Here is a 144,179-nt window from a genome sequence, read left to right on the forward strand (position 1 = left end):
GTACGTACGTATCTCGCATAACTCAAAAACTAGTAGCCTTAGAACGTGGAAATTTTGTATATAGGTCTGCTATAATATGTAGATGTGCACCTCGTATTTTGGTTGCAATTGGCCGCACCAAACGTATATAAATATATTTATATATATATCCACTCTGTTACCCGGCTCAGTGATCTCAGTTTCTTTATTTGTATATGTTTGTAAATTGTACATTTTTTGCTTTAAAAATGATTGAATTATGTTGTTTTTATCTTCCGGTTAAGGTTTTTATGCCTTTAGTAAATCTTTATGCAATATTTTTAGAATTATCAACAATTTTAAAGTTGTTTTAAGTGCCGCTAAGCCTTTTTTTTATGGCAACCATTGCTTGTTTACATTTGAACCAGCAGACTAGTGGGTTTATTGCCAATCTAAAGAATCTTAGCTTCGCAACAACAAAGATAACGCCTTCATTTACTATTGCGAATTAAATCATGCTTAATTCTTTCTGGAATGTTTTCGAGGAAATAAGTGTCGTAATTTTTTATACAAATATTTTGAGTTTTTATGTATTTTTGCTTTGCTGCGAAGTGAGAACTGAATTAATTGAATGAGAAATACTCAATCGTCTGTGAAAAACTGTTTCTTTTTTGTTTTGTTTGCTTAATTTCTTTTATACATCGTTCTAGCTTTATTATAGTATTTGAATAGAACATGTGGCAACGATTAGATAATTCTTTAAATGATATAAATTTTGTGCATTCTGAACACTATATAAATTTTGTGCATTCTAATATGAACGAAATATAATACTGTTAAGTGAACCTAGCGCAAGAGTGTCGCTATGGTAAACAAATAGAGTGAATTTTAAAGAATGAATTTATTCTATTGTGGTTCATGCGCTGTCGGCGAAGTAGATATATTCAATCCAATAAGTTTAAATGAAATGCAAGAAAAATGCGTATAATTTATTATTTCGTACAAGGAAGTCATGTGGTGTATACATCAGATTTTTATTATATTAGTAACTGAATAACAAGAGTATGGCAACCTCTTTTGCTAACATTACGGTCGGCGATGATTATAGATTTTTAAATGCTCTAATAAATATTGACGAAAAAAATTCAACAAAAATTTCTTTTCATATGCTAAAAATAAATTTTGTTAATGAAACTCATGGGCCAAAAGTTTACATTTAGTGCTATTTTAATTAAGAATAACTGATATGGTATTCACCATAAACTCAGAAGTGGCGGCAAAATATGTCGGCACCGAACGGCAGAATTTAGGGAAGACTAAATGTTTGGAATTAGAGGAACCACCGAGCGGCAAATTTAAGGGATGAGAAGTTTTTTATGAGTTAAGGAAAGCACCTGGGATCCAGAGTTTAGACGCGGTGAAAATTTAGAACATAAGAAAGCGCTTTGTATCACAATTTAGGACCTGTGGAGACTGCACCCGGCGGAGTCTAGCGCCGGCCCTAGATAAAGCCTTAAGGATATGTGGGAGTTTATTTATTCAGGACTGGGATTAGTTTGAAGCATGAGCAAGAAATAAACATAGTAAATAACTAATACAATTCAGGCTTAATTCAGTACGCAGTAGGAGCAAGAGCAAATTTAACGAAACAACTTTGGCTTTCGTCGTCAATCTTGTGATACGCAGCCAATAATGTATAACGGACGCTATTGAGCTAGACTAAAATTATCTTTACTGATTCTAAGGCATTTCAGTTTATGTAGCATACTCCGCTGATCCTTAATCTTCTAATTTAATCCAGCTTATTAGTTTTTGCAATCTGTTATTATTACTGCAATTTTAGAAAAATTAAGCTTGAACTTTCGATTATGTCGAAAAGAGTTTCCAATTCTGGGGCTGCCTGCAACTTACATTGAAGGAAATGCTTAATAAAGTAAACAAATAAATATTAACTTTTTTTTTTTTTTTTTTTTTTTGTAAATTTTGATACCCTTGAGATCATAATTTCTCTTTAGTTTATAAATTACGATTTCATATTTTTAATTGTATAATTTCTGCATGCCATCTTACCAGATTTAAATTAATGATCTAATATCCGAAAAAATCCCAAATCCGGAATCGCCGAAATCCCGACAAGTCCGGATTTCGGACTTTGTACTGTATATACAAGATGCAATATATATATATATATATATATTAATTATTAATATTTAGTGAAGGAGGCGCAAGCTTACGTTATTTCGTGAATTCAAAACTGGGCAAATTTATTCTTTGAGTTTTAATTCAAGGTTTGCATTTTAAGTTTGAATGAAAATTCTGAAATCGAACTTTTCGAAACAAACTTTAATACGAAGAATTAACTTATCAAATGTAATACTTAATACGAAAAGTTGCTGACCACCAGTTTTTTTGTCCCGTTTTGTGGTATATAACTCTGAAAAATTACCTTGAGAACTACAAACGTTCACGGATAATTTCGGAAGTTTTTTAAATAAAACTGCGATGTCTCTTTGAGGCAAAACGGTGGTTATGAAACAATAAATTGATGGTTATGGCTACGTTATGCTTGCGATGGTGGTTGTGATGTATTTCGCCTGAGTGACGACTGTTCACTTAAATTGAAATAGAAGGAAATTGCAACAAAATTCTAATGTAAGTTTATTATTATTATTATTATTTAAATACGCTTAAAACAGCACGGTTTTCATTTGGCATACGGTTAGCAAGTGGAGAATTTTGGAAGTCTTTACAGAAACTGAAGTTAGCCTAGATGTAAAACAGAGTTACGTTTTATTCAGGAATTAATTTAAACACTAAACGCAATGATTTATCAATCAAGCCTGTTTAAATTTTTCCTAAATATAAATTGGAATTTCTAATTCTATATATTCATCGCAGGTAAATTTCGGCATTTTAGTTTAAAAAATGCCAATCGTTATTGAAATGGTGATTACTTGGTCTAGTCGTGTAAGTCCTTTAGAAACACATTACAAACAGAGCAGAACTTTGTTCTCCGCCAAATATATTATAAATTAAATATTTCAATAAAGAAAAATATAGGAAATCATAAAATAGTTTTTAAATATAATTTGGCGGAGAGAAGATGTGCGTGATATCGCAATTCATGAAGAGTTGGAAAGTGAACAACTTAGCTCCTTCTACAGCCATCCTTTCAAATATTTTATTATCAAAATGAGGGACATTCCTAACCAAGAATTTATAATTATAGTTATTGCAGCACTGAAAGCAATAAGAGACCATTGGCAACTTTAAATCGCAGTATTGTGCCTGAAACTTAAATATATTTATTTGCACCTGTATCGTATCTATTATTTTATTATACTGTATTGTAGTAAATTAATTATTTTTCATGTAATAAGCTCTTTTATTGGCATTGGGTGATTGGGGCTTTACCTTTATGTACCATACCAGCTGAACAGCTTTCCATGCGCTAGACGGTCATCTCTACACATTTTGTACTTTTAATTACATTATCATATTTACATAAGATAGTAGTATAAAAAAGGTTTAAGATTTTTTATCTAATACTGGAATCTATTCTCAATATTTAATTGTATTTTGTTAGAGGTAGGATCTCGCGCGTCGGCACCCTGGTATCTAACGTCATTACCTCGGAAATGAATTCCTTCGCGAATTTAAAAACACCCAAGTTTTGAATATATGAATGTTATGAACTGGAGTAGATATTTCCAATATTAGGATTGAAGGCTTCTTTTGAAAACTATACAAATAATTCTGTCTCTGTAATTGCAGACCTGTAATTTACAGATAGAAACTGGGTTTTTGAGACTAAGCTTTTTTTCGCATACTCTATCATGGGTTCGGTAGACAATATCTCAACAATATCATATTAAACATACATTATCTCTGCAATTCAACAAATAAGAATATTTTGAAAAAAACTGTTGGTGCAAACTGAAACAAAATTTTTAAAATTTTATTAATAAATAAGATTTCGTAAAATTCTTATGAATCTTTCCTTGCAAACTTGGGCGAGTAGATACCACAGCAGGCTATGATAGTTTGACCAAATTCAAATCAAAGTGAACAGATATTTTGCTTATTCGTTTAGATCGTTTTTCTTTCCAGTTTGGGATCCAGTTTCATTACAACTGCCTACACGAAATGGCCAATTTATGCCACGGATAGAGAACACAATATGGTTATAATTGAATACTCCGATTTATTCCCTTTATTTACTGTTTTTTGTGGAAAAATAGAATGTTCTCTTAAAAGAAGGAATTTCTTATATTCCACAGCACTTAATAATCTAAAATAATAAAATAAAAATGTGCATCTAAATGAATCATGTTTTTTGATTCAAAACATTTACTAAAAACTGAATTTAAACTCATTCAGCAACATCAGTGATGAGTTGAATAAATAAAATCTGGAACGATGAGAAAGCTTCTGGAAATATGATTGATCCTCCGCTCGCAATTTCATAAACTTGCGAAAAGGCGATTTTCAGTAAAATATTCCTTCCTTGTCTGTATACAACCCGAGCAGTAGCTTTGGATTAAAGGGAAAGGAGGGAAATACTACTCTTAGAGCATTCACAGTATCGTTTATAAATGCAATGGGTTGATACAAAATCCCCGTCGTACGTTCAGCTGTCTAATTTTCCAGAATGCATTATCAGCTGATACGAAGTACAATTTGATAACTAATTCCAGGTATTAAAAACTGAAATGGTCATATGAAATTATCTAGAAAATAGAAAGGATGAACATGTAATGGATGTGATCGTATTGAAGAAAAGTCCGATATAGAGAAAGCATTTGAAGTCTGTCTTTCTCATGTATATGCAGCGACAATATTTTACACGTAAACGTTCTGAAAAAAGTAAACGTATTCAAACTAATGATTAATTATTTTTTTATTTTCTTTTTAACACATTTTTTGGTAATCATTTTCGAGAATGCTGTGCACAATGTACACAAATTTGGCAAGAAATGGCCGAAAGTCGCCAGACATCGCAAACAAATTTTTCTAGTTAAAAAAAAAAAAAAAAAAAAAAAAAAAGTTAATATTATACAGAAACATAGAATTTAATGATTAATTAATTCAATTAAAATGCCAGTTACAATTATACAGGAACTAGAAATATTTTTCTACTTCGTGTATAATTGTAACTGGCATTTTAATTGAATTACTCTAAATTGTCTCTAAATGTAACTGTAATTTTATCCGCCCCTCATATGCCTTCCAGTAATTTTGAGAAGTAGAAGTTACTAGAGATTTCTCCGCTGCCGGGTAAAATCTATACTAGACCCGTGAGGTATATAAGCATTCTGTACCGCGCCACGCACATGGGGAAACTCCCTCCTCGTGATTGGATTTGGCTTCCGATGTTGTATTTTTGTTGCTATGAGATTACACCTCTTACATCACTAGTGTAATGATCTTAATATAAAAAATGTAGCAGTTTTTTCCCCTAGAGAGAAAAGTATTATTTCTTCATGGGCTAGCTCCGTAAATGTGTATTAATTGCAGAGATTTTTAATAAATGTATTGTTAATTTAAAATCATCCATATTTAAGGTGTTGTGATTATTAATTCATTATTTCATGTTCACTGCATACCATTCTCTGCGGATGTATTCTTGAAAGCATAACACAAGTCAGTTTTCGCAAATAGCAAAAGCGATATTGGGAGCTAGCATAGTACACACCAAATTCACAATATTTACTGTGTTAGATTTCTTTGTAGTATTGTTCTAATATAGGTATTTTGTAACAAAATCGGCCTTTTTCTCAATAACATATCAATTGTTTTCCATATTTCATTACTACGATACAAATTAGGCCTAGATATTAAATTTTGTAATTTTGGGTGGGAAATATACGGAGAAATTAAAAATTTTATCCTGGCACATTTTGTTTTCAGTTTGCGCGAAGAACAAATCACTTGACGAAATTTTGAATTTATAGTAATCTACTTTCTTTCCATTTTTTTCATTGATTCACTAGTGGAAAAAACGTCCATCGTTCGTTCTTTCAATTAAGTTGAACAAAGTGCGTAACCCACAAATTTTTGTTATTATCCTTTATAATAAATACGCCAAATTTCGAAACGTTCAAAAATGTAAATTCACGTATATCTTAGGAAATTTTGAATAAAAACTCTAATTTTTTTGCAGGTATGCTTAGAAATACATCGAAGATCAGAACTCGACGTGCAATGTGTGGTCATGCATGATCTTGTTGGAAGATGGCGTTTGGCAGGCCTCGAAGATAGGGTGTAACCACCGGACGTAAGACGTCAGAAATGTACCGATCTGCTTTCAAATTACTGTCGATGCAAACCAGAGATGTGCGTGTCGTGTATCCAGTAGCATCACACCAGTTGCAGAGCCTCTAAGCCGATATCGAATACAAGCAGGTATTCTGATGGCCGTATACGTATCTCGAAGCCTCCAGATACGTATACGGCCATCAGAATACCTCATACAGAACCGGGACTCGCTTGAAAAGATGAATTTGTGCCACTCCTGTATCCAGCTTTATAGTTCGGCGCAGCAGAGTCGCCATCTCTCCCTATGCTGCATCGTCAATGGACGCCGAAGTAATGGTAACCGTGCTGATTGTTCGCGTTGCTACAAACGTCGACGCACAGTACCAGTGGATACTGGATGTGCTGCAAATATGCCTATTTCCTGACTAATGGTGCATGATGAGGTTGCACGCTTTTGCAGGGCTGACCTCACAATATGTCTGTCCTCGCGGGCGTTATTCATGTAAGGGCGTTGAGATCCTGCATGCCGTTCAGTATGACCCTCAGCAATCCACTGATTTCATAATCGCATGACAGTAGTTTTATGTCGACCAGTGCGGTGGGCGATACCACGGAACGATAATCCACACTTTCGATAGGCAACGATCCTGCCTCTATCGAATTCCGACACTTGTTGATTTCTTCTTATTATTCCAGGGATAACACGATATTCTGATCAAACTCCGACCTTACAAAGCGCTTTTAAAATCAGAAATCCACTACACAACTTTTCTTTTATGCAGTGCTTCAGATGTCGTTTGTCCCTCCTGCTTCGTCTAAATGCGCTGAAATATTAATCAGTTGCATATCCCAACCTCTTTTTTCTTTCGTAAGATTTTGACGCGTGTCTGATTATTCCTTCCTGGTGTTGCAATTTTAATGGCCAGCAGTGTATTTTATTTGCCCAACCAAAATGAAAGGCCAGAAACATTTTTGCTTTATTTTTTTTTTTTACCTTTTTATATTGCAATTTAATTTTATGTCCAAAATAAATGTTGCACTTACAACGTTTATGTATTTAATTCAATATCTTTACTATGTAATCATAAAGTATAGAAATATCGATTTTTATATATTTATTTATCTTTATAGGAGTATTAGGAAAAAGTAACATGAATTTCAAAAATATTTTAGCATTTCTTTCTATGTATGCGAAAAAGAAATGAACGTAAAATACTAGAAGTACTTTTACTAGCATTATTCTATTTTTGTAATTTATTATTTCTTTTACCATGATTTTTAAAATTGTTTTAATGAAGGTGTAAGCGGTTAAGGTGAAAAACAGAAATACTGAGTTATGCATTTAATATGCTTGTAAGGTAATAATGATAAATACGTTAACTAAATGAAATACATCCATAATTATGTTACATAATTTTAATTATTACGTGACAAATATATTACGTTAATGACAGTTATCTCAATATAAATAATAATTATATTATAAATTTTATTATTAATAAAATTTATAATATAATTATTATTTATATTAAGATAACTGTCATTAACATAATATATTTGTCACGTAATAATTACCCGTATACTTGACGATACTGTAATAAGTAGAAGAACAGTATAGCCATAGGAGTCGTAGCCGGCAACCCCTTCCCCACGTATTTTGAGCTGGCTACGCCCATGTACTTCTGATGCCCGAACTGACATCGAGCAGTAGAAAAAGTAGTTTCTCGTAAAGCCTGAACTAAGTTCGGATTCATTTTAGGATATTCATTTAAGACTTAATTTACTACTTTCATAATAGATGGAGAAGACGTGTGCTTGTTTAGCTGCTCAGCGAAACAAAGACAAGCAAGGTGCAAGAATGTTCGGAATGAGAGTTTCGCTTTCCCACATTTTAGTTTCTGTTATTTTTCCGTTAATTTGATACCAAAACGTTTTCTGTTTTTGAATTGCCGGATTCAGACGTCGATGAGGAATATAGTTTAACTTCTTTGGATCGGATACCGATAATTTTTACAGACGAATATACGGAAAGTAATGATGCAAGTGATATTTCTTCCTGTAAAGAACGTTATGCTTAGATAAAATTCGTCTCCATCCTCCAGGGCTTCCGTTTCGATCAACACATGTAGGTGCAACAGTTGACACCTCAAATTTCATAGAAGACACTGAATATTATGAGCAGCTTATTTAAAATAATTTGTTGCACTTTATCACCACAGAAACTAATAGATACGCACAACAATGTATTCAAATCCAAACCTTTTAATCAAAACGCAGAGGAGAAAAGGTGGGTTTCAATGAATGAACACGAAATTAAATTAATCTTGCCTTGCATATTTTACAAGATATTGTAAAGAAGACAGCTGTAGAGATATGTCGGTCGAAAACTGAGTGTGTTGAAACTTCATTCCTTCGTAATGTTATGACAAAAATATCTGTGTTTTGTGAACAATGAATATGTTGATCAGTTAATACAAAGCTTTATAAAATGTGGCGAATTTTTAAACACCTGAATGAAAAATTTTATTTACTATACATTTCAGATCTTAATGTGACTGTAGATGAACGTCTGATGCTTTGTAAGGTTAGATTGGCACGGATCCGACATATGCAACTGAACTGATCTGGTTTGGGATGTGGAGATTTATGGTTATGCAGGAGTAAGACTGCATTTGTTTCTTATTGTTACGAATTTGGTATTTAAAAAGCTAATGTTAGTTCAATTATAAATTAAATGGTTTTATTTCTCGCGCACTGCAGCGCGTGACGAATATTAAAAGAAAGCTAAGCCGGAAAAATTAAAAATACAAGAGCGCATGCGTTAAATAAATAAATATCTCTTTTTGATTTCGAGAAAGTACTGGAAAATTCTAGCGCGTGATTTTAAAATTTTATAAAAGGAGGAAAACATCTCAGTTTGTAGTAGTTGCTTAGTTTGTTGTTGTTTAGAAAACTGCTCTTGTTGATTGTAGCGAATTCTCGGATTAGAGTTCTTTAGCTGTTTTGAATTACGTTCTATTAGACATTTGAGTAGTTAAAAGATAACTACTGTGAGATATTGTAATACTGCATGATAATTTGAGAAAATTTAAGCATTTTTTTGTTGTGATAATAATAAATTTTTGTTCATTTTTCATCGGACTTGTGCATTCATTTCATAACGAACCCGTACGCACGCAACAATTTTTGGTGTCAGAAGTGGGATTTGAATGCCAATAACAAGAGGGATGGAAGAACAATTGAGACAGCTCATTACTGCTTTTGCTGCTTTCCAAGAAAAGATGGAAGCTGGCCAAACATCTTTTAAAGAAGAAATTAAAAAGAAAATGGATGCTGGTCAAAGGTCCGTTAAAGAAGAAATGAAATTGGGCCAGGAATCCCTCAAGGAAGAAATGAAAACGGCACAGGAACAAATGAAGTTGGGCCAGGAATCCGTTAAAGGAGAAATGAAATTGGGCCAGGAATCCGTTAAGGAAGAGATGAAATCTCTTAAAAATGAGATGAAAGCAGGTCAGGACGAAATGAAAAGAGAAATTACCTGCGTAATAGAAAATAAATTTGAGGCTATGGAAGGCAGAATAGACGCGGTTGAAACTAAAGTTGGACAAATAGAAGAAAGAGTTTCTTCGGTAAAAGAACAAGTAGAAGAAAGAATTTCTTCTGTAAAAGAAAATACAGAAGAGAGAGTTTCTGCCGTCGAACAACAAATTGATGATAGGGTTTCTGCTGCCGTCGCCAAAGACGTTGACAGCCTAAAGAAGTGCATAGCGACGGTAGGAAACAATTCTGAAGGTTTCAAATTTTTATCGATGCCTGCTCGTTCCGTTCTGAAACTATCTACATATGATGGGAAGACCTCCTGGCAGGTGTATAGGACACAATTTTCTATCGTTGCGGATGCAAATGGATGGGATTCCCAAGCTAAGGCCTGTCATCTCGCCACTTCTCTGAGAGCAGACGCAGCGGATATCCTGCAGACGCTTCCCGAAAATCAAAGGCTAGATTTCGAAGCTCTATCCGGTGCTTTGGAGCTGCGCTTCGGCGAGAAATGTTTAAAAGACTACAGCAGGCTCCAATTAAAATCTCGTCAACAGAAGCTCACCGAAACGCTTCAGGAGCTCGCCACGGATGTTGAAAGGCTGTCACATCACGCCTTTTCAGAGTGCCCGACAGAAACAAGGGAAATCCTGTCCCTGCAATATTTCATCGATGGCATCCAGGACCCTGAAATACGGAAAGCACTGCGAATGGCGGATGTTAAAGATCTGAAAAGCGCTTTAGTGTATGCCATGAAATTTGAGGCAGCCCAGCAAGCCACCCGTCGAGACCGCCATCCAGTCAGAGCTGCTCAAGTCCAGGAGCCAGGGGATCAAGTCACTGCTCGTCTAGACGATTTAACTAGACAACTGAACGCCTTGAGACAGAATATTGGTGACAAGAAACCGACCGTAGAATGCTGGAACTGCGGTGCTGAAGGATACATCCGACGAAACTGCAGAACAACCCAGGGCACGGATGCTAAGACCGCTCCTAACAAACAGCAGGGAAACTAATTAGTGGCCATCTCGCGGGGCGGAGGTTTCCAGATCATGAAAAGCCCCAGTTTAAAGCGCTTCAGATTTCTGCAGTGAGAGGCGGCAGTAATGGACTTTTCATAATAGGACATATTAATGGAGTTCCCTGCAATATGACGATAGATACAGGAGCCAACGTTACCATCATCCGAAAAGATTTGGCTCAACAACTGGGAAGCAAACTTATCTGGACGCCGCCCTGCGTTACCCTACAGACTGTGTCCGGTGAGAAGATCAACATCGATGGAAAAGTAAATGCTAACATCACCTTTGGAAGTGCCGCTTACCATCACACGGCATATGTAGCAGAGATCACTGATTCTTGCATACTCAGATTGGACTTTCTAAGGAAATACAATTTTTGCTTGGATTTTAAAAATAACGAATTGCATTCTACATCTGAGGACATAGCGTTATTTGGAGTCAATGATGAAGTTAAATCTGTCCATAAAATCATAGCACAAGACAATATCACAATACCGGCAAGAACAGAAATTTTACTTCCTGGATCCATAGCCGAAAACAGAAATTTCCGCTACGGCATCATAGAATATCCCAATAACTGTAATAGCCCAAAAGGACTACTAGTAGCCTCAACACTCGTCGACCTATCCAGAACGGTTATCCCGGTGAGAGTCGCCAATGTAACTGAGAGGGGGAGAATTATTAAGAAAGGTGAAGTGGTTGCAGCATGTACTCCAGTAACCACCGTTGAAAGAAAGAGTAACATCCAAGAATCCGTGTCCTCAGAGAGAATTACATCGGAGTTATTGCAGAATGCGCAATTAAACGATAAAGAGAGGAATGCTGCCGATCGCGTCATTAAAGATCTTCAAGTTGTTTTTTCCCGCTCGTCTTCTGACGTGGGTCGAACTAGTTTGACACAACATAGAATAGATACCGGCGATCATCCCCCGATCAAGCAACATCCAAGGCGTCTGCCGTTTGCTAAAGAGGAAGAGGTGCGAACACTGTTAAAAGATATGGAAGAAGGCGATGTCATCGAGCCTTCAACAAGTCCATGGGCATCTCCCATCGTTCTCGTCAGAAAGAAAGACGGCTCAACAAGATTTTGCGTTGACTATCGCCGATTGAATGAGGTTACGAAGAAAGACAGTTACGCTCTTCCTAGAATTGACGACATTCTAGACACTCTTTCTGGAAGCAAGTGGTTCTCAACGCTTGATTTAAAGAGTGGGTATTGGCAGGGAGAAATACACCCTCATGACCGAGAAAAGACGGCATTTACTACGGGACAAGGGCTTTGGCAATTCAAGGTGATGCCGTTTGGACTGTGTAATGCGCCGGCAACATTCGAACGCCTCATGGAGACTATTTTGAAAGGCCTTTCCTACGAAGCCTGCCTCATATACCTGGACGACATCATCATCGTCGGAAAGAGTTTTGAAGAACATTTAGAAAATCTTAGGAAGGTGCTTCAGAAACTGAAAGAAGCCAATCTGAAGCTGAGTCCCGCTAAATGCAAATTGTTCCGAAAGGAAGTGACTTACCTGGGACATGTCATCTCTGCAGAAGGTGTGCGCACGGATCCTGAAAAGGTATCAGCCGTTAAATCCTGGAAACGTCCCGAAAATGTCCATCAGCTGAGAAGCTTCCTAGGGCTTTGCACCTACTATAGGAAATTCGTGAAGAACTTTTCTTCCATCGCAAGACCCCTACACAAGCTGACAGAGAGCAACCAAAAGTTCTTGTGGACAAAAGAATGTGAGGATGCATTTAACAACTTAAAGGAGGCTTTAACATCTGCTCCAATCCTGACGTATCCTCAGCTTGACCGACCATTTATTCTCGGCACCGACGCGAGTAATGAAAGTGTTGGTGCTGTTTTGTCCCAAGAAATAGACGGCCAAGAACGTGTAGTGGCATACTGGAGCAAGTGCCTGTCTAAACCGGAGAGGAATTATTGTGTCACCAGGAAAGAGTTGCTCGCCATAGTCAAAGCTGTAGAACAGTTCCATCACTATCTATACGGCAGAAAATTCCTGCTCCGCACCGATCATGCATCATTGACCTGGCTTTTAAATTTCAAGAATCCTGAGGGTCAAATAGCCAGGTGGATACAGAGACTCCAAGAATATGACATCACTATCCGTCATCGTAAGGGATCATCACACGGAAACGCCGACGCCCTGTCTAGAAGACCTTGCCAAGAAAGCTGCCGATATTGTTCCAGGGTGGAAGTGAAATACGAGCTGCTGACTCCGGTCGCAAGACAAATTACAACATCGACATTGGCTGATCGAGACCCGTGGAGTGATGATGAAGTCAGGAAAGACCAGCTGGAAGACCGCGATATTAAACCCATAATTGATTTAATGGAGTCATCAAACAGAAAACCTACCTGGCAGGACATTTCTATCTGTAGTCCTACAACCAAACAATATTGGGCACTCTGGCATTCACTTCACATTCGAAACGGCGTCTTATACCGGAAATTCGAATCGGATGATGGGGAGACGTTCCGATGGCAACTTATACTTCCAAGATCCCGCATTCCTGATGTCCTTAAAGAGTTACATAGCACCCCTACTGGAGGTGACTTTGGAATAATGAAGACCTCGCAGAGAGTTCGTGAGCGCTTTTACTGGAATAATGCAAAGGATGACGTGCAAAAGTGGTGCCGATCTTGCGATGCCTGTGCAGGTCGGAAAGGACCGAGGAGACGCAGCCGAGGCAAGCTGCAACGTTACAACGTAGGGGTGCTTTTTGAACGTATCGCCTTTGACATCCTGGGATCTCTGCCACGAACTGCTGATGGCAACAAATACATACGCGTTGTCATTGATTACTTCACCAAGTGGCCTGAAGCTTATCCTATTCCTAATCAAGAGGCTGTCACAGTAACTGAGGTAATAATACAGCACTGGATTTCCAGGTTCGGAGTGCCTCTTCAGTTACATTCCGATCAGGGAAGGAATTTTGCCTCGGCAGTAATCAAAGAACTATGCAAACTACTCGGCATTGACAAAACTCAAACGACGCCATTGCATCCCCAGTCGGACGGCATGGTAGAGAGGTTCAATCGAACCATCCTTAATAACCTCTCATTAGTGGTTTCCAGAAACCAACAGGACTGGGACAAGAAATTACCACTCTTTTTACTGGCTTACCGCAGTGCTGTCCACGAGACTACCGGCTATTCTCCATCACAGATGCTCTTCGGTCGTGACCTTCGTCTGCCTTGTGATCTATTGTTTGGCCGCCCTCCGGATGCTCCTTCATCGTCTGAGGAATATATTCAAGATCTCCAGGCCCGGTTTGAAGTGATGCACAACTTTGCACGAGAGCGAGTCAACTTGGCGACGGAGAAGATGAAGACCCGCTACGACACAAGAGCTACTGAACATCAGTTCCACGAAGGAGACAAGGTGTGGTTGTGGAATCTGACTCGACGGAAAGGACTTTGTCCGAAATTACAGTCACCTTGGGATGGCCCGTATACAGTCCTAAAAAGGCTGAATGACGTCGTGGTTCGGATTCGTAAGTCTTCGAACTCCAAACCTAAAGTCGTTCATTACGACAGGTTAGCTCATTACTATGGCCATAGTACGTAATGTAAATAATTGTAAATAGTATCAGACCATGGTCCTTTTTGATTTGATTTGTATTTAGTATTTGATTTGTATTTAGTATTTGTTTTGTATTTAGTATTTGATAGCATTTGATTTGTTTAAGTTAGTTATTGCATTTATTGTTCATGTTGTTTGATATTGTAATGTAATGTTTATGCCACAGTTGTAAGTTTAGCTTCCTGTCCAGGGATTGTACTGCCCGGGACGTGCAGTCCTTGGGAAGGGGGCAGTGTTACGAATTTGGTATTTAAAAAGCTAATGTTAGTTCAATTATAAATTAAATGGTTTTATTTCTCGCGCAGTGCAGCGCGTGACGAATATTAAAAGAAAGCTAAGCCGGAAAAATTAAAATTACAAGAGCGCGTGCGTTAAATAAATAAATATCTCTTTTTGATTTCGAGAAAGTACTGGAAAATTCTAGCGCGTGATTTTCAAATTTTATAAAAGGAGGAAAACATCTCAGCTTGTAGTAGTTGCTTAGTTTGTTGTTGTTTAGAAAACTGCTCTTGTTGATTGTAGCGAATTCTCGGATTAGAGTTCTTTAGCTGTTTTGAATTACGTTCTATTAGACATTTGAGTAGTTAAAAGATAACTACTGTGAGATATTGTAATACTGCATGATAATTTGAGAACATTTAAGCATTTTTTTGTTGTGATAATAATAAATTTTGTTCATTTTTCATCGGACTTGTGCATTCATTTCATAACGAACCCGTACGCACGCAACAGTATTATTTACACAGAGAAGGAGTAAAGCTTGATAGTGATTTTGAACATATTGTTACGTCTGTTTAAGTGGTTGTATCACTGATGAAACCACTGTTAGACAAAGGTTAATGTCTGATCACTGACAATTATTATACGTCTCCACTGTTGGACGATGTACTGGTGCAAGAATGTTCTAGTGACATCTACGATTAGGAAGGAGTTGCCATCAGATTAAAAAAAAAGAAACTATGAAAGGTGACCTTTCTCGTTTGAAAGTGGAAAAGTGACTGTTATAAAAAGGGCACGATGAAAAGGACATTTTCATGATGTCTTCAGTTTATACCGCAGAAATATTTTAGTTAGAAGATAAGAATGAAAACCAAATTAGTTCATCATTATAAGAACACTATGGGAGGTATTTAAAAAATTGATCATCATGTTACAGCCCAGCCAGTTGCAAGAAATCGGGGTAAATGGTATTACCAAAAAATATTTTTCCATCTCATAGACCAAGCGTTACGGAATTCCTTCTTTGTGTATAATTCAGGTGCGAAATATAATATGAAATATAGAACACCAGTTGAGGAAAAGAGCTGTTGAATTAAATAAGCCAAACTTTCAGTTACCAGATCGGCCTAATGTAAGTTTTCTGCGGGAAACAGGTCGACACTTTCAGCATATTCCTCCAACGGAAAAAAAAATCTTTTTTTCCACAGTTTTGTAGTATAGTAAAACCGATGAAAGAGGGAAGAGGATAAATCGTCAGACTGGAATTTAATGCAGAGAGTATAAAATGCATTTTTGTGGAGTACCGTGTTTTGGTGTATATCATACTGTAAAAGATTTGTGAAATTTGAATATTCAAAATAATATTGTTGTAATAATATAGTTTATATTATATTTAGCTTCAAAATTATATTTCATTTACTGCAATTCAATAACATATGTATATTAATCCATTACTTATTTATGTGGATGTCAAAGTAGTAAAAAGGGCCCACCAGCGGCCGAGTGGTAAAGTCGCTGAACACCGGTAGTTCGGTCCGAGGTTCGAATCCCGCGAAAGGGCTGGCTGCATGGGCGTTTTCGTTGTTTTCGCCATGTGTAACGTGTATACGAGCCACTTTCGTTTAGAGAGCCCTCTACGAAGGCATTCCTCCCCTTAGGCAGATAGCCCTCGAGGCTTTGCCATAATCACACACACACAAAGTAGTAAATATAGTACTTATTATATTCAATTTTTTTTATATTTACTAAATAACCATTTTCCGACTTTTATATTGATATGAAGAAGAAAATTTAACAATCAAAGGTTTCCATTTCTGGTGAGTTTTCTGAAATATACGTCACATTTTAGGGGTTAAAATTAATTTGCAGATTGTGATTATACTTATTATGAAAGAAAGTTCTAACCAACTTGTTACTTACTAGTTTTTTCCCATACTCTTACGCCTTATGTAGTTTAAAATTAAACCTTCACCCGAATTTCTCAGCATTTTTCTAATTGTATTAAATGAAACTGCGCTGCCCGTTTAAAGCAGAGCGGTGGGTATGGAAAACGTTTTAGTTTATTTATATATATTGTGTAGTTTTATGCGTTAAACTGCTACTATGGTTTGCTATTCACCGAAATTCTTTCAAAAACATGATTGGTAAATTTGATATGGAGTGTGTGTCACGTTGATCCAACAGTTGATATAGATTGATGGAATTTAAAAAAAAAAAAATTCTGAAGTCCTTGCCTTAGGGTTGCATTCTGAAGAATATGCTTAAATGCTCATTTTACAAATGAAATAAAACTTGCAGTTTAAAGAATTTAAGTTTTTCTAAAAATATTGATTTAGGCTTTAAAAACTTGAATCATGTTTCATCCAGTAGCCCTTTTCTAAAGCCCCAATAAGAAGGTTTTTATTAGTTAAAGTATTTAAATAACTGCGAAGGGTTTCTGTTAAACTTTCAAGTATTAAAAAGCATTATACGTGTAACATATTCAGTATTAAGATAGTTTTGTCAGCAATCTTTTTTTAAATTTTTTTTAACTTCCTGAAGTTGTGTTCTATTTCATTCTGTAACTCGACCTGGATATATCTGGCAGTGTTCAGCAGTTTTATCTCTCGGCTGCTGGTGGGTCCCCCACTATAACAAATAATATCTAACATTTAATTTTTTACCCGCTTCAATAATACAATTTCATATTTATATATTTCATATAAGTTTCATATTTAACCTGCAGGTAAGCGAAGAAACAGAAACTCATTATACTTGAATACTACCCTGAACACAGGCATTCCGCTGCTACAGAACAGAGGCTCTTTTCTGTTTGACGCTTTAATGCAGAGGAATCTAACCGTTTAGGTTGCCTGGGCCACGGTGGAAAAAGATGAGATATTTTGGGCTACACAAATAAGTTTTAATGACAGTCTAATTAACTCGTGACCTCCGAAATAAGCAACTCACATAATTGAGTAGGTTTCGATGAAAATTATTGCAACTGTAGATGAGCAGTGTTACACATTTCCTACAGTTCTCGTCACCGTGGATGGAGAACTCAGCACGACTTACGTTTCTTCTCATATAACATATATATAACAGGCAATTTTTAGCCTCTGCCAAATATGGACCCATATTTTACTTCAGGTTATTATTCCGTTTATAGCATGTTTTTATTTGCTCACTTTTATGATCCTAGGGAATATGACAGCAATACAGTGATAATGGCCCTCACCGGTTTTAAAGCACTTACGAAGCGACGATCTATGATCCAAGATAACGATTAATGACAAAAATAAAGAAGGTTTTTGGGGAAAAAAAACAGTTTGCTTCTTTATGGCAAAGCTGAGGTTTTAGGTATATTGTACTTCTGTAGATTGTATTGATTATTTTCGTTTCTTTTGGTTTGAACAGATTTATTTCGTAATGGGAAAGGGATATCTGCCTAAAGTTACCATGTCTTTAACGAGAACCTTCTAAGGGAAATCATCTCATATCCGAATGACACACGGAGAAAAACTTCCATTTAGCAAACCCATTTGCCTGGATTCGAACCCAGGTTAACAGCGATGTTAGAGTTTTGCCACCGATGGACCGATTTTGGTGTTGTAGTTCATTGGTTCCCTCAGCGTACGCACTTTGTTACACAAGTTTTCAGCATTATACTTCCGATATTTGATCTACAGAATGTGACTACAATTCAAGATATGATATCAAATTTGCAGAACTTGTAAGGACGTTTCGAAATATTCATTAATGGTTTTTCACAAGACTGGTTTTTCAGTTGAAAAATAAAGTAGTAATTTGTTGATTTTTATATTTTCCCCAAATCTTGAATTCACTCTAACAAAATACTGAGTTTCATTTCATTCACCAACTTAGAGAACAATTTACTGAAACATGGCTTTTATTGACGCATTATACTCCAAAACACATGCTCTTCCCTGTACAGGTAAACTGGAACAACCAACTGTGCGAACGCCCTCGGTCGCCACCCTTCATCCTATCGTGATCTTATTCTTTAATCCTCTAAAAGACACAAGGGCCCACCAGCGGCCGAGCGGTAAAGTCGCTGAACACTGGTAGTTCGGTCCGAGGTTCGAATCCCGCGAGCGGGCTGGCTGCATGGGCGTTTTCGTGGTTTTCCCCATGTGTAACGTGTATACGAGCCAGTTTCCCTTAGAAAGTCCTCCACGAACGCATCACTCCCCTGAGGCAGATAGTCCTTGTGTGCTTTGCCATAATTAAATACACCAACACCAACTAAAAGACACAAACTCAACGGCAATACAACAAAAAACTCCAACTTCGAAATATAACTGTGCAAATTCAACAGCTGTATTCCCTCCGACAGAGTACTGCTGTTACACACAGGAAATCCTCAAATAATAGTATAATGAATGATAACTTAAATAAATCTAATAATAACGCGAAATCTTAATTCACAAGAACTGGCATGAACTGTAAGAACTGGCATGAACAGAAGTGGTACCAACGATAGACATTCTAGTAACAATAACAATACTAGAACAAAAATAAATCAGGTCTAACTTATGTACTTTATGAAAGAAATTGAAAATACTTTTGGCAAAAACTGTTTTACAGTCTTGCTCATGCTTCAAAATATTTATCCCAAAACTACAGATAAATAGATAGATATACGCTGTATTGCCGAAGCCATTGCACTAAAGAGCAGAGCCGCAGGCCCCAAGAAATAAAGCCCTCAGGCAAATAACGATATAATATACAGACGATACTATTCTTGACAGCAGAAATTCGAGACAAAATGGAATAAGCTGGGTGACGAAGAGGTCAAAGGTAGCTGAGAAAAAATTCTGACGATCTATAAATAATAGAAGTAATTCAAGACATCTACTGGAATCGATGGAGAGAATATCATGAACCCCAATCTGCAGTCGTGTCATACCATTAGTTTCAAGTCGCGTCGTATTTAAAGAACAGGACTTCGGTCATCATATGACCCATAAAGGCTTTGAAGAGTGTAAAATCGGTAATCTACAGAGGGAATTAAGTGTGTTAAATATAAATCCAAGTCAGATCGCCTATTAAGGTATTAAGAAATTCCTACTTCCGCTTTATGCTGTGAATATCGTGCGGATGTCCGACATTTTCCGACTCAAGCAGAGTCCTCTCTGCACGGCGGCTGTTTCGGAATATCCTTTTTATCTTTTTCATGGAGAATGCTTTGCAGTTACAAAAACACTCATGCTTTATGTATTATGAATCTGTTATATTTTGTATCTCCTATGTATTCTACTATGGTGTTAATTCTTAAAATGTTGCCACTCCGCAGTACAAAATCTTTAATTTAGGTTACAAATAAAGTCCACTTATTATATATTAACAAACACAAGTATTTAAATCTAAGAAGCGTACTTCGCTTTTCTATAAATTCTTATTTTCTTTCATTAATAAATCGTCTAAATCATCGTTTTTCAAACTGTTTTCTAGTAGGAAGTATTTCTATAAATAAAAATATTGTTACAAAATGTGCAGGCTCGGTAAGATAGCTTCCCCCAAAACCAGTTTAGGGTTGCCATAAAATGACAAAGGAAGGCCGGGTTCCCACATTTGGAGAGGAATCGCACATTTGGCGAGATTTGGCGACAAAATCGGTGATATGCCATGGACGGATGGAGAACCTTCTTGAATGAATTCTTACCGGTTTAGCCCAGAATGTTCTCGAACGCAAGCCAAAAACTATATAAACCCTGCTGGTACGCGGAGAATCAGTGCGAGATAGTTAGTTTCGAGTTAGTCCTTCCGGAGTCGATCGGGTTCACAGCCGGGCAGCGAGTGCCGAGTGGGTCTTCGAGTACATCGACGTACGTGCATCGTCGTGAGAGTATGTTGAGCTCTGCGAACGGCTGAAACGAGTTGTACCGTGGAGAGTCTCGAGAGGACGTGGAGTTCCGAGAACGACCGAACAGAGTGGGGAACTGTACTCTGGTGCTTTGCAGTGAAGCTGTTTCCATCGTTATAGCCTAATAACCTGAAGGCTGTGTCGCTTATTGTCCCAGTGAGTGTATAGTAGATCTTCGACGACTGTAAAACGTGACTTTGGAGATGTCCTGATTAATATTGGCTAAATAAAGTGTGTTTCGATACTTCATTAAGTGTCGTCGTTATTCACTCCAAATCTACGAACCCCGTACGAACATAACAATATTGCATAACCCCACGAACAGTTTCGTTTTAGAAACGATTAAAAGCGGTTTTAACTGATAACTTCATGTCTTGGGGCCGAATTCAAGCTTCAAAAATTACAAATTTATAATCTGTAAGGAAACGATTTTCGGAATACGCATACTTTTGAGAGTGATTTGGGATTTCACATTTTCTAATCGCTAATTTATGTTTTTTTACGGAGGGATTTCTCTGTTACACGGATGGCGCATTCATAGGCCAATGTTTCCTAACGTATACATCATGTTAAGTACGTGAAACAAAATATTAAGTTAGGTTTTGATCCCCATTTCGTTTAACAATATTGCATACAGCGCCATATCGAACTGGTGTTGAATTTTGAACTTTTCTTTTTTTCGCGAAAAATAAATTTCCGTGACCTCCTTTACACGATTACCAAGATTGATGAGATTTAGTCCTGAAGTTTTAATTTTATGACCATTTTAAAGTGTACCTTCAATTATAACCCCCCCCCCCGGTGTTTGTCACAAGCGCGCATAACATAATAATGTCCCGATCCGTGGCAAACGGGAACTCAAATGGAAAAAAAAAGGGGTGACCATGCGGTATAAGGCAGGAAATCATACAATAGCAGGCATCAGCATTTATCACTTTTAACTGTATAAGAAAACCTATCATAACAATTTACTAATTTTAAAGAAATGAATGTATCATACTATATAGTACTGCCAAATATATAGTACTGCCATCATCATATATAGTACTGCCATCATCATATATAGTACTGCCAAATAATTCGGAAATTTTTATGTTCAAATAAAAAAAAATTGAAATTTCTCTATGAAATGCATCTGTCATGAAAACAGATTTCGATTCCATGACACAATGGATTTTCAAAATTATATTTGCTATTTAAGATTATACTTATAATGAAAAAACATATAACTAATTTGTTACTTACTAGTTTTTTCGGAAAATTCTGCGCTATATATTGTTTAAAATAACGAAAAATTATATAAGATACAAAATTACCCTACAGTCTTTTAAACTAAACTGCTTTCCTTGTAATAAGTTGAGCGGTGGGTTTGTGTTAAACTGTAATTTCTGTTTGTCCTAATTCTACTCATTCTTCTGATGTGGAGGTAAGCGGTAACTATATAGTTAAATAGATTTAAAAGACACTAACTATTTAATCTACAAATCGCCATGAAAAGAGGAGTTCCACAAAGAAAGATGCTTAGCTTTGAAATCGCGCAAATCAATCCCTAACTCCGATGGGCGGACACTACTTCAACACTGCATTCCGTGCCTCAACTGAAGTAAAGTGCTGATCTGATTGGGAAGCGTCGTGGATGTAATTAAGGAACGGAATTCTTGGTTGGTTTCACTAATGCCACTAACTGTTTGGTTTCTTGTTGCCTGTTAAGGGAGTATATGTATCAGAACAGGGAGAAAGATTGCTAATAAACTTATTAGGCATGTTTGCGTTTTGATTCCATGTGCCATTTGCGTTATCGAAATTTTCTTCACTTCATTCAAAAATTAAGAGCGAATTGCGGAAATTCTAACACTTTCTGCATGTATTAAAAATATTGCAGTCTTTTATTATGTGAACATAAGGTAAGCGAATGAAACAGAGATGTTCAGCCTTTACAAATTCCAAACGTTACTTTCAAGAATTGTGCACATTTCAACAACAAAATATCACCTTTACAATACGCACAAGTTTTTGAATTTTCTAAAAGTGTTGTAAGAGCTTTGACATTTATTGAACGTCTGGTTCCCTTTGTGGAGATTTGTAATGTGATAGGGTGCTAACTTGTTCCTTCAAAAATTGTTTAATGCTTCCTATCTCATCTTTCGCAACTGGATGCATCATCCACAAACAACGAGGACTTCTATCCAAAGTTTCAACTAATAAATAAACATATAGCATACCGAAAAATTCTTCCAGTTTTTTCTCTAATGTTTCTAAAGATCGTAAACATTCAGGTAGATTATCGACAAATTTTAAAAGTGATGGAGCAGAATCACATGTTTGAAGTAGAGAAATGAACTCTTGATGATAGAATTGATCGTGCCGTTTTTGTTGGAAAAGCGTTCAACCAATAAATCTCACGCTACGTCGTAACTGGAATCTGAAATTGCGATGGAATGAATAATATTTAACGAATCCGCCTAATAAGAACTCTTCAAATGCTTAAGTTTTTGCGCATTATAGTTAATTTACCGTTTTTTTGCGTAACTGCCGAAAAGACATCATCACACTCAATCTGTTCTTCGTTTTTGCCGCTAAATATAGGAAGAGATAATTTAGGCAACTAAAAAATCAAAAACAATTATGTCTTTACTCGAACGGTTTTCTATGGAACACCTACTCCTTCGAGAACTGATTTCAGAAACGTTTCGTTTAATTTAAAAATAAATTTCATCGAGACTATCTACTATATTTTCGTTTTCCTTAATGAATTCAACAGCTTATTTTTCCTTTTAAATTTTATAATTTTTTAATTTTTTAACACCAGTATGGAAATATCCGCTTCATCAACCGTTGAATTTACCTTGTTTTCAAACTTTGTGATGCCAACCTTTAAACTGTTTTTATAAGCTTCAATAATTTTCAGTTCCCTCATGATGAAGAAATAAATAATTGCCCTCTCACCGTGATTGCAGACGTCTCGACAGCGAAAACCGAAATCGAACGACGGACGCTGTAGCCAATCTTGACTGCGGAATCCAAACAAATCGGAAGCATTCCAAACGTTCTATATAAAGTTCACTTTTGCGGTTTTATCTTTATGAACCTCTTCGACTCGACCAAAAATGTTCATGCGATGCATGCATTAGTTACTTTAAAAATAATTCAAAATTACCGATAAAGGGGACTGTAATATCGCTATGTTATTTTATTATTCTAATCACAGGCGAACCATCTTCCCAAGGGTTAAATTACTCAGCGAAATGAACAACAACAACAAAAACCGAGTGATTACATTGTTTCTGTAATTATAACATACGCCATGGAAGGTGCCAAGAAAAGAAAGCATGAATTAATTTTAGAGCTTAATTGTCCTAAAGATGATGGCATCCCGCGAAGGAAAACAATATTCCCTACAAAGGTCAAGATGAAGGTAAAAAGTTTCGCTAAACTCGAGTGAAACTAACGCGAGCCAAATAGGGCGATCGCGTTATACTTAAAGTTCTAGACTCCGGTTATTTATTTCCAAGTTACGTTGCAAGCTCAATATGAAGGATGAGAAAATGCATAGAGAAAAAAGAGTCTCAGAATGTCGCGACCATAAGATAGAATTCCAGTGTTTTAACCATATTTGGTTTTTATTCGCACCTTAAGCACTTCTTTTCAATATTTAAGTACAATTACGCTTTTCGGAAATATTTACGCGTTGGGGGAAGATATGCTTTAGAAGACACAGAAAGAGCAACAGACATTTGCGTGTTTATATCATAAGCGAAGAGTTACGCATATTGTTGTATATAAGAGCTTATAAAATTTGCATGTTTGTGGGATAATATTAACCCCCTAATTTCACTTTTGATTATGATCACTAACTATAGTATTTTACTATTCAAATTATAAAATTTAATTTACAGCTTTCGTGTTAAAAGGACCTTAGTGCCTGTTAAATATAAGTTTCCAGTGCAAGTCAATTATCAGTTTTTTTCTCCAACAAAAGAACCGTATTATTTTTAATAACGCTACACACCTATATATTAATTTAGACACTTTCCTCAATAATATTCCTTTCTTTCTCACAATTTGTAAAATTCTTGTATCTCAACACAGTCTCATATAAACTGTGACGAAATTTTAGTCAATGTTACACAGAATTTTATACTTCAATCAATAAATTTACCGCAACATTGCTTTCAGGAAACTTATATAAACACATTTTGGTCTATCCGGCATTCACTTAACACGAAAGCTCAAGTAAACGGAAATAAATTAAAATGTGGGAAACTCCTCCTCCCTCTACAAAACTCAGGAAGCACTGTCGAATAGCAATGGTGAAACGTGACTTCGCAGCATGAGCATAAGATCGTCGCTTTGATTTTGTTGATTATTGAAATAGCATACAATAGCAAGCGACAGAAGCCTTTCTAAGCAAACGTCAAGGAGAGATGGCAAAAGTAGAACCTCTATTAGAGGGAGTGGCTTTATTTCTTCTGTTATTTAAAAAATATTGCTGCTTTTAACTTAAAAGTGAATACCTCCTGCTCATATCCGTGTACATCTTGGGTGCTGACTTAAATGATCAGATCACTTGTCGCAGGTGCCAGAACATCAGTCCGATAGCCTTGATAATTTGGTTTTTTATTCTGGCCATCTCTTTTCAGATTCCTGAATGAATCCCTTTAGGGTCCTGGCATATGTCAAAGTCCAAAAAATGAAGCTTCTTCAACTGAGATAGCCTTGCAAAAGTAATAGAGGAGTGAAGCTCTGAACTTCAATCCGATAACCTCATCATCATCATCATCATCAATATTGCCGGCATATTGCTGTTCTTACGCAACGTTTCCGGCTCATAACACATAGGCTCGAAGGGCGCATGACGGTATTTGACAATGACGATTGAAAGGAGGCATCAGTAGTGTGAAGAGGGGATGACAGCGTGACGTCACAAGTTTAGAGAAACACGCAGACGAAGTCCAGGACCAGGAGAGGCGAAGACAGGGTGAAAATCAGACTTGTTCTGTTGTTCATGGTAGGTACATGTCATAATAGAGTTACACAAATAAGATAATACGATACAATTTATTAGAATAATAAAATACATGCAAATAAAAATGAAAATGAGTACATAAATAAAATACGGCAAAATAAGTCTATATACATATTTACAGCGACGTTGCACTCGTGATAATGTTACGTAGGGAAGTTCGAGTCTCGAGTGGTAAAGGCCGCGAGTGGTCGAATACGTGCGCCCTCTGCAAAGATCTGATAATCGAACACTCTGAATTGTTTCATATGTGAGCATTTTTTTGCCTTTTCAAAGAATTTTCTATTAGCTTTATGAAGGAACTCTTCAACTCTGTCGATACGAAGGTCTCTGTGTAAGGTCTCATTCGAAACATAAAAGTGCGCATTAGTAATAATTTTGAGAAGTTTGTTTTGCGTTACTTGGAGTTTTTTCATGTCACTTTGAGTGTAGGTCGCCCAGGCAGGGGATGCGTAACAAAAAATTGGTCTGATAATTGCTGTATAGATGTGTCTTTTCCTTTTAAGATCAAGTCTGGAGTTTTTACCTATTAGCGGGAGGAGATTTTTGATAGTATAGGAGGTCTTTCTTTTAATATTGTGAATGTGGTATTTCCAGGTAAATCTGTGATTTAAGACTACCCCAAGATATGTAGCCTTCTTAACAAGTGGTACTTCTTCATTAAAGATATAAATTTTTCTGTCAATAGGGAATCTGGAATGTTTTTTTGCCGATAATAATCAACTGGGATTTTTGTCCGTTAATCGCAATTCTCCATTTAGCGCACCATTCCTCTAGGGCTGGAATTTTTTCTTGAAGTTTTATCAGTGCATGCTCTTGACTATGTGACTTCACGGCAAGGGCGGTGTCATCAGCATAACGTCCGAGGTAAGTATTGAGGTCGACACTGTTGGGTAAATCATAAACGTAAAAAAGATACAAAATAGGACCAAGAATAAAGCCTTGAGCTACACCGGCTTTCAGATATTTGGTCTCAGAGTGTTCAGGTCCAAAATTTACAAAGAATTTGCGGTTCCGTATGAAGGAGTTGCTAAGTAAGATGAGGTCTCTACTGAAATCAAGTGTGATGAGCTTGAAAATGAGCCCCTCATGCCAGACGCGGTCGAATGCTTTCGCCACGTCTAGCATGAGTAAGGCGACACTTTGATGCCTGAATAAAGCAGATCTAATGAATTCGCAGAGACGAACAGGTTGTTTTGTCGTTGAGAGATTTCTACGGAAACCAAATTGTTCCATTGGGAGCTTATACATACGCGGCTCAATTCTTTTATAGATGACCCGTTCGAAAATCTTACCTAGTCCTGGGATTAGACTAATCGGACGGTATTCCTCCGGTTTGGTGGCATCTTTTCCCGGCTTTGGTAGAAGAATGACTTTCGCCTTTTTCCATTTTTTGGGAAAGTAGTTATTTTCCAGGCAGGCATTGAGAATGCTAACATATCTTGTGACCGTGTTAAGTGGCATAATTTTAATTGCAACATTCGTAATTTCATCATAACCAGGTGCTTTCCGGTTTTTCAGATTTCTGATAATGTCCCTAACCTCAGTCGGGGATGTATATTCAGTGCGATTTTTGGCCCCGGGTCCTTCAAGCCAGTCTTTGATAAATTGCTTAGTATTGAATGAGAAAAGAGGGTCACAAGGGTCTTTATTCGGCACGAAATGTTGATCTAAGTGCTCTGCCATAAGGGCGGCCTTTTCCTTGTATGTAAGTGCGATTCTGTTGTTACTATAAATTGGTTTATTGCAGGAGGGCTTGCGCCTAAGGTTTCTTGCGAAAGACCAGAAATCATTTCCAGATTCATTAAAACTCTCAATTTTATTATTCCAGACCTCATCCCTGTGTTTCCGAATCGTGCATCTGATTTTATTATTAAGTCTGTTAAGTTCTTTCTTGACCCCCGGATCCCAAGAGATATGCCACCTCTTTCTTAATCGGTTTCTCTGTTTAATCATATCTCTGATTTCTCTGGGTAATCGGAAATTTATCCGATAACCTGTTTAGCATTTCTAGTGAAACCATAGCAATTATTGTTACAAGAATGGTGTCTATGCTGGAGTAAAAATTTAATTCCTCCCAGAGGTTGAAACGAATACTGTCATTTCAGGAGATCGTAGATAGAAAGTTAACGATAAAGAGATCCGGCCATTACACCCGCTGAAACTAGTTGGGAGATGTTGCGCACACCTTTTCTGTGACTCTTTTATTAACCACACCTCTTTATTTAGATGTTACATAGATAGTGAGAGAATTAAACTGTTCTTCAATACTAATTTAGACTAAGAAATGTATTCTAACCTTTTTATTACGAACGTAGCTTGAATTTCTGAGAAATCGAACTTCTCATAGAGCTTACGACAACAAACTCCAGCTACACCTACTTTGTTTTCCTAAGCTGCGCCTACTTCAGTTAAGATACGTTATCTGCCTAGCACTGGAAACTGGGAATTGTAAAATTGTTTAAAATTTCCTGCGTAATATTAAGATGCTTTCTTTAACAACATCGCTAAATTTGCAAAAACGATTAGGTATGAAATCAAATTAAACGTGAAGATAACGTTTATAAACTTTTGAAATAAAAACGTAAAATAGGAGACAGCAGATTCCATTGAAAATAGTTTTAAATACTAACAATAAATGTTTTTATTGAGAACAATAATTGTTTTTTAGATTCAAGAAATGAAGTAGACACAGGAAGACTGTTTTGTAAGTGTGGGGAAGAGTGTTTATGAAGCGGCTTTTCTTAACATGTTTGTAAGTAATTATTTACGGCAAAGGGCGTTGACATAATTACATCATAGCTTTCAACTATGTTTTTAAAGAAATACCCGATTAAATGATCTAGAAGCTCTTCGCGTCTTGAATTATCCTGCAACATATTTGTTTTAAAAATGTAATAAATCGTGCATTTAATACATATTATCATTAATTTTTTAAATATAAATTTTAAGAAGAATTTTTGAAATCTGCAAAAATTCAAAACTTTGCAACTGCTGATTATTGGGACGTTGAAAGTTCAAAATTTCACCCAAAAATATAAAATTGCATTCGAATTGGCCTGATTAAGACCATAACCGATAAACTTAGAAAATAGAATTGAATCAATTATTTATGAAATTAATCTAACGAGAAATTCAATGAGATACAGGTTGGTCACTCACGATATACATACTTCGGAGAAATTTGCATCTGTATGACAAGAGTTACACCTTTCATTTGCAAAAAGAATGCTTAATTTTTATTCCCAAAATGTGAACAGATCCCTCTTCCGTAAGACTGCTTTCGCAAGCAATCGAAATAATCATTCTACTTAGACACAGGTTCTTCGATAAAGTAACGGCTCTCACAATGTGTACTAAAAATGTCTAAATGGGTAACAGATTGTGGAGTTCACTTAATAATTGAGCTTTATTCTAATTGTGGTTCATAATTAAGGTAATTATGAATCAATTTTAAGGTTCAGGGTTTGGAGTAGATAAACGCAAAAATATATTACCCCGTAAATTTTATTAATATTAAGTTTTAAATTTATTTAACTAGGAAAATAAAAAAATGGAAACGTACAAAATCTCAAAGGCAAGCAATTAATGCATACTTAAAATTAATCATAGCTAAACCCTGATTATAATTCTGCCATTTTAAAAACGATAAATTCTTTACCTAACTGTACTTGAATTCTGAAATGCGTTACTGTCATTTTCAGTAAGAAAAGTTGGTATTCAGTACGATATTTTTCGACTGGATATGTGTTAAGGTGCGGGTACCGGGGCAGTAGACCTAATTTAATTTTGTACGATTTTCGATCAGATGATGATATGAAAAGAAGGAATAAGTAGAGGGGGGAAGTTCATAGTATTTTCAAGAGAGTTCATATCATAAGCAGCAGTGGAGTAACATTTCGTGAAGACTTCAGTAATTAGGAGACGGTAGTAATAGTGCAGATAGCGTTGAATCAGGGGAATAACATAAGCGACATCATCCGAACTTTATTTAAGTCGCCTCCGCCTAGGACTTTGCCGATAGCAATATGGTTCGAGAAGCAGTCGATGAATTGTAACTGAAACTGCTGAGCTGGTGGAGAAACGTCCTACATGGCAGGCGGAAGGAAAGCAAATGGTTGTAACTGAGGAACGTAATGCAAATGAAGTAGCCTCCTCGCGTCGAAGTTAGCGATTGGTTTGTGCGAAATTAAAAGCAGCATTTTTGTTTGCGGAACTTGTCTTTTGATGTCGATTTATGAATTGAGGAGTTAGCGCCCTTAAAATCTATTTAAGTAGAATTATACATGTATCGTGCAGAAATGACTGACACAACGACTCTCACAACGAAACTGTTGCAGTATGTGAATTGTTAGGTTAGGTTAAGTTATTTAATTACGGCAAAGCCTCAAGGCTATCTGCCTAAGGGATGCCTTCGTGGAAGACTTTCTAAGGGAAACTGGCTCGTATACACGTTACACATGGGGAAAACCACGAAAACGCCCATGCAGCCAGCCCGTTCGCGGGATTCGAACCTCGGACCGAACTACCAGTGTTCAGCGACGTTACCGCTCGGCCGCTGATGGGCTTTTTTGAGTAGACATCCATGTTCCTGAATGCCTGATCTCACTAGCCAGTTATTTGGAAATCGCCAAAAATTGAAGCCATTGTCCACATTTATCATCATTATCACAGTCAGTCTTATACTTTATGCATTATAAACTATGAAAAACTTACCTGACACATTATTAACATTTATTTTATTGATCAATCTCTGACTTAACAACACTTTCGATTCACAATGACGCAATACACTCTTAAGTTATTCCAATACAGTGGTTTCCATATGCGACATTAGGGTGCAGACTACTCTACTAAGGGACTTCCTTAAAAGGGTCGGCCCAACAGCGGCGGAGTGGTAAAGTCGCTGAGCACTGGTAGTTCGGTCCGAGGTTCGAATCCTGCGAACGGGCTGGCTGCATGGGCGTTTCCGTGGTTTTCCAATTGTGTAACGCGTATACGAGCCAGTTTGTATACGAGTAACGTGTATACGAGCCCAATATATTTTTGAATTTTGAATGCAAATTAACTGAAATCTAACACAGATTTTGTGAAATAATTTAATTATGACTATATTGAAGAATTCAGTTTTGAGCTATTAGATGTTTAAAAAAAATCAAAAGATTTTCAATATTTTAAAAATAAAAGCAAAATGTTCACTTGTAAATATTTTGTATTCCCTTTTAATACCTCACACTTCATACTAATGCTCACTTTTGGATATATTTACAAATTAGTAAACACATTTATATTCAAACTTAAAAAAAAAAAAAAAAAAAAAAAAAAAGAATATTATACTTCTCAACATTTCTTATTTTTGCATAGCAAACCTAGGAGGAGAACTTGAGACTATGTGTGGAGAATAAGTAGGTTTTATGTTATAACAGCACCTTCAGGGACTTTCACTGGAATGTAAGGAAGATTACCTGGGATATACTGGGACATGTCATTAAGCAGTCGACAGTATATGTTTAGTAGGTTAAAAGGATATCTCGGATATAGTAAGAAGTATTTAGAATCCTGATAATATCCTCTATGCAGTCGATGGGACCTAAACAGGATGTCCTATATATATACTGGTTTGTGACATTAAGCTCTCGGCAGGATGCGTTTAGGAGGAAACTAGGATATTATGGGATATCCTGAAGATGTGGTACATAGAAATTTAAATATTAATAACATGCCGCATGCTGTCGTTTGGACCTAGATAGGATGTACTGAGGATATAGCGGCATGTGTTTAGGATGTCTATATGATATTCTAGGATGTCCTGATTACGTAAAAAGTAGGACCTGAGATCTTGATAACATCCCGTATGCTGTCGATGGGACTAAGGATATCCTGAGGATTTACAGGAATGTGACATTGAGCACTCGGGAGGAGGTGTTTAGGAGATACGGCGATATGCAGGGATAACCTCAGGATGTTTTTGTACTCTGTACGTAGAGATTATCTGTTTGATGCTTTGCAGAGGAAAAGTCTAAACTTTGAGCTTCCCTGGACCACACTGAAAGAAGATGGGATATTTTGGACTACAGAAATAATTTCTAAACTCAGTGGCAACTCATGACTTCTAAATTTGCAAATCACATTTTGGCATAGATTTAATTGAAAATTCTCGGATTTGTTTAGCTTTTACTATTGAAGAAAATTTTTTAATTCAACTCTAAAAGAGAAAGTTACGGATTTGACTACGTTATTTCATATTTGTATAAGGAAGCGCATGTGTAGAAAATTTAAATGAATCATAGATTTACTAGACTTATATGCAAAACCATCCCTGCCTAACACTAATGATGACTGATGCAAATAATAACTTGAAAATATACATAAGTAATTTAAGAAATTACTAATTTATGATTATTTTAATGTGATGACAGAAACATCGATTTATTTGGACATTTTACACTTAAAATTTAATTGAAAATTTTGGTTGTCATTCCAAGAAATAAAATTAATATAATTTTACCGTTAAATATGAGAAACTAATGCATTAATATCCGGTTTGATTGAAATGTTTGTAATTCTCAGGATGTTCGTTCCATACTCTGTTTCTAATTTCACCCTTAGTATGCTTCACTATTGAAAATATTTTTTTCATATATATATATATATATATCCTGTCAAATAATGATGAAGATGAATAACGCAGGACTATGCAGTGAGACATATATATTTCTTGTTAGGCATGGTTTAAGAAATTCCAGCAAAGTCACGTCATCAGTTTTTTTCTGACCTGAATGTCACATAGCAACTCTGTCTATTCTCTTGAAAATCTGTTGGCAATATCTACATCGACTGCAAACAGAGTCGCAAAAAATGCAAAAAATTTAATTTCTTTTTCGAAGATATTGAAATGTACTTTCATATTCTTGTGTCAAACCAGAAAGTAATTCTGCGTTTTTTTTACCATTTTTAGGGTTATGTGCATCCACACGGTTGAAATGTAAATAAATACACGCATTTATTTGTGCTTGCTTTATGTCCCCATTCAGGACGCATTTTATTTCATTCCAAATTATCACCCTCTCTACAAAACTTCTCCTCGATCGTAGTTCGTGCTCACCAGTGGTTGAGTATTAAATTTGCTGAACACCGGTAGTTCCAAGCTATATTCGAATCCAGACGAACGGGATGGCTGCATGGACTATTTCTTCATGTGTAACGTTTATACGAGGCAGTTTCCCTTATAAAGTCCTCTACGAAGGCATCCTTTCCCATAGTCATATTCTAAGGATCTTAAGTTTTACTAACGTTTATTTTATTTTAAATCTTTACTATCACTTCTTATTTTCTACTTCCAGCCAGAATTAAAAGCTTTAACTTATTTATGCAAATTTGTTGGCGAACGCCAAGTACTTAAGTTGTGGCTTTTTGCCAAGCAGAGGAGAGGAAGGAGTTAGTAGAAGCAGGCCGTTTGCCTTAGCAGTTTTTACTCGGTTGCTGGTTGCCTTCCAGGCCAGAGGTTTAATCCTCTTAATAATTTTAAACGTATTGTAGTGTTAACAGTTCTCTGTACTACATACGGCTTCCTGTTAATATACGGCCAAATTTCTCGGAGGCCCTTGTTTGTTACTCCAAAGTTAAGTTAGAGTTTAGTTAATATTTTTTATATTCTTACGTTCAGACCACAAGTGGTTGGTCTCTGTATTCCGAAGTCCAGAAATCAATGTAAAGAGTGAAAAATAAAGGGTTTCGTATACTATTCCTGTGTATCTTGTCTACTTCCCACATTTATTGAACATAGCTTTAGTAAGCTCCCTGTTCCGAGTCAGGTTCTTGAATGTTCCCAAAGCAAGTAAGGAGAAACACTGAACCTGATAATATAACCTTAGTGTGCTTTGCGTTAAACAACTAAACGAAACCAAACTAAAGAACAGTAGTTCAAGTGCCTCTATGGCACATAGAAACTATACACGTAACGAGGATCCATGATTTCTTCAGTATTCGCGCAGGAATCCAAGGCCTTGGCAACTGGCTTCGCTATCTCCTTAACAGAAATGGCTCAACAGAAATATTTTCAAGATTTTCTAGGGTCAGCAGGGAAAATAAATTTATAGATAATCCGTGGAATTCCATTATAATCATAATGGGAGAATGATATATTTTCGTTATAATCCTGACCAACATTTGAAATTGCCCTTAAGAGGTTTGGACTGATTTCGGTCTTATAAGATTCATGGAAGGATTTTTGGCGTTGAATCATACTTTACTATCATTTAGTTGGAATCTTCTTCTAAATATATCGCAAGACTGCAAAACTAAGGTCAGATCATAGAAGTACTGGTACCTTTCTAACTTGAACAAGGTAATAATTTGCAAAGATTTGTTGATTTTGTTTGTTCAGGAAGTCGTGAATATTCTAAGCGTAATTTTCTAATACTACAACAACAATTTATATAAACGTCGAAATTTGAAAATTACTACAAATAATTTTCAGGTTAAAAGCTAACTGATGTATTAATATTTTGATAAAAATGCATATTTACATGCGTATGAAATGAAAAAGTTAAGAATTTCGCCTAAAAATAAACCTTTCACTGCTTTATAACAATTGTCACACAAAAATAGAGCGTTGGAAACTAAATTGCAACATGTTATCGCAAAGGAAGTCTTAAGTTCTAAAAACATGCAAATGTTTCAAAACAGAATATAATGTTTTTAGAAATGTTAGCTAAGCGAATGAGACCTCTCAAAAAAAAAAACATTTAATACGTCTGACGTGAGTAATTTGTGCAAGGGCAAATTGTAAAGCATATTTAACAATTACTACAATGGCTGGCATATTTACTTGTACGCTGCTATCAAATATTTTCCAGGCATATTTCAAGAGCTGTGCATGCAACAACAGGTGACAGGTGACGGAGGACGGGGACGCCTGAAGTTTAACAGAGGTTAACAGGCATATGTCCCGCGTCTTTCCCTGGAGTTTATTTAATAGTTATAAGTGTGGATACATGGCCATACAGGGACAACTGTTTAACATCTGGCATTTGAAGTACATTTGAATTAACATACAGGCACGGTTTAAAATAGAAAGAAAAAAAAACACTTAATAGGTTATAACAAAAAGAAGAAAATTAAACACCTAAAAATGGTGTTCAATTTTCTTCTGCTCCCTATGCAGTCAGAGATTAGATGGTAGAGCATTAGAGTGCATATGTCAGTGCAAGTAATGCATGTAAGCCCTATTACTCTGGTTGACAGAGGTCCTGGCCATATGCTGCAATGGTGGTTATTATTTTGCAGATTTTATTTATGGCCGCTCTGTTTTTGGCTAGGAACTTGTGAAATGCTGAGATATTGGCTGGTATCGGGAAGTGGAACTGTTCCGTGAGTGGGCAGTGAAAGATATAATGGTCCGGTGACCCCTCACCCCCGCAAACACAGCGATCCGGGTTGAGATGGTGCGGCGGTAGAAGTAATCCGGGAAGGGACCATGATCAGTAATGAAGTTGGTAAGGGGAGCAATTGCCATAAGGCGCTCCGTGGTCACTTTTGGCAAAAAGCTATGCGCTCTCCTTCCCGTGTCGCCCTGATCCCATTCTCTTTGCCACCACTGGATAGCGGCATTTCGCTGTTGACTTTTGAGGAAAGATGGTGGTGCTGATACTGATATCGGTCTGGCATTTTAATTCGAAGCAGCCTCTTTAGCGAGTTCATCCGCTGTCTCATTACCCATGTTACCTGCATGGGCTTTAATCCATACTAGGTCAACATGTGCGTGCCGATTATCTTTTAGGATATGCTGCAGTCGTATGATCAGCGGGGAGGCGTGACTATGTTTGTCAAGAGCAAGCAGTGTCGACATACTGTCTGTATAAAGCTGCACATGTGTGATGTTGTTGAGCGCCACGTATTCAATGGCAGCTGTTATGGCAACTACTTCTGCTTGAAAAATGCTATTATTTGGATTGAGGTACCCTTTCCAATGGTGTGCAGCATGGCCTTGCCTGTAGTATATAAAGGCACTACCTACACCCTCAGCAGTTTTCGAGCCATCTGTGTAGAACGCGTACATATTAGGGTTTCCTTCTGGTTGACTTCGTGACGGTTTGAGGATAGTGTGAATGCCAAGTCCCTTGTGTACTGGGTGCGTGTGGAGAGGAGTACATGGATGTTCGTAATTTGCAGGGCTATGTAAGGTGCCTGCTAAGGTTGCGTCTTTCTGTAGATGTATTATTTTAGTATATGTGGCCTCTAGCTCCGCTTGGATATGAAGTGGTATGATGCCTGCCAAGGTGAGTGCTGCATAAGTTGCAGTGGTGCGGCATGCAACAACAAGGAATTTGGCATACAGAAGTTATTCTCAGCATTCACTTTGTTACTGCCAATGTGAAAAATTGCAATAAGAGAAGAAAACGGGGCGCAGGCTTTTTTTCAGATTTCACTTTGGCTGCCAAAGAAGCAAAACTTAATGGATACATAACAGTATTAATGGTTTTGATAATTTCATGAAAAATGAAGCAATATTCACTAACACTTTCCAAAGGTCCTAATCTTTGACATTTTTTTACTCTTTTATTACAGCTTGTATCATGATGATTGAAATCTCAATATTTATCAGACAAAATCATCTAACAAAATTCAGATCAATATTTTCGCTGTGGATTCAATTTTCCATACCTAGTTAAGTCACGAAAATGTCAGACACATAGCGTTTAATATAAAATCATTGAGACATTTTCGTCCGTTGGTGATACTGGGATACTGCAGTGTTTCAATTGCCTGAGCAATACTTCCCAGACATTCTAAGCAGAGAGTCTTATGCGATGAAAAAACTTGTTTATTCCTCTGAAAGGAAAACGGGATGATAGAGCGTTCATTGGTATCGATCAATATTAGCATTTTTTTTTATAAATGTTTAAGAAGATCTGTGATTACCCTTTACGTACTTTTAAACAAATGAATGCAGCTTATACAGGTTGGAATCTCAAATACTTCCGAATTTTAGTTCTTCAAGTTTCACAATATTTCAAATTTCTTCATAACATGTACCTGACATGGAAACAAGTGTCAATTCGATAAAGCCATCGATTTTTAAAATTATATTTAATTTGGGATTGCGCGTATTAGAAAAAAAATTGATAGACAGTTTGTTGCTTACCAGTTTTTTCGTATCGGCATGTGCTACATAAGTTTAAAAATTACAAATCCGCAGTAACAAAAGGCCATGTTAAATAATGCTGTTTAAATCAAACTGCTTTGCCTGTTTTATGCGATTTTAGTTGTTTCATTTTTTTAAAAATTTTTTTGCTTGTACTTGAATGGTTTTGTTCGGTTTGCTTTTTACGACAAGAGATTTCAGGAATGTTTTCTCCATGTGTAACGCGGATACGAACCAGTTTGCCTTTAGTTTAGTGGCAACAATTTGAAAAGTGGTGTGGTGTGTTGTGGTGTATTTAATTATGGCAAAGCACACTAGGGCTATCTGCCTAAGAGGAGGGATGCCTTTCGTGGAGGACTTTCTAAGGGAAACTGGCTCGTATACACGTTACACATGGGGTAAACCACGAAAACACCCATGCAGCCAGCCCGTTCGCGGGATTCGAACCTCGGACCGAACTACCAATGTTCAACGACTTTACCGCTCGGCCGCTGGTGGGCCTAATTTGAAAAGTGATTCACCGTTTATAGGTTTCAACTCAAAATGCCAAAACGAAATTAATAGTCTTTCAGGGCAAATTGCCCCTTTGGACTAATTAGAAAAAAACTCAAAATTTTGTACTCGATTAACACATTTGAAATTAGCATGTATAATATGGTTTAAATGAGTAGCAGTCAAACTAAACGCAATGAGACCTCACCAAATTGCAAACGAAGCCAAGAAAACAAAGTAACATTCAACCACATTAGCTCCACATCAAAGAATCAAATTTTTCCTAGAAAACATTTAAATTAATCGAGGGCAATAAGTATGAAGTCTTTTTGCCTTGGAAGGATAGTCATAGGATTTTTGGAGATAATAAAGATAAAGCGGAAAAAAGACTTTTCGACAATACACAAAGCCTGCAGACGATGGGATATTTCGAAGAATATGATGGTATTATTAAAAGCTGGCACGGAGGAAGGAATAATTGAAATAGCTCCGAATAACAGTGATACTGGTCACTGTTTGTCTCCTCAAGCAGTAATCAAGGATTCCACTCTGACTACAAAAATGCGACCTGTATTTGATGCATCCTTAAATGTTAAAAAACGTTTCTAATTCTAAAAGCAGCGTTCTTAAGATTGGTATCATGGACATTTACCATACCAGTCAAGAGAGAATTGTAGCTGGAAATAAACAAATTAGCGTAATTGAAGAATTTCCCGAAGAAATAAAAAAATGTTTATCTTAAATCAAATAAATAAATAAATTCTAACTTATGTCCCTGAAATATTTACGTTGTTCAGTGACGAGTGAATCAACGAGGGAACCAATGATTATATAAATGAATGATTTCATTCTGACAAACTTGACAAAAGAAATTAGCTCATAATCAAGTTTGCACTACAAATTTTAAATTTGACTATTGCAAATGCTCAACTTTGTTTACTTTAAGAACATATTTATTGTTCTGAAAAAATATGTTTTGCATGAATATTTATAAACTGCATGAATATTTATAAAAAACTGCATGAATGAACTGAATGAATATTTGCTGAACTGCATGAATATTTAGAATATTTATAAATTTTTAAAACATATTGTCAAAAGTTACATTTTACATAAAAAAATTCATATAACTGATCAGATTGAAATTACTCAGCACGACTTGCAAAATGTAATACACATATTACTTCAATTAACAATTATAGATGCGTTTTATAGATATATTATAGATATTATAGTCAGTAAAAATGATGTTACAGAACCGTATATTTAAATCCTCTTGTTGTGTGCGCATTGGGTCGTAATAAATTGAATGCACAAGTCCGATGAAAAGTGAATAAAATTTATTCTTATCACAACCAATAAAACAAAATACTGAAATTCCCTAAGAGATATCCGTACATTATCTCAATATCTCACAGTAGTTATATTTTAAACTACTAGAACGTTGAATAGAATTCAATTCAAAGCACTGAGAAAGCTAATCTGATCTCAATGCGATTTCTCTATAGTCAATAACAACACTGCAACACTAAGTAAACAACTGAATTGAGATGCTTTCCTTTAGCTTTTATAAGATTTTTAATCACGCACGAAAATATTCCTGTATTTTCTCGATTTTGTTTGGATAGCAAAGGAGTATTACGAGATATCTGTTTATTAAAATGTTAAATGCGCACGCACCAGCATCTTAATCTTTCCGGCGTAGCTTTCTCTTCAAATAAGTCTCCTGCTGCAACGTCCTACTGATATATAAGTCACTTCTTCAGAAAAGTGTCCACGAAAAGAATCGTATACTTTCGCAGGCAAAAGCGTCGCCAACATATCCAAAACGCAGGATAATTGGGGGAAAATGATCGCATATAGTAACCTTCTAGAATTTGTTCCGGAAAAGATTCGCGTACGTAAAATCTATCTGCATTTTCCCTTTTTAAAAGTTAAAAGAAATATTCAGAACTGTTCAGTTATTGCGTGGGCTATTTTTTTTTAAATTTTGACGTGTACGCCTGTTAACAAAAGTATTTCATGAATGAACAATAACTATTATAAAGACTTATACGTACGTAAAAACTATCTGCATTTCTCTTTTCTTGGCGTGTTGGCGAAACTTTTTGATTGCTCGATATTGATCGGTTGTTCGGGGGCCGAAAATTCTTGGGTTTAATCGAAACTTACTCTAGTTAAAGTATGAAACTCTGTGATTAGTTCGTCACATAATTTAAGTCATGAAATTACTTCAAGTAAGTGACTTATTTGATAAGTCGTCCGATTTGAGTGCGGGAAGAAAACAACTGCATATTATAAAGAAATTTTTGAACTTCCGATTCTATTAATTTTTTATGGCTCCGCGTATAAGTCGACCCCCCACTTTGAAATCTTTTTGTTTGTCCAAAATATCTCGCCTTATATGCGGGTATATACGGTATTTTCCCCGAATAAAATTTGGGATTTCTAATAGAATTTGCTGTATTTAATTTGCAGGCAAATTTCCGTATTTATTTAGCAAATACCGATTATTATTGAAATGCTGATTAATAACGGCAAGAATCATCAACAGGATTAAAACTCTCTAGAGCAGCATTGCAAATAACCCACATTGCACAAAAACATCCTTGGGATATCCCCAGGATGTTGCTCGCGGGATATGATTAAAATTGATATACAAAAACGGTAATTAAGAAAAGGCAAACATATGTTTGTATGTAGACGCAGATTAAGGGGGGAATACTCAAGATAGGAAATCAATTACTGGTTCCTTTATAATGTTTTCAAACAATCCTATTATGTGGTGCTGTAACAAGCAAAAGTGTATTGCACTTTCATCAACAGAAGCTGAAATAATTGCTATATACAAAGGTATTCAAGATGTTTTATGGATAACAAATGTAGTAAATGAAGTTTCCAGTGTTAAAAATTTTTATATTTTTGAAAATAACCAGTCATGTATTAAAAGTATTGTTAATGCAAACTTTTCAGGTAGGCTGAAACATATCGATATAAAATTGAAGTTCACTCGTAAAACTGTTAAAGGAAATAATATTAAAATTGAATATGTACAATCAGGTTTACAAATCGCAGATATGTTAACTAAGGCTCTGCGCAAAACAAAATTCTATAAAATGTTATCATTGAGCTGTTTAAAAATTGTGTAATTCTTTTATCGTTTCTATAATGTGCGATTAAGGGGGAGTGTTGAGATATTTGTAATCGCATTCTTACTACCGTAATTTCCGGAAGAAAGGCCACATCAGCGTAAACGCCGCACTCGAGAAAAATGGCGGAAAAAATTAAAATTACACAGAAACGCCGCAATAGATTAAATTGCGCGTGACATCGTCGTGGGCCATATAGATGCAAAAACTCAACCTAAGTCCTGATATATGGCATACCAGTTAAGAAAAATGCATGAAATGAAACCATAACTCAAAAATAAATTAAAGGTAACAAATGTATAGCTTTTGTGCCGTTTAGAGACATTTTCAAAAATTTTCCGCTCCCTTCTTACTTAAAAACTATCCAACAAGTACTTGTACCCAAACTGATGGGATCTGTATTTGGCAGAATGCCAAGAAAAATCCATTCATGCTGAAGGGGAAATACGTCAGAGTTCGTTATTGTGAGGCAGGTGGAGTCGTGTCCGCCTTTGAAAAAAATTGCAGAAAAGGCAGGGGTGGGGAGAGGTGGGTCCTGGAAGATTCATCGAATGACAGAGGAGAGAGACTATTCAAACTGATGAGAATGTTGATTTGAAAGGGGGAAGAATGTTATTGATCTGAGATCTCGTTTAGGGTGAATAAGGCATGTAGGTCCGTTCAAGGGAAAGAATGTAAACAAAATAACTGAATGGTCTTTTGTGTGGGAACAGCACCAGTCTATGCACAATGACAAGGCCATCCAAACTATGTACAATGACCATCATAAGAAATATTTTATTTTTAGTGAACCTAAACGCCGCATGGGTAGAAACGCAGCACCCGCTGAAAATTTAAGTTTTAAACACGTAAACGCCGCGGCGTTTCTTCCGGAAATTACGGTAGTTAAAAGAAGTATAGCTTTCTGTCAAGTCCGATACATTAACATTCAGTCAGGTCTGAATTATTCTGAAACTTAATCCCATTCTTTATGTTATTTTTTAATTTGTTGCTTTATGTGTCTTGTTTATGAATTGTTAAACCATGATCTGTTGTAAAGTTATATATATGACCTCTGCTTAACTTTGTTTGTATTTTATCTGCAGGTAACTCTGCGTATCTCTGTAATAAATATTTGTTTTGCGAACCACGCCCTTTTCTATGGTCAACAATTTGTATTAGTGACAATTGTGTCTAGTACTTCATCTGTAAAAAAGCGGTTCCAAGAATCATATATAGTCCTTGCATTTTTTGGAGTACTTCTTACGCTAGGTAATGTAGTTATAATATTATGTGACCTTCGTTTAACATTTTTACGTCCTACTGATTTTGCTGGTCTTGTTGATCCATCTTCACCGATCAAATTATAACCTTCAGAATTAAACTCATCACCTTCAGTTTCTGAATCACTAAAATCATTTTCAGTATATGAAGGAAACTCACACTTTTCTAAAATATCTTCTTCATCCTCAGTTTTATCCAATCCTTCATCATTTAATTCTTCTTCTCCACCACTAAATAAAATTTTCTGTGCAATTTCTAAATCTGCTGGGTTATTTTGCAGTGTGCAATATCCTGTATATAGTGTACATATTGTATATATTTTTCTGTTATATTTTTACTCTTTCTGTGTTCGTATTGTACTGTTACTTTATTACTTTAATTTTTCAATGTTTTAGTGACAAAACTTCCAGAGTTTGGAGGCAACGGAAGCCTTAGGGAGGTGGCTCACACCAAAATCATGAAAACAGATCTAAACATCGTTAGTGCAGACTGAGTCCGTGATGGATATTGAGTCGGTTAATAAGGCTGAAATATTAACACATGATATAAGGACATTTTTTTAAGAATCAACTAAGAGTAAGGGGAAGTCTGAAAAAGACGATTATCTTTGCACAAGAGATTTTATTTAGCATAACTGTTTCACAACTATTGGAGATGAGGTCTCTAAGGGGGAACTCGAAGAAAGAATAGAAGATCAGATAAAAGAAAAATGTTTAACCTTCCTTTGCGGAGGTTGTAAAAGTGCAAACGTCAGTTGGAAAAGAGTTTTAACTGAAACGTGATATAGTAAAGAAAACTGAACAGCATGTTTGTTCGTTTCTTATACCAGAATAAAGAAAGTGTTTTATCCGAAGAGTTAAAAGAAAAATCCGGATATAATAAACCATACGAAATTTAAAATTAGAATGAAGAATGTAAGAAATAATGCACTTAGACCCGTCGACGTCGTCGTTCGTAGAAAAACAAACAAAATCTCCTTGTTGAGTGTATGAATCAAGATAAGACGAAGAATTTGGAAGAAGAAATAAAGGTAAATCGTGTATTAGAAGATGAAATTCGAAGTTACCTGCTGAAAAGAAATCTAAGATAATTATTTACGATGATAATGCTGAGATTACTCATTATGAAACTGAAGATGTTATCATAAGGCAAAATGAAGAATTCTGTGATGGTGATTTTAAACTTTTCTATAAAAGTTAAAAATAGTAATTTACATTGTGTTGCTGAAATACAATCAGAAAATATAAAAAGTTCTGAAAAACTGAAATCGAAGAATGACATTGAGAGAATATCTTAACTTGATAAGATGTTTTAAATGCCAAGAATATAGACATTTGCAGCAGAAATTTACTAAAGAAATTCGATGTGTCTGATGTGAAAGATAAGGGTATAAAGGAACGATTCTAAATGCAATAACTGCAAAAACTTGTCTTGGTATAAAACACTCATGTCTTGACAGCACATATGTTTACTTTAGACAAACTGAAATCAGAAAAACTGATTACCGTTCTTAGAATATGGAAAAGTTTGAAGTTTAAAAAATGAAAAATTTTAAGGACTGAAAAAGATTTCTGAATAATTTTGTTTAGAGAGAATGTGAAATAGTTGTTTTTCATTATTGTTTGAATTTTTGAAACAGTTGTTGTATTTATTATTGAATAGCTGTTTTCTTCAGAACTTTGAAGGAATAAAATAAAAAGAGAAACAAAATTATATTTAAAATTAATTATGTAGGTTAGGTTTTTGTTGACTGTTATCGACTAAGTCGTAATTTAATTAAAAATAATGAGTACTTAATAAATCATGTAATATTTCTTTGCATGCAATTTTTATGCAAGATATATAGTTACGTTTGTGTAATATTTTGAAGTTAGTTACTCAGATTCTACTTGTTTGTTATACATTGAACTTCTGTATATCAAGCTTTATTTTATTTTGTTATTAATAAAGAATTTTATTGAAAAACCTAATTATGAATTCAGTCTTAAGAGAGCATTTAGTATAGTGCTTTAAAGCTATTGCTTGTGGGATAAATTGCTCCACTAAGCCCTGCATATAAAATTTAGGTTAGGCAAGTTTAAAATTCCGTTTTACTATGCATCGGTTTCGTTTTAAAAGGATTGTATATCTGCAAGGTCACCATATTCATAAGCTTCAGGTTTAGGTCAGATGCACCTGTCAGATTCCGCTTGCAAAACCCCGGAAACGTTACCTCGGCTAGTGCACAGATTTCTGAGCGAGTATCAAGCTACAATAATTGTCTTTAAGAAACGAAAACAAAAACATACCTTTCCCCAAAATTAAACGGCCCACAAGCGTAGTCTGTAACCTTTCAAAAATCACTGAAAAAAATCCTCCTTTAATTCATACACATTGAAATTCCATTTAATATTTGCCCACCACCAATGCAGTTCGGATTTCCCTACTAACACAGCGCACTACATCAACTACTTAGAGTTGTAAACTATATCACAGACGGTTACAAGCTCTCACAGATATGATTTGTTTACATGTATCTAAGACACTTGATAGAGCACGGCACGATGGACTTATGTTCAAACTAATTAAAATAAATGTACCTCATTATCTTATCTGATTAACTGTATCATGTCTCAATAACCAATCGTTCACAATAAAAATTAATAAAACTCACTCTTTTGCCCGCCCCATTACCGCAGGTGTCCTCCAAGCTCCTGTTCTTTACGCCCACTTTAGAACATTTACACTCATAACGTTCCTAAACACCCCACAATTACTCCGGCTCATTTTTGGGTGAACTGCCCCAATTACAGCCAGCTTAATTGGGCCAATTAACACAAATCATATTCATCTCCAACAACAAACCTAGTTTATTCTACTTGAACACTGGCCAACCTTCTGCAGAAAGATACAAATCAAAAGCAGCTATATTTCGGAAAGGAAACTCAAATTACGCCCCCCCCCAACTACCCCAATGACATCGACTTGGCCACGGATGTAAAATATCTTAGTGTCTCACTGGATAGCAAATGAAATTTCAAAACCATGATTTTGCAAAAACAGACAAATTTAAACCGCAACAGCCACAATGCAGTCGCTTTAAGGTCGACACAGTGTACCCTGCATGCCAAACGAAATTTCTCTACAAAGTGATTCTACTCCTAAAATCATTATGCGATAGCCCTATTTGGGGAAACGAAGCAAAAAAGCATCTAAAAAATTCAAATTATTTCACCCCCCAACAACGCAGAAATCTGGACTCTTCGCTACTTTCCTTCCCCCTTGATCAAAAGAAGCACCCAGTTCATACTTTCATGCCTTAACATCGGTCACTACGCGGATGCCACCATGACAAGTAAATTTAGCGCTCAGTTAATCTTTTATTTATATATATTAAATAAGTTTAAAAAAAAAGAAAAAATAAATCGCTCTTGTAACGTGCGTGGTCTCCGCCACTAAAGCCTCGTCGATTGACGGACGGCTCTAAGTTAAACTGCTGAATCACCAGCCTCGAATAGCACAGTAATTGTCTCTCTGTCCAGATACGACATCAACCGAAAGACAGCAAAAGAAGCCTTGCGCACTGACACTAGCACACAATCTCATCAGTAAACCTCCCTTGTCAAGTAAATCAATAACCGTTTTCCCAAGTAATCCATAACCTGCTTCGCCACGTAATAAATTCGTAAGATATACAATTTAGTTTCGTAATAATTTTTGAAACTTTAAAGTCCTGCTTTGTCAGAAAATGCTAAAGCACATATAAGTGAATCTTGAATAAAACGAAAAAATGAATATATACATACTTACACTTACCATTATAACAAATTATGTGGATTAATTTTAGTCATTTTACGACACGTAATGTCGGGCGGTTATAATTAATGAGAACTTCGGACGTACCACGGGGCATTTACGGATGCTCGTAGAATTTTATTTTGCAGGTCAGTGATGGTATTGCATAAAGATAGATGGGGAAATCAATGAAGATTGCTTTTTAACTTCATTACTTAATTTTGATTTTCTTCCTCTCAAATTTTTGAGGGCCATGAAAGCCGAATTAGTTTTGCCATTGATGTAAAAGATATGTTCTTGAAAGAAAGCATTTTATCCATTATTATGCCTAGAAATTTGTAGGAGTCTTTTCATAAAATGGGAAGTAAAATGTCAAAATAAGTCTGTGTTTTGTAGCTATATTAAAATAACATAAATTAGTAAAGTTTGTAAATTATTTGCATATACTTTGAAGTTATTTCTTGTCATCAGTAAACTTTAGTGTTAGGCAGTGACCACTCGTCATCTGAATCAAGTAAATCGTTGATTCACTTACATTTTCTATATATGCGCTTTCTTATTTATAGTCCTCTTTGAGGAAATTTGAAATAACTGAGTCAAACCCGTAAATTCCCCGTGATATGTCCGAAGTTCTCATTAATTATGACCCCGCGACATAAAGTGTCGTAAAATGACTAAAAGTAGCCCACATAATTTGTTGTAATGGTAAGTGTAAGTATGTATATATTCATTTAATTTTTTTTTCCAGAAATGAAACCACAGCCAATCCGAGAATTTTGAATGAAGCGGACACAGTTTTACGATTCGCTTATTTGGAAGCTCACGAGTTGCCACTAATGTTGGAAAATATATGTGTAGCCAAAAATATCTCATTTTCTTGAGTGTACGTCCCAAGGAAGCTAAAGGGTTGGACACCTCTGGATTAAAGCTTCAAAGAAGAAAACAGCCTGTGCAATATAACTGCTGAAAGCCTACATTCAAGCGAGTATCTGAGTTTTCTGTTTCTTTGATTGTTTCCCACCGTAAATATGCAGCCTTCGTGTATTATTGGAGCAGGTGGATAACAAACGTTACTTCATTTTCAGTTATAGTGGGGGACCTATCAACAGCGGAGGGGTAAATTGCTAATCTCGGGTAGTTTGATCCAGGTCGAATCACAAAAAGAAAAAGGACGGATCTTCGGGAAGGCAAAAATCGTAGAAAATTTGCTAGATCAACTATATTTATAATTAATACGTTAGGCTTAGAACAGGTTTTCATATTTGAAATTTCAGCAGCGACCTTAAACTGTTAATTAAATACTTATTAATAAAAACTTCCTGTGGCGGTTTTAGAAAGGAGCTGTTGAATTAAACATCAATGAATGCGTCCCTAGATAAGGATTGTAGAATTTGTTTAAAATTCAGTTAATTAAAAGTCAAGTGCCCAGACATCGAAATACACGCTTTCAACCAAATTTCCTATTTCCTAAATTTCTTTGCGGTGAACAACAGCACGAAACAACAAAAATAACAGCACATATATTTATTCGAAAGCCACCGCTCTGCCAAAAATACGCAGAGCAGTTTCATTTAACACCTACAAATAGTTGGTCTCTTTGGTGATCTTTACATTTTTAAAATACATAAATCACTAAAGTATACAAAAAAACTAGTGAGTATCAAATTGGTTACCCTTTCTATCATAAATATTGTAATCTGAAACTGTAAATGTATTTTTTAAAATCCATGGCACCATCCAAGCGAAACTTGTTGTCACGTCAAATATATTTCAAAAGAAATTTGAAATGTTTTCGAATCCGAAGAACTAAACTTGATAATCCAACCTGTATGAGTTGCATTCAATTTTTAAAAGTAACCAAACTGTTATCACAGAGTTTCATGAAAATTTATCAGAGATAAAGCTGAGATTGATCAAGAGCAGTGAATAAGAATATCAAACATTTGTTAAGAAACAGAAACGAAGTACTTGTGAGATTTCCTAAGACCAAATCACAATTATAAATTTTTAATATCAATTGCTACACGTTTGACACAATTCACGTGCCTCACCTAGGAATGGAAAATTGATTCCGACACTTAAAAATTGGTCTGTCTTTTTTTATAAGACTGTTTTCTTGAATTTAATTTTTTAATAATAATGTCTTTAATCAATGTGCGCACTGATTTAATGCTGGTAAAACCCTGAAGCTTCAATCACCATTATACTAGCTGCAATAAAAGCAAAACTTTTACTATGAAAGTAAAATATTCTAATAAGGATTGGAGGACAAGTCATATAAATATCATAAGTAGTAAATAATGAAATCTTTGAATAAGATTTAAATCACAGCTTGTAGATTTTGACAGATGTTACTCATGTTCGTTACTAATGGCAATCAAAATAATGTAAAATTTGACACAAAACCATAAAATTATTAAAATTTCTGGAAATCGTAGCCATAATAATACATGTCAGATTAATGCTAATTAACTGAAGAAAAATGTATTCGCTTGCCACGTAAGATTGTTACGATGGCGTCTAATTTCAGGCAACTCGATATTAGGTTTAGTGGTTTTCCGCACTATGAAATCCTAATTATGAAAGGAGATGCAATGTAATACATCATTGACTCTAAAATGTTGGTCAAATAGCGCAAACAGCATTGGAACCTAATTTAAAAACTTAACGCTTACTACAAAGCTGAACTATCTGTGAGCACACACCCTAAAAACTAATATTCAAAATTATCTAATCTTTTGAAATATTAGTGCCTTTAAAAATTATTTAACTGTAATCAGAAAGCCAGTTTTGTGAAAATCCAAATTAAAGTTTAGTAAGCATTCTTTTGATTTATAGCCGAATATATAACAGAAATCTAACACGATGACTTGAAATATAACAAATAGTATGAAGCTGTTTTCTACTGCAGTTGAATTTCAAATAATTATATAAACACAAAGCTTGCTTCACAGCGAAATTAAGATTAATTTAATATAAGTTAACATTAGGTTGATTATAAATCTCTTTTTGAACGAAACAGTACCGTTTTACCAATCGCATTTCTTTAGATAAAGCTCTAGCTTCTTCGCATTCCAAAAAAATTCTTTAAACTATTTTAAATTGAAGAATAACTGTAATATATAAAATACAATTTCACTTTCAATTTTTCTGCAGCCATAATTATTTAAAAAACATCTTCCATTGCTGAATTAGATTTTGTAGAGGCATTTCACATTCAAAAATTTTTTTTCTGTTCTAGTTAACGACCTTAATTCCAATCCATCTTTGCCTTCAGCCTTTAAGGAAATTATGTTTTAGTTCCCGTTTCATCAACAGATGGTACCAGTAGCTGAACTCCTGTACCGTCTTTCTTAACTTATATGATCTAATCACTATACCTTATCTCGTCCATTCGCGCTGTTGCAGCTGAGGATGATTGTTCGGTAAACCATCGAAACTGGTCCTGTGAAAATTTGAAACTGTAACGCTGATTTTTGTTGTTTGACTTATAAATTAATATAGAACTGTTATGACAAACAATTAACATATTGATAGATAAATAGATATACAGACGACAATGCAGGCGTTAACATGGAATACATGCAAGAGTAGTTACAAGTGATAATATTATGCACATGGAAGTACTAAAAATTCTAGAAGTTAAAGCCCGAATATCAGGCATTAAACTAAAAGGATAGCTACCTCAAGCAACAGCAAAATTTTAGAATTTTAAAACCTCTTTTCTTTTCGGATAAGTAAGCAAAGAGGAGACATCGTTAAGCATGTTTTCCGGGTAACATAAGGCGTAGTAAAGACGTCGCAAAGTAATCCCGCGATAAATTATTATTATCACAGAAAATCGTTTGACATCATTTTCTGCAATAACTTCGTTCCTAAATTAAACAAGAAATGGGTTTTTTAATATGCCAAAAAAAATTATTTTTCGGATATCTGCTCTATGCATGCCCATTCCCGGAATGTGCCGGCATCCGACCAGTAAGATAATGTGTGAACATTCCAGTGACTTTTGGGATCTAAAGAAGCGAGTGCTTCTAATGAAGCCTAGAAAAAGCGCGTTTTTATGGAGGATGTAAATATTGGGTTTTATATACTTTAAATTGGATTCTGTAGTTACGAAACTGTTTCAGGCAGCATTTCTTGTGGTGACATAAAATAACCTCTGACCAGAGTTTTCATTACTCTTCATTTCGTAGTCGTAATTAGCAGATATTTGAAAGAAAACAAATCATTCCTCACATAAACATTCTTTGTAACCAATTCTTTAAAGACAAAATGTTTGCGACATTAGCTTAACCTTCGAAATTATATATTATATAATACACATAGCAACACTCAGGTTAGACAGAAATATTTCCTATATATTTGTAGCGACCGCTAGGCTTTCTAGTCGTTTACTCTTATGCAATACTGTATATGCAAATATTCGAAATAAAACAATATCTCGGAAATAAATGCTTTAAACTAAAAGTTAATTGTAAGAAAATTTATATCTTGCTGTGTGGGAATTAGGATAAAACCTAATAAGGAACACTATCGATCAGTTTATATATTTATCATCAATATCACCGATCTGTAATGAATTAAAATGTAAATAAAATCAGATATTAATTAGTAATCCAGGGCGTTTTAGCCGCGCCTTCGTCAAAAGTATAGACAAAACAGCATTTTGAAGGAGGAGAAAGCTGTGAATAAAGCGCAGTGAATTTCGAGGTAACAAAGGACAAGGAACCCTTTTCTTCAAAAACAATACTCGAGATTTAAGCTTGAGTATGTTTTTTGCTTAATTTAAAATTGAATATTTTCACCATAACTTCTATGAAAGGAGTTCACACGTAACGTAGCCTGTGGTGGAATATTCCGACGCTGGTTCTACCCGGGCAACATTATACGGTATTCTCGAAAGGGGACAAAGTCTTCTAGTGACATGACTTCAAAGTGACATGATAACTACTTAACCGGCTATTTTTTTTTTTTTTTTTTTTTTATTTTCGTATTCTGCTTTAAATTTTTAGAAAATAAATTTCCTTAGTTTTGCAGAATAACGCATTATCATATAGAGCTTGCAAGGGGTACTAACATAGGTTTAAATTAAATGCAAACCTCAGAATAGAAAAACTTGCCTCTAAAGTACAAAATTACCAAGAAATTATTTTAAATTCAGTGAAAAACTACGAAATATTCTCCCCTTGTAGCTATGACAGGATAGTATGATGGAGAATTAAATTCTTGCAATCACTCGAATTGCGGGTGAAAAAGCGAGGAGTTCGCTTTGTCCTTTGTTAAATATTTCGTCACCTAAATGCTGACGATCTTCAAAATGCACAATCCCCTTACCATGAGGAATGGGTAGAAAGATATAAGAAGTGATACTTCGCAACTCGTTTCGCTTTGGCACCAAACTCTTAAGAGTGACTTAGACGTATCTCACTCTTGTTCAGCTATTTAGTGCACAGTTGCAGACAAAACAGTTTCTAAGAGTACTTGATAAGTATTGTATTAATACATTTTAATAATGTATTTTATTAATATGTAAATACTTATACATTTATATGAATACCACACATGCGCCGTATGCACTAAGGCCCCTAGGAAAATTTAGGACTTAATTAAACTTTCAGTTTTGTGAATTGGCAATGTATGAATAATTTTATACGATATTGACATAACGCGAATATTAGTTAGAAAATAAAGTAATACAAGTTTCATCTAAGCGAGTGGGCGGCGCTTGCAGTCTCCGCATATAGGAAATAGATCATGTGATGTAGTAATAATTACGCACAGCAATTCGACACAATTAGCACAGCGATTTGACAAATGGCACGACACTACACAGATTCTCTCTATGACGTCATGCTTTTCTCCGCCCAGCGTGGTTGTGGCCATCCTTTTCTCTATCACCTGCTCGTCTCCGATGTTCCCTCTTGACATCCCCACGTCTGGAATTCTACTATGTGATGAGCCTCAGGGCTTTAGTTTGAGGAGCCGGAAACGTTGCCCTGTGCAATAGTTCGGTTATAGTAAATGTATCGTTTTTATATGTTGCATAAGTGCTCAATGATCATTATGAAATGTACACAAACATATGTCAGCTATCGTTAGGCAGTGACGGCTTGCCAAATAAATCAAGTAAATCACTGAGTCAGTAAAACATTTTTTATATATGTTTTATATATACGCTTCCTTATATGTGGGGCCCACCAGCGGCCGAGCGGTAAAGTCGCTGAACACTGGTAGTTCGGTCCGAGGTTCGAATCCCGCGAACGGGCTGGCTGCATGGGTGTTTTCGTGGTTTTCCCCATGTGTAACGTGTATACGAGCCAGTTTCCCTTAGAAAGTCCTCCACGAAAGGCATCCCTCCTCTTAGGCAGATAGCCCTAGTGTGCTTTGCCATAATTAAATACACCACCAAACACCACACCACCTTATATGTGGTACACACTGAGAAAATTTGAAATAACGCAGTCAAACCCTTAAAATTCTCTGTTACAGGTCATATTAAAAATATTCTCAAGTCAAACCTGAGAAATCAAAATCTTTTCAATGAAATTTATGCAATTATGTGATTTGCTTACTTGGAGATCACCAGTTGCTATTGATAATAGATGATTTGTCTGTTTCAAACTATCTCATTTTCTTTCCGTGTGGCCCAGGGTAGCTAAAAGATTGGATTCCTTGGCATTAAAGCAGCAGAAAGTAAAGATATTCTACGCTATAGCTGTTGAATGCCTGAGTATCAGGAGTTTTTGTTTCTTTGATTATTGGCTAGAATAAGTATGCAGCTTCGTGTACTATTGTGTAACTCGTAGAAAATTAAATGTTAAATCTTTTTTGCTTATAGTGGGGCCCAACCAGCAGCCGAGGGGTGAGTGTGTGTAAAAATAGGTAGTATGATCCCTGTCGAATCACAAAAAGAGATGGGGCTTATCTTCGTGAACTTACAAAATGTAAAAAATCTGCTATCAAATCCCTATTAGTACTAAACACGTTAGATTTACAATAGTTTTTAACATTTGAAAATTTAGCAGAAAGCCTCTACTTTTATTTAAAACTTTAAATGACAAACACTTCTTGTCGGGGTTTTGAAACTCGCTCCTGAATGAAACATAATTCAGGTTTTTAAAGCCTAAATGAATTACTTTTAAAAAATTTTTAAGTTCTTCAAACTGTTAATTTCATTTCACTTGAAGTATGTGCATTTACGCATATACTTGAAAATGCATCTCTACAGAATGTTTTAGAAGTGTAAAATCATTGCCACGCACCTTCTAATTCAAGTTTCTAAAATTCCGGAAACCTTTCTACTTTTCAGAAACCTCTTGGCGTAAATAGCAAACTGAACATAACCATTCACGCACACAGCAACCAGGAAAAATAGCATCACTACAATTAATACCCAAAGCCACCGCTCTGCTTAAAACAGGCGAAGCAGTTTGATTTAAACAACTACAGAAAATGCCAGACTTGCAGCAGGTTTGTAATTTTAAAACTTATGTAGCGGACGATTATACGAAAAAACTGGTAAGCAACAAAGTGGCTGTCAATTCTTTTCTTCATATGTGTAATCTCAAACTAAATATAATTTTAAAAATCTATGGCTGTATAGAATTGAAACTTGTTTCCATGTCAGATACATGTAATGAAGAAATCTGAAATTTTTTAAAACTTGAATATTTAAATTTCCGATGTATTTGACAGTCCAACTGTATAAGCAGCATTCACTTGTTTAAAAGTACGTAAATGATAATCACAGATTTTCTTAAACATATAATCAAAGATAAATGCTAATATTGATCGATACCAATGAAGGCTTTATCATCACGTTTTCCATTCAGAGGAATAAGCAGGTTTTTTTTTCATCGTATAAGTCTCTCTACTTTGAATGTCTGGGTAGCATGGACCTTATAAAGCCCCGTTCACATGCAACGCTCCTTCGCACAGTTGCCGTTAGCAAGAGGAGAAAAAGGAGACATGAAAGAGTTTTGTCTTTAGGACCCGTTCAGAAGACCACCGTCTTCCTACCCTTTACACCTAAGCCTCTGTGAACAATCACGTCTCTGAATTGGCAGATTTCTAATACTGTTTACATATTTTTAACGTTGTTTACTGTTGTTACTTTTGCAATCTGTACTTTCGCAACTGGTACCTGAACTTTAGATTTTTTTTCAAATTTAAAGTTGAAACGGTTTTTTGCAAATATTAACAAATAAACTGAGAATCTCAGAATATTATACTTTGCACCATAACACACTGTGGAGGGAAAAAAAAATTAAATGAAATTTTTAGCGTAATGTTTTTTAAAAATATTTTGGGAGAATTTTTAAAAATCGTTCATATTTTTAGACTTTTTGACGCCCATTAATTTTAAAATTTTATATCTAGAAATATATCGGTTACAAACTTCCGACATTTTCACAGCTTATAAAACAAACTTTTCGCATTTAAAAAAATGATAAAGAAAATTAATTGGAGGAATTTTTTTACTTTTTTGAAAGATATGCAATGAAGCAGAATGGGAAATATTGGTTCTTCTTGGGTATCAATTCGAAACATCGGTTTCAAAGTAATAATCTCATTATACCACACTATTTTTATGACATTATTTATGCTATATAAGTTGTTATTGTTACCAGTTGTTAGTTCAGTGTGAGATTGGAGATATTTCTGAATTAACTTTCTCTTAAGATGCGTTTTGCATTCCGTTGTGTTTAACGTTCTTATTAGATTGAAGCATAACTACTGATTATACTTAGTGATATTCTACACACTTGTACGAGTATTTGTGGAAAATTCCAGAACTTTGAAGTGTTTCTGTTTATAAAATAAATTTAATTAAGCTATCATCGGATTTGAGTCCAATGACAATCATTTACGAACTATTATCAGTCTATTACAAACCTGTACGCACGCAACAATATTATAATTAATCAATGTATTAAAATTGTTTTGAACGTGTTTTACAAAAGAAAAGCAGGTAAAGGAAAATTCTGCTTGCGTTTTATGAGTTTGCAATTTTTCTGGCCACATAAAGTTTTAAAAAAAGGTTTGTAATTTATGTTTATATTTACCAATTGAATAAATAGCCCTAGGTTTGATTTATATATATATATGTTTATTGAAATTCAATAATAAAATTTTAAAGATTTGAAATGATTAAATGTCTGTTTAGACAGTTTGTATTCTTTAAACTGCAAATGCAAACTGAGAAACCTTTCGCATTTTTTTCAATAAATACTTTTACTTAAACTCCTAAAACATATACAGGTATGGACTAAATTTTTTATTATTTTTACTGCTTATTTAAAATCATAAACTTTATAGAAACAAGGATGGGTTTCGAAAAATACTGAAAGGAAAAATTATTTGAAATGAAAATGTTACTGAGATCATATTTGTTTTAAAGTTTTTAGATAAAATTGTATTTTTATTTTTTCTCAGAAACTAATTCATTAATTGCAAAATCATTCCTTGACGTTATTAAGAACACTCTAATAAGTACAATAAAAAACCTTGGGGGGGGACATTGAAAATTGTAGGAGAAGAAAGACATTTTAATTGTAAAATTTTTCTTCAAAAATTTAAAATAAAAAAATTACTAGCAAAAACTTTTTTTTATCTCAAAATTATTTTGTCTCACAAAACCATTTAATAATATTCATAAAAAGTAGATGAAAATGCTTAAAGTTTTTTAAAAAAATCATTCAAAAGGTACCGAGTCCCTTGTCGCGTTGAAGCCGATAAGCATTTGTCTTAACTTTAGTTTTAATTTGAACGATATTTCTGGAATACCTAGCATCAGATAACCTTGTCTGTATTTGTCTATACTTTCCGTATCTTGTACAGCTCTATCTAATTTTTGGGGGGAATGCTATCACATCCCCAGACATCTATCAGCGCGATTGTTTCGCTGACAGTCCAGCGAGCACTAACTAAAATTAAGTGAACCGCGCTGTATAGTACGGGAAATCTCCCCATTTGCCCTGCTCCCGAGAGGTAAGGAAAATTCAACCAAGTTCTACCTCCAATTCGGCGAGGCAGTTAATGCTTGTCCCATGTGAACGGGACACGTTGGAAGAACCGGTTTTCGCTACCGGTCGAATCTGCTCTTGTGAACGGGGCTTGAGAAATAGACTAACCTAAATGGGTTTCCTCCCTCGTCTGAGGCGTTCCCGGCTGTCACCCGGAGGAGTAGGGACGACTTGCAAAAATTTAACAGTTGTTGCCTATTGTATAATAATTAAGATAAAGCTGGTTGTAGCGCCTCATTTCACAAATTAAAATTTCTACATATTTTTAAAATTGAGATTGGATTTTAAAAGTTTAGCATATTTATCAAGCATAACTAACGTTCCAAATAATTATAAAGCTGTTGCATGCTTTCAGTGCTGGATATTTTTTTAGCCTTTTCTATGTTGTAAGGAAATTACTTCTTCTTTTAGAAAATAATATTTAAAATCAGAACTAATAGAAAATTTAAAACAAGCAATTTTCTCTTGCAATTTTTATGCTTTTTATTGGTGTAAATAAGTAAAAAAACTAAAATATTTAAAAACGAGTTTTTGAAAGTTTTGTTTAAAATTCTAAATTGTGCTGCTTTTTTTTAAATTATAGATGAGTATCATAGAACAATTTCTATAAAGGTATATAAATTTTTATAAATTCAATTATATTTCCTAATACATCATAGTGATTAACACTTTTGACTCCTTAAAAATTTTTATACATTTAATTCTAATATTAAAATTGTATTTAACCGTAATAATTAACTTTGCTTGTATTTTATAGTGATTATTTTTTAAATTTATTTTTAATTCTGCATAAGATTTTTTTTATTTACTGTTAATTTAATTTATTAGCCCGAAGAGGCGGTAGCCTAGAAAGGCTGTTAGTTTCGAAGCGGCATTTTGCGCTGTTTTACTATAAATGTCCGTGTCTCCGTGTCCGTATCTAAATTGTTGTTACAAAATATTATCGCCCTGTATTATATGTAATTTATAATTTATATGTAATTTATAATATAGAAATTAAATAATGAAGAATCTGCATGAATACATGTGTGTTTCTCGCACTGTGACAAAAACGACAGTATCTAGAGCCATTCAAATTTTGAATCCTCCACCCGAACATGGGCATCTGAACTGCCGAATTTCGAATTGTTTTAATCTATTTCATATTTTGTAAAACATTAACGAATTTTTGATTAACAAACTCAACGAGTTTAGAGAGAGCACTGTACGGAAAACAACAGTTTTATCATCAGTGCGGAAATTTTAAAGATATGCTATTTTCAAATGTATGTGGTTTACGGGCGAAGAACATGATATTCAATAAATATAGGTAACATACAAAACGTTAAAAAAAAGGTTCCTTTTGGGTTTAATATAAAATCTGAGTGCTTCTAGATTTTTTTTTATCTTTTTTCCCCTTCATGACACTTAGAAAATTTTATGCTCCAAATTTTTTAAAATACTAAAATAAGTAATCCACTTTAATATTAATAATTTAATGATGATGTAATAAAATAAATAATCGTTTTGTAATGTTATTATTCTTTTGAAAATCACTGCCTGAAAATGTTCATTAAATTTAAAAAAAAATATCAGATCTTGTTTAATTTTACCTTATTTATTTCAAAGCATCACGTACTATCAATCTTATTTAATTTTACTTTATTTTTACGCCAAATTAAGTTCATAAATTTTGTGCTTAGAGTTTTTACCAAAAGATGTTTGTATAAGAATTACGCATGAAAAAAATGCGCGAAATGCAGTAAGAAGTGCTTTAATGAGATATATTAAATCCTATTTGGAAAAAACTGTGGCTTTCATAGTCTCATCAGCGTATCACATTTATAGCATCATCAGTATCTATCTCATCAGCGTATCACATCAGCGTATCATTAGTATACAGCGTATCACATTTAATAATTAAAAAGAGTAATGTGATACAACTGCCATAGGTTTCAGTGTTAAAGTAAACCAGATCGTCCCTACTCTTTCTTGTCGACATGCCGGTGACGCGCGCCCCACCCACTGATTTAGTCTATCTCTTATAAGGTCCATGCTGGGAAGTAATTCTCAGGCAGTAGACACTCAGAACAGCACAGCAGTATCACCAATGAACGAGAATATCTCAAATTTAATGTTTTAATATTAATCTCTATATGTCTGACATAATTTACGTGACTCAGGTACGGAAAATTGAATTTACGGCGATAATATTGATCTCCATTTTGTTACAAGATTTTTTTCCTCTTAAATATTGAGATTTCAATCATCATTATACAGGTTGTAATAAAAGTGTAAAAAACAAATGTGAAAATTTAGGACCGTTGGAGTGTGTTAGTGAATATTGCTTTAATTTTTAAGGAATTATCAAAGCCATTAATTCTGTTTCGTACCCATGTAAATTTTGTTTCTTGGCAGCCAAAGTGAAATCTGCAAAAAAGCTTGCACCCAATTTTATTCTTTTATTACCTTTCAAATGTTGATCAAGATTATAATGAAAATATATCGTTCTCCCACTATGATTATAATGTGACTACAAGGATAATCTATAAATTTATTTTACCTACTGACCTCAAAAGACCTTTAAAATATTTCTGTTGGTCCCATTTCTGGTATGGAGACAGGGAATGCGGTTGCCAAAGCTTTGTATTCGTGATCGAATCCCGAAGAAGGCACGGCTCCTCGTTACGTGTATAGTTTCTATGCGGCATAGAGGCACTTGAACTTCTATCCTTTAGTATGGTTTCATTTAGTTGTCTATCTCAAAGCACTAAGTTCATATGACTAAGGAGAAGAATGCCATCGTAGAGGACTTTGTAAAGGAAACTGCTTTGTAAAGGAAACGTTGCACATGGAAGAAATCGTCTCTTTCGCCTGAAATCGAATACAGCTGGGAACTACCAGCGTTCAGCCATTTTAACGCTCGGCCACTGGTGAGCGCAAACTGCTATAGAGGAGAAGATCTCTAGAGAAGATATTAATAGAAGAAAGACTGAGTGACTTTTGGATCCATTCTCTGAGATATTCTTTAGCAAACCTGGAGCTGAATTTCTCCTCTATCTCGAGTGTGATTCGCCTTTTCCGGTGCTCTTTGGATAATTGTTTTCGGTGATAAGTCCGCTAAATGATTGATAGGTTTGATCATACTGCACGAATGCTTAAATAGCAATGTGCTTGTATGCTGAGGTAAGTATACTTTAAAATTTTGCAGAACATAAAAAAAAGGTCTAGCGAAGAATATCTGTGTGATATGGAATTTACTGCGAACATATATATTTCATTACCAAAATATTGTTCAGGTTACAATGAACTATCTTAAGATGATTACTAAAATAGGAACTTTTTGCAGCAGGGATTCAAGTACTTATTTTAGTCAGTGCTTCATCTATTTCCTTTCACTTCATCTCAGCTGCAAAAAGTTTCTAAAAGAGAGGTTAAGAATACGAGCTCAGATGCAACTGCTATGGGTATGAACAGTATCTTAAGAATCTTCGTTTAAACTGAGACAATCGGGTGCGAAATTAAGGATAATTTGACATAATTGTTTACTAGGTTGATTATCAATTTCTTTTTGAACGTGGAAGTACCATTTTTAAAATCCCGAAGCTTTAGCTATAGTTCTAGCTCCTTCTCACTCTAAAATAATCTTTAAAATATGTAGACCTAGAGGATATTGTAATAGATAAGACAGCAATTTTACAGACGAGGAATCTCGAAAGCATACTTTGAAGCAATTTTATTGAGAAATTGCTTCCTCGGCGTATTTCGCAAATTTTAGGAAAGTTTAAGAGATTTCGCGAATAAATTTGTTTTCACGGCTACGAAATAAATTCAAGGATTTCCAATATATTTCTCGTTATTTTTTAATTTCCATTATACATGTTATCTTAGATTTTGTATTTAAATACAATTAAAAATTATTTTAATAAAATTTATGAAGATAATGTATATCAACATTTTTCTACTCGAAAGTGTGAACTTTAAATTTGAACAAATTTTCCCTTACTTTTGAATTACATAAATCAAGCTCAATTATTAAGTGAAATCCATAAACTTACACATTTTACATATTTAGACATTTGTAGAAATAAGTAAAGTCTAAGAAGTGTAGAGTATAAGAAGAACGATTACTTCGATTACCTGCGAGTAAAGTCTCAGGTTTCTCTTGGCGAGAAGTAAAAATTAAGCATTGTATCCGCAAAATATAGGCGTAAAACTGTCACGCTGACCCCTCCACCGGGGTTCATCGTGAGAACACCGTTTAAGTTTCTGGCAGGATCTGTACTTAGGCAGTGTCGGTCATGGGGTGTGTAATCAGTCTTCATCGAATAAAATAACTTCCGTTCATTCGGAGGATAGTTCAGGCGCGGCAGAAACCATATGGTACTATATTATCTGTTCCTTGATAGCGGAATCGCAGCATGGTTAGGTATGATGCTTTCCTTGGGGTATATGCTCCATATGGTCATCTGCTGACTGACAGACTAAGCAGATGAAACACCACAGCGACTTTAACCGTTGTGACCAGTGTCGTGCCCGGTTGCAAAGATGACATCGTGCTTTTTATTGACTGAGAGTTTCCTTCGCCCCGCGTTATGTGTAAAGCACGGATGGGACAGCGGCGCTTCGCCCGCTTGGTTGGTGTCCTAGAAATTCGACGATGTTTCCTGAAAGGATATAACCAGGGCTGGACCAGGTTATATCTCAAACACACGTCTCCGGTGTTCTGTCACGCAGACATCAATTTCTTCGAAGTATATCGTCATTAAATTAAGTCCTCGGGCTTTTAAATAACGAATAGGATTAATTTATTTCCATCTGCAACCTTCTGTTCAAAACAAGCAAATTTTGAGTTTGTGACAAGCAGAAAGGAATTTCACGTTCAGATGGTTTGTGACAACTATTCAAATGATTCTGTAATTCCTCCTTTTAGAGGTGTTCTCTCATTCTTCGTGTCACAATGCTTGCTAAGATTAGAACGTTTTAAAAATTTAAACTCAGTGCCGCGGAGCTTAAAAGGAGTTTAGCTCGGCTAGCCGAGTGTTTGCCACTGCCTCAAATGGTACCTCCTGGTAATTGCAACTGACGGTCAGAATTAGATAGTGGCTGTGCTACTGGTAAGCTACGTAAGGGCTCAATTCTAATGTAGACCTATCATATGTTTTTTATAAACGTTTTATTTATAAATACTTGAAATTGAAGTGCAAGAGAGAATAGCCTCATTATTGTCGTTTTATTTTTATGCCTCCCGGCATAGTGGTTAGCGACGTTGAGTGCCGCACCGAAACGCCCTGCTTCAAATCCCAGACAAGGCATGGATGTTTGTAAATATATAGTGTCTGTCCGGCATGGGACACTCTAAATATTCGACAAGCCGGAAGTTCTCTCAAGCGGTTGAAGGTAAGGAAAAAGGGGGTCGCAAATTCTGGAACGCGTCACCGCAAGGTACTATCCTTCAAAATTGGGGGTAGAACCGAGAAAAGTCGTACTCTTACTGTATGATGGGTAAGGTGTTTACCAAGGACAAGCGCAATCTTGATTCCTTGCAGAGATAAATTTCGTGGATCTGATCTGATACAGAAAAGTGAGATTAGTAACAACTATTTTTATTACAAGTGATCGATTTAGATTTGTGTTATATTTTCCATTATAAACCACAAGAATGGCTTAATGAATTTTTATTCATCAAACGTCAAACGTCATTATTGTCATCAAACGTACTTTTCGATAACAGTTAAATAGTTTTCAAGCGCACAAGTGTTTTAACAAATTAAGATCAAAATGCATGTTGGACATTAAATCGCATGTTCGCAGATAGTTTAGCTTTGTAATATAATTTACGCAGCTCAAGAGAACATAGATTGCAAATTAGTCTCCCGATCGTTTTAAGCATTCTCAGGTTAATAAAAAGAATGTAATTTTCGGGTTGCTGATATAACACAGTAGAGTTCATGATCTGGTAGACTGATACTCTGTAAAGAATTAGCATTTCATAGTACGAAAAATACACTAATACCAAAAGCTAACAGTCTGAAGCCATTAAAGCAATTTTACGCGAGCAGCATAAACATTTTCCCTTCAGTGAATCACAACACAAATTTTTATAGCAATAATTTGGAGATATTTTATGATTATAATACTTTTGTGTCCAGTTTTACATTAAATTGAATTACTATTGAAAACGAAGGTGAGTAACGCCTTTGAAAATCTACCAACTTATATATAAATATTAATAGATTTGATTGTTGATTGTGAACGTACTTGGAATATTTTATTTTCATTACTATGTTTTACGTTTACAGCAGGTTGCAGAATGATGAATGAAGTCTTGTGAACAACTTGATTGCAGACATGTTGATAAAAAAATATTTTAGAATAAAATCTTGTAACAAAATGCAGCCAAGTTTTTTACAGTTTGAATCAGTTTTCCGTACCTAGTTCAGTCACGTAAATTATGTCACATTTGTAAAGATTATTATAAGGAATTTGATATTCGGTCTTGCAGAAAATCTCAGAAATTATTCGTTTCTCTTTCAAAACACATACATGATTTTTCTCATTCATTGCTATGGATCAATATTAGCATATTTCATAGAAACCTTTTTAAGGACTGTTAAAAGCTTCAGAAATATGGTTCTTCAAATTAAAAAAAAAATTAATCTCTTCATTAAATGCCTCTGACATGAAAGTAAGTTTCAATTCAAATACGCACGAGGAAAAGCAAAATTAACTAGTTCATTACTTACTACTTTTCAAGTACACTTTTGCGTCCTATATATTTTAACATTAAAGGTAGGTACAAAGATGTGAGTGTTCTATATTTTATTAAATTAAACGTACTTGCTTTGCCTATTTCAGGCAGAGCTGTTATTGTGGAATAAGTTGTTGTTGTCTTATTTCTAGTGTTGGATTCTGTGTTTAATTTCTTTCTTCGTTTTGCTGTTCACGGCTAAAGCTGTCAGGAACGTAATTAAAAAATGTGATCTAGAGCATGATTGTAGATAGCTATCGTGTGCTTTGCGGTAGCAAGTGAACCAAACCAATTCAAGCCTTCCATAAATGGAAAGTAGTAGATATTTTTCTGCGGCCGGATTAAAACTATATGAACCTGGATGGCGTCAAATCTCGATTTTATACGTTATTAAATTTCAGAAGTCATGAGCTGATCAACGGCAGTATATTGGCAGGTCTCTTAAAATCGCGTTTTGCCTCATAACACAGGATTAATTCAATACTGGTAATAACAGTTCTCAATTCTTCAATTACGAGCTGACTTCGAATTATTGAGATATCTCCGTGTGAACTTGGCTCTTTAGATTCGCTTTGCATTGTGTTGTATTTATTGTTCCGAGTAGGTTCTTCTGGTAATTACTGATTGCGGACTCTTGTACTTAAAAGAGCTCTACGGGTATATTTGTGGAACGCCTCGGAACTATTAAAATGTTTCTCTTGGAAAAGTCAATTCTATCAGGCTATCATCGATTCTGTGTCATTTAGTCCACTACCAATCAGTAAACGCGCAACAAGCTTTACTGTTAGAAGTGGTAGTTCGATACAGGTGACAAGAGAGATAAAGGAATAACTTAGTTGTTGGCAGATTTCACTGCTTTTAATTAGATGTTTACATATATGATGGAAAAACGTCCCAGCAAGTGTACAAGACGCAGGTTTCTACAATGGAAAACGCAAATGGATGGGATTCCGAAGCAAACGTCTGTCATCTTGCCGTATCTTTGAGAGCAGATTTGGCAGATATGCTTCAAGCTCTCCCAGAAAACCACAGGCTAGCCATCAAAGCTGTATCCGGGGCGTTGGAGTTTTGTTTTGGAGAAGAGTGTTTAGAAGATTATAGCAGGCTTCAGTTAACCCCTCGCTAACAGAAAACCAGGAAGCTTTTTCGCACTGCCCAACAGAAATAAAGGAAATACTGTCTTTCAGCACTTCATCGTTAGTATCGCAGATCATGCGATACAGAGAAATCTGAGAATTGCCGATGTCAAGGATTTAAAATGTGTTTTAATATTTGCCGTGAAATTCGAACCATCAAAAAACGCAACTCGCCAAGACCGCCACCTAGTCAAAGTTGCTCAATCCAAGGCCAACTAGATATCTACAGGCCTGCTCCACCGATTTGTGACGTCACAATCGAAGGCTATCGTTCCCACGGTAGACGCAGCCGACTGTTTCATTTATGTAGTGCGCAGCGTTTTATTTCCAACACAAAAGTCAAGTCAAATTAATTTTTACAACTAATATTTCGAATTTTAGGAATAATAACGTACTATGTTACATCGTAATGATATTTAAATACTAAATACCGATTTATTAAACAGAAAATAAAAATAAGATTTGAGTGATATTGTAAATTTAGCAGAGCTGATTTAAATTAAACTGAAACATATCTGAACTTTTATACGGAAATAAAATGGACACAAAAATTATTTATAAAAATTATACGGTATGATAATAGCAATGAAAATATAACATATGTAATGAACTAAACATGAGATGTTTTCATTTTGTAATAAAAAGAAAAAATATGTTAAAGCTCTCAGATGATTTTATATTGCTTAAATTATGAAGACTGATTTATACTGCTTGAATACTAAACAAACACATATAGTATTTCATAATAAAATTAATATCAATTCATTAATTCTAATATAATATTGCTTTATAATTGTTTTTGGTGCAATGATATTGAAGCAAAATGAACTCTTTCTTTTCTTTATTCCCATAAAGACTTTTCAAGATTCAATCAGAGATCCTAAGAAGCTTTTTAATAATAAATACACATGTGGACATTAAGTTAAATACATAAATCTTATTAATACATTAATATATTAAAAGTATATCTGAAGTTTAGTTTACATATTGAAAAAAGATTCATTCTAAAGATGTTTTATAGCAAAAACATTACACAGAATATTCAAAAATATATTTCAAGTTTTCTTAAAAAAAGCAAGATCATAGCTATGCAATCAATCCCAATGAGCATCATATCATGCTCCAAAAAATTCTTATGAAAGAAAATCTTATTAAAAATACACTCTTAATACATCTCATTAAAAATACACAATATTAAGCAATGAAAAATCCTGCGAGTCATTACGATAGTATAAGATACTCATTAGCCAGTTGAAATTATCATTTCACTTCTGCAATAAGTTGTCATTTGAATTTTTTAAATATTAATAATGGAACATTATTATTGCAGACTCTGATGCGAGGTCCACAAAAATAAACTTCATAAACTTGAATAAGTTTCTACGACTCACTGATATTACAATATATCATCTATATCATTCTATATACCAAAATGCATATAGTTTACAGATGCTTAGTATTCAATTAATTTAGACATTCTTTTTTTTTTCTTTTAAAAATATTTAAACTCTTTATACACCACATACTACTACATTAATTTGTATTGCTTAAATTAATTAGATTGATTTATACTGCTTAAGTATTAAAAAGATATGTGATATTTCACAACAAAATTCATAAACATATTAATTTAAATAAAATTTTGATTTACATTTATGATTTTACATGCAATTGTATTGAAGCAAAAGCCATTTTTTTTTCTTTCTCATAAAAACATTTCAACATTTAATCCAATATCTTAAGGTACTTTTTAATTATAAACATACAAGTGAACATTTTGGGAAATATATGACAAAAAAAGTTTTATTTTAAAGATGTTCTAAAGCATGAACATTATACGAGAAATCTTGTAGCATATCCAAAAATATATTATAAAATTCCCTGAAAACAAAGTGAGATCATAACTATGCAATCTACCCCAATGAGCACCATATCATGCTATAAAAAATTCTTATGAAAGAACATCTGATTAAATATACACTGTAAATTTATTTAATAATAGACAAATAGTAAAAGATGCATGCAGTATTAAGCAATGAAAAATCCAGCATATCATTACAATGTTATAAGATATTAATTATTAAGTTAAACATCATTAATTCACATCAACAAAAAGTTTGCCATTCAAATTTTTGAAATATGAATGCCAAAACAGGCTTATCATTGTAGCCCCTGATTTGAGGTCTACAAAAATAAACATGATTTAGCTAGTTGATTTGGCTTACGGCAAAGGATTTCGATTAATGTGCCTTGAACTACTACTTTGTTTTGTTTTCTTTTATCCAATCTATTAATGCTTGACAGTCTGAATCTGATTTAAATCCAGGTGGTTGTTCCATATAAATTGGTTTATTCAAGTATCCATTTAAATATGCAGTTTTTACATCAAAAATCTTATTTTGTAGTTTTCGTAAACATCGTAATTTTCTTATTGATAGATCTTTCAACTAATTTCCAGACTTCATGAGCCTCCATGGAACTTAGTTCTTCTATCATTTCATACATCATACTACATAATCTTTTTTTACTGTTCTCGCTCGTCTTTTCTTCTGCTTTAGTTTTGGTAAAAATTGCTTTTAAATCATGATCTACAATTTGTTTATCTTAAAACTTGTATAATTGAAGCTATATCTTTCTCTTTATTACTTTTGATAATTTTAACAACAATCAACTTTAATGTCCTTCTAGTATGAGGTAAATTAATTTTTTATCTCTTATTTCATCCCAACTTGAATGCTTTTACTTTTCAGAATTACAGCTGTATTCATGTAAGCATCTACAGATTCGTTTTGACTCATTTTCAGTTGAGCTAATTCTTTCTACATTTGATATGAATATCTTCTGTTCTTGCCGCCATTTCATTTTTTATTTTCTCCCATCATTTCTTTGTATTCTGTTCATTCACATATTTAAATGCTTATGGAGCTGTCACAGTCTAATTCATTAGATTTCTTGCTATCGCATTATCATCCCATACTTCCCAAGTTTTTATTTCACTTTTAAAATTAACATCTTCCTTTTTGTTGGTTCATCAGCTTCTATCACACTTGTCAATATTTTCAAACTTAATTAACTTTTGATTCTATTTGATCATATAAGGTAATTATCAATTCTATTTGCCCGTATAAGGTAATTATCAGCCAGCCCGTTCGCCGAGTTTGGAACTCCAGACCAAACTATCAGTTTTCAGCTATTTTACCACTCAGCCACTAGTAGGCAGCAGCAAGTTTCTATGGCTCAGTTATGCACAGTTTGCAAATACTAATTATTTAACTTTAAAATTACATAAAAAATTCACCTAAATTCCAGAATTATTTAATTTACCCATTTTTCTTTTTTGGTCATCGGTTTCCTTTAAATTGTTATTTTTAACCTTACAGTAAATATTCTGCAATATATTGGAAATGCATGTGACACAACTTTTCAACAAATCATGCAATGATTTGCCACATTCACAAATACTATCATTCCAAATAATCCTGTTTTCAACTTTCTCTGTGATTAGACTTATTAATATAGAATGTTGATTTTTTGATGAAATATATAACTTCTCATACATTTCAGATATTAGGATTGAAAATATTTTAAATGCAGAGGTATTAATGAAAAGCACGAATTCTGTTGGCCAAAATAAACCACCTCGATCAATAGCAGCTAAGTGCGCAAAATCTTCCCAATATTCAACTATCATTTCTTTGTCAAGAATTAATTTTTTCCTGGAGAGATTACAATTTATATGCTTCAATACAGATCTACAAACATATCCAGAAATGTAAATTAGACACATTGTATCTTTTTCTGTAACATTAACATCGTTGGATTGATGCAAAACATCACCAAATTCCTTATCAATAAGTTGATCATCATTAAAATCTTCAATATCATTACAAGAAAAATGTTGTAAAATAAATGAACCTTTCTCAGAAATTGCATTTTAAGCAAACTAATTAATTTTAGTTTTCTTTCCGACTCTATAATCTGCTGTAAGGATACATTATAATTACAGCCACTCATTTGTTGAAATTGACCAAAACGTCCCTCAAGGTTATCTGTCTGAAATTTTCCTGAAGGAATATAAGGTAATTTAAATTCTTTTAACAAATACTTTGAAAGTTCATTCAATGTTGCTGTTGTATGGAGAAGAGCAACTTGGGCTTCTTTTGACAGTTTTCCCAATTTGTGACTTACAATTTTTTGTTGTTGGGCAAAAATCGTTCCATGATATAAGCCACGTACAAAACTGTGATAAACATTCTAAGCTTTTATCTTCTGTTGTCCTTATAGGCTGCATAAATACATATCGAAACTGTAAGGCTTTTTTAGAGTGTTTAACTTTTACAATTTTCTACCACTTTAAAATTACATCAATAAAATGTTTAGTTCTCAAGACATCTTTTCCATACCGAGTTCTATTATTCTGCGATTCAATTTGCAGAGCAGCTAAAGGCTTTTCATCAAAAAGTTTAATAGCAGTACTTACATTCTGTTCCTCTATAGAAGACGGAAATAAAACTTTCCTTGATAAAGTTGGAGCCATTTTAATATTATCGTTTTTTTCTATTTTATACAATTTTTTGGTTGATCTTTACATTATGGTAACTTGGCGATTTTTTGGCGACCAACTCTCCTACAGCAACCCTCTATTTTTTTTTTCCGCCACCATTTTGTCTTCACGAAGTAAAGACATGTTTCTTTTCTTTTTATCTACTGAACACTTCTTCCAACAATCTACTAGCCGAATTAAACTTATGCTAGAAATTTTATCTAACAAAACTGCTTAATCATGACAAATATTCACAGCAAAATTGGGAAAAAGTGCACAATACCATACTCCTTACGCGTTTTTCAAAATAACATATACACATAAACCATGTACACGCCGACTTATTTTTACTTAAAAAAACATCCCAGAATTGCACAAAAATGGCATTGCGCACACTCTTCACTATATCCATGTACACTGCTTTTTTCTCATAAATTAGAAAAATTTCACGAAAATACATGACAATTTTCTCAATCTTTAAACCCGGTAAAAATAACATATATGAAATTACCTGATCGCGAAAAAGTATTTACCCTTTCCAAATATGAACATTTCCACATATAAAATAAATAAAATATCCAAAAACTTTTACCTCTAAATCATCTATTACATTATACACGTCACCAACGAATTCATACCGCAAGCATTACAAATACTTAGTATCAAATATTTAAATTATTTCCATGCACGTTTACTTCAACTTAAACGTATACCAAATTTCTACAAACATAAAATTCACAAAATAACTATCATTTAATTAAAATATCACTAAACCATGTACACGTCGACTTATTTTTACTTAAAAAAATCCCAGAATTGCCCAAAAATGGCATTGCGCACACTCTTCACTATATCCATGTACACTGCTTTTTTTTCATAAATTAGAAAAATTTCACGAAAATACATGACAATTTTCTCAATCTTTAAACCCAATAAAAAGAACATATATGAAATTACTTGATCGCGAAAAAGTATTTACCCTTTCCAAATATGAACATTTCCACATATAAAATAAATAAAATATCCAAAAACTTTTACCTCTAAATCATCTATTATATTATAAACGTCACCAACGAATTCATACCGCAACCATTACAAATACTTAGTATCAAATATTTAAATTATTTCCATGCCCGTTTACTTCAACTAAAACGTATACCAAATTCCTACAAACATATAACTCACAAAATCACGATCATTAAATTAAAATATAATTAAATTAAAAACACTACTTAAAATATAAATAAGCACATACATTAAATTAATAAAAATTAGCTTACAATCCTAATTACTTTAAACTAAATCATTGCTAATAACAATTTTCCAATAATACCATATTAATTTATTTAGTCCTTACATTTAGAACAATGCATAAAAATAATATCCTCAAATGATTAAAAATACTAACTTACCTAATCTTCTACAGAATCTTGAGTGCATGGCGGATCACAAAATGTCCATTTTCACCAGATTTCTTGCACCGCCATTCAAACTTGTCTGTAACATCCTTCCTTTCACACAATCTCATTTCATTCCCACATGTTGGACATTCATACTTATCCGCAATTAAATTACACTCATACACCATTCAACCAATTCTTTTGGATTATCAGATAAACACATTAAAAATTTAGAATTCACTTTAGATAGCGCCATGCGATCCAAAAATTAATCAACACTCTTTCACACAACACACAATGAAGCTTAATACAAAATACTATAGTACTGCAGATATTTTTCCAAAATTCCCCCCTTTTCCGATTAAAGAACTGTAATTCGTCCATTAATGTCACATAACATATCTCATGATCTCTCATTTCCCTCACACAAAATAATGCGTAATCAGAACTGAGTACTTCTCACATTATTCCCAAAGTCCTAGGTAGTAAATTTTACCACCTCCAAAATGTCGCCAAACTATCTGTTACCATATTCCAAAGATTAGCCGATAAAGGTTAGTAGCTAAGACTCTAGCACTGTAACATGGATAAAGTCAAGAGTGTATGCAATGCCATTTTTGTGCAATTCTGAGATATTTTTTTAAGTGAAAATAGGTCAACGTGTACATGGATGATACTGTGCATGTGCAATTCTTAAAAACACTGCAAGCAGTGGGCGATTCTGCACTTTCTCCCAATTTCGCACCTAATCTTCATCATAATTAAGCACTTTTGTTCCATTAAAGTTCTAGCATAAGTGTAATTCGGCTAGCGGATTATTGGAAATAAATGTTGAGTTAAAAAAAAAAAAAAAAAAAAAAAAAAAAAAAAAAAAAAAAACATGCTTTTACTTTGTGAAAACAAAATGGCGTCCAAACAAAAACTAGGAGGTTGCTGTAGAAGGGTTGGTCGCCAAATTTTTGCCAAGTTACCATAATCATAAGACTAACCCAAGTTTCTTTCAACACTGCATAAAGAACATAGAAGTTTCTGGCTCTAGTGTAGAATTGAGTGCCCTCCGATTACTAACAAATTTTGTTCAATTTACCATGATAGTTTTAACTTTGTTTTAGTTTCCTGATTATTGTAAATGAAAATAGATCAATGTGTACATGGACAAAGCTAAGGCAATAAACAATGCCTAGTTTGTGCAAATCTCCAGTATTCTTTTAAGTGAAAATAGAGCAATATGTACATGGATACCAGGTTTGTGCAATTCTTCGACTTCTTATTTAGCGACCATCTTAAAATTATGCCTTCCTGGCACCGATCTTAGCATTTAAAAGAAATCGAAAAAAAAAAAAAAAAAAAAAAAAAAAAAAAACAAGGGACACACAATTGTTAACTTCTACCCAGTTTTTGAATATATATGTACTATATTTGAGTTTCTTACCTGCATCGAAATACCACAATACTGATTCATTTTTTCAAATGTCATCTTAGGTACTTTACACACATTGCACTGCTCTACTTGGTATGTCCAGGATTTGAAAGAATTTTATCTTACAAGACCTCATTTCCCTTTATCAGTATTATGTGATAACCGTATACCACTTTTAGAATGTTATACACTCGAGACATTTGATACTGCAGCTGGATAGTTATACTGAGAATATTTCCTGATAATAGATTTCATTAGATAAAAGATATGTAAAAAAAATGGAACTGTCTAATTTGACTGCAGGTCTTTAATATTTTAACACAGTAAAGAAATCATCTAATATATTATTTCATTACAGGTTCAAGAAAGGCATCTCTATCATTAATTCAATAGCTTTCATTGATAAACTCTGAAATGTCTTTAGCACAAAGAAGATACAAGTTACAATACACATATGGGATGAAGCATTTCGCCCTGCTCCAGAATTGCATCTCAGAAGTATGTCAAATTGGTAACGATCATATCATCACAACAGTGCATTTTGCTAGGTAACAGACGTAACACTGAATATGAGTGATACAAAAATCTGTGAAAAGTGATATCTAGGGTCAAAAATTCAAATTTCCGAAAAGGTGGAAGAAACACAAAACACTTCATGGCAGATCCTGAACAAAACAACAATCCCAGCTTTTTCAATCAAGGTCGGTATAAGCAGTTTTAGAGTCTTTAAGGTAGGATAGATAAGCAAATGTAGCTTCAAGTCAGCATTAGTTAAAAATGCAATTGAGATAAAACTTGCATAAATGTAGTTTTTTGCTTTTTTTAAAAAATAACTAGATTATGATTTATTTATATCAAATGACAATTCAAAAACTTCTCTACAGCATCAGCAGCACCCAGTTTACTTTTAAATCTAAAACTCTGCCACTAAATGGCTCTTTTATTACCAAGAATTTTCCCATCAATTAATTATGACAACATACTAATTTAACATCTCCTCAAAAGACTGAAGGCTTCTCTTCTGCTTAAATCAACGCATATTTTTTCGAATTATTCTGCTGTCCAAATGAATTCTTCTATACATAACAGATTTCAGTCTTCTGTCCATACGCATATCTTAAAAATCCTTTAATAAAAATCAATTTATCCATATTTTATACACAAGTCTTCTCTCTCGAGTAAATACGTATATGAGTGTTTAAACTACTCTTCTGATTAAATGACTTCTTACATACTTCACACACATGAGGTTTCTCTCCTATGTGACTAAGCATGTGCTTCTTTAAATCACCCTTTTGTTTAAATGACTTCGTGCATACTTCACACACATTAGGTTTCTCGCCTGTATGAATACGTGCATGAGTGTTTAAATTACACTTCAGACTAAACGACTTTTTACATACTTCACACACATGAGGCTTTTCTCCTGTGTGAATACGCATATGGCGGCTTAAATAAGTCTTCTGACAAAAGGACTTCTTACATACTTCACATACATGACGTTTCTCTTCTGTATGAATAAGTGCATGAGCGTTTAACTTGCTCTTCAGACTGAATGACCTCTTACATACTTCACACACATGAGGTTTCTCTCCTGTGTGAATAAGCATATGGGTGTTTAAAGTAGACTTCAGACTAAATGACTTCATACATACTTGACACACATGAGGTTTCTCTCCTGTATGAATAAGCATATGGCAGTTTAAAACACTCTTCTGATTAAATGAGTTCTTGCATAACTCACACACATGAGGTTTCTCTCCTGTGTGAATAAGCATATGGCTGTTTAAAGTAGACTTCTGACTAAAGGATTTCTTACATACTTCACACACATGAGGTTTCTCTCCTGTGTGACTAAGCATATGTTTGTTTAATTGATCCTTCCGCTTAAATGACTTCTTACATACTTCACACACATGAGGTTTCTCTCCTGTGTGAATAAGCATATGCCTGCTTAGATGAGACTTCAGACTAAATGACTTCTTACATACTTCACACACATGAGGTTTCTCTCCTCTGTGAATAAGCATATGGCTGCTTAATGTAGACTTCTGACTAAAAAATTTCTTACATACTTCACACACATGAGGTTTCTCTCCTTTGTGAGTACGCATATGCTTGTTTAAAACCTCTTTCTGTTTAAATGACTTCTTACATACTTCACAAACATGAGGTTTCTCTCCTGTATGAATAAGCATATGGCAGTTTAAAGCTCTCTTGTGATTAAATGAATTCTTGCATAACTCACACACATGAGGTTTCTCTCCTGTGTGAATAAGCATATGGCTGTTTAAAGTAGAGTTTTGACTAAAGGACTTCTTACATACTTCACACACATGAGGTTTCTCTCCTCTGTGAATAAGCATATGGCTGCTTAATGTAGACTTCTGACTAAAAAATTTCTTACATACTTCACACACATGAGGTTTCTCTCCTTTGTGAGTACGCATATGCTTGTTTAAAACCTCTTTCTGTTTAAATGACTTCTTACATACTTCACAAACATGAGGTTTCTCTCCTGTATGAATAAGCATATGGCAGTTTAAAGCTCTCTTGTGATTAAATGAGTTCTTGCATAACTCACACACATGAGGTTTCTCTCCTGTGTGAATAAGCATATGGCTGTTTAAAGTAGAGTTTTGACTAAAGGACTTCTTACATACTTCACACATATGAGGTTTCTCCCCTGTGTGAAAAAGCATATGCTTGTTTAAATCAACCTTTTTTTTAAATGACTTCTTACATGAAGTTTCTCCCTCGTGTGAGTAAGCATATGTATGTTTAAATTACCCTTCTAGTGAAATATCCTCTTACATATTTCACATATATAAGGTTTCTCTCCTGCGTGAGTAAGCACATACATGTTTAAACCGATCTTTTTACTTAATGATTTCTTAAATACTTCACATAGATGAGGTTCTTCTCCTGTGAGAATAAGCAGATGATTGTCTGAATTAGTCTTTTAACTAAATGTCTACATACCTCACATCTAAGAGCTTTCTCTCCAATGGGAATTAGCATATGCACCTTTAAAGTGCTTTTTCGACTACATGACATGCTACAAATTTCATACATATGAGGTTTTTGTTCAGTATGGATATGTATGTGCTGTTTTAAATATTACCTCTTGAACATTATTTGTTACCTTGTTACAAACCCTGAACCTAGAACATCCTCCTCCTAAAGTATGCAATTTCTGCACTTTCCTGATAACTGTATCTGACATTCTTAATATAACTTGCTACGCATCTCGTGATTAATTTCACCCTCTGAAGGAATGTAAAACTGGCTGCTAAACAGAAATTTCGGTAAAAGTAGTTTCAAGTTGGTTTATTCTAGCATTTAATGTCTCATGTAAACAGGCTTTTTTCTTTTTTTGTAAAAGGATCAACACAAATTATTCATGTGACGTATCAGCTGCTTGCTATTAGGACACCTTAAGAATGCCTTGATTTCCAATAATGTTTAATTGAAAATTAATTTCTTATAGTTCACAAAAATTACACTTCTTGCCCGATCACATATACATGTTTAAACAGGAATTTGTAAAACTGGGTCACATATGGTATGCTATGCTACCTGAAACTTCTGTACAGTAGCTACCCAATGATTTATAACTTGAAGAAGTTGCATGTCACGTTAGAAATTTAGTAACAACTCTTAAAGCTTACACGGAAAAAAGTAATCCGCTTTCAAGATTTGAATACTAAGCAGTATGAATCACACTTCAGCATGAAGTAAACTTTAATTAAAGAGTCACATTATAGTTTTAAAGCAGCCGCTACTAACATTAAAAAAAAACTATAACTGCGGTAATTATTCAAATAATAAAATCAGTTTCAACGAAAACAAACCTTATTACCACGTAAGACAATTGGGAATTCGTTGTTGACAGGTTATCTTCACGAGAAAAAAGGGGGGAAAATTGGGAGGAGTTACGAGATTCTCTGGGTTGCATGAAGATCTACTAATAACTTTCTCGCCAAGTAATTTGGCGTCATCGGCTCATTCTCATTTCGGGAACTGTGGTTGAAGAGTGGTCTGTTTTTGATCCGTAAGTATGCTAAAATTCTACTATAAATTTTTAATACCTTGTTTTCCAAATTTACACATTTTGCTTGATTAATTTGAAGTTGTTTGTTTTTAGATGTGCGCAAGGTTATTCGTCAAATTACCAAGGTTTCTATTTCTCTGGTAAGTGTTTGCTTTATATCTTATATTTATTATTAAATATGAAAAGTAATTTTTGCATGCGTATATTTTTTCATGCTCATTTTCTGTTTTATGTGCTGGTAGATTTCTGGCCGATTACCGTGTTTTTAGATAAATGCGCCATTTTCATTAAGTCGCGTAGAGGTTACTGTTTCCATTTTTTTTTTTTAAGTAACCACGAAAATTCTAACACATGTAAAAGCTTTACTAGTAAACTTTTGATTGAGGATATTTCAGGTAAATGTGCCATTTTTACTGAATTTGTGTAGAAGTTGCTCTTCGTTATGCCTTTTTTGAGCCAATATGTTAATTAGTTGTGTTCTTTTAATGTGTTGTTTTGCAGATTAATGCAGTTTATTTGACAGATGTGTAGTGCTGTTCGTTGAAAAATGCATTAGAACCAATGATGGTAAGATCTTGGCCTAGCAAATTGGTAAAATATTACCTGCTCTTAATTACTGAATCATATTGTAGGATAAAATCTGCTGTTTATGTATGAAAATTTGTACTTTATCTCTGATTATGTGGTATATGCCCAAAATTTCATTATTAATGATCAATTCATTAAAATTACTATTTTTAATTGTCTACTTTGTTTTGTGTTGCTGCTGCTCATTCTGCATTTTTTTTTTTTTTTTTTTTTGAGTAGATATAAAAATTAATTCTTGTTTTTTATTTTTTTTTCCCTCAATGTCTCTTTTTATTGTGCTGGTAAATTTTTGAGAAAATTTCAAGTAAATGTACCGTTTTTACTTAGTTTGTGTAAAAATTGTTCTTCTTTATGTCTCTTTTGAATAAATATGTCAATTCTTGTTTGTATTAGTTAATATCTTGTTTTGCATATTAACACAGTTTATTTGACAGATTGAGATGCGATTTGTTGAGAATATTCATTAAAACTAATGCGGGTAAGTTCTTGGCCTAACAGATTGGTAAAAGATTTTCTGATCTTAATTACTGAATTTTTTATTATATTCTAGGATAAAATTCTGCCTTTTACGTGTGAAAATTTTTATTTTATCTGATTATGTGCCAAATTTAATGATTCAAGAAAAATTCAATTTCTGTGTGTAGCTAGTTCGTTGTTGCTGTTCGTCATGCAGTTCTTTTGAATATGTATCAGTTTGAAAATTTATTCTTACATGTGTATTTTTCTCATCCATTTTTGCTGTGCACTTTTCCTGTGAATATTATTTTTATTTAGTCTATATAGAATTTGCTCTTTCTACCTTTTTTGAATAAGTATGATAATTAGTTCTTGTTTGTGTTATTTTAATGCCCAACAATTCACTTTCGAATGTTTGTTAATTATAGAAGCTAATTTTACTTTTTGCTTGCAGTTTTTAACTCTGTACCTTTTATCCAGACGTAAATAACATCTGCCTTTTCATTTCTAAACTTAAAATATCGCAGTCGGGAAAAGGTTTCAATATGAAAGGTAGTGGCTTTTCTAATTGCAAGAATTTCTCTTCAGAATTATAATTAACATAGGCTGTGCATTCTCTGCTAAGTATTTCATTTCTTGAAAAGTCTGGTGGACCTTTTAAATCGCAATTTTAATCTTTAATTTTTTGGATATAATTAAGAACGAATTCATTTGGAAGCAATTTAAAAAATAAAGGCATTAAAACATTTCTGTATAAATCAGTATGGTACTTTTCTGTTTCGCCGGCGCAAATCTCGCCAAGCGCACTTTATTGGCGACAACATAATACATAATACACATAAAAATTGTCAAAAAATGTTGGTTCTAAGAGTTTTTTTTTTATTTTAAAGGCATGAACATTTTAATATCGTTTAAAGTTTTGTAAAAAGACAATAAATTTTTTAAAAAACATTAATTTAAGAATTTACTATGCTTTCATGGTACAACATCCTGATTCGCAGGTTCGTATCACGTGAACCCAAGTGATCTCATTTCACGTAATTCTTTGCTCAAACTACGCTACAAAAATCTAATTCTCTCAATGATTCAGTAATTATCTACAATAATTTCAAGTTACATTTTAATATGGAATACAAGTTTAAATGCAAGTATTATTTCGGTTCGTACGAAGCTTACTTAAGAATTATGTAAAACCCAGTACTTTACTTCGCTAGTGCATTCTCATTAGAATTGATGAATTTAACCCTTGATTTTATCTTTTCTATATTTTCGCCTTCGCTGAGCTGTGTGATTGCATCCTAATTAACTTAAATACCGCGAATGGCATTAGGGCATAAAATTGAACTTTCTGGTAAAAATTCTATGTAATTGTATGCCAGTATTGAAAGAAACAGTGGCGTAGCTAGGGTGGGGCAAGAGGGGCATCTGTCCCCGGGCGCAGCATCCAGGGGACGCCAAATTAATGCTACGAAATTTTTTAATGAATGTTTTGCATTCTTGACACATAGAAAAGGGCGTAAATTCTTCAGTTGTCCGCGGGCGCTGGAATCCTAGCTACGCCACTGGAAAGAAACAATCAATCTGATAAAAAAAATGGCTGCGATATGTTTTGAAGATGAGCGTAAAAGGTTACCAGCGGAGATATTCCGTTTGGCATCTGTTGTACCATTTTTGGCGAAGCATCTTTACTTTCTCCCAAAAGTCCTGCTATTTTTCAGATTTCAAGTTTGACTTTGTGCCTTGTTTTGCAGGTTAACATGCTTTATTTGATTGCATAGAAGTTAACTTTTCGTAAAAAGGCCTTTATTATAATATCATTATTGGTAAATTCAAGGCTTAAACTGATTGGTGAAATGTTTGACCTTAACTACTGAATTCTGCTAATTATATGGGATATGTCCATAATTTAAATTTTTTCCTAGTAAATCGATCAATTGAAACAAAATGTGAAATGAATTTATTAAAGAGTATGTCATTTGCTGTATTCATAAATTTCCAGCCATGTGTATCATTTAATAATTATTTGTTTTTAGTATAAAAAAAAAGTAGTAGCAGATGGTCCTACCAATTTGAATAAATATGGAATTTAGTTTTTAATAGTTTTATTTATTTAATGTAATTTATTATATTAAAGTATAAAGGCTATGCTCGTGGATTTTCTAGTAAAGGCAAGTTTCCAATAAATAGCAGTTTTTATTTGAGTATGGTGGTTGAGCTATTTATCCAGCATTTTTTTAGTATGAAGACTAATACTAAAAAAATTTGAGCATTTCTTTCAAGTAAAAATCAATGTGTTGTAGCTGTGCCAGTATCATTCTGCATAATGACAAAAGTTCATTAAATATGTTAGTGACATTTAAGTGTTGCTTTTGATTATCATGCAATACTGAAACTAAATTCAGAATTTCATTATTGACAAAAAAAAAATTTTTTTTTTTAATTCTGGGTATGAATGTCTGAGCATGTGTGTAAATTTTAAGTCATTCTGGATTTTCTTTCATTTGATTAATTCGTTAAACTTGCTGTTATTTGTAAAAAATTTTCCTATTGAACTTTACCTTTCTTTCGTTTTAGTGGCACAGGTGATAATAGATTTTTAACACCCAAAATGAAAATTTCCAAGTGTGGCTATAGAGAGTATGCTCAAGTTCATAAAATAACTTAGTTTTTCTTTATCATCACCTTTCTGTTCGAGAAGCTTTTCTGCAGCATACAGTGACCATCCCTTTTCTATTATAAGAATACAGTCAAAAGTCTTTAATCTGGACGTCCATAATCTGAAATGATCTGGACCTCAAAGCTACAAACTTTCTGCGCATGCGCATATGCGTTTACGTATGCGTGTTTAATGTATAACGGACGGTATAAGCTAAGCTAAAATTATCTAATTATCTATTTCAGTTAATGTTGCAGATTGCATTGTTCCTTAATCTTCTATATGGATCCAGCTTATTATTTTTTGTGGACTGTTAGAGCAATTTTATAAAAGTAAGCTTGAACTTTAGATTATGTCAAAAAGAATTTCTGATTCTGGAGCTGCCGAAGAATCTACAAAGTGAAAGCATGTTTTGATGTCCATCAAACAAAAAGTGGAATTGCTGCAAAAAAATGTATAAAGGCATATCCTTTGTTTCTTCATTCCAAAATCTGTTTATCAATTTTACATCTCTCTGTGGGGGGGGAGGAACATCACGGCGCACAATGAACTGGAAGTTGATCTGTCAGCACTATCCTTATATTCAGGGCAGATGTTTTTATTTTATTTGGCTTATAATTCCTTACTAAATGTAGTATTTCATCTCAATGTACTCAGTTTTTGATTATGATTTAATCAAATTTCTCGTCATTATATTACGGATACACATCAAATAGTTTTCTGATTGCAATTTTCTAATTTCGATTATGCGTAATGTATTCTTTACGCATGCGCTTTGAAAGAAATGTTTAATAAAGTAAACAAATAAATAATTTTTTATTGTATAATTTAATACCCTTTAGATCATAATTGCTTTTTTTTTCATAAATTAAATTTTCATATTTTTAATTTTATGTTTTCTTCATGCCATCTTACCAGATTTAAATTGATGATCTGTAATCCGGAATCGCCCGACGAGTCCGGATTAAAGACTTTTGAGTGTAGTAATTTTAGAAATTTATCTGAATGTCTCCTGTGGACTTTCATTTAATAGATAACTAAAGCCAGTATGGAAATTAGGACATTTTGATATTGAAGAATAATTCATTGCTCCCTACTCTCCTTTTTTTAATTTTTAGTCTTAACAAAGGAAAATGTTTCTCAGAAATAAATGGAATGTATTTAATTAATTAAACTTAAATTAGGCAAATTCCATTCCCTCACTCTCTAATGATTTTCAGAATTTTTAAATTCGTTTTCATTTGGTCAGAGTTGTCTTAATCTGTAGTCATTTCTAAATTTTTATATGAAGATTTAAAAAATGGAATTAGCCAAATAATATAAGAATTAAATGTTAATATATTTTACAACAGAATTGAATTTCAAATAGTTCAAAAATCTAGTCCATGTAAATTTGAACTGAATTTTAATTTGATTTTTCTATTAATTCATTACATTTATTTAGGCGCCTAGAATGTGAACATGGTAAATAAAATGGCAAGTACCCATTCCTCAGTATATTTTGGTGGGGAAAAACTTCTGAAATTTATGTCCAGTTTGTAGTACTATTATTCAGTTAACTTCATATTTGTTTAGGAATTTCACAGGGTGGGTGATCTTCTGTGCAAGATACTGAGAAAATTTTGATATTCTTTATGCTAAGAATAATTTCAAGAATTAATAAATTTCAGTTTTTTTTTTATATGATAGACTGATTATTCAAAGTAATATACACCAAGGTCACCTTGGATGATCAAGAGCTTGTATCATACATGCATATTAACTGTTATAGGATAGCTATGGACTTTGGTCCTTCAAATTGTTTTATTAATATATATACAGTATTCAAAGAACTACAAAAGGGTGGAATGTAGTAAATAAAACATTTTTGCTTCTGATAGAAGTGTACAACTGACTGAAAAATGTAACAGCCATCATTTGAGAGATCTTTCTTAAGTATAGTACATACTTTTAAAAAATGAAACTGTATATATGAATTTTTGAAATAATGTAACATATTAAAAGAAGATAAATTATGTATTGAAATTAATTATGCATTCAGTATTCCAATAAATTTTCCATTTTATACATTCTTAAATCAATATAAGAATTATCAGTATTTTTAAAATCATTAGTGTATGTGTTTTAGGAAAACTTTGGTTTAAATTCAGGCTTAGATACTAAGAGTTCTGTTTTATGAAGCATAAGTATCTAATATTTGTTTTGCAATTAAGTTGAACTCAAATCATTAAATGTGAATGACATAATAGAAAAAAAAATCAGAGTTATTTTAATGACTGTAATGATGATATGTTATCTCTTATCACAGGAAAATACTTGATATTTTATTTCAAGAAAAAAAAAACCAGCTGGGATGTTCTGTGGAGCAAGGTTTTTAAATTTTTAAATCCTGTTCCTAGAGCAGACTTGCTAGTTCTTGGTTGTAGGTAAAGTTCAAATGGTATTTTAAGAACCTGAGGTTTAAAAAAAGGGGGGAATAAATAAAGGTTTATTTTTTATAGAAAAATTCATTTATATTTCAGTAGTAGTTATTATATTTTGTGGCTATTCATTGAAAGAAATGTAAGCTTTTAAATATTAAGCTTTTTTTTCGTAAATTTTGATACGGATTAGATCATAATTGCTCTTTATTCCATAAATTACGGTTTCATATTTTTAATTGTATATTTTCTGCATGCCATCATACCAGATTTAAACTGATGATCTATAATCCGGAATCGGCAAAGTCCCGACAAGTCCGGATTACGGACTTTATACTGTATAACAGACTTATAAAGGGCCCCATATCTCAAATAGCTTAGGACCTTATTAAGTCTAAATATGGTTCTGCATACTGTTAAGCACGAAGTTGGAAGCAAAATGGTTTGTATATTTCTCGCTGCTTCTGGAATGGGAAATTTACCTTTGTAGGGTTATTTTTATTTTAAACAGCTTTCCTGTATTTTTTTTTGTTTTGTTTTGTTTTGTTTTGTTTCTCACCTACAACTCCCTAACAAAATGAATTTTCAAAATCCCGTTTTATATAAACGAGGTGGAACCAGTATTTAATAAGAAGTCTCGGGGAAAAATAATGACCACATCAATTTTTTTTTCTTCTACGGAAGTTACTTCTGCGGAAGAGCTTAGTAATGCATGTCTTCCTTTCTGGCCATATCATTGCTTAAGCTAAATCTTACTACGTTCAGCCGTATTGTTATGTGGCTGTTAGTATTTGCCAGTGAGGTTTAATTAAGGGCCAACTCTGTTAGTTATTTCTGTACAGCTTTTTCTAGTTTTTTAGTTAGTTAGCATTAGTTTCTTATTTTCTATCTTAAGTTAAAGCCCAAGTGGAGACTTCATGTAAGCCCAGGATTGGCCAACTATAAATGGTCTCGAGTTAAATAAAAGGATATTTAAACCCTACTTTTGACTTGTCGCTTTAGACTTTTAGAAGTCAATGAATAGTTGCTACACAATTCTCAAGTATTCTAGATACCAAAGGCAGCCAATTTTACTAGAATCTTGTATCATTTATAGTGGAAAATTATATAGATCAGTATATAACTATTAGGAAAATTTGAAAGCATCTGCAAGAAAATTGGAATGCAAAATACATTCATGTTTTATCAGGATAATGATTCTAAACATGCAGCCCTAAATGTTCACATGTGGTTTTCATACAACTGTCCGGAAGTTATCACAACTTCTTCCTTCATTTAGTCTTCAGACTTAAATCAAATTGAACATGTATGAATGGAACAACAGTTACTCAAAAAATATAGATAAATGCATGTGAAAAGTGTAACTTTAGCTAAAAGATATCTAACCATTATGAGTATTGAATGTCCCGTTATTTTATTAATTAATTTTTTTTATTGACTCTTTCTTCAAAGTATTCGAATACTTATATGAGTTCATTTTGAAAACATTTTGAATATCTTTTTTAACCAAAAACAATTAGACTATTTTTTTTTTTTTTTCAAAATAATGAACAATATTACATGTGAAAGAAAAGTCATTCTACTGATTATTATTAACTGATATTTGGAAATAAAATCAAAGAATGCAAGTGTTACAAAATTAATTTCATAGGTTTTATAATTTCATGAGTTAAAACTGATATTTTAAATTTAAAAATACAAAAACATGAATATTTGTCTTATTCAAAACATGTTTGTAAGTGCAAGTATATATCTCTAAATGGCTGGCAGTTACATAAGGCATAAGAACTTTTAAAGACATACGATATGTTAGACTTCATATCTTAAAATAATTTACATTAATGTCATAGTAGAAAGACAATTTGACTGCACTATATGTGAATTCTTTATGGTAATTAAAGAAAATTACACCACATGTGCTCTTTCCCACCTTATTTTGCAAATAAATTGAGCAGAACGTAATTTTTTTTTGGCCATATGATACCTTCGGCTCTATCTAGTAATGCTGAAGTGGCACTTGTAGTAGTTCATTCAGGAGAGGGAAAATCTCGTAGAAGATTGAAGGGGGAAAATTGATCGCAATCAGGCATACTGGTGGTCCTGGTACGTACGATGAGACAACAGTTCAGTGATTTTTAACACAAGTTGATTTTTATGTTATAATGTAACCTGCTTGTAAACAAGATTTTTCTGGAGCACAAAATAAATATAACAGCACAGAAGGGCTATTAAGTCCCAGAAGTATGTTTTTCATTCAATCTTAGCCATTTGGTTAGGTGAACGGATCAACAGATTATCATGGAGAGAGAGGAGGCCTTTCAGAAGGACCGAGGAATGGTGTTTAAATCATAATATAGAATTACGTCCATCTAATCTTATGCTTATTATGCAAAAACTAGAGGAAGAATATTACTCACTTAGAGATGTTCCCAATCAGTCCGAGGAATAATTAGCTTATCTTAATGATCTCAAAAATCAAATCGCAGCACTAAGCCAGTACGTTATTGAACTCAAACTGAGGATGGACCCACTAATTACTCCCAGCTACTATGGAAACTAATATTCTATATATATAATCTACCGAATATAAAATCTACCGAATCTACTAACGCTAAAATTAAGCGTAAGAAAAACATAACGGATAAAGAAGGTTTTACTACACCTCGCATAACACATAAACGCACTCTTTCAAACGCAGAGGTTAATGAGCCAGCACAGAAAAACAAATTCCAGGAATTAAATCTCGAAGACAATATCGATTCTACTAACGAGCAGGGTGATTTTATCCCCCTCCCACTGTCCTAGCAGACTTTGCAGGCGACTGGGACAAATTAAAAGATGCTATTGAAGAAAAGTTACAAATCAAAAAATTCCGCGGAAATTTATCTGGTGGAACTCTTACCATCAGAGTTTACGACTCTGAATATTACAGAATGCTCACTGATTTTTTAGATAAACTTGAACTTCCCTACCATACTTTTAAAATGAACATCGAGAAACTGCCAAAGACTGCTGATATTGAATGTATCAAATCTGAAATAAAAGAAATGGAAATACCCATCCAAAAAAACCGTTAAATCACTCATGTTATTGAGAGGAAAATTATCCATTTACCTGTATACTTAGCTGAATGCACCCGCAATAAAGAAGGTAAAGCTATATATGACATAAAGAAATTAAGAGGACTCGACGTGTTCGTGGAAACCTTACAAATCTCGCCCTGGCCCCATGCAATGCCATAAGTGCCAGCGGTATGGGCATACACAGGATCGCCGCAAATACAAAGCATGCTGTTTAAAATGTGCAAAACCTCACGAGACCTATACTTACTTCCAAACAAAAAATGATAAAGATAAACCTCCAGTCTGTGCTCTCTGCGGAGCAGATCACATTTCTTCTTTTAAAGGTTGCCCTGAGCACCCATTTAATATACGGAAACAGATTGAAGAAATTAAAGCCAAAATAGAAGCGACAAAGAATCAATTCCATTACGACAATAACGAATTCCAGGCGCTCAATCCGAAGGAGATCCCTAAACGTAGTCCTGCCTGGCAACAATCATCCAGAGATGAAAACCGACCGAGAGGATCAAAAACTAGCCAATTAGGATTTTATGAGAGGTTAAAGTTACAAATTAAAGATTTCTTCTAAAAATTTAAAAATGCTAAAGGAATATTTGAAAAATTAGAGGTCGGCATGGCCGTTTTTGATTATCTGTCAAATATTGATTATGAATTTTAAGCCGATTCATAATATTCCTAATCTTATTTTAGCTACCAAAAGCTTTATAAAAATTAATTTCTTCAATGCTAACGGTATCCGTAAGCAACAACCTCAGCTCATCTCTTTTACAGGTCCTTAAGGGATGGATAAACATGTAGTGGTAAAGGCCTTTGGGTTGAACACCACTTAACGAATGATGATCTCCGACCTCCAAAAACATGACACTGATGTCATGTTAGTCAATGAAACACATCTTCGAGCTTGTGACAGATTCAGAATTCATGGCTATCAGAGAGGATAGACCCCACAACAGAGGAGGCGAAAATGCTATCATAATTAAAAGCCATAATAAAGCCTCTAAATTATCAAAAAACGTAAAGCCAAGGCTTTGATAATATCTCAAATGAAGGGCTACAGGCACTGCCTAACAGATGTATAGTACTTATCACCAATATTTTCAACGCATGCATTCGTCACTGTTATTTTCCCTCTCAGTGGAAGCATTCGATAATTATTAACATCTTGAAACCTGGAAAAGACCTTAAATATGCCAAAAATTATAGACCCATCAGCCTGGTACCGGCTCTCTGCAAAATTTTTGAACATGTCATCAGTACAAAACTTACCAAATTGGCATTGATAGGAACCAATTTGGTTTCCGAAAGGGACACTGTACTACTCATCAGATACTCCACCCGGTAGAATTTATCGCCCAAGAATTTAGAAAAAAGAATGGTGTAGCAGCATGCTTTCTCGATTTTGAGAAGGCATTTGACCGAGCCTGGCATGCTTGGCTTACTCCACAAATTGTCAAATTTCCTTCTGCCTAATAGCTTCATTAAACTTACCTACTCTTATCTCTACTGTCGCACGTTTTAAGTAACGATGTGGAGAAATTCTCTCATCAAAAAAGAGATTTTCCGAGGCGTCCCTCAAGGGTCTGTTTTAGGACCGAAATATTTTAATATTTTTATAAATGATATGCCTTTCCCACTACACTCAAGTATTTATAAATATGCGGACAATACAGTTATCTTAACCAGCTCTAGAAATCCACAAAATGGTCTTGACAAACTCCAAATGCAAGCTAATCTAATCAACAAATACTGTGAAATTTGGAAAATTAAACTTAACGCAGATAAATGTTGGGTTGTTTTATATCGCAGATACAGAAAAAATTTTCCAGTTAATTCCAATATTAAAATAGATAATTCACCTGTTCCAGTAGCAAGCTCATATAAATACCTAGGAGTGTACGTCGACAAAGCTTTAAATTTCAAGGACCATATCCAGTATACCATCAATAAAGCTAATGCAGCATTTATGTCTCTTTACTCCCTGCTTGGAAGGAAATCTAAATTAAATCTGAATACTAAGAGAAATCTTTATATCACTCTCATCAGACCAATTCTACTCTATGCAGTTCCTGCATGGGCAACTGCCGGATAAACTGAACGCTAAAAAAAAACGTCTTACCTAATAAGATTCTCCGTAGCATAACAAATGCCCATTGGTTTGTGCGGAACGCGCAAATCCATAAGAATTTAAATATTCTCCCGATTATGATCAAATACTAACTACAGCACACAACTTCTTTGAAAAACTGAAAAACTCACAATACCTAGCCATTAAAGAACCCACAGATAAAAGACCGCGAACTATACATCATAATGCATTATGGTGGTAGTGTACAGTGTATATCTTTTATTTCTACTTATTTTACGTATCTTATTACTCTTTATTAATCAAGATCAGTTTACGTTATGCACAAAGCTTATGGACTTTGATTGCAACTTATATTTCTTACTTATTATTTTCATTTAACCAAGAATTTATTTAGTACTGTGTAGTGTTTTAAAGCAAAGACTTTGCTTTCAGAGAAAATTTTAGTTCGCGGTCTTATGACTCCTTCACTCACTATTGACTAAAAAAGTATTTCTTAAAAATACATAACCTAAAAAGGTATTTCTAAAAATAAAGAGAAAAACGAATAGCAGAGCAAAAAAACGATGCTTTTATTGGAATTACAAACTACAGCAATTTTTGAACGACAGTATCGCGAAGCACGATCTCCTGATCACGACAACACTCACTGTTGCCAGAACTTATCTAAACTATATATTATATTATTATTATTTTTATTAACATACCTTAATACTTCCCCTTGTAAAAAAAATAATAATAATAAATTAAAAGAAAAGAGTCACAAAAGTCCCATCTTGTCACAAAGAATTAACAGTCTCGGTTTAAATAAAGGTTTAGTCATTATGTCAGCAACTTGCGCCTCTGTAGGTACCTGCTGCACAATGATTTCCTTTTCTAGAACTTTCTCTCGTATGAAAAAGTGCTTGATATCAATGTGTTTTGTGCGTCGATGAAACTCCGGGTTTTGTGACAGTCTCACTGCAGCGGCGTTGTCTACTTGAATTACTGGAGTTTCACGTAACTTGGTTACATCACTAAATAGTCGCTTTAACCAAATTACTTCTCTAGAACATTCACTAGTTGCAATTACTTCTGCTTCAGTCGTCGAAGTTGCAACAACTGTTTGCCTTTGGCTAATCCATGATATAGCTCCACCACTATATAATATCACTACTCCACTCGTTGATTTTCCTGTTTCTTGACAGCCTCCAAAATCTGCATCACTATAGCATTCTAGAATTCCTGGTTTGTATTTATTCTTGTATGTAACACCTTTAGTTAGAGAACCTGCTATGTATCTGAATACACGTTTCACTTTTTTCCAATCATCTTTCGAAGGATTTTCTAGGTAACGTGATAGAATGCCAACACAGTAAGCTAAATCTGGTCTTGTGCCTAACATAAGATACATTAAAGCTCCTACAGCTTCTCTATAAGGAAAAATTTCTCTGTTTGATTTATCTTCCTTTTTCTTTTCAGTTAGACCTTCCTTCAGGATAGGAGTTGACACTGGCTTGCAATCTTCCATCCCAAATTTTTGAAGAATTTTTCTTGCATAAGCTTGCTGACTAATTTTAATACTTCCATCTTCAAGATGTTTAATTTCAAGTCCAAGAAAGTATACTGCTGGTTTAGTTGTGATTCTGAATCTCGACTTCAATTCTCTGAGAAATTTTTCAGATTCTTGTAGATCTGTTGATGCTACTAAACCATCATCTACATATATACATACGATTAGCTTCTTGCCGTTATTGTTTCTTATATAAGCATGGATCAGCTTCACATGTCTTGAAGCCCAGCTGTGACACAAAATCTCCAAAATATTTATTCCAGCAGCGTGATGATTGTTTAAGTCCATACAAACTGCGTTTCAACTTACAGACTTTCTTCGAACCGTCACTATATCCTTCTGGTTGCTGCATGTATATAGATTCTTCAAGTTTTCCATATAAAAATGCTGAACCGACATCAAACTGAGAAAGATGCATTTTCTCATTGGCTGCGATGCTCAAAACTGAACGAATAGTTCCTAACTTTGTTACTGGACTAAACGTTTGATCATAATCAACTCCAAAACGTTGAGTACATCCTTTGGCAACAAGTCTAGCCTTGAATTTATCAATAGATCCATCAGGATTTCTTTTGATCTTATAAACCCACTTGCATGGTATAGCTTTAGCATCTTTTGGTAATTTTTCTAAACTCCATGTTTCATTCTCTATCAATGATTTCATCTCTGAATCCATAGCTTCTTTCCAATTAACACTTTGCTTACAGTTGATCGCTTCTTCATAAGATTCAGGTTCTTCAGAATCAATAATAAAAGCTTCACTTATCATTATATAATCTTCAAAACGCTTTGGCTTTCTCAAGTCAGCTCTATCTCTTAGGAATCTTGACTGTGCATTATTTTGCAAATTAATATCTTCACATTCTTTTCTTTCAGAATGTTCTTCTGATATATTTCCAGATATTTCTTTGTTGTACTCTTTTTCTGAATTATCTTCTTCACAAAGAAACTTTTCTGACTTATCTTTTTCTGAATTTTGTTGATGTTCAGAGCCAGAAATTAGGCTATCTTGATCTTGAATAGGTAACTGCACCCTTTCTTCACAATCTGTGAGCTTTTCGTTAAATATAACATCCCGTGAACAGATCACACTATTGGTTTCTTTGATCCATAATCGGTATCTTTCGTCTCCATCATAACCAATTAAATAAGCTTTTGTAGCCTTATTATCCATTTTCCTTCTTCTTTGTTTAGGAATATGGGCATAGCACACAGATCCTACTATACGAATATGCTTAATTCGAGGTTTCTTTTTAAACCATAGCTCATAAGGACTCATGCCTTCCACTGATGATTTGCCAGTTCTGTTTAGTACATATATGGCAGTGTTGACTAGTTCAGCCCACATTGCTGCAGGAAAATGAGCTTCAGAATTTGAGTACTTAAATGTTCTTGCCATTTCGATTATTGTACGTATCTCTCTTTCACTAGAGCCATTTTGTTCAGGAGAATAAGGTGCTGTTAGTCTTTGAGTTATACCTTCAGAATGCAAAATAGCACGCACTTTGTCATTGTCAAACTCGCCTCTATTATCGCTGAGAAATTCTTTGACTGGATGTCCTAAAATTTTAGCGTGTGCAAGCATGTGTTGTAACATATTTACAACAGCAGATTTTTCCTTGATAAAATACCCATAACGAAACTTTGTGTAGCTATCTTTAAACACAACTAAGTATCTTTTCTTCTGGAAAGATTCATCAAAAGGTCCACAGACATCAGCTGAAATTAATTCACCAGGCTTGCTGGCTGGCTTTCTTATGCCAAATGGTAAACGGTGTGCTTTGCCAAAAATGCATGGTTCACACAATTTTCTTTCAAATGGGATTTTAATTCCTAATTCTTTCTCAAGCATGTTCTTAATGTGACGTTTATCTTGATGTCCCCATCTCTGATGATATAACTCTAACAAGGAATTGTCTGCTTCAGCAGCATGCACTTCTATAATTTTATCAGGCATAATAGGTTCGATAGCTGCCTTGTATAAAGTACCATATACTTTGCGAGTTCCAAAAAGCACTACTTGACCATTAACCTTTAACCAGCATTCTGTAACTGTTGAAATAAATTTACTATTCGGATTTCTATCTTGAGCAGCAAGTAAAGAAAATAAATTTCTGTTTATCTCAGGGACATACCAAACATCTTTAAGGTAAATTCTTTGGATTTTACTACCAATAGTTGTTTTGACACATACTGTACCTTTACCAAGAGCAACTAAAGTTTCTTTTCCAGCAGCCTTGATGCTACAGGGACTATCAAACTTCATAAAGTCAATAAAGTATGTGAAACAATTCATGATATGTCTTGTAGCTCCACTATCAATCCATAAAGATGTTCGATCAGTCTCAGCCTCTTCGTCAATGGACATCAGTATTACACTGCCTGTATTTCCTTCATTGGTTTTCGTCAACCTATTCTTGGGTGGTCTTCCATCAGCAATCCACTGTTTACAATCTTTTACCCAGTGTCCTTTCGTTTTGCAATAATTGCAAATATCTTCTTTTCTTGGTTTTCTTCTGAATTTATCTTTTTTATATTGCTTTTGTTTTTCAGATTTTGACATTACTAATGCCACTTGTTCATTTGTGTTGCCTTTCTCATGACTTTTAAATTCTCTTTCATGAGAGCAAAGCTGTGCTGTTAACTCATCAACTGTTCTTTTGTCTTCACCCAAGAGTAACCAACTTGACTTAAACAAATGGTATTGTTCTGGTAAGACATCTAAAATCTTGCAATTGAGTAGCATGTCAGGTAACTTATTTTCATTTTTCTTTGCAAGTCCTGAATTCAACTCATTCCATAAGTTTTTAATTTGGAAAGATGAGCCGCCATATTATCTTTTTCATTCCACTTGAATTGAAAAAATTGCATGCATATATTATACAATTGATTTTCTGATGATGCTTCAAATAACTTATGTAATTCCAACCACACTTCTCTAGCAGTCTGAAATCTCATAACTTTTTGCAGAGTTTCTTCCGTCATGGAATTCGTTAATACCATCATAGCACTAGTGTTTGCATTTTGAAACTTCTTAACAGCTTCATTATATTTCTCTTGTTGAGCAATCGGAGCATCTACAGGAAGAAATTCTGGTTTCACTATAGTTCCATCTACAATTTCTAAAGCACCAGGATGATAATTTAAAATAAATTTTATCCTGTATTTCCATACAAGCCAATCGCTTTCACCTGATAAAGGCTTTACTTGGACCTTAGATAATTCCATACTTTGATTTCTAAACAACTTTCGATTGCTATAACGAAAACAAAACACTTACTTGATTAGGCTTAACGAGTTCCGTTTCTTCGAGAAAACATCAATTCAAAACATTTGACGCAACATGGGAGCTTGCTTGACCCATAACCTAAAAAAGTATTTCTTAAAAATACATAACCTAAAAAGGTATTTCTAAAAATAAAGAGAAAAACGAATAGCAGAGCAAAAATACGATGCTTTTATTGGAATTACAAACTATAGCAATTTTTGAACGACAGTATCGCGAAGCACGATCTCCTGATCACGACAACACTCACTGTTGCCAGAACTTATCTAAACTATATATTATATTATTATTATTTTTATTAACATACTTTAATATTGACCACCTCGCATCACGTGGTGTTTACTGTGCAACTTTAAAGAAATTAATTTTCTAACATGATTATTTAATTTTACTGTACCCAAATTGTGTTTCTGAAGAATAAGAACATTATTAAATCTTCAAATTCACCTTTTATTTGGAACTCTACAGACTTATTTGGGCTACAATGAACCTCTGGTTGAGGCGATAACCCCATTTTAATGGATAATACAGAGCGAAATAATGATATATTTTATTGGGGACTCGCATGCCATGGCTGAAGCCATAGCAGCGGTATAATAAATATAACAAACTTGCTAATACTTCACGGACATAATTGATGTTTTCTAAAATCAAAGTTTTTTAGGGTACTTAAAAAGAATCTTTATTTAACACGTGGGTGTGTAATATTTATTTACCACAGTGCCACAGCAAAATCTGGTAAAATAGTCTGTCGGATCATTTTTTTTAATTCTAGTGGTTTCGTGTCTCCTTTATCCTAAAAATCAGTTCAGTACCTAATCTGAATATATTTTTATGAATATTTAATAAATAGATAAACAAATAACAGGTTTAAAACAATAAATTTATTACATTTCAGTTCATTGTAAATTAACACAAGAGTTCTATCTCTCAATAGGAAAAATTGGTAAAATTAGACGAATACTGTATTACAATACAGATAATAAAACATAATACATAACCAAAAATAAATAACTTAGTGAATGTGTAAACCTCTTAAAAAATATCGCTAGTCTTGTATTCTTTCAATAAACAACACAATCCCATTTAATTATAACTTCGTTGTTTTACTTCATAAATAATGATTACTTATTGCAGCAAAATCTATATTAAAATCAGATAATAATTTATGAAAAAAAGCTTCCAGAAGCCGAAACCAAGAATACGAACAACTTTCTGAATGTAGAAATAATTTTAACCATATAAATTGATCCATTTGTGAAGCATCGATGACTCACACAGCTTTAAACAATACAAAATTTGAGTCACACTCGATGAGCATGGCTCCGAAAAGTAAGGCCGCTTTGAATCATCGATGATGTACATGGCAGTCAATGTGTTAAAGTGCATGTAAAAACTCAATTACTAAAATAAAATAATTTTTTAGCTAATCGTGCATAGTTTAATATCTGTACAGCTTAAAAAGAACTGTGTAAACTGTTTCATTTGACTTATGAATAATTTAGTGGGCAGTTTTTTTATTACGCACATCGGTGCTACATAAACTGCCATAAAAAATCAGCTAGAATAAGCTAATGTTTGGTCGTCATGACAGCTGGACGTGCTAGTCATGAGAACAGGCAAAGGCCAAATGCGATAATTCTTTATATCATGACCTGCATTCTCAAATATAATTTTTTAAAACTGTTTTCGATAATTCGAATAATGTTATATACCAAGTTCGCAATGCCAAAAATGAAAAAAGTGTCAAGCATATTAAAAAATGTGTTTAAATTATAGCGATTTAAAAATCTAGTTAACTGATAAATGTACGAATTATTTAAAATTTATAAAAAGTGTTGTCAGTCTGTTATTGAACAGTTACATTATTTATTATATTTGTCAGACAAAAATGCATAGTTTCTAGAGATTCTTAGATTCATTAACGGTAACTGTTAAAAGTTAGCTTTAAAAAAAATGTGGATATTGTCTTTAAATATGATTTAAAAAATGGCATAACATTTGCATCATATTCAAATATCCCACGAAATAATTTTAAAAAAGTTTCCCTTTATTTAATTAACAGGGCATAACATGAAATCATTCACAAATATTCAAACGTGATGAAATCGTTCACCACCTTATTTGTGACGGAATAAAATAAAATGCAGTAAACTCTCTAGTTGCGTCCATCTCTGAAAAGAACAAAATATGTCTAAGACTAATATCGGTACTGAAAATCACTTTCGCACAAGATCGAAATCATATGGAACCTTGAGAAGTAGAGAGGATCACCTCAAAAACAGGTAAGATCCTGAATATTGTTAATTTTTAAAAAAGTTGAAATAACTTAATTTTTTAGAACTATCCTGAAACTGAAAGCGAAACTAACGATATATTATTTCAGTTAGGTGTTGCGTTGTTTAGAATAAAGACATAAATATAGGAGAACTTCATTAATGTTTCTTAAACATTTTATTTACACAGGAGTTCATCTGTCAAATTTATTGTAAATCATTTAAAATTGCTGAATATGAATTATTTTAAAATTACGCTTTGAATATACTTTATAACAGAGAAAGGAATGTGACATTCCAAGTCATTTTATGTCTCATGATTATCAATAAAGCTCTAAATAAACATCGGTAAAATAAATTAACATCTCTTTAAGATCTAATATGAGGTATGGTCTTTTCTACAGCCAGACAGGTCGTGTATCGTGACGGCATACTAGACAGGACGCAGATGAAGAGCCCCTATGGCAATCGGTCTCATTCCTGCAACAAGACAGTTTTCAACTCCAGGATGGTTCTTGGAGGGGGGAAAATTGCCCTCTTAAGAGCGTCCCAGACATGCTTTATAGGGATATATTATTTCAGTTAGGTGTTGCGTTGTTTAGCCAGGTGGCAAGTATCCTCACTTTCCAGGTTACTGTTGACCAGCTGAGCCCTATATGGACGAGCTTTGTCATCCATTAACAGGAACACTGGACCAACTGCGCTCCTGAAACATACGATCTAAGATTGCCTCTCTATACCTCATAGAAATCAGAAAGCCTTTGTCAAACACATGAAGGGGGTGTGGGGCCGTTCAGCATAATACCTACCCTACTATTACACCTCCACCACCGTAATGATCCTTTCCCATGATGAGGGGAGGGATGGTATCGTGTTCCATGCTCTTTCCAGATGCAGACACAATAAGAATCAATGGCCAGGCATATCTCGGCTCGTATAAAAAGCACGCACTGAAGTCTGTGTATTGAAGTGAGTGGAACGCAAATAGCAGGTCTTTTGGCATACAGCCCTATCTCATGAAGCCTTCAGACAACTGTAAACCGTGAAACTCGGATTTCAGCGGCAGCATATAGCTCAGGTGAGAGTTGTGAATCTGTAGCAGTTCTGTGTCGCAGCACTGAAAGAGGCAAATAGTGAGCTTCAATCGTCGTTGTGGATTTTGGTCGGCTTTGGACCTTGGTTGTGGATCTTGGTCGAACTTTTCAAAGTCCTGAAACTGTTTCATAAATTGCTGACGACACTGGGTGTCACATTGAGCTCTTTAACTACCTCCGCTTCTGATTGATCTGGCGACAATCTACCGTTAATCGCCGAGCGTGGCTTTGAAACAGACATGTAACTAACTGGCTTTTACCCGAATCTGGGAGAACTCTTCTAGGCCATTGGCTTTCTACATACACACCGTAATCGGCAGAACTCTATAGCAAATTACTGTGGCTACCATTGCATTTAACTCTTTGATTCCATCGCAGAAGTGGACGCTAGTCCAAACTGGTGATAAAAAATTTTCCAACATATAGATAGGTGATTTACTGTAAAGTGGTGCCAACTAGTGGTTATAGAACACATGAAATGGAGGGATGAAAAAATCCTCGAAGTCTCTGATATACACAGCAAAGGGGCAATGAAATAAGAATACAAATGAAGTGTAATATAATTTAGATATTAAAAAAGGAGATATCAAATATACACAAATATATACAGGTGCAATCACAATACAGAATAATATCCAGTATTGTAATGAATTGTTGAAAACCCCTCGTGCGCTGACATTCTTTTCATGATCATAGCTCCGCAGATACGCACATGTACGATTACGTATTCGACTCTGAATATTTGCATAATTCTTTGGCGGCATAATTAGTACCATAGATTCAAAACCTTTCTTAAAAGTAAACATAATTTGCAAATTATCTTAATTTTGCCCACGAGTGACTTAATGAAAAGTTCATTGAATTAAATTCAGTAATTTTTTTTAATTCCCTGTGCTATAGTCATTAAGTTTGTCAATTAAGGATGCAAAAATATCATTTCAAACAATTAATAGTAATCAAAGTGTGACATAATTCATGAAATTTTTCATTAAATCAGGATATTGTCAAGTCGAGGTTATTTTTACTTAATCATTTTAGGAAAATGCTGAAACATTAGTGTATGTTTTCAAACTGCCCAGGTCTTTTATGCATGCAAATAAAAATATTGTTTTTCTTTTTTTATTTTAATATAAGATAAATTTTCCCGATTTCATACACTTCAGATCAAATTAATAAAATAAATTGTTAATTCAAAGTTGACAACAGCATTCAAAGTCTGGAGCTTAATGAAATGACAATTCTCTTTCAGTATTGTCAGTGTATGGTGTCTAAAACACAGGACTAGTCACCTGGTGAAGTACAGGTGACATAATTTTTAGAATTCAGAAAGTTACTTGATGGCAAAATCTTGAAGATATATAGATTACATGGTGGTGCCTGTACTTTTGGTTTTTGTGTGTCTGCCGGCTGCTGAGTAGGATTTTCTGTATTGTCAGTATTTGTTTGGATAACATTGAAAGAGTTTGGAGTAGCTATGTTATTATTATTTTCAGTAGAGATGTGTTTGGTTTGGGATTTTTTAGCTATTAAGTATTTTGGTGGTATGACAAACCCTTCAGCATCAGTAGGGCGAGTTCTTTTCTTATTATCAGGTTTTGGAGTTTCTAGTGAGGTTTTAAGGTTTTCAGTAGGGGTGGTTTTGGGAGAATTTGGAGTGATGGGTTCCGAAATATTGGGTTTTGAAGATTTGGTTTGACATTCTTTAAAGAATTTGTCTTCTGTGGCAGGAAGGTGAAAATAAAATTCTCTCACCCTCGTCAGTCATCTGTTTGATCATCAGGTCCTTGGAGGGATTATCAGAACGCTAAAGTCTCTGGATGTCAAATAGCAAGTCCGTATGACGATTTTTGAGTGCATAGATGTGTATGGCACTTCATTCCATGGCAGAAGGAGAAGCAGGTGGAGGAGCAGTAGTGTCCATATCAGTATTAATCCGTAGTTGAGGAGAGGCAGCGGTAGATATACCAGCTGGCGGCGCCGTATTCGTGTTTCCGTTGTCGTGCAGGAGCTCTGAGCTCTTACGACCGTTGCTTTCTTCGTCCATGACGACATTATGTGTCATATACTAGATTACATTGGGAAGCCAGTCAGAACGTTCTCTTCCTTTTCTAGACCTCTTGCTACTGAACAAGGACCAAAATTCTTATGCATATATGACATGTTCTTGTATTGCCTTCTTTATAGAACTTAATAAATTTTAAAACAAATCGCAGTTATATTCCTTTGAAGAATTCTATCTCTTAATTATTATAAAAATCAAAATTAAATAAAGATATAAAAAAGGATGCTCATTATTTTTGAAGTTTTAATGTGAAAGATAAAATAAATATTACACTACACTGAATTATAACTTCTGAAAACTGGCAATTACAGTCAAAAGTCGTTAATTCGGACACCCATAATCCGGACCTCAAAACTAAAAACTTTCTGCGCATGCGTCGCGTTCACGCATGCGCATAGGCGTTTACGCGTGCGCGTAAGACCTTTACGGCTGCGAATATACATGTGCGCATGCGCGTTTAATGTATAAAGGACGGTAGAAGCTAAAATTATCTAATCATCTATTTCAGTTAATGTTGCAGATTGCGTTGTTCTTTAATCTTCGAATTGGATCCGGCTTATGATTTTTTGCAGACTGTTAGAGCAATTTTATAAAAGTAAGCTTAAACTTCCGATTATGTCAAATAGAATTTCCGATATATATTAACTAATATGTAAAGGATCTACAAAGCGAAAGTATGTTTCGAAGTCCATTAAACAGAAAGTGGAATTGCTGCAAAAAATGGATAAAGATATATCCTTTGATTATCTAATCATTCCGAAATATGTTTATCAATTTCATGCTGCTCTGCGGGTGAAGGGAAACGACACGGCGCGCAATGAATTGGAAGTTGAATTGTCAGCACTATCCTTATCTTCAGGGCAGATGTTTTTATTTTATTTGGCTTATAATTCTTTACTAAATGTAGTATTTCATCTCGGTCTTTGATATGATTTAAATCAAGTTCCTAGTCATTATAATTCGCTTCCGATAGTGAAGAAAGTGACTCAGAGGTTATTGATTTGATATTTGAAACGAAAAAATTTCGATTGACAAATTAATCGGTATTCTCGACACAGCAATTGTAGGACTTGAACAGCGGAACTTTGTAACTAAACAAGAAATTATGTCTGTTTAATAGAATTAAAGACAAAGTATTATCACATGAAACGAAGCAAATTAGACAACTTACACTGAAAGAAATGTTTAATAAAATAAACAAATAAATATTTAGCTTTTTCTTTTTGTAAATTTTGATACCCTTTAGATCATAATTCTTCTTTATTTCATAAATTACGGTTTCATATTTTTAATTTTATAATTTCTGCATGCCATCTTACCAGATTTAAACTGATGATCTATAATCCGGAATCGCCGAAGTCCCGACGAGTCCGGATTAACGATTTTTGACTGTATTATGCAGCAAGGATGATAAATACTTCAATAGAATAACAAAATGTAGCCCAATGAAGATTCAAGAAAAAGATTAAGAAATGCTCATGTTTTTTATTACATTGCTCCTTAAGCTAAAAAAAATTTAGAACTTCCGCGAGTGATTTGTTTTCTCATAAGCTCAAGATTTGATTATCTCTGAAAACAATCATCTTGCAGAGGTAAAATGGCAGTATCGAATAAAAATTCTAGTGAATCTAAAGTAAAATGAAATAAGTTTTGTACACACACTGCAGTTAAAAAAAAAAAGTTGTGGTTGGATAAAAATGCACTTGAGTTACATATGCGGCATTAAACTGACATTTCAAGTTTAATAATTAAATGCAAAAACAAATTTAGATGGAAAAATCAAAATTTTATGCATGCACACACACACACAGGAGGGAGGGTAAAGATGAAACTTATTTGTTTATTTTTATTAACAACAATTTATCCTTGCACTGTAATGCATAAGAATTATAACTATCTCTGCCATATTCACTAAATGGAAAAAATGAATAAAAGTTTAGATTAGGATATTTGAATACAGCAAAGAACATGAGGGCTATCTGCCTCCCCTAAGGAAAAATGGCTCACATTTACGTTACACACAGGAAAAACTATACAGCCAGTACTTTCACCTATGATCAAACTTCCAGCATTCAGCATTTTGTATTAACTACTCAGCTACGTGTGGGACTAAGTCAATAATCAGAATTAATATTTAGATATTCTATGACTTGAACCTAAGTATAATATATAGTGTTCATTAAAATGTTTTAGGTAAATCTAATATATATATAAAAAAAAAAAAAAAAAAAAACTTAAATGTTTCATTTACTGATATTTTATGTATAAAATATATGTCTTCTAGAAAAATTTTAATTGCTTAGATAAGGAGAAGTCTTTTGAGTAAAAAAAATCAGTATGTTGGGGTTCTCCATCCACACATTAATAGTTCAAAGCACATTGAAATCATTAAAAATGGGCTAGCCGTAAAGGTGGTTTTGTGGTACCAGCCATAAAGGTAATTTTTATCTTTAGATAGTTAAGTCGCTTTTTCATAATCATTAAATGCCATGTTACAGGAATTTAGGTCAGTTATCTAATTTGTGATTATATTGCTCAAATGTGTAAAGCTTAGTTAAAATTTTGATGTAAGCACAATATCAAGATACAACACTATCTTGAACTTTTAATTATATCAGTCTTTGGAAGTTTTAAGGTATTTAATTTTTAAATGTGTGAGTAGTAAACTAATACATATCCATGTCATAATACATTTTAAGCTAATAATGAAATGCAAGATCATCACAAAGAAATTGGATTATTTTTATAATTTAACTCAGAAACATTAAATCATTATTTAGCATTTTAATGTACATTTTTGAATAAGAAACTTGATTATACACAGATCTAATGTTTTTTTAGAATAAATTATAAATAATTAAGGACATCAGCATCTCCTCAGCTGGAAATGTAACCAAAATTAACGAAACCACAGCACTAACAATTCTGTTATTAAATCAGCTATTAAATAACAAATATAATTACTAAGTTTTCAATAATTTAAAGTGATTATAAAAATATTTCACATTATAATATAAATGTTTCTTCCTACAAAATGGCAAAAGCATTAAAATTATTGACTAGCTTTTGAACAATTAAGTACTATGTGACGTCATTAGATTATTTTGAAGCAGGAGGTGTGAAAAATATGCAATGTTCTCACAGGAACCCTGGAACTCTGGACTATGCATCGAGTCTGTTTTCAATTACACCATGAAGACATGTGGAAGGACAGGAGAAAATACTTTATAACTATCTTACAAGTAAATGATCAACAAACATTTTGAAAGGAACAGAATACATCAACAAAGACAAACTGGTAATATTTGAGTTGATCTTCATTACTAAAATAACCTTAAAATACAAGTTCTAGTAACCCAGTTACAAACATTAAATCATTATTTACCATCTTAATGTACATTTTTTAAAAAGAAAATTAACTATACAGAGATCTAATGCTTCCTTAGAATGAATTATAAATAGCTAAGGATGTCAGCATTTTTCGCCTAGCAGAGGAACCCATAAATTCAAGAAATCAGTGTTACCTACTCTGCTATTAAATCAGTTGCATGTTAAAGTTTTAATCTTTAATTTGCACAGATTTAATCAATATATATACTAATTTTTCAATAACTTGAATAAAATCTTTAAATCTGTTTATTTTTATGGAGTCAATCAACAGTTTATTTTTGTATTTCTTATATCAAGAGCCCAGAAAATATCCAGTATGATCATTATGTATTAGTTTCTATACTATATTAACTTATCAGTTGTATTTTGCTGTTTGAAGCAAAAAATTAAAATCAATGATAATTAGCTTTTAGTTGCCTTTCATTTTTTAATTAATCTCAAATCAAACATAGCTCAGTTTGCTTTATAAATGAAGCTAGCTATTCAATAGAAAATTCTTCAGCAAAGCATGTGAGTGCTATTTGTCAAAAGGGAGGAGTACTTTTGTGGAGGACTTTATAGAGGAAACTGGTTGGTATCCAAGTTACACATTGGAAATTTGCAAAAATGCTCATGTAGCCAACCCTTTCCATTGGAATCCAACTCAGGTCAAACTATTAGTATTCAGTAACTTTACTGCTTGGCCACTGATGGGATCCAAATCAAACATATGTTTAGTTATTAAAATGAGCTATTGAACAGAAAATTCTAAAAGAAACGTTAATTACTTATCCAAAACAAAAGTAACATAAATTTATCCAAACCATTTTAATTTGCTAATTAAAGGATATTTAAACAGTTTATTTATAATTTGAAACCATGTAATATGATTTCTTAATTTTTTACAAGGTTTAACCATATACTTATTATTAACTAATTGTATGAGGTGCATAGAAATTTGATGAAAATCTCAATTATAAAGTATAATTTACATATCACAATGACAAGTTTACATAAGTAGTTGAATCAAGGATATTTTGTTGTTGCATATCTGTTACAATATAAAAACAGGATCAAATTAAATTAAGATAAATTAAAATTATTAAACATTTATTATTATACTTGTTTTGTGTTATAAAAACCTGCTGAAATCGGTGGAGTAATAGCTATTTTGATTATTCACAATTTACGAATTTTATTTGAGAAAAGATAACGTAAGTTCAAAATTATAAAAGAACAATCTAACTATGAGATGATAGAAAATAAAATTAGGACTACTATTTTGAAACTACATTTGTTCAAAGATTAATAAACCATGCTTCATATCGAAAGACATTTGATGATCCTGATAAAAACTTAATTCAGGAAATACTGAAAAATTATTTCAGTGATACGAATTATTGTTATAGTATTAAGTGATTAAAAAATATTTCAGAGTATACTGTAAATGCTTCTCCTTATAAAATAGCGTTTAATATGTTAAAGCATTAAAATTAGTGATTAGCTTATGGAAAATTTCTGTCTGCATACGAACAACAAAGAACAAAAAATTTCAGTAAAGAACAAAGAAAATGCGCGAAGATCCCAAAATTACGACAAATTGGCGACATTTCAGTTGCTCTTCATTACTATGACAAACATAAAGTTCTTCTTCTAGTAACCCGGAGACAAAACTCTTCATCTGAACGTCATGCGTGATTGACATTCATTATAACCAATGAGAGTGTGCCATTTAGTAGGAGGAGCGAGAAGAGGTCCGGTTAATAACGTGTCCCAGACAATTGCTATACTCTATAAAACTTAATATCAATTATTATTGCCGAGCACTAATTACTAAACTTTACCTGCAAAATCTAAGTGAGGCTTGCTCATGAGCCAAGAAATTTAGAATACAGAATAATAAACATTAAAATAAATAATGTATTCTTAACATCCTCTCAACTTTTGATTACAAATTATAATCAAAAGTAGCGATTTTGCGTTTTGTTTAAAAACATTTGTTACATTATTATGATATATTATAAATGTTTGATTACAAACGCTGTATTTGATGACAAATTTAAAAAATTTTGATTTTGATAATAAATTATAATTGGACACCTGTCGAGATCGATGTCGAAAAACCAGTCGGGGTACTCTTTCTACTCGATTAGCGATTCCACAAGCGTCTAGCCAAAGAATTTGGTCTAGCCCCTCAGATGCTAGTTTCTTCCTGATTCTCGCTGATCATTTGCGCAGATTCATGCGCAGAGTGTTTATGTCAGGGAGCTCGGCATGCAGAAAAGAATCATCTGGCACCGACGCCATGGCGTTAAGTTACGAAAGTGCTGCACATTACTCAGTGCAAATTAATTTCTTTTATTAGTTTTCGACAGTATTTTTCTTTTTAAGTCGGATACATATTTACATGTTTGATATTGATTTTTGGTTGTTTCCCATTTTCTATGAAATAATATATTATTTTGATTTGTGTTTTTCCTTTTGCACCGTTTTGTTTAGTTGTTTAATTATAAATCTATATATAAACGAATTCCTAATATTTATTCATTCATTCATTCATCTATACATCATCGCCCAAAGCTATTACAGATGCAAATATCAAAAGCTAGGAGCTCATTGCTTGTCTACTGAAGGCGTCATTTAAGAAGAGATTTTTGAAAATTCGGCACCCAAGGGGGGGAGGGCAAAACATGTTTTTAAGTTTTCTCATATAAGGGAGAAACAGATGTACACAAGAGTCTTGCTTTAAAATGTATGGAACATGAATAGTTAAAAACCAGTTTCAGCAGTTCGACCCCCCCCCACCCAAGGACCCCTACCCTTGAGAATTCGGCCCCAAGGGGATAGGGGGCTGTGGTAATACAATTTTTATTAAGGTAGTACAATAATTGAGCCAGATCCTTAATAATCATAACAATAGAATAGAATAAATATTATTTTGTCTTTCATTGTTATGGGTTACCAGACTGGCAGCGTTGTAATAGGCAAGTTGCCACAGGGCAAAACATGATTTCACATATTTCTTCACACTTTAGATATCCGTAAGATACAGTGGTGGATAAGGCTGGTGGGTTGGTGCGGTTACGGGCTGATCAAGAAATTTGAACTATCGAATTGACACAGATGACTCTGCGAGACAGCCCTGCGAGGGAGGGTATGTGTGTAGAATTAATACTTTCTCTGAAAAGTATATCTTCCAATGGATGCACAGATACGACAAATGACAAAATCTATTCTGGATAAAATATCAACTTTTAGAATAATTTTGTCTGCTCATGTATATTTGAAAATATTTCAATATACTGAGCCAGTATGAAGTATTTGCCGACTAAAGGATTAGATTACATCCTAGCATATAATATAGTTAGGGAGGCTGCAAGCTCTTTAAAAGCCATTTCTAGAAACTTCAATTTAACATTTAAAGCATCAAAATTGTTTGCAACGGATTACAATAATAAACTAAAAAGGCTTGTTTGTGATATAAAAGAAGAGCTACCTGTTAGAAGATACCAAAAGTCAAACAAATAGACGATGAAGAATCGGCCGAGTATAATTTAAATTGCTCTATCAAACAAGTTATTGTCTTTAATTTTATATTGGATAATGCCATTTAATCGATGAATAGTAGGTGTAAAGGGCATAGGAAATTGTATGAAGACATATCACTTCTCGATTCCCAAAACGTTTCGAAGCCATTGTCGCCGAAAGCTTTCTACTATTTTTCTATATTATTAGGACATTATGCAGGTGTAACAGCTGGTTAAAATTCTTATGGACGAATATCAGGACCTAGTAATTAAATGTGAAATAATAAAAAATTCAATTGAAAATCATTATTCTGAATCTAATATTGAGTCAGAAAGAGAAAGAGCTCTATCTATTCATGAGCATTCATCCAAAGCTAAATGCAATTTCTTGTGTGCATATAAATTACTCTTGAAATATAATTTATGTAGTATTGTGTATGCCAATGTCTTTTTTGCTTATACGTTTGTACTCGCCCTATCTATAACGATGAATGTGAAATAACTTTTTCAAAATAAAAAATTGTAAAAAGTAGATTAAGGAGTGCAATGAAGCAAGCTAATTTGAAGTCATTACCATTGATGAACATAGAAAAGCAAAAATTAAAGATATTGTGGAGGAAATATTTGCCCAGGCATATGGAATTAAAAAATCTTTAAATGGCTAATTAGGAATCAGCGGCTGTTTTGTTTATATATTATTTAGTCACTGTTATTTATTGTTTGTAGTTTATTTGAATATATATATCTGAATAAAGTGTTACTTTTCTGTAAAGGTTCATTCAGATATTCCGTCAAAACCGCTGCTGTGCGTTGAGTCGTATGTGGACGAGCATTGTCATGCAGGAGCACAAAACCTGCAGTAAGCATTCCACGCCTCTTGTTTCAAATGGCGCGTCACAATTTACACAGTGTTTCACAGTAACGGTCAGCGTTTACTGTTTCACCACGTGGAAGGAACTCAATGAGCAGAATGCACTTCCTGTCCCAGAACACTATGCACATCACTTTGCGTACCGATAGCGTCTGTTTGAACTTCATTCCGACTGGAGATACACTATGCTGCCAATGCATTGACTGCTGCTTGGTTTCCGCGGCCAAGTGCAGAATCCAAGTCTGATTGCCTGTGATGATCCCATCGAGGAACTAGTCGCCGTCATCGGGATACCGTTACAGAAATGTCAGTGCTGCTCCTAAGCGTTCAATTTTGTGTTCAGATGTCGGGTTTTCCGACACCCACCTGGCACACAATTTTTTGAACAGCAGGTGCTTAGTGACAATCTCTTGCAACAAGGATTGTGATATCTGCAGAAAATGGCTGCACAGCTTCGTAATCGTGAAGAGACGGTTCTCCATCACAAGATCATCATTGATGAGGGACTGTCTGCCACTGCATTCTTCATTATGGGCACTTTGACGACCTTCTGAAAACTGCCTACACCAACGATGAATCATCTGCTTTATGTGTGTGTGTGAGTAAGGCAAAGCCTCGAGGGCTATCTGCCTAAGAGGAGGGATGCCTTCGTGGAGGACTTTCTAAGGGAAACTGGCTCGTATACACGTTACACATGGGGAAAACCACGAAAACGCCCATGCAGCCAACCCGTTCGCGGGATTCAAACCTCGGACCGAACTACCAGTGTTCAGCGACTTTAATGCTCGACCGCTGGTGGGCCCATCATCTGCTTTACTCATGATGTTTGTCTCATAGATCTGACAATAAATTTCAATTGGCGCAATACTTGCATTCAAGAACTTTATCACCGACACAACCTCGCAGGCGGCAGGAGAAGGAATAAGAGCTTCCATTTCGGACCACTGCAACCATGCTGCTGGCACGAGGCAGAACCTGTCTGGCTGGCATATGATTGATATGTCATAGATCTGTTACGCATGTGCAATTGACACAGCTAATTACGTTTACTTTAACCCTCCAAGTGGTCGAGCCGTATATATACGTTCAAGCAAAATTGTGCTCTAAGCGGCCAGCAAGCATGTATACGTCCAACCAAAATCCTCTTCTAAGCGCCCAGCAAGCATATATACGTCTAACCAAAATCTTGCTCTAAGCGGCCAGCAAGCATATATACGCTCGCGTTAGGATTTCTTTCCGCCGGTAATTTCGACGGGACTAATAGGCTCCCTGCTGGGAAGGGTTTCGCTTTTCTGAAATTTAGCTTGTTATTTTGGGGTTGCTGCACATAACTTTTGAGTCGCCAAAAATCTATGTTTTGTTCGAATTTTTAATACTGCTATCGAATTAGCCAAGACAGCAAAAATACTTTCAACACGTACTGAAAGTAAAAATGGAATTTATTTCTTCATCTAATATCTGAAACGGAGGATAAAAATAATTGAATAACAACCGCTTTTCAACTAAAATCTGGTTTGACAGTTTGAAGCTAATAAATAAATCCAGAGTACTTATTCAAAGTTCCTATTTTTTAATTAGAATCGAATATCCGCAACACAAGTTGAACAGAATCATTAAAATAAATTTTAAAATGTTAATGATTTAACATACCTTAACATTTAATGAAGATTTGTTTTAAAAGAAGCATATCTGTATAGTATTGAAAATTTATATATATATAAGAAATGTTTTAATGACAGACTTTTGACAGCATAAGACTGATATTAACATTATAAACATAGAGACACCTTTATTTTCGGAATTACTAGAATAATAAACATGTTACAAGAATTTTAAATAATCGTAAGCTTTAAACTGATACTCGTTGAAACCAGGACTGACGTCACAGCAGGAGCGGCAGAATTAAAAGGCGAGAAAATTTTTAGAATTTAGAAAAACACTGAGCAGCAAAATTTAGAGATAGCAAAAATTTTGGAATTTAGGTAATACACAAGGCAGAGGCATTTAGAAGCTTTAAATGTTTTTTAATTTAGTAATGCACCGGAAAGCAAAATTTAAAACCTTCAAAAGTTACGCCGATCGACAAAATGCCTAGCGCTGGCCATGGTTGCAACGCCTAGACGTATGCTATCATATGTTAGAGGTTCTGAACTTTATTAAGTAATCACAGTAATGAGTAAAGTGATTTTTATTAAATATAAAAGCAAACGAGTAGTAAAATAAATATTATCATTCTTTTCTATACAACTTTCCCTTAACTTCATTTATTATTAAAATTATTGTTATTATTATACCAATACCAGCTACTTATGGATCTTTCACTACATAGTTTAAAGGCGATAGCTGAATTTATCTCCCGCAGTAATCTATAGTATAATAAACATATATTTAAATAGCTTATTGTTTCGTATATGTTTGGGAAAATGGACTAATTTTCATAACAGCAATCTTACAAATAATAAGCAATTTAAATCCGAATAAAAATATTTTATTATTCCAAAGGGCGTTAGCCCAGAAGGGCTATTAATTTCGTTTTGGCATTTTGCGTCGATTCACTTTCTGCGTTGATTCACTTTTCAAACTGTTGCCATCAAATATTACAGCCCTGTATTATATTTAAAGAAATTAAATAATGAAGAATCGTCATAAATGTATGTATGTTTCTCGCATTGTGATAAAACAATGGTACTTAGAGACATCAGATTTTGAATAACGTAATCTTCCACCAAATATGGTCATCTGTAAGCTCTGATTTGGAATTTGTTTTATTATCGATTTCATATTTTGGAACACTGTAAGGAATTCTTGATAAACAAACTCAACGATTTCAAAGTGAGCAGTGACAATATTGTACGGGGGGGGATTATTTCCAACGCTCGAGACTGTGTTTCGGAAATTCTAATGATACGCTCATTTTAAAATTATTTTGCGATATTGCTGTTGAATTGAATTCTATGGTTTAAGTGAGAAGAACATGATATTTAATAAATGAAAGTAACACACAAAACCTTAAAATTGGGCGTAATGTAAAATCTGAAAACGTTTTCAGATTTTATTTATTTTTTCTTCTCATTAAAACTGCGGTTGTGACGTGAATACCAGCAATTTTTCCTACAAATTCTCTCTATAAAGATGTCTACCTCAAGGTAAATAGCTTTTCGGTGCATTTCCATTTAACTTTATCAAATCTGTCTACAAACACAGACGTCTAGTGATTATCTAAACAGTATAAAAACGTAGTCGTTTAATACGTATGCGTAAAAAAATGTTATACATATTTTATTACAGTGTATTGTAAAAAGTGTTGCTTAAACACTGTCATAAAGCAGTGAATGAGAAGAAAAAAAAAAGAGCTTCTCACTTTTCGTACAGCTGTTAACAGGATCATTATTTTGTTTTTAAACAGAGAACGAAATTTTCAGAATAGAGAATTTTCAGAGGATGAAATATGTCGAAAGAAATTAATGGTGTTACCGCAATTTCGGTTTGCGCATTTTAAAAAATCCATACAATATGCACAAATCTATAACAATCACTTGTATGATTTTTAATACCCAATTTAGAAGACAGACCTGATATTTGATCAATATGCTTTCAGTTTTATCTTCTTCTCGGTATTAATGGATTGAATACGTAATTCAATTAAACTTTTCCTTGAAAGCATCAGTTTCATTTGTAAATGTTTTGCAATACTAAATACTAATATTATTAAAATTCTCAGCCTTAGTAAAAAGCCAACCACTGGCAGAGTGAATAAGAGTACTGTAATTGTGTTAAGCCGGCGTTAAAATCCCAGAGAATAAGGTGGCTACTTAGCCGTTTTTTTTTTCCACCAGCGGCCGAGCGGTAAAGACGCTGAACACTGGTAGTTCGGTCCGAGGTTCGAATCCCGCGAACGGGCTGGCTGCATGGGTGTTTTTGTGGTTTTCCCCATGTGTAACGTGTATACGAGCCAGTTTCCCTTAGAAAGTCCTCCACGAAGGCATCCCTTCCCTTAGGCAGATAGCCCTCGTGTGCTTTGCCATAATTAAATAATCCAATCCAATCCGTTTTTGTATTTTTTTTTTTTTCCCATGAGCAATGCGAACACGAGCTAGTTGCCCTTGAAAAATCCTCCTCGTATGCGTCCTTTGCCTTAGGGTAATAGCCCTCGTATGCTATATCAGGTGCGCTGCAAACTCGGGAAAGTTTATGTTCTTTCATTATAGTTAATTAAAAAAGCAATCAAACCCAATAATACTGTTTATGGATGTTTCAGAAGTTATTCAAGACTTAAAAAAATATACTACTAGTGCCTTTTGTAAGCGTTACTAGAACAGAATTTTTGATAGGATTAAATTAGATCAAGACAATTGCAATCTATTGGTTATCCATTAAAGAGAAACAATTAATTTCAAATTATCATTCATTTCAACATGTTATGGACAAATCTTTAATTAAAAAATACGTATTTATAACAAAAACAAGATGAAAAGAGGAAAATATTTCAATTTGATTGTGAAGAAGTAGAAAAATGCAGTAAATTTTTCGTATGCTTTAAGAATTCTTCAATTTCATAGTATCGACCTAGCGGTAATGTCGCTGAACTGGTAGTTTGACCTAGGTTGAAATCCTAGTGAACGGGTGGACTGCATGGGAGTTTTAATGGTTTCCTTTTCTGTAGCGTGAATAGGAGATATTTTGCCTTCAGAAGTCTTCACGAAAGCATCCTTGTTCATAGGCAGATAGTTTTAGTCTCTTAGTTAAGAAGAATCGTAAGTTACCTCACTTGCGTAAACAAACGAAAGTGAGTTCTCGCTCTATATTGGCTCTTATAGACTTTTGCATTGATTTAAGTTTAATGTAAATTTGAACGTGACTGTAAAATTAATTTTTTTATGTCACAAATATTATTAAATTTATATAGCATAATCATTGGTACTCAAGTGAGCTAACCTGTTCTTCTATGGACTTTGAGTCATTACGGCTTTTGATGGTGCAGACGTGAAAAATGTACATTGCCCTTTGCCGGGATTCGAACCCTGGAGCTCTCGAATACGCGTCGAGTATGCTTCTAATTACACCGCGATGGATTACGTAAAGGAGGGGGAAAATACCTTATTAATTAAACTAACTATCATAGTGTCCAAACTCTGCTATTCTATTCTAAGCAAGGCACTGAAGAAAGTTGCTCTGCAGAAACTCTTATTCTCGAAGTAAAGGAAAACAAACTACTGAAATATTATGTCTTTTGATTGCAATCAATTTTGAGTTTTCCTCGTTTGAAAATTATGTTATTTTAAAGAATTTTTTTTTCCTTTTATGAAAATAAACGATCTACTGTTTATTGAGATCAATGTACTAGGAAAAAAAAACATAATTTATCATATCATATATACATGAAAACAATGAACAAATTAGAACTCACTTCAGTTATCTGCAATCAATGCATATTTTCTCTAGGAATACATCAAAGATGAATGCGTTGATTATATAATGGAATTCACGGATTTATATAAGATTAAAAGCACTTCCTTCATTAGGGACTTGAAAACGATATCTAACGACGCAGGTGTGGAATTGCAATTAAAAAGCGCATAGGATAAGCGATTTTGTAGAAGAATAACAAATATCATAAGCTTGAATTATTTTGTCGGTTATGGAACTTAGAATTTCAAAATTGTAATAATAAAACAGTAATAATAATAATAATAAAATAATATTTAAATAATAAATTATAAAATATTATATATATTATTAATAATGATTTAATAATATATATTATTAAATACTTATAAATAATTATTTAATAATATATATTATTAAATACTTATAAATAATTATTTAATAATATATATTATTAAATACTTATTAATAATATATATTATTAAAATAATAAATTATGCAATAAGGGGCGTTTTTTTTAATGTTTTGTGCGTTACTTTTATTTATTAAATATCATGCTCTTCGCACTTAACCATAAAATTCAATTCAACAGCAATATCGCAAAATAATTTTAAAATAAACAGATCTTTAGAATTTCCGATTCAGAGTCTCGCGCGCTGAAGGTAATTTTCTTTTCTTTTCTTTCTTTTTTTTTTTTTTTTTTAAATCCCTTACAATGTTGTCATTTCTCGCTTTGAAATTGTTGAGTTTGTTAATCAAAAATTCTTTAATGTCTGACAAATTATGAAATAATTAGTAAACCAAACTCCAAATTAGGGCTTCCAGAAAAGTGAATCAACACAGAAAGTGAATGGACGCAAAATGCCAAAACGAAATTAATATCCTTTCTGGGCTAATGCCCTTTGGGCTAAAATGAAACTACACAAAATGATTTTTTTTTATTTATCCAAGTTATTTACATTTGCAGAATAAAAGACAGATTTTAAATTACGTCCAAAGGGACTTTTTTTAACATTTTGTGTGTTACCTTTATTTATTAAATATCACGTTCTTTGCACTTAAACAATAAAATTCAGTTCAAGAGCAATATCGCAAAGTAGTTTTAAATTGAGCATATCTTCAGAATTTCCGATACACAGTTCCGCGTGCTGGAGATAAAAAGGTTTTTTCTGTACAACATTGCTTAACAACATTGTACAACGCTCGCCTTTAAATCGTTTAGTTTGCTACTCAAAAATTCGTTAAAGTTTTCCAAAATATCAAATCGATCACGAAACAAATTCCAAATTTCAAATTTGGGCTTCGGCATACCCATATACGCAGTAGGATTACGTCGTTCAAAATTCGATGGCGGTATGTACCAATGTTTTATCACAATGCGAGAAATATACATACATTTATGCAGATTTTTCATCATTTAATTTTTTCAAATATAATGCAGGACTCTAACATTGGGTGGCAACAGTTTGAAAATTGAAACGGACATTTATAGTGAACCAACGCAAAATCGCAAAACGAAAACAATAGCCTCCAAGGACAAAGCCCCTTTTGAACTAAAAAGAATATTAGTAAAAAGACTTAGACATTATTCTTTAAATTGTTAAGCATTATTCGTTAGATTAACCTTTGAGAGAATTTAGGGAATAACGTAAGAGTTTCACTTATCATACAGTGTTAAAAAATCTTTACTGTCCTTTTTTTGTTTGTTTTGTTTTTAGTTTTTTGTTTTGTTTCTAAAAATTGTTGCAACAAACTGTAGTTTTATTCTTGAAACGTAATTCTAACTTGAAACAGGAATGAAAGCTTGAAAAAAATCTTCAAATGAAATGACAGATACTTTCTCACGATTCCGAAAATCAAAGATATATATCGTCTGCATCTTTCCTTTTGGATACAGGGCCAAGTCAAAACTGCTTGAATGCGGTGGGGGCGGGGGGGAACAGAAGAAAAGGCAGGGACAACCATTCTGTCTGTTTCATTGTGACTGAGGGTAATAAAATGTCCCGCGCTGCTGGAGAAGTTGTCCCTTCATCTAAATTCGGTTGCAATAATTGTAACGTTTTGGTCCCCCCCTTTTTTTTCCTTTTGAAGGATTTTCTAAGCTTTCACATTAAAGAAAAATTCTGATATTTTGTATTTCCTATCTGTTGTCTAAAAGTGTGTAATACAGAAGATGTAAATCTTTAGTTCAATTTCAATCAAATTTAATCATATTAAAATTATTATTTTCTTAAATCACTGAATAATAATTTACGATAAAATATCAATCATTCGTATAATGGCATAGTTTAAAATTTTTACGTCGTTCGTTTAGAGTTTCGGATGACCTCTTGTTGTCCATCCATTAAAAGTATTATCCACTGAACGATGAGTGCGCATTCAACACATAAAAATTTTAAAAAGTAGATGAATAAAGATTTTAATTAATTTTGGAAATAGATATAGTCTACACTAAAAATGGATAACAAATATTTGAGCTATCTTATTCCAAAAGCGTTAAATTTCTAAAAGCATTTCAAAACATTTTTTATTGTTGCTATGATAAAATAATACGAAATACCAAAAGCAGATTTTGGTTTTTGAAATAAATTACTATCATGAAACTACATTTATAATATTTTGTTGCATTCTGATGACCATACTTTAGATACTCCTTCCAGTTTTTAAATTAAATGTTGAATAGAATTGCAGATATAAATTTATGCACAATGAGATTGAAATTTACGTATGGTGGAAATAATCATACAATACTTGCCACCAAGAATAATTCTATGTAACAGAACAGTACTTCAGGTTCTGCATATAAAACTGTACAATGTTAGTTATATTATAAAATGTTCAGGAAACATCAAGAATTTCACTTTATTTGTAATCATTCTCATTCAGCGTTGCAAGTAAATTCATGGTAATCATGAACTCCATGTGTGCAATTTTCGCTCAATCAATCGAGCATTTTCAATTATTAAATATCCATTCATTATATATATCATTTCCATAGTAAAGTTCTCGTTTTCTTCTTTACTTACTCAAAAAGAAAGCTAGAAAAGTACATCGTTCGAGAGTCCTCCCTTTTTGAGGTATATTTATCGAATTCCATTAAATTATTTGTCTAATGTGTAGTTAAGAGCTCAAGGTTAAGAATTATGCAGTTAAGAACTTTTTTGACTGAGTCAAATTTTGAAATAAATTTCTGATTTGCTTTGCCAATTTCAGTTGCTTCTGCAGAGTCGTTTCTGAAACGCTAGTACAATATTTCACCGAATACGAGTTTTTCCATTTGGTATTTTTATTCTGACAGAAAATTCAGTGTGGGTCCATAAGATTCAAATTTTTCTTTGTGTTTCTAACCACATTATTAGATTTAAAAAGACATGGAAGTGCTTCAAATTACAAAACGAACAAAAGTGTAGGAAATTAAAAGATGCAAAATGAAACGTATTAAAAAATCTTTTTAATTACTCAGTTTTTAGAACGTCATTGGACGCCTCGGTTTAAAATGTAGCTAGTGGGTTATCAGGTCAGGGTATTTGGATATGACAAAGCACACGACGGCTGTCCTAAGGGAAGGTATATTTTCGAGGACGACTTGCTCAGCGAAACTAGGTCGTATTCACATTACACAAGCAGAAAGCCACAAAATGGTCTATATAATAACAACCCGCTCTTCTGCGCAATAACCTAGATCGAACTACCAGTATACAACTGTTTACTTCTCGACCACAAGTTGAGCCCCTACTCCACAGATCACGTGATTTAACGAAACAGAAATGTTTTTTCATTCTTGATTGTTCGCTTAATTGGATTTGATGCACACAAAGGCTACATACCTAAGGGAAGGGATGCCTTCATGGAGGACCTTTTAAGAAAAATTAACTTCCATTCATGCTATACAGTGGAAAAATCGCTTTTCTTGTTGAATTGAAATTTTAAGCTATAGCTATCCTGGGTAAGGAAACAAAATTAAATAAAAGAATTTACATAAAGTTCAAAATATATACGTTATAATATAAAATATATACGTTATAATATAAAATAATGAGGACAAGGATCCTTTGAAAAGTGTTGTATGATTTTGACTTTAGTATCATATGATCAGAACTGTTGGGATAATTTAAGAATTATTTTTTTATTTTTCAATGCATTCTGATAAAACTTGCATTTTTTGCAAAAACAAAGATTTTATATATATATACATATGCATGTATGTGTAAATTTCCACACAGAGCATGATTTCAAGTATCATATTTTTGAATTTTCAATATAGCAAATTAATAAGAAGAGAAGCATGCCAATATAATAGTTAAAATTTGTAAAAAATAAACTTTAAATTCGCATATATTTTTAAATAAACATTTATCAATTTCAAGAGCGAACTGGCATAAGTCCTTCTTCTTCAGACGCGAAACAGATTTACTGCAATTTGCCTGCTCAAGATTGCTCTAGAAATAGATAGTGTATTATATCCTTACGTATTTTTTCCACTATCGTTTTAGTTGCAGGCTCCGTAAATTAAAAAATATTCCTGTAACTTTCCCCTTGCTCAATGCGTTCAGAGGACGCAGTCCTCTAAATTTTAAATTGGATTCATCCACGTCGTGATTGTTTTCATCTTATTGACAAAAACAAATCCCTGCAAACTACCTGTGAAGGTAACGCCGAACCTTTCCCTTCTAACTCTTGAAATTTATGCCTAATACAAGAACCGACGAATAACAGCGAAGTAAACCCGAACTGACATTCACTCTAAGATTTATCTAAGTCAGCTACACATTCCTCTTCTCTAATTATTTACGGATGTCTTGGAGCCTAGGAGTAGCAGCGACAACTTTGAAAACGGGAAAGCATCAGCTTTAACACTGTACAGAGAAAAAAAACATTTCTTATTTAATGTCATATAATTTTATCTAACACGATTCAAGACACACTTATTTCAAGGCATTTTAATTTAATTCTGAAACTATATTTCCGTTCAAGAATGTGTTTCTAGAATTTATAACAAAAAAAGACGCTTCTTTAGGGAAATGTTTAAAAACAGTTTTAACTTTGAAAATACAGCATCTTAAAACTGAATTTTAGATTTTTTTCAGTGCACTAAATTAGGCAAAATTCTTCTCAGTTCTACGTTTATTCGCACGATAGTTTTAGTCTTAATTTTCATTTTAAGTTAGAAATACTTAAAGCATTAATAAAAGAAAGTGAAAAAATTATATTTTGGAAGTTTTCTGTGCGTATGTACGAATTTAGAAAAATTTCAAGTAATTTATCGTTTTTCAGTACATGATTTAAAATCATCATTATAAACTTTTAATATGGAAAAGGAATTTTTAATAAATAAAATCATTCAAAAATCTAGATAGTAATATAGTTTATCTGAAAGGAGTTCATTTATGTGCCGGCTTTTCACTTTAGACAATCTTTTATCATTGCACTCTACTTCATGACACAGTTTTCTTTCCGCAAATCTCTCCAGCGACGAGGGGAAGGCATTGAGGGTCTTAATGTAGTAAAGAATATTTTATTTTTATCTAAAAAAAGTATTTATAATAACGATGAATAGGAAGCTGAGAATTAAAGTTAAGATTTTGGTAGGAAAAAAAGAAAAATGCAGAACTTGTAAAAACTGAATGGTATTGGAAAATTTTTAATTTAATATTCTATCATATAAATTCGTTGTGATCAACGTTCAAAGTTACCATGTAAAGAAACATTTTTGAAATTCAAATTCATCTCAAATAGATTTAGTCAAGTCAATGTCGTTGGAAAATATTCATGTTAACGTCATTCAGAAAAGATTATTGATTAGAATATAAATTGAAGTAATTAAAAGATAAAATAAGTAAAATTAGTTGTTTATTAAACTATAGGCTAACGTAATGCATTTTATTTAGTACATAAATTTTGTACGTTTTTATTTGTATAATGCGATGAGTAGAAAATTTTGATGACCGTATCTTTTCTCTGGGCCTAATTATTAGTTCTATTCTTCTTCTTACTACGTAATACAAATGAGTAATGGTACAAAGTTATGGTGGAATCAAAACGTAATTTTCTATAAATTTTTGCGTGAGGAATGACTACAATTTTTATGCAGATTTTGTGAAATATTTTAGTAAAACACGGAGAAATAAAAGTAAATAATTTTCCAAATAAAAAACTAAAAACGTAAAGCAATATCAATTTCAAACACATATTCATAAAGTACGTACGCTGTTTAAAATCTGCTTAGTTACGCAGCCAACACGGCGATAACCACTAAAATCTGGTATACATTCAATTAAATCTTTCTTGCCATAACGGGAGCCTGCTGGACAAAAGGACATGGACACGTCAATACGCCCCGCTGAACGACGGTCATTTGAGTGGGGGGAAAGCAACTAAAGACAGCGAAACGTCTGCCGCTTTTAGCTTTAATCTGGATACAGAATGGGCAGAAGAAATAGTAGAATCTGGTTTCTTTTCAAGACTTGAGATGAAGAGATTTTAGTTGAGGGTCTCGGCCACTAGGAAGGTTAATTTTGAAGGATAAAAGAAAAGCTTGGATTTTACTTTTCACATGTGCTGTTTTCAGGGCGGTCCATTTGGAATTGATTTTATCCCTTTCAACTCAAGGATTTTTACTTGGTCTTAGAAGAGTAATTGCTTGTAGAGGGAGGCCATCGATAATTTATAGCGATAAGGGAAGCAATTTTGTCGGATCCAATAATCTCTTGAGATCGATTAATTGGAATACCATTGAGATAGAAGCCGCCACAAACAAGATCGACTGGAAGTTCAGTCCACCCGCAGCACCATGGTGGGGTGGCTTTTAGGAACGACTTATTCAAATGATTAAGAAGCTTTTGCGTCGAGTCCTAGGCCAGTCATGTCTGAATTATGAAGAATTGATGAGTGATGAGTGTGCTGTGCGACTGCGAAGCAACTGTGAATGCCAGACCACTCACTTATGTGTCAGAGGACTCTGATGATCTCATTCCTTTGACACCGTCCTTGTTTTTAGGTGAAATTCCAGTCTTTGGAGTTCCTGATTTGGATCATCTTGATAAAGTTGATTTCAACAAGAGATTGAGACATTTACAGAATTTACGAGAGCTCTTGAGAAAGAGATTTAGAAATGAATATATCGGCCTGTTAGTGCAACGTCCATCTACAGTGCCGATTTCTCAACAGATCAAAATCGGTGATATAGTTCTTATCGAATGTGATGACAAACGCGAGGTCTTGTGGCCTCTAGCAAAAGTAATTGAACTATATCCCGGAAAAGACGGCAACATTCGAGTAGTTCGTGTCAAAACCATGTCTGGAGAATTAGTTCGACCAATCCAGAGAATTTTCCCTCTCGAAATACCTTCATCTTTGGAGTCAGATGAGGCAAATGAAACTGAGACGCAGGGTGAAGACAGTTTAGTCTCAAAATTACCAAAGAATAATTCAGCTGCAGATTTATCAAAGGACATTAAGACTGTCGTGACTAGAAGTGGACGACAAATTAAAATTCCGTCTAGATTTCTAACTCGAACACTACTTGAGTTATTTTAGAGTAGAAATTTAAAAACTTAATTTTTTCTTTTGTTTACTATTTAGCCTTAATATTTGTATGGACAGTATTTTTTATTATATTTTGTTTTGATTGATTAAGTATATGTCATCAATCAAAAGGTGGGAGTATTGTTAGAACCCAGCCTCAGTTGTTATTTTTCTTTTCATAGTTTATCACTGTAAGAGTGGCAACCATCTGATCTTTGTTGTAGTTTCTTGTAGTTCTATGGAATTTGAAAATAAATATGACGCTGTAGAATTTTATATGTAAAGTTATTTAAGTTTATTAGGAGAAAGGAGAACGGTTAGTTCTTGCAAATCTCGAACACCAGCCTGAATAATTTTCTTGCTGGATAAATTATCTTTAATTTTAACCTGAAAAGTTCTACTGACTTTATCCCCAAAGTCAGCACAGAAAGGCACTTCGCCATTGCACCCCTTACACAATTCATAACAGGTCATTGCCCATTTCCCAGCTACTTCTTCCAACGCAACATATCCCTAACTGACCAATGCGTCTGCGGAGGTCACGGCACCCCGGATCACTACCTCTATGAATGTGAATTGACAACTGCTCATCATCTCCCCAGCCAAACCTCCAATAGAGAAGCTTTTAATAGATTTATTATTACACATAAGCCTGCAATATCCAAATTTGTCAAATTGTCAGCATCACTAGGGCGATGGGTCAGGACATCTGCTCTCCTCATTGAATCCGCCAATCGCCTCTCAGTTTGTCATTAATACACCAATAAATGTATTTTACCATCAGTACCATCAGTACCCAGACGAGTCCCTCAGTGTCTCAGTTCTATCAGCGTCCATCAGTGTCTCAGCGCATTCTTCCTTCAAGTATTAGCACTTGCACATGTAAAACAATGTATTTGCATTCATTATAACATTTGTTCCTGTAATTTATACGAACTGCGCAAATTCTATCATACTCAAATTATCTTTGCAATAGCATCTGCGCATTATGTATATATCCATTGTACTTAAATCTTCAACTATCTTCTGTTATTATCTATGCACTATCTTCTGCTTTGTATTCTGTTAATACCTTTGTATACGTATTCCGCTCTGTATATCACATTTTTAGTGCTGTGTACTATTTCTAAAGTTGCATCATGTTTCATGTATTTTATCAATGTATTTCATGTCTCTTGTATTTTATCAATGTATTCCGCGTCTCATGTATTGTATCAATGCATTGCTTGTATTTTGTCCTGTATTTTATCAAGTATCATGCTTTTACTAAGCTTTTGTTCACTGTCTGTACACCCTGTAGTAAGTATAGAATCTCTAGATACCTCAGTATTCCCAATACACAACACTATCACGCATTTGCAATATGCTCAAGTTTATGTATTGAGTGAAGGGTACTGGTATCTAATTACGCTTTATGTTTATGTGATTAATTTTTTTTTTTTTTTGAATTTAAGACCCTCTTTCTTTATGTCTTGCACTTGACTATTTATGACATGCTAAAGTATCCTGAACTGCAATGTAACACAATAGCTCATCTGCCCTTGTTGCACTGTAAATACTTTTATTAATTTAAATAAAGTTGCTGCTTCTACACAGGGGAAGGCGTGGGACATATGCCTGTTTACCACTGTTAAACACCAGACGTCCCCGTCTTCCGTTACCTGTCTAGGTAGCTGAATATTGTCGTAATAAGGTCCGGAGGAAATTGATAATTTATCATTTTGACAAGGAGGCCAGCATGCCAAACCTTGTCAAAAGCCTTCTCGATGTCCAAAAATAGAGCAGCAACAGTTTCTTTCTTATTTAGATGTTGTCCGATAATTTCTGTAATTCTTGTGATTTGGTGTACTGTAGAATGACCTGGTCTGAGGCCAAACTGGTAATTCTTTAGCAAGTTGTGACTTTCAATGAAGTTATTAACTCGATTTACAATAATACGTTCAAATAATTTAGCAAGAGCAGGGAGCAAGCTGATTGGTCTATAACCGCTCGTATTTGACCCGTCTTTTCCTGGTTTTCTTATGACGATAATGGTAGCGTGTTTCCAGATACGAGGGAAATAGTTCAGATTTAAGCAGGCGTTAAAAATTTTTGTAATGAGGATTATCCCTTTCCTGTTCAGGTTCTTGACGGCTTTGTTACCAATCCCGTCATAACCGGCCGCTTTCTTTGGGTTCAAAGTATCAAGACAATCTTTTACTTGTCGGGGGGTGATGAGATTTCCTACGCTACGACTATTAATAGCAATGTAATCTTTTACGTGGTTTTCGATGTTAACATCATTTGGGTTGCGGTGCTGATTTAACGTGAATTGATCTTCGTAATCACATTGCAAACGTCACTAGCGAAGATGTTTGCAATATCCTCAGCTTTATGAAAAGCCTGGTTGTTATGTTTAATTGGGCCAATGTTGTTCTCCTCCTTTCTGAGCGCTTTACTAATTCTCCAAACAGTAGAATCTGTGTGGGATAGGCTATCTACAAAATTTTCCCATGCCTTAGAGCGATACTTAATCATCATGAGCCTAAGTTCTTTATTGCATTTATTAAAATTTCTTCTATCCTGTGGATTTTGAGCTCTCTGAACAATCTTCCGAAGTCTATTTTTCTCTTTAATTTTTAATCTGATGTTGTAGGGAAGGGTTATGTCTTCATTTTTAACAAACTTCGCATTTTTTAAGGCACTCTGGATTTTAATATTTAAGTTTTGTATAGCAGTGTCTATCTCATCTTTTGAGTTAAGATTTGCGTTAGAAGTGATGTTATTATTAATTTCATTCTGGTACTGAATCCAGTTTGTCCGAATCTTCATGGGTGGTAATCCATGTCGTAGCCCGTAGAGGGTAAAACGGACAGGTAAATGATCGGAGGATAGGTCATTGTCCACACTGAGATAAGGCTGTAGCGAAACGTTAAAAGTAAGCATAATATCTAAGATATCAGAGTTGCTGCGTGTCATAGAGCAATACATGTGCTCCGTAGGAGAAAAATTTGTACATTATTGTTTATTATGTTGTTTATTATATGAATAGTTGTTGCAAACTTCCTAAATGCGAAATTCTTTTATGATCGTCTGAAACTCGGAATTAAATTAAATTTTTGATTCCAAAGTTGCAGCTGTAAATAAACGAATGTTCTTTTTTTTTTTTTTTTTTTTTTTTTTTTTTTTTTTTTTGTTTTTTGTTATTTAAAATACTCAAGGACTTAAATTAGTCAATATAAGCTTGGAGCAAATATTTATCTCCACGACAAGAGTTACATTTTTAATTTGCTAAGAGAAGGCTTAGCTTTTATTTGTCGACAACCAAACACCGCCTTCTATCAGACTTCACTCGTAGGCAATCGAAGTAATCGTTCTAATTAGACTCCCGTTATTCAAAAGGTAATGTGTCGCAGAATAAACTTTATAAAACTTCCTGGTATTAAATATGTTTTTAGTACTTATATAAAGTAAGCAAAAGATAATGTTAACCATATATCATCAGCAATGTAGCAATTTAAATTATTTTAAACTTTTATTTTAAATCAAAACACCAGAATATTTTAGTCATCGTTATGTACTAAAACATCAATTTGTTCATTAGTTCAAATAGTACTAGGCTACTGGAATTTGCATTCTGTTTAACATCATAAGTTAAGTTTTTAAGCAACTAGTTGTGGCGCATGGTAGATGTGAAATTTCATTATGATTTCGCACCAATATTCTGGACGAAACAAGATTGAATTCCTCCTTAAATGAATTTGCCTTGAAATTGAAAATGAAATGTTTCTGTGCTTTTAACTATAGCATTTTTGAAGATCCTTTGATTTATATTATGTTCTTTATCCTTACATTATTTTAGTAAATTAGGATATTATATTTTGTTATCGTATTTCATTCTAGACGTTTTCAAAATAAAATGTGCTATTGGTCATGCTGCTAATTTAGTACATACATTCCCTTGCATTTCATTAAAATACCTCTCACTCTGATATCTGTAAAACTTGAGCATAAGATATTAAGACAAAATTTTAAACAGCGATGTGTATATTTATAAGGTATCCTCCTTTTTATTCTAATGCATTAGAGTCCAATTTTAAAAAACAGATAACATTTGCTTGTCTAAATATTAAGTTGAACAAATTATTTCCTTTTCCTAAATTTCATATATAACTGCATGTTAACGGAATGCTGTTATTGTAAATTGATCATTAAGCTAAGCAAAATGTTTCTCTTTGACTCTGTTCAATAGGTTAATTAATGTATTTAAAAATAGTTTATTAGTATTTAAGTATTATCAACTGAGGTTAAAAAAAATCATTTTTGGAAAATTTCCTCATTTCTAGTCTAAAACTCAGCTTGATTTAATGTATCTTTCTGTATTATAAAGTAATCTTATCTTATGAAATTATTACAGATTAAGAGTAACTTCCTTCATATAAAAATACATATCAGAGATTTTTATATGTAGTTTAGGATTAAATTACACTTTATTATTAAATTAATTTGTATAGCAAGAATTTGGGAAAGTTTAAGATTTCAATGGCTTTTAGCCCAATTTTACATATTTTTTACTACCATTAAAAACGAGCATCAGTACCGCATCAGAATATTTGCAAACGGTAATACAATTCTTATTCAAAGATTTGAAAGTAGACTAGATTATTTATTAGCATAAAAAAATTAATTACTAAAAAATTTTATTTTCACAGTTGTGTTTTACTTTTATTGCAGCTTGTATAATGGTGACCGATATCTCAAGGAACTTTCGGCATTAAATCAGTACATAAAAAATTAAATTTAAGAAAAAAGTCTTGTAACAAAACGCAGATGAATTTTTTTCACAGTCAGAATAAATTTTCCGTACATAGTAAGACACGCAAATTATATCAGACCTTTAGAGGTAATATAAAAACATTAAATCTGAGACTTGGTCGAGCAGCCAATCTCACAAATCCTTCCTTTCGGTTTAAAAAAATGCATGATATTCTCGACCGTTTAAGAAAATCTGTGGTAACACTTCACAAAAATTTAAACAAACGAATGCGCCTTATACAGGATGGGCAGTGAAATCGTTCGGAAAATTCGTTCTTCAAATTTCAAAGACTTTAAGATTTCTTCATGAAATATAACTGACATGGAAAGATGTTTCAAATCTAATGGCTCCATGGATTTTCAAAATAATGTTTACCGTTTGAAATTATGTTTATTTTAAAAAAAATAAGAAATTTATTAATCAGTAGATTCTCCTTATACGTTTTCTCTATATGTAATTTTTATTTTTACGGAGCTGCGGCAAATTATTTAGCGATATCGTATTAAACTAAACTGCCTTGTCTGCTTAAGACAGAGTGGTGGTTATGGCATAAGTTATAGTTCTTTTCCTTTTGTGTTTCATTGCAAAAACTTTTAAGAACGCTTTTCGTACGTATGATTTACTGCGCGTGCCAGGCTGATTCAAGACTTGATATAAAATCGATAGAATTTTAAAGGAATTCTAAAATCTTTATATGTGGATGCATTTTCAAGAATATAACATAGATGCACATTCTTATAGAGAAAACAATTAACAGTTTGAAGATTTAAAAAATTTTGAAAACATTAAGTCTTAAAAGCTCAATAATGCTTCCATATTTCTATAGCCTCACCTGAAAAGTTTAACAATTGGAGTATTTAAAATACTGTAAAGGCTTTTTGCTAAACTTTCAAATGTTAAAACGTATTTTAAAGGAGTTATGTATTAATCTAATATTGTCTGCAAATTTTCTTCTTTTTATGTCTCCACGAAAATCCATCCTACATCCTTTGTTGATACGAACTGGATTAAATATCTAGTGATCAACAATTTCATTCCTCGGCTGCCGGTGAGTCCCCAACTGTAATCAAAAAAGAACTTTTAATTTTCCACGTACTCCAGTCACGAAGCTGCATATTTATCCAACAAACAATAAAAAACATCTGATGGGTACACCACATGAATTCCTTATAGGGAATATTCCAACTGTACGAATTTTGTGCTGCATTTCATTTAAACGTTTTTCCTCGAATATCATTAGAGATATATTACTTATTCAATTAATTCAATTCTTGCAAGGCAAAAATACCTGAAAAACTCAACATACCTTCATTAAAAATTGAAAAATATAGAAAAGTATAAAACAGCACATTCAGTTAAAATAATTAAAAAAAGATTTTGTTCCAATTCAAATTAAAGTTTGTAGGTAAAAACAAGCAACTCGGCCAGCGACCAAGAAGGCAAATTTTTCGGTGTACAAAAGTGAAAGCTTACTTTTGGTCCTAAACGGAAAAAAGACACCGAAAGGGCAGAAACTCATTTAATTCAGTATTCTGCGAAGTTTCAAATGTAAACAAATATGGCTGCTATTGAAAAAAAAAAAAAAAAAAAAAAAAAAAAAAAAAAAAAAAAATTATTAATAATAATCGGCTTAAACAACTTTTAAATTGTTCATAATTCTACAACTGTTGCATGCAGATTAACTAAAGGAAAATATACATTATCCAGAAGATAAGATAATGTAATTCCATCATTTTAAAGCAAAAAAAAATGCAGAAATTTACTAACATATAATGATGAAACAATTGACCTGAGCCGAGTATTGAAGATATTTGTTCACAATATACGTACTGCCATATAAGGATGAAAATGAACAACGCATGACCATGCATTGAAGCATATTTATCACTAGGCATGATTTATAAAATTCCGACAAAATGATGTATCTGAAAATTTGTTGGAAATATCTATATCGAATGTAAACAGAGTCACGAAAATACAAGAATTTTTATTTCTCTTTCGAGAAACTTGAATTTTCATATTTGTGTATGAAATCAAAAATTTTGACTGCCTATTATTTCTGCTTTTTTATTATCTTTGTCTAGCTTATTGAATTGTAAATTTGTTGTATGCATTTATTTTGACTGGCTTTATCTCAGCATTCAGAAAACATTTCATTTCAACCCAGTTCGGAGAGTTCGGTGTGCCCGTTTTTCTATGGGCCGTGGTTGAATCCCTATGACAACGTAAAGTATATCATGGGGCCGTGTCTTCTGGGACTTCCCACTCACTTCTTGTATCTCATTCATTCTTGATTTTATGAGGGTGTGTGATGCCCCTGCTTTAATGCTTTTCTGATAAAAACAATAATGTTGAGTTTATGAACATAAACAATAATGTTTGAACTGATTAAGAAGATGCGAAAATACAATAATTTTGGCACCTTTTCCGAATTGATATGCGTCTGTCAAATTAAAATGTAAAGCTACGTATTTTTTCCCATTTATGTTTGTCTAGCGTGATGAAATATAAATTTTAATGTAAGTATTTCTCTGGGCTCGGTTTGTCTGGCCATTGAAAACGCATTTTATTTTAATCTAGTTCCGACGAGTAAATATCCCTTCCGTTGATGCTGACGGCCAGCCTTGAATAGACACCACTGCGGTTAAGCATGGTGCGAGGTCTTCATATTCGCTCCGCCCATGATCCAAGATCCAAGTTTTATCGTCCTGCCTCACCAAATCTCTCGAACATCCTGGATATCATTCTTACAAATTCTTCTATCTCTATTTCCATGGAAGTCAAGGCAGAACTTACATCTGATCCTGTACCTGTCATTGCTTCTCTTCATGTTTCTTCATGTCTTCATGTGAAGACCCTCCTATTACCAGAAATAATACTGACTGGATTACTTTTCACAATATCTTAATCAAACATCCTCTTATTTTCACTTCGCTTTCTAACAAACAGGATAATCATCTTGCTATTCAAATCTTCACTGACAGTATAATCAAAGCTTTCAGAGAAGTAGTATAAAAATGGGGGTTCTGCATCAGGTGGGTCAGTGGGTCAGGGGGCGTGGTCAATGACATCACAGAGGGCGGGGCCAAAGGCAACGTCATCACACTAGGAGGCGTGGTTTCGAGTGGAGTTGAGTTGTTTTTAGATTGCTGGTTGAGTTGTAGACCTCCTGCTTTTCATTTAAAGTTAGTTTTTTATATTGGCAACAGGAAATATTTTCTGCATCTTAATTTTGATGAAATGGCGATGCTGCCCTCTCTTGACGAAAAAGTGAATTATATGTTTTAGAAATATATTTTTTAAGTCTGGTGTTAAAATTATTCAATGCGCGACTCTGAAAACAATGTAAAAGAAACAAATATAAAAAAGACTTTCCTTTAATGATAGTTCATCATGTTATGAAAATGTAACTACAAGATAATTTGTTTTTATTACTCAGTTTTATTCTGATACTTTTATCCTTTCTAGTTTTCCATGAAACTTTAACTTATTTCTCAGGTTTTCTGTTCATAATAACATATTCATTTACTGTCAGATTTTTTTAATACTTAACGTTTCTAATTTGTAATATTTTATTTAATTTCCACATACTATTTTTTTTTATCATACCTTTCATAAATTTCAGCATACCCTGATTTTTAACTTATATGTTATATTTCACAAACGTTCCCGCACATGCTGTTTATTTGTTACATTACTTAATTTTAGATGCAATTTCACACTTTTTTTAACGTTATAATGTTCAATATTTTCTGAATTTTAACTTCATTTACTTTTTTTAAACCATTCTAGTATTCTATACACACTTTAACTTAGTGGTTTGAAATTCTATTTAAAAAGAAACGTTTATTTTTCGTGATCTTAGTTCTTTTACTCAATTTTCTACAGAATTTCTAATTTCTTTTACATGTTTAACAATATCTTCCTTACATTACCGAATATTTTTTTTTAAAAACTTAAGTCTATAACTGTTAATTGCTTTTCTTACGTTCTTGATTTCCTTTCTGTGTTTATATTTCTTAATTCTAGTTTAACTTATTTATTATAATGTTTTTATTTCCGTCTCATCACTCGTAATTCCAACATTTTATCCCTTTTTATTCATTTTAACGATATGAATTGTTTTCATTTACTCCATATTCAAACATTTCCTTACAATTTTTATAATACTTGTTTTATTCTCCGATCATAATAGATCATCTACAGGTTTTACTCAGAAATTTCCATTCACAACTTTACAGTTTAATAGCATTTATATCTAAATGCATTTCTTTCTCATATAGATTTATGGTCTTCAAAGTTTTTAACAACATGTTTAGTTTTAAATCCCGATTACCTTTAAGTGTGTTGATAATTTTCATTTCTAATTTTACAACCACGTTCAGTGTTTCATCCACACATACCAAAATATTTCTTACATTTTCTGATATTTAGTCTATGTCATATTTCAGTACTTCAAAAGAATTTACACTGCTCACACTATTATTTTTTCATGTTTTAGAGACACTAACTATACTAATTTTACTATTTTTCCTGCTCTAATTGCATCTATGTCAGCACTCATGATAAACTAGCAATTGTTTTGCATCACATGCATAAAGAAATTCTTAAAACCAACTTTTTCAATATCGTACTTAAATTACTGTTTTCCAGATGGGAATTACCAGTATTCTTTGGTTTTACTCTGTTATATCTTTTTAAATTTTAACATCTTACTTTTAATTCTAACATACATCTTTTAAGCAGTTTTTTCTTTTAATAATAGCCTTACCTTATTTGTTCAAATTAATTCTTTCATTCACCTTCTTTGCTACCTTTCAGTACCTTCATAATTCACTATGCAAACGCAATGTCTTTCACTGACATTCTGTTTAATAATACCACAAGTTTCCTTAATTGACAAAAAGCGAATTATTTCTCATTTCAAAATAGAACTACTATATTTTTGCACAAACATGACCTTTAGCCATTCAAGCCACCCCTTAACCCGTAACTGACGTAGCGATAGGAAAGGAGATTCTTATCATATGCTCTTTCGACATTTGAGGTTTCTAGAACTTCTTTGACAAGTATATCAATACCATCAGAAAATATACTTAACACTTTTACCCAGTTTAAAGGCAACATACTGTTATAAGAATGGTTTTAGTTAAATTTATAACACAAATAAACGCATTTTGTGCTAAATAGGCATAAACATTTAGATTCAGAATATTTCTTTTTAATCCGATGTAAGACTTGAATTTCATTCATGATACGGATTGTCTCTTGATTTTCTTTTTGTTTACCTTACACTAATAGAAAATTTTTATTTCACAAGTTCAGCTTTTAATGAAATAGAAATAAAAACTACGATACACCTGCTGTTTTTAAGAAAAGGAACTTTGATATATTTCTGGAAATGTAAATGCTTTTAGAGTTTTCTTTCAATAACGTTGATTTTCATTACTTTACTAACTTCAATAATTCTCTTATTAGCTAATATGAATGAAAGAAGATTGTCAAAAATGTGACACAGTTTAATTCTTACGAACATACGTACCTTTACCAGCATACAGATATTACCGATTGAAATGAAGAAAGATACAGATATTTTACTCCAATCTACATTAAATTAAAAAAATATTTAAACTTTCATACATTCCAAAGAATAAACGAAAACTCAATAGATATTGTCATGTTTGTATATATGAGATAAAAGTTTTATGAATGGTATTTAAAGTAATGCTTAGAACTTCATAAAAGCGAACATTCACTATGTTAATACACATATCATCAGTTATTTACATTAATCAATGTAATATTAATCATTACATGTACTATATGCATATATATTTAAAGTTTAATTGTCTTACAATTGAATAATTAACTATTGAGAGAAAGAGGTTCATATCTTACACTATTTAATTCACATGGAACAAATTTTTCCATCAACCACATTGAACCAAGTTTATTAAATTCGCCAAAGCTCTTTTATTTCTGCATTTTCACACTCACGATACATTTTAAATGTAACTGTTGATTACCATTTCAAACACCGATATCATAACTCAGTGTTAACTCAGTGTAACTACATCATAACTCATTTTTTCCCTACTAACTACAATTTTATATATTCAAGAAGTACATCTAAGACATGATCATTTTCTATGTTCTAGCAAATCGATTCAATTGCGAACATACTATTAAGACTTGCGATTTTAGAAGACTTGCATGTATTAACGATGTCAACGTTTCTTCGTTTTTGTAAGATTCGTATCAAACCATGTCGCATTCGAATGTGGTGTAAGAGATCACTTTTTCTTTTAAACACTTGTAAACAATGGATGCAATTTATAAGAAGAGAAGTATCATGCTGTTTCAAAACATCATCATCAGCATATTTCTGTTTCTTTTGACACCGGCAACATTTAAAAAAAAAGTTTCCTGAGATATTCTTCAAATTCTGTTTTACTTGAAAAAATGTCCGAACATTCAATACGATGTAAAGATTCATATTGTTTTAAATTCTTATGCTCACTAAATATTTTTAATCATGATTTACTCTTAAAAGTAACTTTATTAGTTTTCATATCCTTTTTACATGAAAAGAACTTGTGATTATTCACTACAAAATTCTAAGACGAGAAGCTTCGCGACTTTTCAAACTATAAACTTAAATTTCTTAGGACATACACTACATCTGATGTTTCTTTCATGAGATTTCAAATATCTCTTCAGATTACTCGTATTCAAGAAACCTCGCAAATATATCACATAAGTTCAGCGAATAATCGCTTCATAAACTCTTAAATTTTCAACACAAGTGAATCACTTGAAGCATATACTGCACTGTAAACATACAATACTTAAAAAAATTGTTATAAAAAATAAAAATACATTCATTTCACCAAGAAGCTTTTCTATTTAAATACATTTATTTATTTCCAAAGAACAAGTTTCTGTATTATACATAAAATATACTTAGAATTTTCTTTCATTAGTTAATATCAAATTAACAACAATATCCATTTACTGATATTTGATATACATGTTTGCTTTAAAATTAAAACTAAAACTTCAATATATTTCTATTAAAAAAAACATAAGGAAAAAAATACTCATAACATCAACCAAAGACAGAAATTTAAATAGAATAGCTGTACTTATATTAGTGCATTTTTATAATCTTCATAACATTTCGATTCAAAAAACCTATTACAAAATAAATGAAACATTTTTTTCTGCCTTAAAGAATCTATTATATTTTTAAAATTAATACATAAAAATATATCTTCACCAATATATTTAATTCTATCCTCAACACTTATTATAATGCAATCATGTCTTGTTTGTGAAGGATGATTTACAATGCAACTTTCGCATTTATATAGCTTTTTTATCACTGAATTTAATTCAGTTTTGATAGAGTTTATGAGTTCTTTAAAAAGTTCATCATCATCACTTACCATATCCGAACAATTGTTTTTACATTTGATTTGCAACGGTAAAATAATTTCAAAAATACTTTTATATAAAGTATTAGATACATCAGGAATAATTTCTTTCAATTTTTTTAAAATATCACAGTTTACTTTTAGGTATGTAGGTTTTAGTTTAAAAGAATTTTCATCTTGTTTAAAAACTTGTTGAAAAATACACTCACCTTCTTTGTTGAAAACTACCAACTCATTATTGCAAATGATGCTGGCACTCGTATAGACAAGATTAAATTCATATATTTTTGAGGAAAATTCTTGCCATGTTGCAGGAGTTATAACAACACCGCGTGTAGTAGGGTATAATATTTTATTTTGTTCCACACATTCACGTAGATGAATGTTCATTCTGTTTTCAAACTGATTTATGGACACAAAATATCCCCAACCAAGAGTCCACTGTGCAATCAACTTCGAACTTTCTTTTTTCTGTTCTCGATTATTCGGCATGAAGATATTTTCAGGAACAGACTTCATATAGTGGGCAAACCAGTCATCCTCTGGAAGTTCATCCTCATTATCTTCCAAGCGTCGTTTTTTAATTTTCGAAATTTTTATGTTTCGGAATGTGATACTACTCGTAATTCTAGGATCTTTAACGTCAGGTTGAGAGGGTATTCCGTGCATCCAAAATTGATTCGTTGGGGGTTTCATTACAAGGAGAGTTCCATGAGTTAAGTCCACGCTTCGAGATGTGAAATTTCGCCTGGTAAATACCATTTCACGTTTTGCACCTAAACTGATGATAGGTATATCACTTTCAGGTTCGAGACAAGTTTCATTGTCTTTATGCGTTGAAATGTTCGCCACTCCGTCAGGATAATAGTTCAATAAAACAAAATTATATTTTTTACCAGTTATCGTTTCAACATAATCTTTTACATTTAGAAGAGTTTGAGTCCATGGTTCTGCACAAATGCTCGTTCCAGAGAATTCGTAACTAAGTCCTTCATCACCAAAACCGAGTACTTTTCTTCGTGGAACATACTGAGTCCCATTAATTTCAAAACTAATATTTTTAAAATCATAATTTGATAGTTTATCTAGCAAAATATCAGCTTCATTTCGTGAATAAAATTCTTCGTATAATTCCACATTTAACTCTGTATCACATATATTCCTCATATTCGCTTTTGAATCTAACGACAATTCTGAATGATATAGAAATACGTAGCATTCTTAAATAGCAAAAATTATCTAAAACATACATTAACGAAATGATTTCATCAACACTTATCGTAATACATTCTTGTCATATCTTGTTTGTGAAGCCAGTCTTTCCTGCGTCATATGTGTAAAAATAATCATGATAGGATAGTGGGAAAGAGTTATAGTGTCCTAATGTTGTTATTCTGAACCTCGATATTACATATATGCATAAGGAGAATCTTAAAAGCATCATCCACTTATCATGATAGAGTAATGGAAAATTTCTAAAACTCTGATAATCATACGCGAAAGAATGTATTATCTTAAGGTTATTGTTGCTATTCCAAGTTTGACAATACATACAGAAGTGAAGGAAGACCCTTGATAAGCGCTGCACGTTATCATGATAACGTGAAGTCTACAGCGCTTATCAAGCATCTGTATTACGATAAGTGACATTACATTAATGATGGACACCGATTTAAGTAGCATGAGCATACTCATGTTCTTCAGCATCTTATTGGATATCTTGTCCAGTCCTGAACTTTTCTTGACTTTTAGCCGTTCGATGTAGCCGTAGACCTCCGGCGGCTTGACAAGAGGAATGTTGGGTGTGCGTGGGTTTGTAAGGTATCGTGTTAGCGTGCGAGTGACAGCGCGTTCTGTGGGTGGGTGGGATATGTTGTTTGTGCGAGAAGCATAGTGATAAGCTAACGACTCAGCTTTCTCAGTTTCAGCCACCAGCGGCCGAGCGGTAAAGACGCTGAACACTGGTAGTTCGGTCCGAGGTTCGAATCCCGCGAACGGTTTGGCTGCATGGACGTTTTCGTGGTTTTCCCCATGTGTAACGTGTATACGAGCCAGTTTCCCTTAGAACGTCCTCCACGAAGGCATCACTCCCTTTAGGCAGATAGCCCTCGTGTGCTTTGCCATAATTGAATAACCCATAACCCATTCTCAGTTTCAGTGTGGGCAATTCTTTGTTGGCCAGTTAAGGGCGGAATATTGGTGTGGTATCTCTTTAATTTTGAGGTAGCCTTCCAGACTGAGCTTCTCTCAGCTGAAAGGGAAGATAGATAAGTGGCTCAGTTGTTTTGTGTGTGGAGGCGTGTAAGAGTCTTGACTTGGTGGTTTAATTGATTCAGAAGAGTTTTATCAGGTGGATATCTCTTCCTGATAATATCCTGAACATGGGCTGTCCAGATGCCCATGTTCGGGTGCAGGATTACATTATTCAAATTTTGACGGCTCTAGATACCGTCGTTTTTGTCACAGTGCGAGAAACATGCATGTATTCATGCAGATTCTTCATTATTTAATTTCTTTAAATATAATACAGGGCAATAATATTACAATTTGCTAGGAGACACTCACATTTATAGTAAAACAACGCAAAATGCCGCTTCGAAACTAATAGTCTTTCTAAGCTACCGCCCCTTTGGTCTAATAAATAAAATTAACAGTAAGTAAAAAAAAAAATCTTATGCAGAACTAAAAATAAATTAAAAAAATAATCACTTTAAAATACAAGCATAATCAATTACGGTTAAATACAATTTTAATATTAGAATTAAATGTATAAAAATTATTAAGGAGTCAAACGTGTTTATCACTAAGTTGTATTATGAAATATAATTGAAATAAAATTCCTTTATAGAAATATTGCTGTAATGTTCATCTATAATTTTAAAAAAGCAGCACAATTTAGAATTTTAAACAAATCTTTCAAAAATTTTAGTATATTTTACTAATTTAAATATTTTAGTATATTTTACTTATTTACACCAATAAAAAGTATAAAAATTGTAAGAGAAAATTGCTTGTTTGAAATTTTCTATTATTTCAGATTTAAAATATTATTTTCTAAAAGAAGTAGTTACAAATTTCCTTACAGCATAGGAAAAGCTAAAAAAATAGCCAGGCCTGAAAGCATGCAACAACTTTATAATTATTTGCAACGTTAATTATGCTTGATAAATATGCTAAATTTTTAAAAATCTATCTCAGTTTCAAAAATAAGAATATCTAAAAATTCTAATTTGTGAAATGAGGCGCTACAGCCATCTTTTTCTTGACAATTATACCCACCTGCAATAGCCAACCATTGTAAGTTTCAAGTCGTTCATGCTCCTCCGGATGTAATAAAGGTGACAGCCGGGAGTGCTTCAGAAGAGGGAGAAAAGCCAATTTGGGTTAGTCTATTTCTTAAAACGTCCATGAAGGTCCCAGGCAGTTTACAGAGACCTGGGTTGTCTATACGCGCTTTTTTGACACTATTGCCAATTTTATGTGGCCCGGCCCATTTTACACACCTTGGCGCAACATGGCAATTTTCGGAAGAATGGTGCCACTTCTGCCAATTGTGACATTGTGGCACTTGATTTTTTTAGACATATTTTTCAAAAGTCACATTGAAATACATTAGATGTTTTACTTTATAAACATCGTCAAAATCCTTATTTGGAAAACTTTGACCTTGAAAAATTGGCATAGGAGCCTTGGTTTTAAATCTAGTGAGTTTCACAACCTTATTGACATTATAATTTAAAGCACGCAGAGCCTCGGTGATAGTTTCGACTTCAGCGTCGATTATAATCCTCTAATTAATACCCTGACAGTTTTTTTATGACGTGGATTTAACACATAATGCTCTACAGAATTTTTCAAGAAAAAAATCACTCAAAGTCCTTTGCTCATCTGGAGTTGTTGGCTCTACTTTCAGAAATTCCCAGGTGACCCGGCCAAAAAACTTGCATTCTGGTATTTCGTCCGCGATGGGCTTGAGAAATTTGTAATAACTAATGCTCTCTCGGGGCCTAACCATGATAGGGGGTTATGCATGTCAGCCTGCTGATGCTGTGCACTTACGCCTGCGTTAGGATTAACATTATCATCCACATTTTCATTATTAGCATTTAAATCAGACATATTAGCATTACCAGCATTTAAATAAGACATATTGGCAATTTCGGAATTTACATTTGACAAAGTAGCATTTTCAGAATTTACATTAGACCCATTATTAACATTTATAACATTTCCCTTATCAGGGGTACTTGCAACAGAAAGATTTGCAAATTTATTTTGTAATGTAACTGAAATTGAAGGCTTAGTTAGCCCAAATCCTTTTGCTGTTTTATTTGGCTTTGTAAAGCCGTCACTATCCATGCGTGAATTTTCTTTTAAAGAAATCTTACGTGTATTCTTAAAAGTAACATTACCATTAGAATTCACATTTTCAGTAACATTTGAAACAACAACTTGCTTAGATAAACGTGATGCGCACTTACCTTCTAAAGCAGTGATGCATTCTTTGTACAATTTAATTTCGTCTTGCTTGCGTTGAACTGCAGCGGTAGATAGATCAGGTTTCATGCGAGCAAGTAAAGCAGATTCGTGAAATTCTGCTGATTTCAAATATGTAACACATTTCACAATAAAATCCCCAATGGATTCGACGCGAGATAGGTCGATCCACTTAAATTTATCAGGATCGAGCTTAGCAATTTTAATCGCTATTCGCGCATTAAGCTTCAAAAAAGTTATCGTGAAAGACAAAAAGTAAGAAACCCAGAACTAACACCCCACAAAGACCATAAATTAAAATTCATAGCATGGAAAGTCTCATTGGTTGGAGTTTGGTCTGTTGGACAAAAATGATAATAAGCCCTTCTCTTCTACATAATATCTGAACTCGTAAAATTTATTGGAATTGCTATTTGCATTCCAGGTGAATAGTTGCAGATTATTCAACCCTTCAAAGTATTGAATTTTATTGACTGGGGGAATCAGAGAACTGGAGAGTGACATAACTCTCAAAAATGCAGTAGGCGGTGTCAGCACCAGATAAAGCCACTCTGAGCTGAGGCAGAGCGTTTTTTCTGGTCAGTTTGTTCTGGTCAATACCAGGCTGGTTGGAGATTTGTATAATTGCCAAAAGGATATCGGTGCAATTTAGCGTCCTCCTTGGGGAACAGAATAATTTGAAACATGGGGGGGGCAACCTGTTGCATACCCGTGAGGACTTTGGAGAATGAAACTCCGGGGCGGGCTAGATTTGCACTGGGGGTAGTTGCAGCCTGTCGTGTAGCCTTATTGTTTTGTAAAGTGTTGTTTGGGGAAGGGATTAACGGAGCGGTTGATTGGATATTGGATTTTCACAAGGCATTCTTGGATCCAGGAAATCTTGGACGTTGGCCGCATGATCTCCAAGGCAGTTTGCACATTTATTTGGTTGATCAAATGGTTTCGGACAGTCACGAGCTTGATGTGGACCAGCACATCTTACACATTTCTGTGGTAGAGAGCATACTTCAGAGCTGTGAAAGAAGCCTTGAGTTCAAGCACTGAGAAGGTCCCTTGCGTTCTTTGAAGTGTTCGAAGGCAACTTCAGTTCCAGGGAGTTCAGTTACACTGTACTGCTGCTTTGAGATTATTGAGAATCTGGAGGTAGAATAGAGGCATTGGCATTTTAGTTTTCCATCTTTTAAGTTGAGAAATGTTTTGGTTCTTGAATCCTAAAGCCTTGATCGGAGCCTGTACAATGTTAATCGGAGTGTTGGAGGGTAAACCTCTAATAACAACTTTGAGGAGACGCTCCGCCTTAAGGGTGGGAGATTTGAAAGGAATTGAATGCTCGTTTAAAAATCTGACAAGTATCACATCTGTAGTCATTTTCTGAATTAGTAGTTAATCGTAAAAAGTCTATGTCTTGCCTGGATTGTATTAAGGGGGCGTGTCTGCGGAGCTGTTCTAAAAGGAAGTACCAGTCAGCTCTTGACTTACTGAAGACTGGGGGTGGAGCTTGAATTGTTATTAGCAGTGCAGAAAAGAAAACACTAATATAACTCTATTCTTATTATTTAGATAATTCCTATTAAATTTTAGATACTAAGTTATTTACTACCTAGAGCGAGATTCCAAACCTGCAGCATATAATTTAATTTGAAGTGAGGCTAATTCCTCCAAATCAATTTCCCGAAGTGTAATATGAAAACGCATAGTAAATGAAGAGGTCTGAAGATAGATGTTCTGACCCTCGAGTTTGGCCATTAGGTAGCGCTCAAGTGTGTCATTTATATAGTACACTTGATTTTGCATACTTTTTGTGGCACTTCTGATGCACTCTATCTTTAGAACCGATTGAGTCGGTCATAATAACTTTGACTTCTCGTATTTAAAATAACAAATATTTTGTAAATAAATTTTGTAAATAGTTAGTTCGTGTTGATTTATTAACATACTAAAGTAATTTTCTTGAACCTTGTTTATGGTAAGAAACATGTTTACGGCTTTTGAAGTGCAAATGGCACTTCACAGCTACTTGGATGTAATTATTGTTGCAATTGTTAATAAAAATAACAATAAAACAATCGTTAAGAAATTACAGCCTGAGCTTTAACATGAGAATTCCGAAGTAGTTATTTCTGAGCAGATACTGTATTCTCGAGTATATCAACCGCAGGTATACTTTTTGTTTCTAAATAAAGATAAAAAAAATTAAAGCTTATGTAATGGAGTTAGTTTTAAAAAAATCTAAAAGCTTTCAGCTATATTACGCCTAAAGCAGCGTTTCGATAACTTTTGTATGTTACCTTTATTTGTTAAATATTATGTTCTTCGTACTTAAACCATAAAATTTAATCCAACAGTAATATCACAAAATAGTTTAAAAGAGAAAATCTTTAGAAATTTCCGATACACAGTCTCGTGCGTTGGAGATCATTTTTTTTTTTCTCGTACAGTGTTGCCATTGAGATTGTTAATGAAAAATTCGTGAAAAGTTTGCAAAATTCGAAATAGATAATAAAACAAATTGAAAATTCCAAATCTGGGTTTTTGGATGCCCATATTCGAGTGGAGAACTACGTTATTCAAAATTTCATATCTCAGGGTACCATTGCTTTTCCCAGTGCGAGAAACTTACATACATTCATGAAGATTTTTTTTATTTAATTTCTTTAAATGTAACTGAGGGCTCTAATATTTGGTCGCAACGATTTGAAAAATGAAGCGCCGTTTATAGTGAACCTAAACAAAATGTCAATACGAAATTATTAACCCTTCTGGGGAAATTGCTCCTTTGAGTTAATTATTTTTAGAGGATAAACTGCTTATAGCCTACTTGTCATCTACAGCTTTTTTTTTTTTTTTTTTTTTTTTCATTTTGCAGCAGTTGAAAGGGAAACAGGACTAATTAAACAGTGAGACAGCATTTTTTATTATCGGTCAAGAGGAATATAGTTCTGTGTTTAGCACGTCCCAGTCATTTTCACTATCGGTACCACTAAAGTAGTTAGATACCAGGGTGCCTGCGCACAGTGTACTTCTCTTTCTCGAACTACTCCTTAAAAGTTGCTAAATAAATTTGAAAAGGAAACTTGGTAAGTTATAATAATAATAATAAATTATTTTATTTATAATAAATTTTTTAGCTAATTTATTATTAAAGTCAGATTTAATAGAATAGGGAGAAAATAAGGTGTTATTCAGAAAGCCTACGACGTGGTGACAACAAGTGCAATTTCACATGACGCGGTACTGATAGAACAATAAAAAAAAGATGCAACAAATATACACAAATCGTAATTACAAATTCAGGAACTCAGAACAAATTGAGCATAGAATACAAAACCGAAACTACATACATAGTTATTTTTTTCAGATGATTCTTTTGCTGATAATTGACATGGGTCTTACTGTTTTTAACGTTTAAGTATCGTGGTTCTTTATATCGCGAAGACGCGATCGCAAGGTGCTGATTGCGTTGTACTTTTGTGTTATAGTCAGTCTTCCGAGTGTCGTACAGAGTTTAACTGACATATATAAAGCAATTTTAGATTTGACTTTTACAAATGCTCAACAGAACTTGTGTATTTCACTTTGTAGGCGAGGCGTGTAGCTACATTTTTATGTACTATCGTCTTTGACAACGCAAATTTAATTTCTTAAATAATTCGAGTTACGTTATTAATGAAAAAGTTAAAATTGTTCTCTATTCTAAATTAACAATGTACAGCAGTGCAATTCTCTCACCACAAACTTCCTTCGCAAACTCTCAAACGGGAGGCATTGTCTATTCAAAAAGAACGCAGAAAGGTGGTCCGATTGCCGGATTTCCCAGTGCAGTAAGAGTTGCTCATTTTTAAGTTTTTTCAACCTAAATATTTTTACTTTTTGTTACTTTTTCTTTTTCATAAGTAATGGAAGAAATATTTCAGTATTTTCTTACAGAATCAGTGTTCTGTTTTAATGACAAAGTTCATCCTATGTTATTCAGATAATTAATAAACAAAGGCGAAGATCGTATGATCATAGTCCTACATGCATATATAAGTACTTCATGAAATATATTTTCCTAGAAATTTATTGACTGAAGTAACAAGTTGAATATACCATTTATTAAAATTTCCGCACAGTTTATATTAATTTATGTTAGGATACAATTTTTTTTTACTAATTTTAGTATTTGATAGCGTAAAAATTATAAAGCCCTCGCACTTGAAACTCAATTTTTTATAAGGGCTATGATATTTTACGCATGAGAGATGAAAATTATATTTTTTCGTTGGAATAGTCGATAGAAAACATAATCAGAAAAGAAATTAAGAGAATATTCTCCCACGAGTGTATAAATAAGTAGTTATTTACAACAATATGTACTTTATATTCCTATTGAATACGACATAAATATTTGTTGCTCTCTTCGTCCATTTTGAAAATTAGCCATTTAAAGCTTAGCCAAATTTTAAAAATAAAAGTATGTGTAGCAAGTATTTGATATCTTAATCCTTTTACAAAAATAGTGTACATTTTTTTGGTGAAATTTCAAGCTACTTTCGTAATAAAAGTTTTGTGCATATCAGGTATTATAACAAGTTATAGAAAGAGTAGCATCAAATACTGTTTTTTGTACTGACTAAATATTCGTCTACAGAAGTGTAAAGAAGGATACCCAATCTTCAGATTTCGTTTTGCCTAAAAGTATTAGTGCCTATATTGTGCGTCAAATTAAAAAGGGAGCAGTGCTGATTTGGTGCATCACTTTAACGTACAGTATCACCAGGACTAAAATCTGAATCAACACCAGTTTTGATCGTATAATGTTAAGCAGATAAAATTGTTTGGCAGAGTTACTTCTTTATAGTAAACAAGAGCTAAAGCTTCTATTTCAAATACTGAACCGTCTTGTATGCTCCAAATGAAAGACTTATTTTAATTATGCACATGTCCATGTCATGAGCCTTTAAAAACACATTATATTATTACCTAAACGCAGATTTTAACTCGTAATGACAGATATAATAGAATAGGGAGAAAATAAGGTGCTATTCAGCTGGTATAATCAGAAAGCCTACGGCGCGGTGACAGCAAATGCAATTTGCCATGAGGTGGTAATGCTAGAACAATAAAAAAGATGCAACAAATATACACAAATCGTAATCACAAATTCGGGAACTTAGAAGAAATTGAGCATAAAATACAAAACCAATCTCAAAAATCTCAAAGAAAACTTTTAATGTAGTGCTCTTCATAATATATTGTAAGTAAAAAGTAATTAACTGTCCAAAAACTGAAGAAATTCATATTACAGATCAAAATTAGCACTTAAATGTAGTAAATTTATGTTACTTCGGGCTATGTTTACTAATATTGTGATCTGGAAAATATAGAAGCTATCTTTATATTGGTTCTGTATATTTTTAGTTATGTTTTTTTAACTCATTTTGCAAAAATGTTAAATTTTCAACATTATTTTCTCACTATTAAGTAAACTGAACTACGTTGTTTAACTCAGTTTTTATACATACCCTTATTTAGCACAGTTATTTCAATCTTGTTACTGATCAATTAAAAAAAATTAAGATTAAAGCTGAGTCTTTCTTCAGCAAATAAGATGTTTTCGGTAAGTGCAGTTATTTTTATTTACCATATGCGACATTACGTCCTTTGGATAAAGGTCTAGGAATGCTTTATACAGAATGATATGCTGAGAGGTAAAGTCTGAGTAATAATATACGCGCTGCTTCTGTTCTAGCTTTATTTGCAAGCTAGTCTAGGGATTTGAAACTTATTGAATATTCTTGGCATTATCAATCATCATTTCAATAGCAATTGGCAACTATTTATTAAATGCCGAAATTATATTTAATTCTGCTGTTTAATTAATCATACCATTTATCTGTAAATAAATCCTGAATGAATCGTAACTCACTTTTGCATCCACCTTAATTCACGTTCTGATACAAAAAGTCTATATTAGGATTTTTGAGTTTTGTCACAATTTCAAATTAACTGACATTACAAATCAAAGTTCCAAAAAGCATCGCGGATGTATTTAGCAAACAGCCAACACCATCCTAAAACAAAACTAACTACAAAGCAACTAATGATCTAATTCTTTTCAAAAACACCGCTTTGCCTAAAAAAGGCAACGCAGTTTCATTTAAAAAGAAGGCAAAAATTCTTAATTTAAAATGTCAGTTGGAATTGTTTTTAAATATTTATATCACAAAAGAATACGAAAAAACTGGTGGCCAGCAATTTGCCAATGCTCTATATTATCTTTTAGATTGGCTTATGTTACACTTTAAAATTCATTTACTTCTTCGCGAATCAAAGCATGTATGGAAAGAATTTTCTTCCAAAGTGAAAATCCGTATCTTGGCTTAAATCTCAAAGAATAAATCTAACGAGTTTTGCATTCACGAAACCGCTTAAGCTTGCTTCTGTTTCGTTAAATATTAGTAAAGTCCATATACTGAAATTTATGTATGTATATATATATATAATTTAAAATTAGAGGAAAAGAAAAAAATATAGCATCCTAGAAAATTTTTTAAATGAATTTTAAATGTAAAAACATCACGAAATGTCAAATTATAAAGCCATGTAAAATGTAAATTGAAACGTTAGCATACACTGAAATATTTTATGAATATTTGAAACTAAAATGAGAAATAATGATTTACATTTTAATGCTAATAAATTTTTATATTACTTCAATTTATCAAGCAGTAATAATTTAAAACATTAAAATTTCTACAATTATGTTCTTCTAACAACGCGGCTCGTTCCACTTCACTTTTGGAGCGCGAATCAATTCAAAAATAAAGATAAATACTAAATTAAACTATAATAATGATAACAATATATACATATAGAGAGAGAGATAAAGAGGTAGAAGTAGATACATGTATAACTAATTAGACGAAAATACACATACGAAAATGCAGGCGTTAATCTAGAACAAAAGTGAAAGCAATTTTAAGTACAATTACCATGCACATGATGCTGAATACTTTAAATTTTAATATTAAAATTAAGAATATCTAGCACTCAGCCAAACGTTCACCTGCCTCAAGCAACAAGAAAATATTAGCTTTTTAAAATCTCTTATCCCGGTTGGAAAACTAAGCGTCTAAGAAACTCGGAATTCTTTGTAAGGGATGTATCTCGGGTAAACTTAGGCCTAGTAAAAATGTCGCAAAATGGTTGCACACTTTTGGATGAGGTGGTGGAAGCTTTTATATCCCTCCTTTCTTGTAATGATAACTTCGTTCCGAAACATAACAAGAAATTTTTTTTTTTTAATCTACCAGAACAACTACTTTATTCTGGAACATGACAAACAACATTCTGTAGATACAAAAAGTTAAATTTAATTCACGGGTTTTCACATTTTAAAAATGCATATGAGATTTTGCCTGATTTTATAAAATCGGTATTTACCTTTCGGATAATCGGATAGCTCAATGCTCGGATAGCTCAATGCAAGCCCGTGGCCGTCATTCGCCGAGTAAAATAATGTGTAAACATACCAGTTTTGCATTCACGAAACCGCTTAAGCTTGCTTCGGTTTCGATACTGCAATTTATGTATATATATATATGTTACGGAGAAACACCGAAATCTGGAGAATGTCGACTTTCACCGGTGAATGTCAACATTCACATAGTCGCTTGGGGTATGTCCGAAATATTTTCCAAATACTCTTATTTCTGACATACACCGGTAAATGTCGACATTCACCATATATTAATGGTGAATGTTGAACATATAAGAATATTATATTACCTTGTCCGTAGTTCATTCGCAAAAAAACGCACTTGAGACTCAGAATAAAAACTTAAGAACATAAGAACTTAAAATACACAGTACATTCAAAATGAGAAAGGAAAATAATAGAAGTTATAAACTTACCTAATTATGTGATTGGATGAGGTGGTGCTAGATTTTATATGGATCATTTCCTGTAATGATAACTTCGTTCCGAATGTAAACAAGAAATATTTTTTTATCTACCATAACAGGTGCATTATTCTGCAGCACGAAATACAACATTCTGTACATAAAAATTTAATTTAATTCATGGGTTTTTTTACATTTAGACATGCTTTATATTAACGCATTTGAGCTTTTGCCTAATTTCATAAAATGTGTATTTACCTTTCGGATGAGTGTTCCATGTATGCCTGTGACCGTTATTCGCCGAGTAAAATGATTTTACCGAACCACCATGGATGGTGGTTAGGTAAAACCATCGAAACTAGTCCTGTGAAGATTTTGAAAATATAACGATGATTTTTTTTTTTGTTTGACTTCTGAATTAGTATTTATTCGGCGTGTTATTGTGTCTTAACAGTATTCAGCCCTTGTATGTGACTGAAAACGTATATGATTCCCGACAATTTTTAGAACTCAAAGGTACTGTACATTTATCGTCGGCTGAGGGAAAACTAGCATATAAATTCGGAGACAGCTATCCTAGCCAGTGTACCCAGTCATCGCTACTCGGATGGACACTTTTTGATCTGTATGTGAACGACCTTCCACAAAAAGCCAACACCACACTAGAATTTTAGGCTGATAACACTGCGAAAATCTCACAAAATGCTTTTCCTCTCCCACCATTACAGGTATTTAATATTTTAAAATATTAAAAATGAAAAAAATTTTAAAACTGAATATATCCGCGTAATCAATAGGAAATGTTACAAACACTTATCCTCTCCTCTCTACTTAAAAAGATGTGCACTATTCCAATGATTACGATTTATCAAAATAAGAATTTATCTCTGATAATTTCAAAATATGTCTTAGAGAAGCTTTAATTAATTTCTAAGGAATATGACAGTAGTTTACTGGCCAATTTATACTTTCAGGTTTGGGGCTTTCAGTTGGATTGACTATTTTGAGGACACAGGAGGTTTGGTAGTGGTCCTCTATTCGAAGAAGAACACAGCTTAAAACAAAAAGATCTAATCTTATTGTTGCGTATTTGTACCCAGAATTTAATGCAGTTACATGTAAAAAGGCTGGCGATTTTTCAATCGCGCTTGTCCAATAACTAGAAATACAACATTTTAATGCCCGTTGCAAATTTTTAGACTACATACTATAGATATACGCTTTATGATTGAAACTATTGTACGAGTGCAACATTTCCCGCAAGCACATGACGATATAGAAAAAACGGGGGATCAAGAGGTCGAATATACTTTTGACGATCTGTAAGAACAGAAATAACCCAGGAGCTTGAGAGAGCTGGGCGAAATTCTGGACATAAAGAATTCCGGACATGCCTAATGTCGATGGGAAAATAAAGAGACAAGGGAAGCAAAAGAATAGCGTGATCGAAAGGTTCGAATATAGCTGACAGATGTATTTGTAAAGAAATAATCCAGGAGTCTGCAAGGGTCGAAAACCTCTTATATAAATGACGGGACTTAACCAATTCATTTCACATTTCCCCTTGGGCACTAAAGTTGAAAACGTTTAATTCCAGACAGAGTGGAAAGTATTATGCGCTTTTGCGCAGTAGTCTCTTTGGAATTGTAACGTAAACAAGGAAAAATTTTAAAGTATCATGAAAAAATCCTATCACATATTTACGCAACTATAAGCATTTCACGCATTTCTTGGATAATAACACACTAATACTTGAATATGCAGCAGATTGTTTTTGAAGAAAAAATAAAAATAAATAATATTTACAAGTTCTCGCTATGTTTCATAATCGGCTGGGATCGGAAGTGTACGAAATGTTTTCCTCCACGGAGCCTCGACTAACAACGCTTGGGTACTGAGATCGCTGCGAAAAGGAGTAAACATCCAAAGTTAATTCAAAAGTCAAACAACAAAAATCAGCGTAGTCCTGTGAAAATTTTGAAAATATAACGCTGATTTTTGTTGTTTGACTTCTGAATTAATATTTGTTCGACGTGTTATTGTGTCTTAATCTAAAGTTAAGTTGAAAACTTCACCAGTCACTGTTGTGATGGATGGTTTTTGTCTTGTGTGAGGCTGTAGAATGATATAATCGTAGTTCTCAATTTGTTTTATGACCTCTAGTTTGTGTTTAGCACAGTTATTATAGAATTTATGGGTAAATCATAGAATTTCGGTGTCAATGGATTTCAAGTTCAAATCATAATGAATGGCAGTGTTTATTGTAAGCTAAGGAGCATTGGTGATGATCGAGTGTTCGGAATTTTGGAGGTATTAATCTATTGTTTCTTCCAGAAGCTGCCCGTGCAGGCGCAACGTGTAGTAGAATAGGTCTAATTAATTGTAGGTGCAAAATTATCTTGGTATTGAGATTAATTTGGGAATATTTTTCAATTAATCGATAAATACTCAAGAAAGCTTTAAAAGCGTTCACTCTGGCTTCAATGATGTGAGATTTAAAGGCGAGGTTTTCATCAAGATACGCCCCCAAGCACTTTATATCGGTGTCACGTGATATAACTGCTCTGTCGAGCGTGATACCTTCATAGTATTGTCTTGTGAAGTATATTTTAAAATAGATGACAGATGATTTCGTTTACTTGATTTTTTTCTTCCATTTCTTGGTGTGCCAAAACAACCTACCAATATGATACGAGACAGTAATAAATATTT

General features: G+C 33.5%; 1 protein-coding gene across 1 annotated transcript; it reads right to left on the reverse strand.

Moving 5' to 3' along the window:
- Positions 1–41,419: 41,419 nt before the first annotated feature.
- LOC146994884 (uncharacterized) lies at positions 41,420–89,058 on the reverse strand. Its single transcript, XM_085826086.1, has 3 exons — positions 88,689–89,058; positions 71,756–73,255; positions 41,420–41,829 (listed from the first exon to the last, which is right to left on the reverse strand). The coding sequence occupies exons 1-3, from the start codon at positions 89,056–89,058 to the stop codon at positions 41,420–41,422; spliced, it is 2,280 nt and encodes a 759-aa protein (XP_085682212.1).
- Between the last annotated feature and the right edge of the window lie 55,121 nt (positions 89,059–144,179).

The sequence above is a fragment of the Stegodyphus dumicola genome, chromosome 10 (genome assembly GCF_044657685.1).
Source record: "Stegodyphus dumicola isolate Sdum_Otavi_A_Nest chromosome 10, ASM4465768v1".
In the NCBI taxonomy this organism is placed as follows: Eukaryota; Metazoa; Arthropoda; class Arachnida; order Araneae; family Eresidae; genus Stegodyphus; species Stegodyphus dumicola.

Excerpts from the sequence above, each read along its gene's own strand:
- LOC146994884 (XM_085826086.1), bottom strand. The coding sequence starts at position 89,058 with ATGTTACAACACATGCTTGCACACGCTAAAATTTTAGGACATCCAGTC. Across the intron at positions 73,256-88,688 it reads ACCTCGAATTAAGCATATTC|GGGAGAAACCTCATATGTGT; the intron begins GTATAGTAGGAT and ends TTTTTCACACAG. Across the intron at positions 41,830-71,755 it reads TAGTTTAAACACTCATATAC|GATATTGCACACTGCAAAAT; the intron begins GTATTTACTCGA and ends CACTATATACAG.